The sequence below is a fragment of the Narcine bancroftii genome, chromosome 6 (assembly GCF_036971445.1).
Source record: "Narcine bancroftii isolate sNarBan1 chromosome 6, sNarBan1.hap1, whole genome shotgun sequence".
Taxonomy (NCBI): domain Eukaryota; kingdom Metazoa; phylum Chordata; class Chondrichthyes; order Torpediniformes; family Narcinidae; genus Narcine; species Narcine bancroftii.
The window spans coordinates 146,360,140-146,504,318 of record NC_091474.1 but is presented as its reverse complement, the minus strand read 5'-3'; the positions used below and the strand labels follow the sequence as shown (position 1 = coordinate 146,504,318).

Genomic DNA, 144,179 nt, shown 5'->3' with positions numbered 1-144,179 from the left:
TCATTAATGTTTTAAGCCCCCCCCCTGGAATAGGGGCAGCAGAGGTTACAATTCGGCTCCTTTAGAATGTAGACAGGGCATAGATTTAATGTATAGTCATAGTGGCATATAAGGGATCCCAATACGGACCAGGGGAACTGAACAGCTTTAGTGGAGTACATCTAATTTGTATCATAGCCTACACAGGTATTAGAGACAAGAGTTTTGAGGCGATAGCACAAAGGACATGGTGGGACAAAGACAGACAGAATGGTAGTCAGGATTGTACATGTAGCAGAGAGAGAGAGAGATGATACATATGCTAATGTTAGCAGACAAGCTGCAACACACAGTTAAATCACAAGAAACAATCCCCCCCCCAGCTTGGTCACTTTTCATCACCCCGTGAAGGGGAGCACCAGTTACCAACAACGTGAGCTGCTTGACACTTTAATATCAGGCTCCAAACAGCCTTCGGAGATCGGTGGCCCTAGGGTTCGGGGCTGAAGAGGACATCAGATACTAGCCACAATTCAACGGAACCGCCTGACTACTGCTACTCGTTCGCTGCTGAAGGCAGCGTCTCTCACAGACTTCGTCAGGACAATGCTTACAAAAGTCGGGTGGTTAAAAGACACTGCTTCAATGTTTCAACGTGAATCTGCCCATGCCCATGTTCAGACGTGGCAACTTCGGACTGATGTGGGATGGACTAGACTCTTTACTGAGAACTGGAGCCTGATACTCGCAACCCTAATAAGCAGCTGGACTCGCTACTCTGACCTTCATGGTGCTCCCCTACCTAAAGACTTTACACAGACATTACAATTCGGTTATTGACCAGCTGGGTAAAACTACACCTTACACTTGAAAGATCAGTGTTACTGATCTAAAAGAAAAGTGAGGAAAGGGGGGGGGGGGGGGGGGATCAGTCACACTGACACTAGTAACCAAAGATCAGTAACACTGATCATGGTGAAAGATCAGTATTACTGATCTAAAAGAAAAGTGAGGATTGTGAGAGATGGGAAAATTGATCTAAAATTATGAACATGGAAGAAACTAAAGTTCATCAGTAAAATGGCTGTAACCAGTTCAAACAGGATAAGCTTGGGGCTTAGGATGCAGGAAAGCAGAGTCAGCACGATTAACATAAGAATCTTCTAGTCTTTGTGACAAGACCATAGGACTAAGATCAGGAATGGTAAGGTACAATAGAATGTAGGAAGTTGAGGTAGTCTGGATCAGATAAGGGTCTCCTAGCCCTGGACAGAAGTACCAAGTCATACATTTCTAATTAGCTAACCATACACAGATTTATACATATGAAATTAGCCAACCCTAGACAGGATAAGTCAACTCTGCATATCAAGAGACTGTAGCCCAGAGAATCAGGAAGGTGTGAATAAGGACAATGACATGATGGGGCACCTACAGGATACCCCCTGGTCCTCCAAGTGTACTGAAACTGCACGAAGGCAGGAAGGATTACCTATGCCAAACCCATCCAGGGGGGCAGAAGAATGTAAGGGGGAGGGCATTCTGATACTGAAATTGACTGTATAAAAGTTGGGTGAGCCCCAGTATGTGTGTGTATTCCCAGGGTAAGGGGAAGCACCCAACTTTGCATTGTTGTAGTAATAAATGTTCTTTGTTCTCAATTTTTGTCTCGAGCAATTTCTTTAAAGGTACTTTAATTCCTTACAATGTTATATGGCGAGCTCTCCACTGGCCACCGAGACAGAGGTGCACCAAAGAAGAGGTTCAAGGACTGCCTAAAGAAAGCTCTTGGTGCCTGTCACATTGACCACCGCCAATGGGCTGATATCGCCTCAAACCGTGCATCTTGGCGCCTCACAATTTGGCGGGCAGCAACCTCCTTTGAAGAAGACCGCAGAGCCCACCTCACTGTCAAAAGGCAAAGGAGGAAAAACCCAACACCCAACCCCAACCAACCAATTTTCCCCTGCAGCCGCTGCAACCGTGTCTGCCTGTCCCGCATCGGACTTGTCAGCCACAAACGAGCCTGCAGCTGACGTGGACTTTTACCCCCTCCTTAAATCTTCATCCGCGAAGCCAAGCCAAAGAAGATATATATATATATATATATGGCAAGAGTAGATAGAGGACTGAGAGAAAATGATGCTGGAGACAGTGTGATGACCATTTACCAGTTGTGTTCTGCAGGGGTCTGTGTTGGGGGCTGTTTCTTTTCATGTTGTATGTTAATGATTTGGATTGCTGAATATCTGGCTCTGTGGCAAAGTTTGCAGATGATGCAAAATTGGTGGAGGGGCAGGTCGTGAGGAGGAAAGACTGCAGAGAGACTTTGATGGAGCAGGAGATTGGGCAAAGAAGTGTCAAATGGAATACAATTTTGCAGTGTATGGTCATGCACTTTAGTAGAAGGAATAAAATGGCAGACTATTTCTGATATTTGATGACAATGACTTCCTGTCCTTTCATTCAGTCTTGCTCATTTTGACCCCACGCTAGATAGAATTCAACACTGTACTTCTTAAAGCAGTGACTCATTTAATATATTGCACAAAGTCTAATTCCAATTCCAATGGCTAAGTGAGAAAACGGACCCGTTTCCAGGCCGCTATTGTCTCTGGCAAGTGTCAATCACCCTGATGGGCCGCCCTGCCGCTCTTGGATTTTGCGCCTGCTCCATTGAACGCGGGCAAGAGCAAACCGATCAGGACCGGTTTGCACCGGACTCGTCGCCTAGCAACCGTCTCGCTATAAAAGGCTGCGGCCGGCGCGCCACCGGCTTTATTCTGTCTCATCACGGCGTGCAGTGAGTGAGGGGGAGGGAAGCTTCCTCTTTTTTTTTTAATTAATTTCTTCGATGGACACAGACTTCGTAAATGTTTTTTAAGGTATTCCTTGCGGCGTTTCCCGCGTTGATAGTTGATGTCCGGTGGGGTTTTATTTTGTGAATCTGCCAAGTGACACGTGTTACCTGGGAGGAGAGGATGAGAATCGTTCCGAATGTATCATGGCCGGGGGTGGGGTTGTAAAATTAAATGGACGGGCTTCAACTTGCCAGTTCAGTTCTGAGGCGGAAAGGGCTGTGAAGGTGCCCGCGGGGGCCGGTCAGGAGGCCGGGGAGCGGTGTGAGACGGCGGCCGGCCCCGCTGCTTCATGGGGCCGTCTCCGTCCAATGTTCCGCCCGTCGCGGGCTCGAGCTGAGGGTCAGGGAGAGGCGAGGCCGCGGACAACATTCGCTTCGGGCCGGAATTGCCGCAGGCACCGGGTGCAGCGTCGCCGCCGCGTGCACTAGCGCAGTGCCGGCTGTTCTGGGCTGGCAAATGCAGTGAGTGTCCAGTTGTGGCTTCGTGCTCAGGTGATGACACGAAGGTTGTCTGGCTTTGCACTTCCTGTATTTGGTAGGGGTGTTTATAGATATAGGCATGCTGCATCTGGAACGTTTGACTGTGTGCATGTTGCCTTTCGCACTGAGGACTGGAAAATGCTGTTTTATCCAGATGATAATAAGCTTGAACTTGGTGGACAGCTTGAGCAATATTGTATATTCTCTTTTCAGAACGACCAAGTTACAAAGGTATTCCACGGCTACACAGAGAGCCTTGACCTTGCCTTATATCTTCGCGGGTTTAACTCTGTTGGAAAGCCACCTTGGCGAGACAGCTGAGTGTTGCTTTTAAATAAATTCCATCTCTTACTTGCCCATGTAAGTGAAAATGCTTGACACGTATGCTATGAAAAATGTTAATGAATAGATGCAGAATATTGATTTTTTTTTTCTTTGTTCCATTTAACTTTCTGATTTAGTTTGTTGCATCTTGTGAATCCCAGCTTTACTCGGACGAATCTCGCAATGAACGACTTCAGTAATGATGAATTTGACTTTGCCTTCCTCGAAGAAGGATTCAGTGCCAGAGATGTTTTGGAAAGCAAGATAAATGAAGTTTCTCAGTCTGTAAGTATTATTACTTGTATTCTCTCCTGCTGTTCATGTGATATTTTGTTACTTTTTGCATTCTCTGTAAATACCAAGACTATTACAGTTTAACATCCTTGGCAAACTAACCTTTTCCTTCTTTCCATTATAACAATGTGACAGTGTATCTTTTTGTATCTAGGATGACAAAGATGCTTTTTATGTTGCGGATTTGGGTGACATTGTCAAGAAACATATGCGTTGGCACAGAGTCCTTCCTCGAATAACTCCATTTTATGCTGTCAAATGCAATGATGATAAGGCTGTTGTAAAAACTCTTGCCACTTTAGGTGCTGGATTTGATTGTGCTAGTAAGGTATGAAAAAAACTCTCAATTCATTTTACTTCAGCTTGCAGTTGTGACTTTTTTGAATATTTTATTTAAAAAATTATGCATATAATTAAACAGCCATATAAAACAATGAGTTTTAAAGATTTCAGTCATTACATGATGGTTATACCCCTCCCATACCACCCACCCCCAAGAAAAAATATATAAGATATCTTCTTCTTTGGCTTGGCTTCGCGGACGAAGATTTATGGAGGGGGTAAAAAGTCCACGTCAGCTGCAGGCTCGTTTGTGGCTGACAAGTTCGATGCGGGACAGGCAGACACGATTGCAGCGGTTGCAGGGGAAAATTTCATATAAGATATATAATTATGTAAAATAACAAAATGGAAAAAGAGAAGAATAGCTTTATGGATTGCATGAAGGGTCGCTTCAACACAAAGGACTTCGAACAAGGTTTATATGATCAATTTGGGGAAGAATCTCCAGAGGCCGGAAGAACACCACTGCATGTTTATACCTAGAATTTGCATATATGGGCTCCAAATTTGAAAAATATACTATATTTGTTGCTCAAGTTGTATGTAATTTTCTCCAAGGGGATACAACTTTGAATTTTTGCATACGCAAGTGTGAATCTGATTTCCGGGTCTCTGCAATACACTTCCTTGCCACTGATCATGCTATTTTAACAAATTTAATTTGATCTATTGATAGTTTAAACTTGAGTCTTGTTCCTTCTATATTTGTCAATAGGAATATATCTGGGTTATGTGGAAATACAATACCTGTAATTTGTTCTAAAAAAAAGTCCTAAATCTACCCAAAAAGATCTTACTATGGGACATGACCAAGTTGAATGCAAGAAAGTTTGTCTCTTCACCATGCCTAAAACATTGATCTGATTTCATTCTATTTAATTCTTGTGGCATTAGGGATAGCTGATGTAAAAAAATATATCAAACTAATCTGTACCTTACATTAATAGTATTTGTCATACAATCTCAACAGAGATCTGACCATCTTTGCTCATCAGTTGTAATATTCAAATCAAGCTTCCTTCTCTGTCTAGATTTATGCACTCCCTGTTTAGTAGTTCCCGTTTGTAATACAAGATGCACTGCAGAAAAATGTTTCCTCTCCTATTAAGAGTTTCCATCTCACTACAAGTAAGTAACAGCATTGCAGGACCTCACATTTCTCTTAAATATCCTCTCAGTTGAAAGTATTCTATATATTTATTCCTTAATTGTTCTAATGACATCAATTGGCCTTGCTCATAACAATCTTCAATTTTAATACCTTTACTAAACCGAATATTTAAAAATAAATTGTCCTTTGAAAAAGGTGCAAGACAGTTTTAAATCAGAGGAATCTTGGGTGATGTACTTCCTTTTTTTCCAGTTTTGTCATTAATCTTATTCCAAATAGTAATTAGATGTTTCAACAATTGTGTTTCTTTAACATCAGTTATTAATTTTGAATCCCATTTGTATATAAATTCCTCTGCTAATCTCTCTCCTATTTTATCCAGTCCTTTTTAACCCACACTGGTTTTTCTACTTCTTTGAGTAGAAGGCCTCCTAATTCATATTTGCACATTAATCCTTCTATAGAAACTTGACATTTTACCTTTCCAAATAAATTTCCTCACATGTTTAATTGTAATCTTGATTGGTTCAATTCATTAAAAAACAAAATATCCTTTACAGACTGAAATTCAATTAATACAGAGCCTTGGTGTTCCAGTTGAGAAAATAATTTATGCCAATCCTTGCAAGCAATTGTCTCAGATCAAATATGCAGCCACACATGGGGTACAGAAGATGACATTTGACAGTGAAGTGGAACTGATGAAAGTAGCAAGATGTCATCCAAGTGCAAAGTAAGTGGGAGGTTTGTTAAGAAACTCTAATTTTGCACAAATGTTAATTTTTTTAAATGTTGGCTTTGACATTTGTGAGTAACTAAGTGAAAATTGATGTATTTGATTGTTGGCTTCGTAATTTGTAACAAACTTCAGTTCACTATGCGTTTTCAAAACATTTTGGTGAATGATCAGACAGTGAGTTGATTGAATGATGTGAATCAGATTTATTTTAAGAATATGAATTGTGTGGGCCCACATAGTTGAAAGTGCTGGTAATTGGTCTAAAGTGTAAGATAATTGGGAACAAATGGCATACAATATCCCAAAATGTAACTATTCCAATAGTTTTGCTACTTGCCTCTCCTCATCCCATGTTCAACGTTGAATCTTTGAGGAATTCTATAGATTGTCTTTTTCTTAACAGGAAATTTTAACTCTAGAAATGTTTAGAGTGGCAAATAATGTTGCATATTGTGCATCTTCACACTGGATTTTAATTTTATTGGCTGCAAATCACTCCTTCAAGTGAGTGAATTAAACTTGGTTATAGGATCTCTGTGCGAATAGATTATTTGGAAAAATTGAATGTTACTAATAGGTTTTTTTTAATAAATGCTTTTATCCCAGCATCTCTTAAATGATCTTGACTTTTTAAAATGTTTTGAGTTCAATTTCAATTTTCCTGCTGAGTATTGAATTATCCTTTATCCTGTGTTATTAGCATCTTTATCAGAAATGGTACAAAATTATGGCATAAAATGTATCCTTTTCCTCAGACTGGTTCTGCGCATTGCTACTGACGACTCCAAGGCTATCTGTCGTTTGAGTGTGAAGTTTGGAGCAACACTTAAAACTAGTAGACTTCTCCTTGAACGTGCCAAAGAACTGAATGTTGATGTTATTGGAGTCAGGTAAATCTGCTGTTATCTTACATTGTAGTGATTAGAAAAGGTAGATTATCTTGATGTAGCAGTTCAAAAATGAAGTATCTTGAAAGTATGTGCTCTTAAGTATGCAATAAGACTTCTGATGGTGAAGGAAAGCTTCCAATAATCCTATAGGCCAGTTAGGAGTGGGTGAATGTATTTAGTCTATTTGGCACTGTAAAATGGGTCTTAAATTGTGCGTATCTTGAGTGTGCAGTTAAGATTTTACAGAGATGAAGCAGGCGGCCTCATTCCATTATTACTGTTGGTTTAAAAATATCTTGTTGAAATCTATTACCTTTAAGTACTGACTTGCATGAACTTTTTTTCTCCCCTGTGAAAGCTTTCATGTGGGAAGTGGATGTACAGATGCTCAGACATATGATCAGGCTATTGCAGATGCTCGTTTTGTTTTTGATGTGGGGGTAGGTATCTTAATTTCACCTGTCTGATGTCTTCATTGTAGCAGAACAGACCATTTGTTCATTATGTTTTGTTAGAAATTATAATTTGAGATAATTGTATTGGCATGTATCCTTAATATTTATGTAGCTTATTGTGACATTTTTTAGGCTGAGTTTGGGTTCAACATGTACTTGCTTGATATTGGTGGTGGTTTTCCTGGATCAGAGGACACAAAGCTCAAATTTGAAGAGGTGAGATGTGCATCTACTTGATGTCAAAGTGAATTTGCTTAAAAGGTGCAAGGTAATTAATTCTAATATTTCTTTAGATTGGAGCTGTTGTCAATTCTGCCTTGGACAAATATTTTCCCATTGATTGTGGAGTTGGCATCATTGCTGAGCCTGGTCGGTTTTATGTAGCATCTGCCTACACACTTTGTGCAAACATCATTGCTAAGAAGGTGGTCTTCAGTGACCAGAATAGCTCTGATGGTAGGTACAAGCACCTAGATGACGAAAAGATGGTAAGACCAGTCAGCAGAACAAGAGAGAATGTGAACATAAAGGGAATTGAAAATTAAATTGCATCTATTTTAATGCAATCAATATAACCTGTAAAGTATATTAATGTAATCAACGTGGGGGGTGGGGGGGGTGGTCCTATGATATTGCCATCACAGAAACTTGTTTGAAGGATGGATGTGACTGGCAACTCAATATCCCAGGTACATATTTTCAGGCACGATTGAGTAAAAGGGGAAGTATTGAATTATTAATCAATGATTGCAATACCTTAGTATTGAGGTTTGCATTCCTTGCCTTTGGGTGTGGATATCCTAGAAGGCTTCTCAATTAGAGATTAGAAGCAGAAAGGTGTCATCACTCTTGGGATGTATTAAACCTTCCAACGGTCAACTGGAGAAAGGATCAGATATATAATATAGACAGATATATAAGACCAGGTTGTATAAGGGGATTTTAAGTTGTGAAATGTTAACGGATTGCCATCACTTTAAAGGCTCATATTGGGAGGAAATTTTGAGGCTGATCCAGACAGCTATTTGATTCCATAAGAAGGAGCAGTGAGGGAAGGATATAGCTAGTCAAGTGGAGGTAGTATAAATAGGAAAACATTTTGTAGATGGTGATGATAATTGGTGATTATGGAAAAGTACTGAGATGGACCAATGATAAACATTTAAATGGGGGGGGGGGCAGAACTTGGCACAGATTGGGAGTTAAACAAGAAAGTCTGCAGATTCTGAAATTGTAGTTTAATGCGTAAAGGTGCTGGAGAAACTTGGTCATGCAGTGTTCTTTACGGCAAAGATACATAACCAAAGTTTTGGGCCCAAGCCCTTCATCAAAGTATAAAACAAAAAACAAGCAGGTGCCTGAATAAAATGGTGGGAGGAGGGGCAGGGGGAGGAGCACAGTCCCATAGATAAAAGTTCACATGTGGATATGGCTGGGAGGGCAGAAAAAATAAAAGCTAGGAAATGATAGGAGAAGGGAATAGATCTCTGAATGGAGGGAAGAGGGTGGGGAGCTGGAGGAACGGGATGGGGAAGAGAGGGAGACAGAGGAGGGACCTAAAGGAAGCCAGAGAGTTAATATTAATGCCACTTGGCTGGATGGTGTTCGGTATTGTTCCAATGTGCAGGTGGCCGTGGTTTGGTAGTGCATGGGGCCATAGATGATATGTCGGTGTGGGAGTGGAACACAGAATGAAATGTTGGCCACTGGGAGGTCCTTGCTATTGCAGAGGGCAAACCAAAGGTGTTCAATGAAACATTCTCCCAGCCATGTTTGTCCATAGTCCTGTCTCTCTCTGTCCCTCTTTCTCTTCTTCCACCACCCACTGCTTTTCCCTCCATCAGAAAGCTATCCCTTTTCCCATCCCAGCTTTTTTCTCTTCTGCCCTCCCACCCATATGACCTTGCCTGTGGGCATGTGCTCCCCTTGCACAATTTTATTCAGGCTATCTTTGCTATGTAAAGATGATTGAATTGCTGAGTTTCTCCAGCAGTTTTGTGTATTAAACAGATAGATTGGAACTCCCTCGCAGACAAGTCCATGTGTACACAGTGGGAAGCATTGAATGGAGAAATAGCAAGGCCAACATGTGCCTATAAAGGTAAAAACTTGGGTAAGGAGTAGAAGGAACTATAGATGTTAGAGATACTGATGGGAGTCCTGTCAGTGGAAAAAAAAAGTAGAGAGGATTTTGAAAAAAGCAGAAATGCAAAGAGCAGTCGCAAGAAATTACTGGCACACAGAAGTAGGGTCATGAATAAAGTGTTTCCTGTTGCGGATAGTTAGGGAAACGTGTTGGGCCAGATGATTCAGATGAGGTCCAAAATTGTACTTTTCATTGGAATTAGCAAAGGAAGCAGACTTCAGTTGGAGAATTCATTAAAGGGGTAGGTGAATGTTTAGTGTGGCATTTTAAAATCTTTGCTGATACAACTGAGGTTCTAGATACTTGGAAAACAACAAACATTCAATTTTTTTCAGAGAAGCCAGAAAACTTAACATCGGTGGTAGGGAAGATGCTGGAAATTTTTTGATTTGTAATCACTTGGGAAGGTGGGGACTATTCAGAAAAAAATCAGCATGGCAGTCTCCATCCTGTCTGACTGTTTTAATTGACCTCTATGAAGAGGTAACAAAGTGTAATATGGACAAGCAGTAGATGTGATTTACAGGGACTTAAAACCTTTGACAAGGTCTTGCAGAAGAAACTTGTTCACAAGATTAAGGGCCACAGGATGCAGTGAAACTGGGCAAACTCAATCCAAAATTGACAATGTGGTTAGGAAGGTGGATGGAATACTGGTCTTTGTTAGTTACAGCATTGAATACAAAAGGGAGGTTGTGCTCCAAGTTTATAAAACCTTGGTCAGACCTTATCTGGGGTTCTCGTGCAGTTCTGGCCATCAAGGTATTGGAAGAGTGTGATGGAGCTAGAGGAAGCAGAAGAGTAGCCTGGGTTGGAGCAGTCTGGCTATACGAGGAGTCTGGATAAGCTAGGTCTGTTCTAGGAAGGGGTTAAGAGATGTAAAATTGTGGCACATAAATAGGATAGAGTGCAGGAAACCTCCCCCATAATCAGAGGTAGATAAAACTAGAAGACATGGATTTAGGCTAAGGGGATGAGATTTAATGTGGCTATGAGGGGAGATTCTTTAACCAAAGTGTGATGAATTGCCTGAGAGTGGTAAAAGCTGGGTCACAGAATTTAAGTGATTCAAGTATTGATGTGAATACTTGGAACACTTGGGCAGAGAGTGCTGGGTTAATATGGGAGGATGCCCACTGGTTGGTGTAGATGAGTTAGAATGAATGGCCTGTTCACATTGTACAATTCTGGTACATTTGAGGAGGCATAGCTGTTTACCAAATGACTAAACCAGATTATTCTTGTTTCAATGTTTTCCTCGAATAAAACATACTGCAATGTGGAGTACATGGAGACTAACAGATTAACAATTCTAGATTATTTATAACTGATTCAATGACGCCTATCCTAAATTTCTGAAATAGGGCTAGGGCAATAATTCAAAATTGGAAATTAATGAAAATGTGTATCCTTTTTTTAAAAATTCGAGGTGCAGCACAATAACAGGTTCCCTAATCCAGAACCCATGCCACTCAATTACATCAATGTGACCAATCTCATAGGTCCTTTAAATGTGGGAGGAAACTCATGCAGACGTGGGAACAACATACAAACTCCTTAGAGATAGCAATGAATTCAAACCCAAGCTTCTGGCACTTTCATAGCTTTGCACTATCTGCTACTCTAACCATGTCACCCCAATTCTGATGGTAAATGGATGTAAAATTAACTGCAATTTTAGGCCCAAGTCCCTTTTATGGCATTGCACCACCTTGTGATCAATACTAAACTTTACAATTAGTTTTTAACCATCCCAAAATGTTGGATATGTGGCATGTCTGTGGTTTGTTTTATGTAAAATTTGTTTTCATTGTGAATATTATGTATTGTTAAAGGTGAAGATGAAGGTGAAAATGACAGAACCCATATGTACTACATAAATGATGGAGTCTATGGATCATTCAACTGCATACTATATGATCATGCTCATGTGATGCCAATTCTGCTCCGGGTGAGTCCATTTTGATACCACAAGTGGATATTTTAAATCAAAGTTTTTTTGACTTGTTCCTGACGTGACTTTTGTAAATATATGACCTTTTAATCCATACCCTTTGTTTGCAAGACCTGCCCAGCCTAATTCCACCTTGAACCACCTGTTTGTAACCCTACAACTTGCCATTCCTCAAATACATACTATTGGTTTTCTTAAATCAACTGTTTAAAGTTTGATTTTTCTACTTTCACTCGTGTACCAGAATTTCAAATGTCCCTCACTGTCTTCGTTGGGAGAGAAATGATTGCTGGTCTCCTCTTGGATCCTTCTGCCTCTTGTCTTTTGACTCTTAGGGAATTGTAACATTCCTATTTACTCTCCCGGCCATTTAATTTTGTACACCTTAATTAAGTCTGTTTCATGTCCCGAAGAAAACAGCCCCGCTTATTTGCAGCTCAAGTTTTCTAATCCAGTAAAAACCTTAGAATGACTGCAACCTCCATTACACTTGTATATTTCCTGTTGTATGCTGATCACAAGCCTCGGGCAAAAACAAAAATTTTGAAGGTTCAGTAAAGCCCCTGTTATCCAAAATTCAAGCAACCAGCAAAAAAAAAATTGTGGAAAATAAATAGGTAAAAAAATACAGACGTTTAAAATTGGCATGCCTTGCTGTTAGTTTTTCGATCAAGCAATCTCAAACAAATGGTAAATTCACTTATCCAGCATCTATCAATACCTAGTGCCAGATACCAGGGATTTTACTGTAGTTATAATTATTTTTTTACTGCTGCCTGTAGGCATCTATTCCTGTGCACCAATGTCTTTCAATCCATTTGAATGTTTATATTTGATGTAATTAGAGATCCCTGTTTAGAAGAAACCGCTCATGGAGCTTCTGTGCTGTTCAGTATTGTACGATTTATTGTGTATTGCCATGCCCTTGTGTTCCATGAAAGACATAAGTTAAATTCTGTTTTTTTTGCCCTCTGTGGTTTTTACTTTCTTGAAGCTGGTGACTTACTTTTTCCTCCATACTAACAATTTTTGGGAGTTTTTGCAGATGACTTAATTTGTATGAATGATTGAAATGGGTACCCAGGAGGATATTGGAGGAAAACTTTCTCCTCACCCAGAGGGTTATTGTAATCTGAGTGGAAAAGAATACTGTCTGAGAAAGTGCTTGAGGCAGGTAGTTCAACATTGTCTGGCTGAGCACTTTAATTGCAATGACATACTGGCTGTCCTTCTGAATAACTTAAGTTTATCCAATAATTTAGCCACCATATGGCTAGCAAGCCTCCAATGGATCTGTCAACTTTAAATAGCAAATTAACAGTCCAATTGTCTAACAGCATTCATCTAAATCTTCAGTTTCAAGATTTGTTTGATGATGAGTTTGTCAGACACATTTGTATAGTGTGCCAAAAATCTGACTTGCTGAACAGATGCTTGTAAAGAAACAAATAGTAAACTAGTTAAATTAAAAGACAATAAATACATAAGATGTATATAAATATTCACGGTAATCCTAGTGCAAAAAATGACTTGTAATAGTACAAACAGTTCTTTTGTGATGTTTGAGCAGTCTTTGATTAGTGTAATAAGGGGAGGTTCAACTCTCTGATAGCTATTGGAAGTAAACTCTTTTTGAACCTTGGGCTTTTATGGCTGCCTGAAAGTAGAGTGCAATATGCAAACTTGCTGGAGAAACTCAGCAGTTCATGTAGCATTCATAGAAGATGAATGTTTCAGACCTGGGCCTTTTGAGAAGTTGTGACCAGGGTGGCAGTGGTCTTTCATGATTGGCAGCACCTCACATGGGTCCCTGGAATGGGTGGGAGGTCAGAGCACTGTTGTCTTGACCTCGATAACGCTATTTGTAGTTAATTTTATAAAATTCTTTGTTGGGGGTGGGGGCTTTTCACTTTTGTTTAAAGATTTCTTTCCAGTCCACCAAGTTTTATTTCAACGTTATTTCAATCTTCCCAGATTGCTTTACTTTCTTGCCTGAACTGCTTTACCCAAGTTTTCTTTTAACGTTGACTTTCATTGTTTCAGAAACAAAAATCTGATGAGAGACTGTACTCTACCAGTATTTGGGGCCCAACTTGTGATGGTCTTGATCGTATTGTGGAACGTTGTGATATGCCAGAGTTACAAGTTGGTGACTGGATGGTGTATGAGAACATGGGAGCTTACACAGTTGCTGCTGCTTCGACATTCAATGGATTTCAAAGGCCTCAAGTCTTCTATGTTATGTCAAGGCCAGCCTGGTACAGTATTTGAACTTAAAAGCTTGAGTTGACTAGTTTTAAGTGCAATTGTTGGAAAAACTAAGATTTGTTTAATTTGGCATTTGTTGATTCTTGTCATTCAAATGGAAGTCTTGGAAAAACCAGTGAAATTTGATTCACCATCGTAAGTGCTGCTATCTGGAGTATACTTGCACCCTCCGATCCAATTTCTGGACTTGTGGCACTCACTAACAGATGAAATTGCTTTTGATGTCTAGAGTAATTTGATGCCATGGTTTAATTTGCCTTTCTCTTGTAGGCAATTAATGCAGAAAATTGCGCAGAATGGCTTTCCTACCCAAGCTGAGGAACATACTGCTAATAATATAATGGCATCCTGTGCCTGGGAAAGTGGATTGGATCTGCTTTGTTCCTGCTCTCTGTCAGCAAGAGTTAATGTCTGAACCATTGATGTAACTGTTAAGCAACCCATTGGCAATTAACTGTACTAGAAGGGTGGGTAAAATATTAAATGACTAGCTTTTCACACCAGAAGCAAAAATGCTGTTGGCTTGAATTTTAAAAATGTGTTTGTGTATGCAACAAAATGGTTGACTAAGAGATGGGATTGCATTCTCAAGTGTTCCTACGGAAACCTGTTTATACTTTTATAACTTTGTATTTTTATTTGAACTTAAATAAAAGTTTATTAGGACTTCAATTAGTGGTAAGATGATTGCATGGTACATTTTGTTTACACTTTCAAGCATACATGATAAAACTGTCTGGTAATCTTTACCAATTCACTGAGAGGTTTCTGTGGAGTGCCTAATTTTCTCTGAACTAATCTTGAGTTTTCAATTCCTCCAGCATCAGATGAGAAAAGTATTTGCCTTTACATTGACTAACTATAAACAACCCAAGCTGCCATTAATGTGAACACGTTGACTGGCATGTTTCTGTAGATATGGTTCATGGTGCTATTTGTTCATGACTGTCCGAAATTAACCAAACTGTAATCTGGAAATTTTAAATAGCCTCATACCAACAGTCAATATGGTTAACAATGATGAATCAAAATTTTTTATACCAAATGCTGGTTGGGTCAAAAGAAAAAAAAAATCACCTCGTCCATTTTTGGGTTTGGTATTCTGTTCAAGTCCCTATGGTTTCATTTTGCTAAAATCTTCCAACTGGGTATTTGAGGTTGAATTAAAAACTGAAGGAAAAGGCTGCGTAATTAGCCCATTCTGTATAATTTATTTGATGATTGAAGAGAGGTGGGCAAGTATCCTGACATTTCAATGAAACTGCTACAAGGAATACCAGTTCTTCCAACAGGGGCTAGATCCCAATGTCCTGTATAATCAGTACTCATGCAGATACAGAACATTTGCTAACAGTTTCAGAATAAACAAACCAGTAGTCCTTGTTTTTCAGCTTTTGTAGCTGTGGTACTCTGACAACTTCATTTGTGTGTGTGAGTGTGGCTGTTATTTTTCCAGTGCTATCTCCTAATTGAGATCTGCTTCAAGATTGTATGTTGAAGGCAGCCATAGGTTTTTGTACCATTACTCTGCTCATGTCTTTATTACCTTGGTAAATTATTTGCATTTCTTAAAATTACAGAAATGGAACTTGCATCTAGAACAAGAGAGATGAGTATGTGCAAAATAAAATAAAGGCTATTCTAATCTAATTTTTAGAATATTTAATGTTCTCGGGGGGTGGGGGGGGAAAGACACTACACATGTATTTAGGAATGTATAGTTCAAAACTTGGAAATTGAATTTTTATACCTGGCTAAAATTGCTTAAAATGTACTTGAGAAATCTAGGGTGCTCTAAGTGCTATTACATGTTGCTCTTCAGACAGTTTACAGCAGCTGTATATTTTTTAATTGCCCCCTTCTGCACTAGATTTTTGAGGTACAAGTGCATTAATGCAAATTGTTTTGGGATGTTTGAAATTTGGCAGTTCATAGAATGACCAAATATTGTCATATGAATTTTTTTTTTAATGGATTGTCTTGTCTACCAAAGGTGTTGTGAGGTGACCGCATTGGATGCATCAGTGGATCAGAAATCTTAGTTGATGCAGTAAATGAATTTGGAACTAACTTGTTTCATTAAATTTCCCACGTCAAACTTAAAACAACCCAGTAGATTCAGGGACTGAGCCCCAACAAAGTAGTAATTTGACTGCCAACTGACTATGTCCAGGCTGCAGTGGAATCTGTTACTTGAAGTCATTGAACTGTTTGAAGCATCTCCGAGTAACATTTGGGCAAGACCCTGCAGGTAGGAACTTACAAACATAAATTGTGAATAATTACAAAAAGTGATACCCAATGAGGAACATGGACAAGATGGAATCCTCAACATCAGTAGTAAAACACAGAAGACTGCAGATGCTAGAATCTTAAGCAAACAGTAAATTTCTTGAACTAGGCTGGTCAGAAGCATCCATTGATAGAAAAGGTTGTCAATTTTATGGGTTGTGACCTTTTATTGCAATGAAAGCTGGCTGGCCTGCTGAGTTTCTCTAGCATTACATTGCTGACTATCAGTTTGGACCAGTGGTTTTCAAAACTTCACCACCCCTCCCTCTGCACTAAACTCATATTCCACCTTAATCTCTATGCCATAGGTGCTCTGTGATTAATAAGGGATTGCTTAAAGTGATATGTAGTGGGGGGAAGAAAGGTTAAGAACCATTGCTCAATTGTTACTGAAATATTTTGCTTGAGAAAAATTGTCATTGGCAAAATTGTTATAATTTAACTACATAATGAGTCAATTAAGTACAATTAAAAGTGGTTTTCAAACTTTTTCTTCCCTCTCATATTCCACCTTAAATAACCCTTACTAATCACAGAGCACCTATGGCATAGGGATTGCTTAAGGTGGAATGTGAGTTTCGGGGGGCAGTTTGAAAACCACTGGTTTAGACTAATAATTCTACAGTAGAGTTTGTGCTGTTAGCAAGAGTGAGGGAATCTGAGTGTACAATGTAATATAAATCATGATGGGAGTTGCAAGATTACTTTTAGAGTCATGTAATAAACAAAATGCACACTGCCCAAAGTCCCCAACAATGAGAAGGAAAAGAGACCAATCAGAGATACAGTGGCTGGATTTGCCTCCAGTGCTCCTGCAGCCTCTGTAACTGCAGTCTCCTGTTTGATCCATTGGTAAACATAACTCCCACATCTGAACCTCCAATAAAATTGGTAAGCTTTCAGCACCCAAGTCCCCTTAGAGCCCCTTGTACTCAGCATCCTCTTGAATCCCTGATACCTAGTTCCCATGAGCCGGTCGGTCTCCAGCAGCCTTCAACTGTCAGTCAGCTGCAACCTGTATGAGTCCATCAGCCAATGAGACCCTACTCTTCCACTGCCATAGTGACCTTCCCTATAAGGTGTTCCAGGCTTCTCAGTGGAGGGTGTTCTCCCTCTCTGGTACTCTTGGACCACTGATCCCCTGAACTTCACAACACCTTGTGATCTGCTGCCAAACATCTTGAGCTTGGACCTCTGATTTCAAGATGTATAAAAATCACTGCTGGTCCCTTAATAATCTGCTTAAATTCCCGGGAGCAGTGGTTTCTAATTCTTACTTTCCCAGGTCTGCACTTGTATCAGTGCCTCCATTACAGCAGCTCTGGCAACATCACCATTTTCTGAATGAATATAAAATGTACGTGAAGTATTTGAGAAACAAAAGCTGTAGATCACGGAATCTTGAGCAGACAAATGCTGGAGGAACTTAAAGTCAGTGCTCACTGGTAGAAATGGTCAGTCAACATTTTGGATGGAGCTCTGCCTAACCCTGCACTGCCTGCTTCCATCTCTTACCCAAAATTCACAAACAGAAATGCCCTGGAAGATGCATGGTTTCTGTCTGCTTCTGCCCCATTGAACTTGCCCCCTTGTACCTCACCACCATCTTGTTTTCCTGCCCTGCATCACACCCTACCCCCAACCTCTTCCTCATCAATATCTGCGATACCACATGATCTCTCCATCTTTGAATGATTCTCTAGCCTCCATTGCCTTTTTTTGAATATTTTGATCTTTTTTTAAATAATAAAACTTTCAATATCACATTAAAGTTTCTTACAAACAACAGAAACAAAACAGTCCCTCCCTCCCCCTTTCCATACGTACACACTGTCTGCTTGCACATCTTTTAAATATATAGAATACAATTGGAAATCATGTTTGGGTATGTATAATAGTGAAATTTATAATTTTTTTTATTGGGCCTCTGTGTTCCAGGAATGGCTGCCAGATCTTTACAAAAATATTAGATTTAGTCTTTAAATTATGTGATTTTTTTCCATAGGTATGCAGCTGTTCATTTCCACAGTCCATTGTGCTATCAGTAGAGGGGAGTCTGACTTCTAAGTAATCGCAGTACATTTTTTTTGCTGCAGCCAATGCTATTTTTATAAATGGAAATTGATATTTAATTTGTTGCTCATTTCCATAAAATTACCAAGGAGATATAGCTCCGGGTCACCCGTGAAGGCCACTCCTGTTATCCTGGTTAATTTTTCTGTGATATCTTGCTAAAATGGCCTCGTGTTCATGCATGACCACGTAGCATATAGAAAAGTTCCTGTCTCAGTCCTGCATCTGAAACACACCTGATATTTCAGCTTTTGATCTATGCAACTTCTGTGGGGTAAGATATAATTGGTGTAAAAATAATACTGAACCAATCTATATCTTGCATTTTTAATTGATATCATGATGTCCTTACACCAATCTGACCATCTTTCAGTTGGTTTTGCACTTTCGCTCTGGAGAGCATAGTACATTTTTGTATAAGTTTGGGTGTATCCAGACAGTTTGTTCCGTTTTACTAATTTCAGATGGGGTTACTCTTGATCCCCCATCTTTCTCTTAAGAACGACATAAGCTGCAGAAAACAAAAGAAGGTCCCATTGGTCATTCTGTATTTGTGTTTTAATTGTTCCATATAGCAGTCTTTTGTCTTACGACTTATGCTTTTGTCATATTTTAGTATTGATTGGCCTACATTCATATGCATGACACATTTTTACACAATGGTGCTTTTATTGATATCCCTACTTTTTTTCTTATACAATCATTCATTTCTTGCCACGTTCTGATCATATGCATTAAAATGGGATTATCCGTCTTTTTTTCTAGAGGTTTGACTCTCCATTTATAGATAAAATCCTTTGCTTCTCCCTCCCCCATTGAGTATATTCCCATCTGAATCCAAGAGGGAGACTGTCTTCCACAAAGAAGGCTGCGAGAAATTTAGCCTATGTAGCTTGGTTGTATTTTTTTAAATCAGCTTGTTTTGTCCCAGTATTTGTAGGATTCATGTTTCAAAGAAGCTCACCGAGTCTTTCCTTTTGATTCCTTCTCTCAGTCCAATGATTCTTGGATTGTTGTATCTGCTGAAATTTTCCATATGATTGGTCTTGTCTATCATTCCTTTTCTGTCTAGGGCTTTTAGCCTGTCTTTTGTCCAGCTCAGCCTCCACTTCGTTCTACTAAATCTTCCGCGATTTCTTTAATTTCCGATTTGTCTCTTATTCCTGATTCCACACTTGAAAAACAAGTGCACAAAGTTTCCATCTTATTCAGGATGTGGCTATTTCTGAGCTGACCACACCACCCCTCACCCCAGGTCTGCTGGGTTCAGCTGGTCCCAATGCCCCACTCAATGTTCCTGGCTGAGCTGTTGTTCAGTGTTCGTTTTCAGTTTCCTTGGTCGTTTAGTACTAGTTTTATCCATTTTTGAGCTTTCAAACAATCTTTTTAATATTTTTTTATGGAGAGCTCTTTCAGAACACATCTGCCCAGATCCTCTGCATGGCCACGCCCCTGGCCTCCTCTGCCTTATCTTCATTATGGATATGCAACCCCTTTACACATCCTTCCCTATCGGGAAGGCCTCAGAGCCCTCTACTTCTTGAATGCAGAGCTGTTCAATCCCCATTGACTCTCAATCCTGCTTGTTTGGATAAAGGCCAGAAGTATGAGAAATAGGAAAAAAACAGCTGTGGGCTTTATCAGGTACAGGGGGGAGAGGAATCTACATTTATGAAAGAGGATGTTCTGGAATGAAAGGTACCATCCTGGGAACAGATGCTCCAGAGGTAGAAGAAATGTGAGAAAGGAATGGGATTCTTACAAGGGACAGGATGGGAAAAGGTAGCAGTGAGAGTCAGTGAATTTGTAATAGAGTGTATGCTTGCAGTGTTTTATGTTCTTTAAAAATGTTAAATAAAGTACTATAAATTAAATAAAGGTGTGTTTGACTTGAAAATCTTGCTCAGTCGTTGCCACTAGTGGGCAGTGGCATGTTAGGTTGGAAGCCAGGAGGGCCTTAGACCGAAAAAAGGTTGAGATCTCCTGTTTTTAAGAAATGGAGGTTGGTCGGACAACTTTCCTCGATCATCAGTAGATGGCAGTGTTGTCATTCTAATGGTTGGCTAAATTCCAGACTGCAAATACTTTTTGCTGTTACGCACATTTTTTTTGCTGTGGAGTGATTTAGTGGCTAAGGAGAGACTTTGTGATGGAAGAGATCTTGCAGAGACTGATTATTTACTTAAGTGATTCTGCTATCGTTGGGTATGATGGTGTCCTTTCAACTGATGCCTCCTTTATAATTGTCTTCCATGAGTGAAAACAGGAAGTGGCAGGACAATAGCATTTTAACATGATCCCATGGTTGGGGAATTGCTCAACTCCAGCCATTCAGTGTTCCTTTAGTCATTTAATATGGTTTTTAGACTGCAGACATGTAATAGTACAATCAACGATATTTTTCTGCTACCACAGGCAGTTTAAGAAGGAACATGCAGGAATTTTGAGTCAATTTCTACACTGCAATTCATCTTGCAGGACCCCTACTACTTGAAGCCTGCAGTCTAAATGCACCGCAAAACTCACTTCATGAATTTGACGTACAACTGATGACATGCAATATAACACGCTCAGCATGCAGACAATCAGCGCAGGTACTTTAATCTGAATACCAATACTAGCAGTCAATCATCCACGAAATCTGGAACAGACCATTGGACTGTGCTGCAGAGATCAATGACCTCAGCATCCATACTGAGGATGAAATTAATCATTATCTGCATGGCACATCTAAGGATGCTTCCATATTGGACGTCACGTATCAGACGTTAGTTTCAGATGCAGGCCAGATTGCTCCATGCACAATCACCAGGACTAATGTTCCCAGGAACTGCAGTCTAAAAAGGCATGCAGTGTAAAAGACCACAAGGTGAGTAATTATGTTAACTTTTTCCGTGATTTTCCTGTCACTGCAGTCTAAAAACTGTATAAGATTTGTGTTTTTTGGGTTGCACTTTCTCAAGTTGGCATTTTGATGGCATATCTGATTTTGTTTTTGGGCTACCCTTCTACATTCATTGAACTAGGTTAATGGTAAAACAAGGGATAACTAGGGACAAGAGAATAGGTGAGAGAGAAAAGCTCTGCGGAAACTGAGAAATCTAATAAATTGATGAAAATACTTAACAGGTCACATAGCAGCTATAAACTGAAAGAATGAATCTGGGCGCTGAAGGCTTCCTTATTGTGGCGGAGGTTTGCCAGTGGTTTGAACTGAATTGGAGTCTTGTTGGCTGCATAGGGTGCAGGAGAACCATGGACACTCTTTTTATTTCTCTGACGAAGGGGTGCAAGGTAATGCTAATGGCAAATCTTTGCCTTATGATATTCTAAAGGCAATTTTGTGTAATATTACAGTTCTGTTTTATTACATGACAATAAATAGTATCTGATTTGATTTTCACCATGGAAATCCAAGTTGACAACATCCTCATCAGAATGGACTGAAGGCCTTTGCTTCCTTCCTTGACCAGAGACCTAGTAAAATCCCTTCACTGCCAATTGAACTCCCTCTCCTCATGAGGAACTTCTTCAACTCCTCTCACTTTTCCAAATCAATGGTGTATAGGAACCAGAATCCAACCTACATTTTCAGTACACATCTTTCTGCACTAAACATTTTTTCTTTTGCACCAATTGCAACTGTGGCTATTTATCCATGCTTTTATGGTTTTTTTTTCTTTTTCTGGCTTGGCACATTGTGCCTATTAAATTTATACTGTTATAGTTGATTCATCTTATCTTAGTTACAGTAAGTAAGAATCTCAGTGCATCTCACGTTGGGGAAACCAGACAGATCTAGTGATAATTGGTTCCCACATGAAGAGCCAATTACAGGTATTTGGCAGTTTTACAAAATGATTTTTTTAAAACCCTTTTATTTCCAGTTTCCATCATTAACCTTCTGTACTTCAAAAAAGCTATCAAAAGTTAGCCCATACAAATTACCTTCAACAAATCTATACTGCTTTTCTCACATTAGTATCTATACTTATCCCATCATCAGGCCATCTAAATTGATTATCTCTTTGAATAGCCACCTTGTAGTAATTCCATAACTTCACTTTTATCTGAATTAATTTTATAGCCAGAAATTCTTCTATACTCTATCAATTGATCAGAGAGTTGGGTAACAACAACTGTGGTTGAGTCAATTATGCTAAAACATCATCTGAAAATAAACTAATCTTGTGTTCCATTTAATTTACCCTAAAACCTTTTAACTGCGCAAGAGGCTCTACGGCCAATCCAAACAAAGCCGGAGATAAAGGACATCCTTGCCTACTTGATCTAGTTATTTTTCTTTAGATCCAAGAATCAAATCTTCTGTTCTATAGGTCTATATTGTATTGTACTATAACTTTTTATTAATTAAATGCCTATGTTTATCTTCTGATGGTAATTTTTGTATTATCTTTTTCCAATATAGCTATTCTTCAAATATTCCTTAATTTTTGAAGTCAAAATTATTATATGACCTCTTAAATATGCTTTCAATGCATCCCAAATAATAAGCATTGAATGTAAGTTAATATCTTAAAATGATATCTTACAAAAATCTTTCATTTTTAATAACATAGAATTTAATCTCCATCTATATTCTGACTGTTGCTTTTCAGCAAACTCCATTACCATCAATAATGGAGAATGGTCAGACATTATTCTTGCTCTATAATTAACATTCAATACTCTTGATTGATTTTGAGTTGAAAGTAAAAAATAAATCAATTCTAGTATAGGAATCAAACCAATTAGAATAAAAGGAATAATCTCTAGGATGATCTTTCCTCCATATATCAACTAAATTTAAATCCTTCATCAAATGTTAGGTCTTCGAGAACAGTAGTTAGGTCTCAAGCTATCTAATAAAGGATCCAAACAAAAATTAAAATCACCACCTATTAATCTGCCAAATTTTTAAAAAGCATCTTGTATAAATTTTTCATCATCAAAAATTAGGTGCATAAATATTCCAAAAAGTCCACATTTCAGAAAATATTTGACAATTCACCATTATATATCTACCTGCAGGGTTCATAACATCATTCTGAACATTAATTGGTAATTTTTTCTTAATTAAAATTGCTAATCCTCCAGCCTTGGAATTAAATGAAGAAAAAATTAGTTGATCTACCCAATCTCTTTTTAATTTCTAGTGTTCATTTTCAGTTAAATGAGTTTCTTGCAGAAAAGCTAATATCCACCCCTAACTACTTTATATAAGATGATAACTTTTTTATTGAACTGTTGATCCCATTAATATTAAAACTAACAATCTTAATTGCTTCATTCATATTTCCTTAAAATCCCTTTTCATCTCTCCTTTCCAGGAAGAATTCCCATACATTAACATGTGATCTCGAGCATTACCACCTGCAATCCAAAAATAAATATCAAAAGGATTAAATACAATGCAAATTAACAAAATAAAAACAGAAAATCCGACCCAAAAAGTGCCATAGAATATAACACTATTCCCCTCCACTTTATGGGTCATGGAAACACCACAAAAACACACGCAAACTGCCAGAAATTAACATACACATCTTCCGACACCACGGGAAAAAACAGTAATGTCGCTCCGTTTTCTCATCTATGAGAAAAATCAAAAAATAAACTGAAAAATATTTTTTTAAAAATCATGCATTGCAATAAATCAGTACTACCAGATGATTAAGATTTAGGCAAATTCTCAACATAATCCTCAGCTTGAGCAAAATTTGTAAAGAAAACATTTTGCTGACCTGGTACAAAAATTTTCAAAGTCGCAGGATAACACAACACAAATTTATAACCTTTATCATACAAATTTTTTTTAACAGGATTAAATTCTTTCCTCTTTAACAAAGCTTGATTCAAATCTGGATTAAAAAAAATTTTAATCTCCTTCATAAACCAGAGGACCATGTTCCTTTGCCCTTTTCATTGCCAACCCCAAAAGCCTTTCTCTATCCTGATAATTCAAAAATCCACCCAGAATAGATCGAGGTCTCTGACTCGGGAAGGGCTCAGGTTTTAAAGCTCTATGAGCTCTTTCAATTAGAATCTTGTCTTCAAAGGAGTGTTCTCCAAATATCTTTGGGATCCACTCTTGAAAAAATCAAATCACATCAGGTCCTTTACCTTCAGATAGTCCCAATATTTTAACATTGTTCCTTCTACTAAAATTTTCCAATATACCATCAGTTTTTCATTCATTGAGATTAAACCAGTCATCAAGTCTTCACAAATGTTAGATCTTTCTTCAAAACGCTGCACATCTTGAAAATTTTCAACTTTATTTTTCATTATTCATTTTCTGTATAACATTAATCAGAGCTTTAACTGTCAAATATTCTTTAACTTGTTTCAAATCCTCTGAGACTTTACTTATAGTTGAATTTAATGACTTTAAATTATTTTTCAGAGTTGTATTAAATTTAGTTGGCAATTTATGAATTTCTGGTTTAATCTTGCTTCTTTAGAGATCTTTTTCTTGCCTCTTATTTGTTCCACTGCTGAATCTTCTTCCACTGGGCTAGTATCATGTTAATATTCTGAGGTTGACATGATAGACTGTCCCTTTAAAATTTGTTGAATTTTTTTCATAGCTTGATGGTCAACTTGGTCTGCGCATACGTGAAAGAGTCTTAAGTTTTCCAACAGTGCCATCTTTGCGGGTTGACATGAAAACGGCTCTGGAGGACGTTCCCTCACCTGGGTCTTCACCAGCAAATCCAGAAGGTAATTCAATGACCTACTTCGGAGTCAAGGTAGGCCAAGCTTCTTTCTTTTTCTTATTTTCAGGTCTTGTAGTTAGTTTAGAGGCTTTTTCTTCTTTTGGCGACATAGTTAAAAGATAGTTAACTATTTTATAATTATTTTGTTATTTTGATTTTATAAAACTTTGCTGATTGGGCACTTTTTTATTAAATCCCATGGTAGTCTTGAGGTTGCGTGGCGTCACATGCTTTTCTCTCATCAAGCAACAGTTGCTGAAATGACTGCTAATTGTCACTGCTGCTTACCACTCTTTGTTCCATTCTTAATTGGGATAGGACTTCCCAACCCACCTCACAATAACCCACCAACCCAATACTCTTAAGTAAAAGAACTGTGATTTCAAAATATTTTAAAATCCTTGTGTAGACTTTCCTCACCATGGGTGCAATCTGTTCATTAAAGACCATATCTATTGCTAAGGAAATAGTGGGAGAAGAGAACTGATGGGATTCCTCAAAGCCAGCACAGACACAAAGGCCTGAATGTTGTAAGGATATAGATCAGAATCCTGTGTTCTGGAAAACACTCTGGAACTCTCCCATGTCTTGAGGCCCCTTCTAAATGGCTTAACTTTTAGTCATCTTCCTGGGGTTTTCACTGCTGAGGTCAAGGGATTAAAGCTTTATGAAAAGGAAACGAAAATAGGTTGACTGTGAAATAGGGGATCAAATAATCTGGCTTCAAACCCTTATGAATAAGAACATTTAGAATAGGACAGATTACCTGGCATCAATACAGACATCGAACTTGGACATCAAAGTATAACCTGTCCAGACAATCCTTCAGAACAATTTCTGGAATCTGGAAGACTTGGCCCATGGAATGAGGAGATATTACATTATAAAATCCATTTCAAACTGGGTAACAGTAATATCTTGGTATTACACATACATCAATTTTACATTTGAAATCTTTTTACTTCAAATTTTCATTGGAAAATTGCTGTGTTCACCAAAAAGGAATTGGGACACTGCCCCTTTGCACTCATTCACCTACTCAACGGCTCTTGGCTTTGTGCTCACAGGTTCTGCAATGTTCAGCCACATTTTTTAAAAAAACTAAATTTTCCTTCCATATAACTTAACAATTACAGTACGGAAACAGGCCATCTTGGCCCCTCTAGTCCCACCTACCTACTCCCTGCCCATAACCCTCCAATCTCCTCACATCCATGCACTTATCCAACCTTCTCTTCAATGACAAAAATGACCCTGTTGCAACCACCTCTTCCAGAAAGTCATTCCACTCAGCCACCACTCTCTGAGTGAAGAAGCCCCCTCTCATGTTACTTCTAAACTTTTGCCCCCTAACCCTTAATTTATGACCCATCATTCCAATCTCACCTACCCTCAAGGGGAAGAGCCTATTCACATCTACTCTATCTATCCCCCTCATAATTTTAAATACCTCTATCAAATCCCCCCTCAACCTTCTACGCTCCAATAGTAAAGATCCAGTCTACTCAATCTTTCTTTGTATTTTAGATACTGCAATCCAGGCAACATTTTAGTAAATCTTCTTTGCACCCTCTCTACTATAATTTGGGGACCAGAACTGCACACAGTATTCCAAATTTGGCCTCACTAATCCCTTGAACAGTCTCAACATCACCTCCCAGCTCCTATATTCTATTTGATTTATAAAGGCCTGCATACCAAAAGCCTTCTTTACCCCTCTAATGAAAATCCACTTTCAAAGAACAATGAACTGTTATTCCAAGATCCTTCCGTTCCTCTGCATTCCTCAATGCCCTCCCCTTCGCTGCATATGTCCTGTTTTGATTATTCTTCCCAAACTGAAGCACTTCACACTTATCTACATTAAACTCCATCTGGCACCTTTCAGCCCACTCTTCTAAGCAGTCCACATCCTTCTGCAGTCCCTGAAAACCATCTTCTCCATCACAACTTCCCCTATTTTTGTATCATTCGCATATTACTAACCTAATTTAGATTCCATCATCCAAATCATTAATGTAAATGTGAAAAAATAAGGGACCCAACACCAATCTCTGAGGCACACTGATCGTCACCGGTTTCCATCCTGACAGACAGTTATCCACCCTGACACTCTGGCATCTACCTTCTAGCCACCATTGAACCCTTCTGACTATCTCAACATTAATACCTAGCGCCTGAACCTTCCTTACCAACTTTCCATGTAGAACCTTATGGAAGACCTTACTGAAATCCATATAGACAACATCTACTGCTCTACTCTCAACAACCTTCCTAGTCACCTTCTCAAAAGATTCAACAAGATTGATCAAATGTTGACCTTCCCCGCATAAACCCATGTTGGGTTCCCTGATCAGTCCTGGCCCTCTAGATACATACATATTATCTCTAAGAATACTTTTCATTAGTTTACCAACTACCGATGTCAAACTTACTGGCTCATAATTGCTGGGCCTACACCTGGAGCCCTTTTTAAACAGAGGAACCACGTTTGTGACTCACCAATGGTGCGCCACCATGCCCCTCTCCAGTGACTGTTGAAAAATTACTGTCAGAGCCTCCGCTATTTCCTCCCTGACTTCCCTCAAGGTCCTGGGAAAAATCCAGTCGGGACCCAGAGACTTATCCACCTTTATATGCCTTAAAAGTTCCAATACCCCCTTTTTCCTAATCCCTACATTTTCCATCACTCCTTTTGCTTCTCTTATCCTACACGATTTCATATCCTTTTCCCTAGCGAATACTGAAGAGAAGAATTCACTCAATATCACCCCTATCTCATTCGGCTCATCACACATTTGTCCACTCTGATTCTCTAAGAGACCAATTTTATCCTTCACTCTCTTTTTGCTATTAACATATTTGTAAAAACCCTTTGGATTTACTTTCACCCTGTTCACTATAGGCACCTCATACCCTCTTTACGCTTTCCTAATTTCTTTCTTAAGCTTCGGTTTACAATTCATGTATTTTCCAAGCATCTCATCCATACCTTGCTTTTTGTATTTAATGTCTGCCTCCCTTTTATTTCAAGCCAACTTTCTAATCTCCCTTGAAAACCACGGCTCTCTTGAACTTTTGGCCTTGCCTTTTATCCTAACAGGAACATAAAGATTCTGTGCCCTCAAAATCTTGCCTTTAAATGACCACCAATTCTCCTCTACCTCCTTCCCATAAAACAAATCAGCCCAAACCACTCCTTGCAAATCCCTTCTCATTTCATCAAATCTGGCTTTCCCCCACTCAAAAGCCTTAATCTTCAGACCAGACATATCCCTTTCCATAATTATATTGAAACTAATGGTGCCATGATCACTGGATCTGAAGAACTCCCCAACATTCACCCACCCTATCTCATTCCCTAACAGTAGATCCAACACTTCCCCTTCTCTAGTGGGTATCTCAACATATTGCTGCAAAAAACTATCCTGCACACATTTTACAAATCCATTCTGCCCCTTCACGGAATACATCTCCCAATCTATATTATGAAAATTAAAATCCCCCTCTAACACAACCCTGTGCTTACTACAAATCTCAGCTATTTCCTTACACATTTGCTCCTCTATTACTCGCTTTCCACTAGGTGGTCTATAATACATCCCTATAATTGTAACTTCTCCTTTTCCATTTTTTAATTCCACTCATACCGCCTCCCTTGACGAGCCCTCCAATCTATCTCACATCAGCACTGCTGTGATATTTTGTCTGATAAACATTGCCACACCACACACCCCCCTTACCCCTCCAATTCTATCACACCTAAAGCAGCGAAATCCAGAAATATTTAGCTGCCAGTCGCATCCCTCCTGCAACCACGTCTCACTAATTGCCACCACGTCATACTGCCAAGTGTCTATCCACATCTTCAGCTTGTCCACATTCTTTACATTAAAGTAAATGCATTTCAGCGATTTCCCACATTTTACCTTCTGCTTGTCCTCATCTTTACAGACAACTCTATTTTTTACCATCATTTTCCCCCCCCCCATCATAGCACCAATCCTTTTTCCTTCTCGATCACCTGTCTTTCCACCCCCAAACTTTGTCTACTAATCTTCTCTATTTGTGAACAAACCTTCTCTTTGCTGTTCTCCTTTATATGGACCCCTTCCCTTCCCCCAACCATACTAGTTTAAAGACTCCTTAGAAGCCCTAGCAAATGCCCCCGCCAGGATCTTGATCTCCCTAGGATTCAAATGCAACCCATCCATTCGGAACAGGTCCCACCTCCCCCAAGAACTTGAATCCCTGCCCCTTACTCCACCCCTTTAGCCACGCATTCATCCTCCACATGATATTATTCTTGCCTTCACTATCACATGGCACATGAAGTAATCCAGAGATTACCCCCTCTGCAGTCCTTTTTAGCTCCCTCCCTAACTCCCTATATTCATTTTTTAGGACCACTTCACTCTTCTTCCTCCCTATGTCGTTGGTACCAACATATACTATGACCTCTGGTTCATTACTCTCCCCTTCTAGGATGTCATGAACACGAGGTTACATCCTGGACCCTGGCACCAGGGAGGCAAATCACCATCCATTTTCCTTTATCGTATCTACAGAATCCCCTATCTGTCCGCCTGACCATTGAATTCCCTATAACTATTGCCCTCCTCTTCCTTTCCCTACCCTTCTGGCCTACAGAGGCTGTCCCTGTGCCAGAGGTACAGCCACTGATGCCTTCCCCAGCCTAACAGTACTCAAGGAGGAGTACCTATTGAGGACCACAGGCACGGGGCCTCTCATGTATCTGTCTCTTCCCTTTCCCTCTCCTAACTGTAACCAACGGATCCTCCTCCTGTGGCCCTGGTGAGACCACCTGGCTATAATTCCTAGCTATGATGGCCTCACTCTCCCTGACCAGAGTGAGGTCATCAAGCTGCAGCTCTAGTTCCCTAACACAGTCCCTGAGACGTTGCAGCTCAGCATACCTAGTGCAGACGTGGATGTCTGGGAGGCTAGAAGACTCCAGGGCTTCCCACATTTAACACTGAGAACAACAAACTGCTCTCACACACATCCCTTCTCTCCCCCCCTCACCTTACAAAGAGAATATATATTATATATATATGTGACAAATATACAGTCTTACCTTAATCCAGATATGCTCGACTTCTGCTCGCCCAAGTCTCGAGCCAAAGCCTCGAAGCCCTACTCCCTCACTGGGCCGCTCCTTTGCCTTACCCTCCTTTTATTGGCCCTTGACTAATTAACCCCCTCAATCTTGTCACGCAATGAATGGAGAACAGCTATTTAACAAAGAGAAAGTGAGTGAGACAAGCTTCAAATTAGAGTCCTGTTGCACATCCCTTCTAGCTAAATGCATACTGTTGGCAGAAGGACAGTGACTCATCCAAACCTGCATGGAGGCTCTGCACAATAACTGAAATATTTCCCCATATGCAGCTAAAAAGGAACAACACATGCAATTCCCAACAAACAAGACACTCTTGTTCAGTGGTTCTCAACTTGTTTCCCCATTCACATACCACCTCAAGCAATCCCTTACTAACCTCAGAACACCTATGCATTCTATGCCATAGGTGCTCTGTGGTTAGTAAGAAACTTGTTAAGGTGGTATGTGAGTGGAGAAAAGGTTGAGAACCACTGACTGCTTCAGTCAATCCAGCAGAGGAATATTCAAATATAATATTCCACAAAGAAAAAGAATTATAAATTTTAATAACCAATTTAGAAAACAATGTTTAGGTAGTCAGTTAAAATCATGTCCAAGAAGAGGGAATAAGAAACATTTTCCACTGTGGGAAACAACCCACCTTGTAATAGTTGAACTTTGTGGACTAATTTTTAGGGTGAAATTTAGGTCGGGGTGGGGGGGGGTTGACTATCACATACCTACTATTTTTGAGCACAGTAAATACCAGTGTCTTTCGAGGCATTTGGAGTTCTAATGGCCGGGCAGCTGGGGCTTAGGTGAGAGTCCGCGGTCGAGGTGCTGGGAGCTCTAGTGGGCGGGCAGTTGGGGCAACAATGGGGTGGGGGGGGGTCAACTTTTACACATGATATATGGAAAATACCAAATTTTGGGGGCAAAAATGGCGGTGGGGGGGGGTCAACTTTTACATGGTATTGATTATTACATGAGTATATATGATCATTGAAAATTAAATATTCAATTTGTATTAAGTAATATGAAAAACCAAATAATCATGCACAAGATTGCAGTGGTCATTTTGGCTCCATACAACAGTGAAGATTCAAGTTTTAAAATAATATTGGTCATATATTGTGATATATCTACTACATCCAAGTTTCAAAGAGAACAGATCTATCCCAGTTATAACCTCAATTGTTTTAAAGACTTGGATTCCCAATCTCTTTTCCAATCATGGGACATGCAAGAGTTGGAACGTGAATGACAGCAGCTCCCACAGAGTGTGGGAGCTGCTAGGAAGAATAAGAACAACCAAATTATAGAGGGCAGAGAGAGGGCAGCATTGGGATGGCCAAGAGTTCCACTTACAACTTGGTGACCTTTCAGTTGTTTGAAAGTGTAGGAGTATTACTGTGTTGATGAATTATTGGTCAGGTGTTTTATTTTAAAGAAAGAACAGTGGAATTGGCAAGATTTCTGTCATTGGTTACCCAAATTCTGATTATGTACATGAAAAGTACAGATATCAGGGTGACAAATTAAAATGCAATATGCTGCAAGGACCTAGATCAAATAAAACATGATGCATTTTTATCTTCAATGCATAAATACCTAATGCAATCCAAAGAGTGCATGCTGTGGTAATTTAGATCCACAAATGCATCATGGGTGTCCTCTCAAAATAAGGGCTGAATGGGAAGCTTTTAATGCACAATATAAGACTGATGACAACTTATGCAAGTTAAAATACCAGCAGATTTACAAGTCAGTGTTTTTAAAGGAAGAAATCAGGGGAACTCAAGTGAGACCTGCCATAGGCATACTCAATTATCTAGATAGTTGCTTTGAAATAAGTAATCTCTGTGGATTCAAGAGAGTGGAGAAGGATAACACTTAGATCAGTGGTTCTCAATCCTTTTCTTTCCACTCACATACCACTTTAAGCAATCCCTATTGCCATAGGTGCTCTGTGATTAGTAAGGGATTGCTTAAGGTGGTACAGTGAAACCTCATTAGGACGCGATTCGTTAATCGCTTGTAGCGCGGGTGTCTGTGGACCCCAAACATTGATTTTAGGATGCCAGGCTAACAGCCACAAACTCAAAAATGGACTCATGACTCATTTACAAGATGTGTATGTTAATATGTGGAGTTTAAAAATCTTAAAGGTCTTATTATCAAGTTTGAGTCACAGTATTCTGTTTTCCTGCTTCCTGAATCATGCCTTGTATACATCTGTTCCGCGACTCAGCTGTAATGCGGTATGAAGTATTGGACCCCAACTACCACGTTCTAATGAGATTTTACTGTATATGGGTGGAAAGAAAAAGTTTGAAACCCCTCATTTTAATCATACCTAATTGACTCGTTATGTGCTCAGTTTCATAACTCCAAAGGAAAAGGGCCATTGACAATTTTTCTCAAGCAAAATATTTCAGTAACAATTGGATCTCGAGCAGTGATTCTCAACCTTCTCTTCCCACTCACATACCACCTTAAGCAATCTCTAACTAATCACAGAGCACCGATGACATTAGGATTACTTAAAGTGGTATGTGAATGGAAAGAAAAAAGTTGAGAACCACTGACTTAAATGTTCAGAACGTAGGAAGTTTTGGCCTCAATATCAAAGCCACTTTTTTATTGCTATGGAATTCTCATCATGTTCACAATGTTTAATTCTTTTAAAAACTTGAATTTTAAATTTAGACACACAGCATGATAACAGGCCCTTTCAGCCCACGAACCCGTGCCGCCCAGTTACACTCAATTGACCTACACCCCTGGTACATTTTTGAACAGTGGGAGGAAACCAGAGGCCCCCCGCCAGGAAAACCCACGCAGACATGAGGAGAACATACAAACTCCAGTCCCGATCGCTGGCCTTGTAACAGCATTACGCTAACCATGCCAGCCTGGAAATAATGGGTGGTATTTAGGCATTTTAGAATAAAATATCCAAAATGCTCTCTCCATGAGGAGAAAGCATTATTTGAGGGAATAGCTAATCATACCTGGATAAACTATTGAAACCTTGTCAACTATTTCATCTTCAAAAAGAAAATTTGATCATACCACAAAATGTGGTTGCAAGAGAGTTTTTTTTCCAGTTTATATTTGACAGTTCCAAAATCCAAAGAATGGTTATAAATGCCAGAAAGCATACTGATAATTATTTTAAAATAAACAGAACATTAGTAAACAGAACATTGGTAAAGAAGTCTGCAGATGCTGGAAAAATTCAACAGGTGGAGTCACGTGATGGAGTAGTGGCCGGTCAGGAAAACCTTCTCCAGTAAAAAGTTAGGAAAAGACAAAGCACAACAAGAATAAAATATAAGAAATAGAAGATAAAGTTACAAAGAGAAAGAAGATGGCACCCAAGAAGGAGAAAGTAAAAACAACTGGAAAAAAAAGTAGAAAAGTCGCCGGAGAAGAAAGAAAAAGGCTTTACCTGCACGAAGGAACATGGAGCTGTGGTGGCGAGGAGCGCCCGATCCCCGAGGTTAGTGCCTGCCCTGCGGAGTCACGACCTCCCGATTGGTGGACTTCAAAAATGGCCAAGCAAAAGTGCGCAATCAAAGGTAAAAGGGGGGCTCAGCAGAGGAGCGGGCAGTCACAGCACGAACAGCTGAGGGACACAGAGAAAGGTGGCAGAGGTGGGAGCGAGGAGGCAGATGAGGGAAAAAGACGGAGGGGTGACCGACAAGAGGATCAATGACAGGAGGCCTGACAAACAAGCAGCCCAGGAGGGGAGGATCAACAGCAAGAGGCCCGACAAAGAGATACAAGCAGTTCATCAGGAAAAATAGAAAAGACACAAAGAGAAGAAGATACAAACACAGGTACAGATACAGAAAAAGAGGAAGAAGAAGACCAAGATCTTCACAGAGAAATAGAAGGTAAAACTGATGGACAGAATATGGATAAATCCTTTTTTTGAAGAACAAATGAGATCATTAAAAGAATGGTTATCATTAGAATTTAGTGCAATTAAAAGGAAAATGAAATGAACAGAAGATAAAATGCAAAGTTTAGAACTGGTCATGACAGAAATAGGGAAAAGAGTAGAGAATGTGGAAGATCAGGAAACGGCTGTAGAAATGAAAGTAAATTACTTAAAAGAAAAATTGGAAGAAAGTGACAAAAAAATTAGAGACGAGAGTTGTTATCTCAGAAAATTGATATGTTGGAAAATTATAGTAGGCGAAACAACATAAAAATAGTGGGCCTGAAGGAGGGTGAAGAAGGCACAGACATGAAGGAATTTATAAAAGGATGGATCTTGAAGGTCCTGGGAATTACAGAAATGCAGGAAGAAATGGAAATAGAAAGGGCACACAGAGCACTAGCTCCGAAACCGCAGACACATCAAAAACCAAGATCCATCTTAGTAAAACTTTTGAGATATACGACAAGAGAAAATACACTGGAGTGGGCAAGGAATAAAGTTAAAGATAATAAGCCACTGGAATACAAGGGTCAAAAAATATTTTTTGACCCAGACATTAGTTTTGAACGCTTAGAGGAGGAAGGAGTTTAATACAGCCAAAATGATTTTATGGAAAAAAGGTTACAAATTCATGTTAAGACATCCAGCCGTGCTTAAAAAAATTTATAACCGGGGAGCAAAACAGACTGTTCTAGGATTCGGATGGAGCACAAGAGTTTGCAGGACAGAAGAAGAGATGTAACAAGAATGAAGAACGGCGATAAACTATATATAAAGATGTAAAAACAATGTATATGTAAAGAACTAAAAAGGGAAAAGAGAAGGGAAGGAAGGAAGTGAGGGGGAAAAAAAGGGAGAGCTTTGTTATATGTGTGTTTTAAAAAAAAAAAAAAAAAGTATTTTCTGGGGAGGGCTGGGTGGAGTGGGAATAACCGTCACTGCAAAATCAGTTGACGCTTGCAAGCAAGATCACAATCCAAATGGAAAAGGGAGTTGTGGTTGCCCAGCAAGGGATAAGGAGCAACTCGGGGGGGGGGGGCGTTTGGGGATTTGGTATTATTGGGTGTGGGAACTGTTGGGCTTTTTTATGTTTTAAATGTGTTGTCGTACATTGAATTTAATAAGAGATGAAAATGGGGGATGAAGGTGGAAGCAAGATTTAAGATGGCCACATTGAACTATATGACTATAAACATTAATGGAATACATAACCAAATTAAAAGGAAGAGGCTACTAAATTTATTGAAGAAGGAAAAAATAGATATAGCATTTGTGCAGGAAACGCATCTAACTGAAGTGGAATATAACAAATTAAAGAGAGACTGGGTAGGACATGTAGCAGCAACATCTTATAATTCAAAAGCTAGAGGTGTAGCCATATTAGTTAACAAAAATGTACCAATCAAAATAGAGGAGGAAATAATAGATCCAGCAGGGAGGTATTCAATGATAAAGTGTCAGATATACTCGGAATTTGCTCAATGTATATGCGCCTAACGAGGAGGATCAAAAGTTTATACAGGATATTTTTTTGAAGATTGCAGACACACAAGGAAATATATTGATAGGAGGGGATTTTAACCTTAATTTTATCCAGCATTGAATCCAAATTAAGGTTAAAATCCCCTCCTATCAATATATTTAAAACTGGACAAAAGACCAGCAAAAAAAATAAAGTAGCCAAATTTATGGTTAAATCAATGCAGGAAATGAAACTAATAGATATGTGGAGGAAGCCACACCCAAGAGAGAAGGAATATTCATATTATTCGAGTAGGCACAAAACATACTCCAGGATTGATGTTTTTGCTGTCAGCCCATATTCAAGGGAGAGATAGGAAAACTGAGTATAAAGCTAGATTATTATCAGATCATTCACTCCTGTTGTTAGCAATAGAACTGGAGGACATCCCACCAAGAACATATAGATGGAGGTTAAACTCCATGCTACTTAAAAGGCAGGAATTTAGAGAGTTTATTGAATGCCAATTTAAAACATATTTTGAAATAAGCACAGAATCAGTGAAAGACAAACTTATATTATGGGACGCAATGAAAGCCTTCATTAGAGGACAGATAATAAGTTATGTAACTAAGATGAGAAAAAGAACTAGTAAAAAAGGATGATGTAACGAAAGAGAGAGAATTGACGGACAAAAGAAATAAAATATGAAACATTACAAGCGTACAACGTGGAGAAGAACATATTGAAAACAAAGCAAAAGTATTACGACTGGGAGAAAAAAGACAAACTATTAGCCCTGGTAACTTAAAACAGAACAAGCTAAAAGAACTGTATTGGCATCAAGGAAAAAGGACAAACAAATTACATATAACCCAACAGAGATTAATGAGAAATTTAAGGAATTTTATGAACAATTATACCAAACTGAAAACTAGGGGAAAGATGATAAAATAGAGGAATTTTTAGCTAAAATTGAACTGCCAAAATTGCAAGAAGAACAAAACAATAAAACCATTTGAAATAGAGGAAATACAGGATATATTAAAAAAGTTGCCGAACAATAAAGCACCAGGAGAGGATGGATTTCCAATAGAATTTTATAAAACATTTAAAGGGTTATTAATTCCTCCTCTCCTGGAAGTAATAAACCAGATAGAAGAAACACAAAACTTGCCAGATTCATGTAAAAGAGCAATAATTACAGTAATACCAAAGACGGGGAAGGATCCATTAACACTAGCATCGTACAGACCAATATCTCTACTTAACTCAGATTATAAGATAATAGGAAAATTATTAGCAAACAGATTGGCTGATTGTGTACCAAAAATGGTAAAACTAGATCAAACTAGATTTATTAAGAAAAGACAAACAGCGGATAATGTCTATAAACTTATTAATCTACTTCATGCAGTTCAAGGAAATAAGAAACCAACAGTGGCTGTTGCTTTAGACGCAGAAAAAGCACAATGTTTGCATATCATCAATTGAAAGCTTACTTAAAGGATAAATTGGGAAACAGTTTGAGATTACCAGAAGGAAGCATCTTTGAATATGTGATTACAGACGCAATGATAATTAAAAGATTTATAATGAATATGTACATCAAGCTGCAAGATTTAAACTATAAACCTAAACAGAATTTAAGGATTTAAACATAAAGATAAAAAATGAAGTATGGAAAATGTTATGTTCTGGAACTATGAAGAATACAATAAACACAAGTTTATGCATGATACAGTATAATTGGTTACACAGGGTATATAATCACTCCTCAAAAATTAAAAGAATGGGATTCAACATTATCGGATAGTTGTTTTCGCCGTAAGAAGGAAATGGGAACAACAGTACATGCAATTTAGGCATGTACGAAAGTGAATACATTTTGGGAAGAACTAAATCAGATAATAAATAAAATTACAAAAAATAACATACCAAAAAATCCAGAGATCTTTCTTTTAAGTAACATAAGAAATAAAGAATTAGGCCTCAAATTGGATAAAGTGCAAAAAAAAATTCATTATGATGGCCCTAGCAGTAGCAAAAAAAATGTATAATGTCAACTTGGAAAATGGAAGAGAACATGAGGATACAGCAATGGTACATGGAAATGAATAAATGTATTCCATTGGAAAAAAAATAACAATTTAAAAAATAAAGTCACATTGTTTGAACAAATTTGGGAAACGTACATGGAACATAACAGAGAGAGCTTGCCTTGGACCTCCACCCCCTAAAATGAAAATGATAAGACGACAAAATGACTAGATTCAGTGTGAAACAAATAATGACGCATTTTTCTTGTTTATTTTCCTTTGTGTGAAGATATTGTATATGTTGAATATTTATGGGTTTTGTAGAGGGGAGGGGGGGGAAAAGGGAGAAAATGTAAATTTAATGAGAAACGTTTATACATATTTTGGTTGATATGGTTCACAGTGTGAAAAATAAAAAAATATTTAAATCCAAGAGGTCAGGCAGCATCCGTGGAAAGCAATGATTCATCCTGCCAGAAACCTTTATCTATTGCTTTCCACAGATATTCCCTGACCCACTGAATTCCTCCAGAACTTGTGTGTGTTGCTCAACTGAACAAATTATATTAATCTCCTTTGCAAAGATGGCATTTGTTTGAAAAAGTGTCATTGGTTTCAATGGATACATTGATAGATTTATTTTTTAAATAATAACAAAGATCATGGAAAGACAAGAAAATGTAGGCTTTATTATTCTGCACTTTTCAGCAGTAGGGAGATGTCAAGTAACATCAGAATACACAAGAGTTGAACAATTGACACCTGGAAATACAGAAACATTGCAAAAGGATATTGCAACACATCAGTAGCAGATAACAACCTTCATTTCAGTAATCTCCTCCTGCTGTACAGTTTAACATTTTATTCTGCCAACATAAATTGGAAGTTTCACCTTCTTTATACCATCCTAAAAACATTTGCATCTATTCATAATAAAAAAAATTAACTTAAATTTCTGATCAAAACATTTTGCATAATAGGCAAATATTAGATGTTCAGCTTTCCAATCACTAGCAAAATGTTAAAAATATCAATGCATCAAACCAGCTTTAAAATAAAATACAAGCTAAATAGCATTATGCTAAATATAGAATTGTTATCAATATTGAATTTTACTCCAACAAATGATTTTGAAATGCCCAACATTTTTATGTGCAAGCAATTTTCTTATAGAATAGAAGCCACAGATGCTTTTACAATAAGCATTTCAGCTGTCAGCTACATTCATTGCTATTTCAACACCTGGCTATGATCTAGTCTCAAACATTTCCATAGTCATTTGCTGAATATTTACAAACTTTCTTAGCCAGCAAATGACTGAAGCTACACATCAGACACATTAACTGCATTCAAGAAAAAAAAAACTCAAGACAACTGCATGTAAACATGTTTAAACTCTGAATATCTGTGGAAAGGTTCCACTGCAAGGGAATGCTGCACTCGTGTTACTGCAGAAAGCCAGCCACTGTAATGCATTGTACAGCAAAATTTAGCCACCAGATCACAAGGAATGAGTGACAGGCATCTGCTGCAAGCTAAGCTTGAATGACAAGCCAGTGGTCCTCCGTCAGTTACTGTCCAGAAAGGTTATCTTAAATTAGAACTGGCTTGCACTGCTTGGATCACACTGCAATAGTCGAACAATGGAAGGATCACTCTTGGCACCTTTAATAAATTCTTCAAGAGAGAGTTTACCTGAAAAATAACATTTTAAATATTTTACAGAATATATTGGCTTTCCAACCTAATATTCTAGCAAATAAATTGTTAACTTCAACAAATAAACACAAGCATTTTTAATACCACTTTATTGAAGAAGAAAGGGAGTAAAACATTCTAATGTTCTCCTTTGTCGGTTAGCTCATTGAAGCTTTTACTAATTCAAAGATACAGTTGCTAATTAGAATAAAATTCTTTAGGGCTATCAAACAAAGTCTAGTGCATCAAAGAGAACAGAGAAGTTTCACCTCAGTGTTTACTTTAAAAGTGTAGAATTAAGTACAATGCAGAGCATAGAAATAAAGACTTAAACCTGCAAAGGCCCATTTTATTATAATATTTTGATCAGAGAAAGATATTAACCAACTTTGTCCTCTAAAAACATTACAGATAAATATCAATTGAAAGGAATACCTAAGAGAGATATTTCAGCAATTACTTCTTCATCAGATACTTAAACTGAAATGATGGACAGAAGCACTGATGTCGCCTCACAGATTGACAGGTCAAATTTGTGCACTTGCCAAATTGAATGAATGTTATTACATTCATGAAAAAGCTTTCAACAAGCAGCTAATGTTTCTGCCAGAAAGTCCTAATACTCTAAGGCAACCATTCTCAACATTGTTTCGGCTATGCCCCCTTCCCCCTCCCAGGACTCTGCTCAAAGTTTGAGCCCCCTTCCAGTGAAGCAGTCAAGTTTTTGTTTCTTCCGCACTGCTCTTCTACCAACAATGAAAAGAATTAAAAATATATTTTACTTGAGGTGAAAAGAAAACAATTCTTAAATGCGCTATGGCCCATGGGGGACTGTAGGGCTGCCATTGAGCTCTAAGAAATACATCCCACAGATAAGACATCAAGTTGAAGTCCTGCGAGCTCTCTGATGCACATTGGATTTTAAAGTTACTGAATTAAAGATCTAATAAAAGATCCTGCAAGTTCATTCACCTTCCATTTATCACTGTTTTATCCACCTTGTATGGCTTGTGTACTATGGATTAAACAGTCATAAAAATCTTTGTATTGGTTCACATTACTGGCAACTTTATCTCCATTATAAATTCCTATGTTGATATAAAGAAAAATTGCAGGAGGATAAAATTACAAAATATCTGGATCATGTTTATTGCCTCTTCTATAACTAGTTGTTTTTGTTTATTGTGAAAGAAAGAAAACAATTTGTGACAAGTACAGAATTAAGTATGTGGTGCTGGGTTCAAATATACCTAGATCTTCCCTTTGGCTTTTTTCTTTTTCTTTGGCTTGGCTTCGCGGACGAAGATTTATGGAGGGGGTAAAAAGTCCACGTCAGCTGCAGGCTCGTTTGTGGCTGACAAGTCCGATGCGGGACAGGCAGACACGATTGCAGCGGTTGCAAGGGAAAATTGGTTGGTTGGGGTTGGGTGTTGGGTTTTTCCTCCTTTGCCTTTTGTCAGTGAGGTGGGCTCTGCGGTCTTCTTCAAAGGAGGTTGCTGCCCGCCAAACTGTGAGGCGCCAAGATGCACGGTTTGAGGCGTTATCAGCCCACTGGCGGTCGTCAATGTGGCAGGCACCAAGAGATTTCTTTAGGCAGTCCTTGTACCTTTTCTTTGGTGCACCTCTGTCACGGTGGCCAGTGGAGAGCTCGCCATATAACACGATCTTGGGAAGGCGATGGTCCTCCATTCTGGAGACGTGACCCATCCAGCGCAGCTGGATCTTCAGCAGCGTGGACTCGATGCTGTCGACCTCTGCCATCTCGAGTACTTCGACGTTAGGGGTGTAAGCGCTCCAATGGATGTTGAGGATGGAGCGGAGACAACGCTGGTGGAAGCGTTCTAGGAGCCGTAGGTGGTGCCGGTAGAGGACCCATGATTCGGAGCCGAACAGGAGTGTGGGTATGACAACGGCTCTGTATACGCTTATCTTTGTGAGGTTTTTCAGTTGGTTGTTTTTCCAGACTCTTTTGTGTAGTCTTCCAAAGGCGCTATTTGCCTTGGCGAGTCTGTTGTCTATCTCATTGTCGATCCTTGCATCTGATGAAATGGTGCAGCTGAGATTGGTAAACTGGTTGACCGTTTTGAGTTTTGTGTGCCCGATGGAGATGTGGGGGGGCTGGTAGTCATGGTGGGGAGCTGGCTGATGGAGGACCTCAGTTTTCTTCAGGCTGACTTCCAGGCCAAACATTTTGGCAGTTTCCGCAAAGCAGGACGTCAAGCGCTGAAGAGCTGGCTCTGAATGGGCAACTAAAGCGGCATCATCTGCAAAGAGTAGTTCACGGACAAGTTTCTCTTGTGTCTTGGTGTGAGCTTGCAGGCTGGGTTCAAATATACCTAGATCTTCCTTTTGGCTTTTTTAGTGCTGCACCAAATAGTACATCACTTAAAAACATTCAATATTTTTCTTTCCTCACCACCCAGAAGACTCTTGAAAACTTCTATAGGAATACCATGGAGAGCATTCTGACTGGTTGTAACACTGTCTGGTATGGAGGTGCTAATGCTCAGGACAAGAAAAAGCTTCTGAGGGTTGTTACTTGGCCTGCGACATCACAGGCACCAGACTCCTCTCCATCGAGGACATCTACATGAGACAGTGTCTTCAAAAAGCAGCCTCTATCTTCAAAGACCCCCACCTTCCTAGCCATGCCCTCTTCACTTTGCTACCATCAGGAAAAAGGAAAAGGAGCCGAAGGAGGAGCACTCAGCTGCACAAGGACAGCTTCTTCCCAGCTGCCATCAGATTCCTGAATGATCCCTCAGACCTTGAGGGAGGCCATTGTAGAAATTGCATGGGGTCTGGCAGAAATATTTAAAATGTCCTTAGTCACAGCTGTGGTGCCGCAGGATTGGAAGGTAGCTCACGTTGTTCCGTTATTTAAAAATGGCTCCAAGAGTAACCCTGGAAATTACAGGCTGGAGACCCTGATTTCAGTAGTGGTTAAATTATCGGAAGGTGTTCTTAGAGATCGGATATACAATTTAATTAGATAGCCAGAAACAGATTAGGGATAGACAACATGACTTTGTGCATGGTAGATTGTGTTTAATCTTGTAGAGTTTTTCAAGGAAGTTACCAGGAAAGTTGATGAAAGAAAGGTTGTGGATGTTGTCTTTTTGAACTTTAGTAAGGCCTTTGATAAAGTCCACATGGGAGGTTAGTCAGGAAGGTTCAGACGCTAGGTATTCACGGTGAAGTAGTGAACTGATTCAACAATGGCTGGACGTGAGAAGCCAGAGAATAGTGATGGATGATTGCTTCTCAGATTGGAGGCCTGTGACTAGTGATGTGCCTCAGGGATCAGTATTGGGACTGTTGTTGTTTGTCATCATTGATATCAATGATCTGGATAATAATGTGGTAAATTGGATTAGCAATTCTGATTCTTTATCTCTCCTCCTATTATGTGCATGTGCCAAATGTAGACTTGTACCATACCAAAAAAAAAACTAAAAACTCACATTTGGAACCGATTTATAATTGAACCAGAAGGAAGACAGAAAAAAATTTGAAAACAATTGAATTTCACTTTCAAGGATTAAAAATAAAACTAACTTATCTTCTTGATCAGTTGCCAGATAAATGGCAGAATAAATACAAGGGTACAACTTCCAAAACTGTGACATGTTAGTGATGCATCAAAATGAGGAACGTAATGGATCATTTGGTATGGTTAGTGGCAGTGATTAAGTAAACAGTCCAGTAACCTAGGAACCTGGAGATAAAATTCCAAATACCATCATGGCAGTTGTCAAATTCAGCTCATGATCTGGAATTTAAGCAACCACTTTTGTAATGAAGAGCACTAAACTGATGTAAACTAAAAATATATTTCTTTAATGCTCTTTTGAGGAGATATCTGCCCATATGCAAGTCCAGAGACTCTGCAAGAACATGGTAGACTTGTAACTGTTTCTGAAATGATCAAGCCACTCATTTATGCTACCCTGAAACAGAAGTAACATTAAAATTGATGGATCATCAAATATCAAACCCAGCCACTGTATTGGCATCACCTGCCTATTCTTGCAAAAACCTTCCTGACAAAACATCTGGAGACTAGAATCTGCATTGGCACTTCTGTCTCAGTCAAGTCAAGGGACTCTGATGTCAGCAATATATGATTCAGTGGCCAGAAGTCCTCCATCATAACATCTGGGTATGTGTGATTCAATAGCAGGCTGGAAAGGAACAACCCTGATCATCCACCAACCAGACACCAGAACTCATGAAATCTCATGGCATCAGATCAAAAATAGGACACCTTCTGATCCTCCCTCAGCAAATGGATCAGTGTTTCTCCATGTTGAAAAACATTGAGAAGTAGCCCTGAAACTAGCAACATTATGAAAACACTGAGATTGGAGTGTTCAATGTTCATTAGCAAGTCAGCCTAATGTCACGACCGCCTACCAAGTTGGCAAAGCCTTGCAAGATATGGTGCTGATCCGCAAGTAGGGAGCAGACCAATGTGGGAGAAAACTTACTGAGGTAGTTCCCTCAGATCTGCACGTTGCTGGTAGTCAACTGATGAGTGTCTGTAAGGAGACACAGTAAATGACAACTATGTCACAAGAGATCAGACCTAGCTGCTCAAAATTTGGTATCCATGAGAGGTTGTGGACTATCTGATGCAGAGATGGAATGGGGAAATAGTGATAGAGTGAAGGGGTGGGGAGAGAGATAGATGGGTAGGGGGAAAGTGAAGGAAGGCTTCAGCAATGGATTGGCTGAGACAGCAGCAATAGCTGGAAGGAGCTGGTAGTCTGTGGGCTGAGCACATAACGATAGACCATGGGCCAAACATGGAACCGGGATTGGTAGCTCAATCAATATTGATGGGGAGAAGGAGTAAAAGGGAAACAAACAGTGACTTGAACAACAAAATTAATGGCTGAAGTTACTCAAATTTTCATGCCCAGATGGATTCCAAGCAAGATGATAACATAGTCAAGCTCATAACAGAGAGAGAAGGACATTTAGAACATTCCCCCCTCCCAAAGGGGAGTGCACAGGGTAGGACAGAGATCCTAGATCGTGAATGTACAAACAAGGAGGGAAAACACCAAGGTGCAATTTCAATTAGCTAGGGAACAGAGAAGATTCAATCAAGATGGATAGTGTTATCTACTGAGAGTAGTGGAGGTCTGTGTCTAAGATGGCGGCGTCTGTGCTTGACAGCAGGTATGAGGGGTTGCAGACTGGGGGAGCAGAGGAATGGTGCAGGGAACCAGAAACTGGGAGAACATCCTCACCCCCCCCACCCAAAATTGAGAAGAAGAAGAGGAGACAACCCTACAAGGAAGATTATCGTGGCAGCAGACCAGCGAGGGGCTCAGTGGCTGAAGAACCCACACAGGCTGCGGCCGAGTTGCAATCAAGGAATCTGCACGGGCTGCGGCTACTGGATTCTGCCTCATGGGGACTAGGTATTGGAGCCATCATTTGAGAGGGTGCTGGGGGCAAGAGGAGCACCCAAAGGGCCTCAGGCATTGAAGGCTTCTTGATGGCATCAGAGGTTTGGATCTGGAGCTTGGGCTGTCAAAGAATTGAACTGGAGTCTGTGTGGCTACAGAAGCACTGGAGGTGAATCCCTGGACATTCAGTGAGTGAAAGGACTCTCTTTTGTTTCTCGTTCTCTCTTATCTTAAGTGGTGCTGGTCAACCCTAATGGTGACGATCTGTCTTACAGCAGGCAGAAATTATTTTTGTGTAATATGCATGACAATAAAGGAATCTTGAATCAGTAGCTAGATAAAAGTTCGGACATTGCGCCAGAGCATCACCTTTTGATGGTTAACAACATTACTCACTTGCCATAGGTAGTTCACAAGAATATGGTGTCGATTTGTAATGATGATTCAAGAAAGCAGGACTTGGGATTTAGTGTCTTGATTGATAAGACATTTAACCACATTGGACTTGATATCTGACCCTACACATTCACTTCTACTAAATGCTAACTGCCTTGTACTTGATTCCACTCCTTCCTTCCTCAAAGTGATAACACACTGATATTCTAATACTTAAATGTCTCAACTTCTTCACAAAATGGAATGGTCTGCTTCAGTGTGGAGGGACTCTTGCCCTTTCATTACCATCAGAATGATTCATTCCTTCACTGCCATTATTCCAATAGGAAATTGGAACCTATGGTTTGTAAATTTAGCAACATTCCATTTGTAACATACCATCATTGTTTGTGTCCATCTGCCGGAAGATCTTGTCTGTTCGTTTTTCTGGTGTCGATTCATCTTCAGGCATCTTCATCACCGAAGAAACCATTTTATAAATCGCCTGAGTGTAATGAAATGGTAATAATTATTTACTGTATCAAGACAATGATTATGTATAAAATTAAAATGTTTTGTGGATGGAAGATGAGGAATTGTATTCAAATTTATACCATATCAACCAGAGAAATTCCTGATTCAAGCTCAAAATTTCCTGTCATCAATAACTGCTAAAAAGATTTTAAAGTTTATGCATATATACATGAAGTTAGAGGTTGAAAAGCATGCTGCAATTTTTTTCTTCGTCTCCAAGGCAATTTTCAATGATAACAAAGTTATTTGTCAAAATATTTCAAGAAAAAATTAATAGGACTGGATAAACTAGAATATTAAACATTGCAATACCAAAGTTCAATTGCTCCTTCCAGTCTGTAATATTATGACAGCATTTCTAAACATCACGAAGCTGACTTTTAGATCATTAGAAGGACAAGTTGGTAAAATTGTTGTGAAGTGCATCACCTACTCGATCATTTTCACAATAAAACAGTAAAAGGATTCAAGGCAGAAATAATTCATTTTATGAAAATGAATGCAAAGCATTTTCTAGCTCTATTTTCACAATTCCTCACACAAAGTACTTGTTTTAATTTTAATCTTCATCTTGACATATGCACAGTAGAGCTCAAGAAGGATTCTCACATTCAAATAAATGATCTTTGCTTAATTTTATCTTGTAGCTACACATTACTCTCATGGTTTCAGCCTCACGCTCTGAAAGTTTGCAGAGAACTTTATCCACCAAGAATATGCCCCATTCCCTCAAACACCCACACAACTCTCACACCCTCATTGTTCCTCAATGAGAATTGAGGAATGGTAACAGGAAGGGTTCTTGTTTTCTTTAGAGGGAGCAAGAGGCAGAAAAACAAGCAGAAACTGGGGGACAAAAAGAAAACGGGTCTCGGGCAACCCATCTACAATAAAACCCTGGTATCCAGAATTCAAGCAAACTGCAGTCTCAAGCAACTGGCAAAAAAAAAAATCAAGGAAAATAAATAAGAATAAAGTAATGGGTAAAAATACACATTTAAAATTATAAAAGTAAATATTCTCTGAAGTAACACACAAACCTTTAGTGAAGATGGGAGCAAATATTCAGACAACGGAGTGCCTTTGTTGTGCTTTACTCATAGCAGTTATTTGAATAATGTTGTGTTTGAATAGAATGGAGTTGCCCAGGATGAAGAGCTGGTTTTTTTTTTTTTTTTTGATGAAGAGCTGGTTGATGCCGCGCACCATTGGGGTGACTCTCTTAAAATGTTTCCTTATCCCTGCTTAGTAAGTTTTCCCAGTCAGAGGTTTATCTGTAAACTTGGGGGAGTGAGCTAGGTTAATTATCTATAATAATATTGTTCGTCTTTTAGGTGGCTCCATAGAGGCGGAGGAACCTGCAGATGCAGTGTGACTGAAAATAAAGTAAAATGCTTTAAGCTTTATATTATCCCTGGAAGTGAAGTTTGTTCAGTGTATGTACAGTACATTTGTCTTTTAAACTGTTTATTCTTAATGCAGGTGTAATAGTTAGGCATTGTAACTGCAAGTCACAAGCAACCAGAAAATACTCTCATCTGGCATCTACCAATCCCCGTAGATGTCCGATATCAGGAGTTTTACTCTATTTGTTTCCTTTGCCAATCAGATATTCTGTGGAAGCCAAGTTTATTAGCTAGAGCTCACACCTATTGTATAGAAAAATACAAAACACAATTGGAAACAAGTATTTACACTATCTATAGGCTTCTTCAGGTGCATTCTCTGCTAAGAATGCGCTTCAAGTAGAGGAAGCGGCCCTTTGAATTGTCGTTCAGGTGGCAGCACTGAAAGCGCAGCGCTGGCCACCTGAAGGGACAGCTGCATGGAATGCGCCTCTGAGCGCACTCCGGCTCCTGTCCCTTTGGGCTGTCAGGTTTGGGATGGCTGGCTGTCAGAGTTGGGACAGCCGGCGTGGGCTATCAGTGCAGGGACGTCCCCACACTAATCCCACTGCCCCGCTCTCCCAACAGGCCGATATCAGTCCCCACACTGTGAGGCGGCCGGCGTGGTCTGCAGTGGTTGGGGTGGGCGGCGTGGGGTGTTGGGGTTGGAGAGGCTGGCGCGGGGTGTTGGGGTTGGAGAGGCTGGCGCGGGCATTCGTGGATGGAGCAGCCGGCGTGGTCTGTAGAGGTTCAGGCGGCTGGCGCGGGCTGTCCGAACCTCAACAGCCTGTGCCGGCCACCCGAACCTCTACAGACCATGCCGGCCACTCCAACTATTGCAGCCCACGTAGGCTACCCCTGCCCTGATGTCCCGTGCTGGGGGGCAGGAGCAGCAGGGAGGGAAGCTGTCAGGAGCTGCCAGCTGACTGTCGAACGGCTGCATTCAGATGGCTGGGGGGACCACTGTGTTGCGGCAATTATCCCTCTTGGAGGAGGGTTACAAAGTTCACCTCGCAGGCACCTCCTGCGCATTCAAGTGGCCTCCCGACAGCTGCATATGGGCATAATATGCTGCTTTACCAGTGGGGAATTTGGCCACCTGTAAGTGCCTTATGTAACTTTTGTATTTCTTGTAACACATTTGTGGAATGTTGTTCAATATAAAAATTTAATTTGCTTTCAGTGGCGCAGGCAAGTCTTCCATCACATCCACAACCTTTCGCACCCGTCCATCAGGTCCACGGTCTGAATGGTGGCAGAGCAGTTCGTCTGGCACGGGCTGCAGAAGCAGATTGCGGGCTGGGCCAGCACATGCACCAATTGCTAAATGTCCAAGGTACACAGTCACACCAGGGCACCCATGCAAGAGTTCAAGCACGTCCGGGAACCGTTCAGCCACATTCACGTGGACATAGTCGGGCCCTTACCCGTTCCCTGGGGCAACCGTTACCAGTCCACGGTGGTGGACTGCACCACTCGTTGGCCCAAAGCGATCCCGATGCTGGACACCTCCATGGACTCTTGAACTCCAGCCCTGTTGCATGGTTGGGTTGCCCGGATCGGCGTTCTGAATCACCTCACCAGCAATCGGGTGCCCAGTTCCCTCTGCGCTCTGGGCATAGCTCGCCAACAGGTTGGAGATCGAGCTACACCACACCATGGCCTATCACCCACAGGCCAATGGGCTGATCGAGCGTCTGCACCACCACCTTAAGTTGGCAATTATGGCCCGCCTCATCGGTCCCGACTGGGTGGACAAATTGCCTTGATGTGCTTCTAGGCATCTGCTCCACACCCAAGGAGGATCTGCAGGCATCATCAGCTGAGCTGGTCTACGGCGCACCGCTGGCACTTCCTGATGAGTTCATCAACACAGCTCACAACCCCCAGCGGTCACCGCATGAGCTACTTCCCCACCTCCGGGCCCGCTTGGACTCCTTCGCACCCCCACCGCCGCCCAGACATGGCACACGGCCATCTCATGACCCCAGTGAGCTGCTTTCCGCAGAGTACATTTTTATTCAGTGGGGCCCGCCCGCGGCACCTCTGCAGAGACCTTATGAGGGGCCGTACAAGGTTGACCAGTGTTCAGGGTCTACGTTCACGCTGGACATCGGCAGCAGGCGGGAACTGTTTACTGTGGACAGGCTAAAGCCAGTGCACCTCAACCCCACCCAATCAGTGATTGTGGCCCAGCCCAAGAAGCAAGGCCGTCCAGCTAAAAAGGACATTGGCATCGGTTCTATGGGGGGCTGTGTGGCGGCACACCACTAGGCAGGCGAACCGGCCCTGCTTGTAATCCACGCGGCGGGGCAGCCGGCCAAAATGGTGCCGTCGGGGGGAGTTTCCCCTTCTTCTCAGCACAGAGCTCAGAACCCCACGCTGGGGGATCACGTGACGCCCGGGTGATGTCAGCACCCCCCAGTGCAGTTCTTAGCCAGGTCTGGGCTGGGAGTATAAGTCCAGCCCAGCAACCTGCAATAAATCAGTTCTGCTCACTGAGCTCAACCCGTCTGGTTGTGTGTTCTTTCAGTAGCAGTGTAGCTGCCACTACAGGAGCGTATTTTGCAGCAGTTTGTGCTGAAGGTTGCAAGTTGGCAGACCTGCTGCAAGACTCCATTTCAAGATGGGTTTTAAGTTCTGAGTTCATCCTATTCTAAATCTCTGTAGTCAATTGCAGAGCTGTGGCTCCTGGAATAGGGGAAAAAGAAGAACTTGTGGTAACCTGGAAGAGGTTATCTTTTGGAAAAACCCAAGGGTAGGCAAGATTCTTCGGTAAGACACTTCAGTTGCTGATTGAAGGAGAAAGGTTTGTGTGTCCAACAAACAACAAATACCTTCATGAGCAGTAACAACTCAAGTTAAGCACCAGAGCCTAGTGAATAATATCTGATCAATTCTGTGCACAGTATGGATGATTGGCTGATACCAGTGATCTTGGAAAAGTGAATGATTAGACAGTGAAAAAGAACTTTCCTGAGCAAACATTACATATACGTGCACTTAGAATTAGAAGGGGGTTAAGTTAATAATAATAAGTATTGATCTTATTATGTATTAAGAAAATAAAACCAATTTTGTTTAAGTAGCCATTGCATTGGCGAATTTCTGTTGCTGCTGGGTTTTGAGTCTTTTGGGGTCATAATCATCGTTTCTTCTCAAGTATTGAGTGGTATCCATAGATTTAGTAAAATGTCTGATGGGTTTGTCACTGCTTAACCTATTTTTGGAATGAGGTTTTTCTTTTTTTCAACAAGGGGCCATTCACTGTATTCCCATCAAGCCACATCCTGCAAATCCCAAAGGTTGTCACCTCAAATCTTTCCTCACCCATCCTGTCCTATGACTTATCTGCACAATCTAAATCTGTGGCACTAATCTCATGGTCCTCTCACACTCAATGTAATGCAGAAATACTTCCTTTAATTGCTTCTCCTACCACATTGGTGTGGTCTTTCCAAGGTAGTTTAGGACTCCTTCCCAATTATTCAACGATGACAACTTGAGTTCCCAAGTGGAAAACTGTGGTCACCTTGATGCTATTGGCAGGCTTGCTAATTCTTAACTCAATCCAAAATACAACTCAATAATATTGAAATATAAATTTGCTGAAGTTATCACCATGACCTGCACGTCAACTTTTAGGGTATCATTATGTCAAATTCAGAGTACTGAAACTTTCACATACATGTGATATGCTTCCAAGATCCTTGGATAACATTGCACATTTAATTTATTGCCTCAGCTCACTAAATCTAAATCCATATCTTTGACCCAGGCTTCTCCAAGCTTTCCCCATTTTCCTTCTTTCAATACTGCAGTCCATATCCTTTCTTCATTCCTACCTCTCTCAGACTTTCAGATCCAATTAATTAATTAGAATTTTCATGTTCAAATATCTTATTATACAACTTATCAAAAATACATTCCTAGAACATTGCTGCAAAGCAGCAGCTGAAAACTTTGAGAGTAATTAGGACAGGACCATCTAATCAGTAAATGTTTGACAAGAGAGAGAGAGAAATATGGTGCATGCTACTCTGAACCTGAACATTTTATGTATTGGCATACCTGTACAATCTCCAGCATTTCACTTCGGCTAATGTACCCGTTTCCGTCCAAGTCATACATACTGAACGCCCATTTCAACTTCTGTTCAAGCTTCCCCCGAGATGTAACACTAAGTGCAATTATAAATTCTCTAAAGTCAATAGTTCCATCAGCATTTGTATCAAAAGTACGGAATACATGCTCTGCAAACTTGGAAGCATCTCCATATGGAAAAAAGTTTGCATATATTTTCTTGAACTCTTCTACAGTTAAATGGCCACTTGGGCAATCTTTAAGGAAGCCTTTGTACCACTCCTGGAGCTCATGATCTGTGAATTCTGTATTTTCTCGGAGGTCATGCAGCACTTCTGGGCGTAGTTTACTATTCTGCTTTCCCATTCTCTTGGTTTAGGTTAAACCTATGAAAAAGATAAAGGTAAATTGTAAGTGAATTATTTCAAGCTGAATAAATGGAGTATTTATCCCAAGTACAACCCAAAGGACTGCACTTGGTTATAAGACCATAAGATATTTTAGCAGAAATAGGCTATTCAGCCCATCAAGTCTGCCCCACCATTTAATCATTTTCGTACTCAGTCCCACTGCTCGGCCTTCATCCCATAACCTTTGATGCACTGGCTAATCAAGAACCTATCAATCTCTGATTGACCAAAACCCCAAAATAAATATTAAATTTAAACATACAGCAGATAGCAACAGGGCTTTTTGGCCCACAAGCCCAATTACACCCAATTAACCGACAACCCCTGTACATTTTGAAGGATGAGAGGAAACCCACACAGACATGGGGAGAATGTACATGCTCCTTGCAGACAGCATGTGATTTGAACACAGGTCACTGGCGCTACAACAGTATTACGCTTATCACGCCACCCCAAGTAGCAATGTAAATTGTAAACAGCATTATCAATTCTTTAGGGCAGAATAATTATACAATTTCTGCAGACTAAAGAGTTAAGGTCTGTGAATTGAATAACAAAAGTGATAATGGAAACAACACATTGCTGGAGAAACTCAGCAGGTCCAACCGTATCCTTTATATAGCAAAGATAAAGATACATTACCGGTGTTTCGGGCTTGAGCCCTTCATCAAGGTATGGAAAAAAGTTGGCAGGTGTCCAAATAAAAAGGTAAGGAGGGAGGCGTGAGGGGAGGAGCATGGCGGCAAAGGCAGGAGGTAATAGGTGGAGAAGGGAGGGAGGGGACAGGAGCATGCAAGGGGAGGAGGGGTGGCTAGATGAATATAGAGGGAAGAGGTGGAAAGTAGAGGGAAAGAAGAATGGGGGAAGGGAAGGGAGGAGAAAAGAGCAGGTTAGCAGAAACCAGAGAAGTCAACGTTCATGGCAAAGTTATCATAATGGTGCAAGGGGAAATAGGGGAGGTAGTGGACCGTTCAGAATATGTAGCACTCTTTATACAGATGGGATCATTTAATTTTTAGGATAAGGCTAAAATAAGTGGGTGTCCTGGACCAGGGGACAGAAGCTAAAAATTCAAGCCAATTCATTTTGTAAAGTTGCTATTCTTGAAAGGGTAGTAGGCGTGTAGAGTTCTCACTCAAATATTAGATGTTAGCTTTATTGTCCCTAATTTGGTGAAATATTTTGGAGTGAAGGTGGTCTGATGGAGTAGGATGGCCCGAGAATGACAGAACAGACTCAAGTGAGCCACTCTGAATCAGAGGCCTTCGCATTTCAGGGCCTCTAGATTAATTACGTGCTGAGGGTTTCTTTAAGTTCAGGTGGCAGCTGGAAGATGGGTAAGGGATGATGGCCCTCGTGTTCACTGCAAGTAGAGCATGAGAAAGCCTATATTTGTCGAAGGGAGACTCTTAGATGATCAGAAAAGTCAGCCAAATGCAGAATTTAGCCAATATTGAAAGCTCAAAAATGAAAATACTAGAAGAACCTATTATATTAATAAGCAGCATCACATTATACAAAAACCTGGTGTCCATCAAAAAAACATCCCACTAATCGCCCCCTTGGTACCTTCCCCTGTGACCACAGGAAGTGCAACACTTGTGACCACACCTCCTTCTTCATCCAAAAAAGTCCAAGTAGAGCAACACTTTGCTTCTGAATCTGCATCCAGTGCTCCCATTGTGGTGTCTCTGGATCGGAGAGACTGGGCACAGACTGGGAGATCACTTTGCTAAAAGCCTTCACTCTGTCCACAGTGATCTCCCAGTGGACAACCATTTCAAATCTGCACACCACTCCCGTGCTGACATGCCTGTCCATGGCCCCATGTGCTGCCAAACCAAGGACACCTGTAAGCTGGAGGAGTAACACCCAATATTCTGTCTGGGCACTGTCCAGCCAAATGGCTTTAACAAAGACCTCAGTTACTGCTAGTCCACTCCCTGATCTCCCTCTCTTCCCTATCCCTCTGTCTCCTTTCCAGCTCTCCACCCCCTTCTCTTTACATTCACAGAGCTATCGGTCTCTCCCCACCCCCACCCCATTTTCTCGTGGTCTCCCCCCCTTACCTACCTATTACCTCTTGCTTGGGTATCAGTGCTCCTCCCTCCCACCATTTTATTCAGGTATCTTCCTGCTTTTTGCTCATACCTAGATGAAGTGTTTCTCCAGCATTGTGTTTTTACTTCAATCACCGCGTCTGCGGACTTGTATGTTTCTCTATAAAAAAGCAGTTTTAGTGCCACAGGGTGCATGTGCCATCAACACTCACTGTTGACATTTATTGCCCAAAACTAATTATTATATCAGTATTCCCCAAGTTTTACAATTATTAGGTTAACAGGAAGACATCCACTGTGGTGATAAATGAATTGTTAACCCTGCTGTAGTCACTAATGCACAAGGCTGAGTTTTGCCCAGGGGAAGTACTGGGTTTGTGGTTTTTGTGAGGGGGATGGTGAACCAGCAATGCTCCTGTTGTTGAACTTACTAACACTAGACACAGATATTTTTAATGTGGCACCTTTCACCAAGAAATATAAATTATCAGAGAAAGGCAAAAATAAATTTCAAATCGGAGAATCAAAGAAAAAAAAATGCAGTCAGTCCCTAGGTTTCACAAGGGTTCAATACCTGAGAAATATCTATTAATTCCCAAAAGGCAGAAATGAACAAATCTTCCCCCCCCTCCCCCCCAAACCAAGATATGTGTAGATATCATAATCTGATGTATGGACTTAGAAAGGCAAAATGCCCTGGAAACAAATTTTGTTTGAAAATTATTCATTGTTCATTGACGTTCTATTTAAAAATATCCTCTGTAAATGTGTTGGTGAATTTTATATTTTAAACTAATTCTAATTGCTCTCTTAACTGAGAAGATATTAGACGCCAAGGATTTGAAGGAAACGAGTGACCATGTCCTGATTCACAAGACAATTACCAGTGAGGTGGTTTTTTTAGCCCTGGAGTGCATTATAGTGGACAAATCTCCAGAGCCTGATGAACCTCATACCTTGTGGGAAACTCACAAAGAAATTGGAGAGGACCTTGCTGAGACAATTACATCATATTTGGTCTTGGGTGAGGTGCTGCAAAGCTGGAGGATAATGTGCCACTATTTCAAAAAGGGTAGCAAGAACAAGCCAGCTAATTACAAGCCAGTGAGCTTGACATCAGTGGTTGGGAAACCACTGGAGGGGATTCTGAGGCGCAGGATCTATCAACATTTGGATCGTCAAAACACTGTGGAGACAGAGGATTCATGTGTAGCAGATAGTGCCTCCAGAATCTGATCAAACTTTTGAAGAGAGGACAAAGAGGATTGACAAGGGCAGAGCAGAGGACATTACATACATGGACTTTAGCAAGGCTTTTGATTCTGTCTTGCAAGGCAAGCTAGATCACTTGAGATCCAAGGAGAGCTGGCCCATTGTAAGCCTGGGTCCAGTGGTGTGCCACAGAGGTTGCCATTTATTAAAATTAGATTTTATTTAATTTTTAAGAAAATAATATATATAGAATGTATATACAAATATACAAAAAAAATTATATCCTTAAAATGCACATTAAGCTTAGAAATAACCATTCCGTACGTTAAGAGAGGGGTTGCCATTGTGGATCGTCACCTATAATAACAATTGGGATGGCAATATAGTTAACATGACTAATAAATCTAGATGACACCAAAATTGGTAGTGTGGTAGACAATGAGGAAACATATACAAGTCTAGAACAGGATGGATTTACATCAATTGGATAAGTGGGCTTTAGGAATGGCGAATGGAATTTAACTCTGACAGACAGTCGGGTCAGTGCAATGCTATTTCAGTACCAGCAACTCAGGTTCCAATCCACAGCTGTCTATAAGGAGTTGGAACGTTCTCCTTATGTCTGTGTTGGTTTCTTCTCGTCCTTCAAATATGTATTAGGTTTGTAGGTTAATTAGTGCATTTGTGGGCAGCACGGGCTTGTGCTGAAAGGCCCTGTTTCCGAGCTTTATGTCTAAATTTTTAAAAATTAATAAGTGCAAGGTCAAACTAGAGCAGGCCTTGTATGGTGAATGGGAGGGCACTGGAGTGTGTTGTAGAATAGAGAGAGCAAGGGGTAGAGGTGCATGGTTCCCTGAAAGTGGTCATTCAAGTGGACAGGGTGGTGAAGGCAGTGTCTGGCATCATTGCCTTCACTGGGCAGGGCTGAGTACAAAAGTGGGGACCTTGTGATTCAGCTGTGCATGGTATTGATGGGGCCATGATTAGAGTTCTGGGTAAAGTTCTGCTGACCCAGATAAAGGAAGGACATTACTAAATTGGAAGGGTGCAGATGAAAGGTATTAAAGGTTACGGAGAGAAGGCGGGGACGGGGTACTGAACTTTAAGATCAGCCATGATTTCGTTGAATGGCGGAGCAGGATCGAAGGGTCGAATGACCTACTCCTGCTCCTATCTTCTATGTTTCTATGAAATTCACCAGGATGTTGCAAGACTGGAGTAATTGAGTTACAAAACAAAAGGTTAGATAGACTGTTTTACTTACCAGAGCAAGGAAGGCTGGGGGGTGATCTTATACAGGTTTATAAAATCACGAGGGACATGGATAGTCAATGCTCACATGGTCACTGTGTTCTTTGATCTGTTATGGTTATAAGAAATCACTCAGCAGGAGTGCATGGTATTACTGGAAAGGTACAAGCATGGATAGGTGATTGACCGACTGGTTAAAGGCAAAGAGTGGGAATGAAGGGGGCCTTTTCTGGCTATCGGCCGGTGACCGGTGGTGTCTTGCAGAGGTCAGTGTTGGATCCATGACTTTTCATGTCATCTTTAAAGATTTAGGAAACAAAGTTGATAGCTTCTTGGCCAAGTCTGCGGATGATACAAGAAAAGGTGGAGGGGCAGGTAATGTTGAGGAAGCAGCAAGTTAACAGAGGGACCTTGGACAGGTTCATAAATGACATTTAACAATTACACATTTTACAATTATAAATAAAATTTAAAATGTGTCGAATTGTGCCTTTATTTTAATAATACAGGTACAGGATCCTTTATCCGGACACCTAAAATCCGGAAAACTACAAAATCCGGCAAGTGGGGAACCGGCAGTTGGAGGAGGCGGCCATGCGGCCGAGGGACCGGCAGTCGGGGGAAGGCTTCCGGTGGCCGAGTGAGACAGCCAAGGGACCGGCGATCGGGGGGAAGACATTCGGCGGCCGAGGGACCGGTGGTTGGGGGAGACAGCCGAGGGACTGGTGGTCGGGGGAGACAGCTGGTGGACGAGGGACCGTGGTTGTGGGAGGTGGCCGGGGGACTGGCAGTCGAGGGAGGCAGCCAAGGGACCGGCAGGCGGGGGAGGCAGCCAAGGGACCGGCAGGCGGGGGAGGCAGCCAAGGGACCGGCAGGCGGGGGAGGCAGCCAAGGGACCGGCAGTCGGGGGAGACAGCCAAGGGACCGGCAGTCGGGGGAGACAGCCAAGGGACCGGCAGTCGGGGGAGACAGCCAAGGGACCGGCAGTCAGGGGAGGCAACTGAGCAGCCTAGGGATGGGCGGTCCGGGGAGGCGGCCATGTGGCCAAGGGACCAGCGGTTGGGAGAAGATGTCCGGCGGCCGAGGGACCAGCAGTTGCGGGAGACAGCTGAGGGACCGGCTGTCGAGGGAGGCAGCCGGGTGGCTGAGGGACCAGCAGTAGGGGGAGACAGCTGAGGGACCGCTGTCGGGGGAGATGGCCGTTGGGGGAGACTGCCGGGCGACTGGAACAGGGTGGGGGTGGATAGGCAGCACAATTCGGGTGGACTTTCCAAAGTCCGGAAAAATCCGAAATTTGGAATACACTATCCCCCAAGGGTTCCGGATAAAGGATCATGTACCTGTACGATATGTGTATGTTATCATATTGCTTTGATTTAATTTTGATTTTGGTAAAATGGGCAAAGAAATTGCAGATATAATATAGTGCAGAGAAGTGTATGATCGTGCATTTCAGTAGAAGGAATAAAGGCGTAGACCACAGGTGGGAAAATATGTGACTTAGTGTGCAGTTGCCCCACCCCCCCCCATTCTGTGAGGTTTCCCCCCCTTCAGGACATGGCTCCCTCTCCACCACCCCCCCCCCCCAGCTGTAAACTCCACCTCAGTGTGCGGCTCTCCCACTCTCTGCGTTGGGAGACCCACCTGCCCTCAAGAAGGATTCCTTTCACAGTCTGTGGACCGGCTGACGAGAGGAGAGACAATACTGCATCTGGTTCTTGGGAATGAACCTGGTCAGACCTCTCAGTGGCGGAGCATTTTGGCAAAAGTGTCCACAACTCCCTTAGCTTCAACATAGCTATGGAAAAGGATATACAGGACCCCTCCGATTCTCTGAAATTGGATTCTCCAAAATCCTCAGTTATCTGAAATTTTTTTAGAGCCGAACTGACCAGGGACTTTGGGCTCCAAGTGGTGGCAGCAGCGGATCTCAGGCTCTTGGCACGAGGGAGGCCTCGGTGAGGAAGTGTCAGTAATCAGCGTTGGCCAGAATTTGTTTGGTGAGAATTAAACATTATTTTAATGCTTAAAATGCCTTTCATTGTTGTTTTTTCTTGTTAAAATACGGTTACATTTGATTTGCTGTTGCTATTGTTTTCAAAAAATGACCAGTTCTCCGAAATAGACCCGGTCCTGACCATTTCAGATAATTGGAGTTGTACTGTAAACGGTCAAACTGGGAAAGTGCTTAACTGAGGAAGGGTTAATTATGAAGGGATGAGGCAGGAACTAGTGAGAGTAAAGTGAAAACATGTTTAAGGGTGAAAGCACAGAAGTAATGAGGAAGTTTAGGGCCTCCTTGTGCAGGGTTCAAGATAGGTTTGTCCAACTGGGACAAGGAAAAGATGGTAGGAAAAGGGAACCATGGTTGATGAAACAGGTCAGACAACAAGTCAAGAGGAAGAAGAAGCAAATATTAGATATAGGAAGCAGGAAGGGCTCATGAGAAGTATATGATAGCCAGGAAGGAGCTTAAGAAAGGACTTAGTAGAGCTTGAAGGAGGCCACGAGAAGGCCTTGGCATGAAGAATTAAGGAGAACCCCAAGGTGTTCTATGTGTACGTGAAGAAGGGAAGGATGTCAAGAATGAAGGTGGGGCCACAAAAGGATAAGGGAGGATATATGTGCCTGAAGGCGGACAAGGTTGGGAAGGTCCTAAATTAATACTTTGCATTAGTATTCACAAGAGAAAAGGACCTTGTTGAAATTGAACAGGCCAGTGTGCTGGACAGTTATTAAGGAAGCGGAAGTGTTGGATTTTCTTAAAAACATCAAGATTGATAAGTCTCCAGGGTATTTAGAGAAAGATTTATAAAATTCTACAGGAAATCTATCTGGACCAGGAGATTGCAAAGAGGAGATGGGTATAGCAAATTTATCCTGAGAAATAGATTCCTCCCACTTTGTATGCTTGTCCTGAGATAGGGTGAGTAAATGTATTTGTTATAAAAATTTTGCCATTGAAGTAAAATTATTTTTAAATTCAGAAGTATGAAGATTAGAATTGTCTGAAAGTCTCATTAATTTTAGAATGACCCACTGTCATTCAATGTTAATAATTTGTTGGCTTTCCTTTCAATTGACCTTCAAGTAACTTAACAGTCTTTTCACCATGAATATAAAAGTGACTTTTACAATTGTTGTTCAGTAGGGTATAATCTTTAATAGTATCCCAAGCAATCAAATTAGATGTTGTTGGAGAGGAATTAGTATTAAAGAAAAACTGTAATTTTTGTTCTAAAAAGCTTAAGAATTCTTTATCTGTTCGTAGAGAGGTATTAAATCACCATCATCTTTTAAAAAAAGGGGTATCAGAAAAATTCAAGAATAAAACTACAGGAGCATGATTAGATATAACTATTGCTGATAATCACACGCTTTAGTCAAAGAGATCAATTGAATATCAATCAAAAAATAATTGATTCTAGAGTAAGAACAATGTACATTTGAAAAAAATGAATATTCTCTGTTATTAGGATTTAAGAATCGCCATACATCTGAAACACCATCATTTGATTGAAAAGAATGATATAAAATTGTTGATTTATAAAGACTAGTAGATCTGAGAGAAGAGCGATCTAAAACAACATCTAAACAACAGTTAAAATCCCCTCCCAAGATCAATGAGTAATGATCTAAATCAGGTAAAGATGAAAAAATAATTTTAAAAAAGCAGGTTCATCCATGTTCGGTGCATAAATATTGGCCAATGCAACCAATTTATTATATCATTTACTTGTAAGAATAATAAAATGCCCCTGTTTATCTAAAGTACTATTATGGAGCTCAAATGGAATATTCAGATTAATAAGAATAGAAACTCTTCTCATTGGTAAAGTTTAAAAAAAAAATAAAAGTTTAAGTTTGTTAAGTGTTTCTTGCATTTATTTTGACACCAGTGGGATGTATTTTAGGCACTGATGTTAACCTATAGTTAAGTAGAGGATTTAGGCGTTATGGACTGCAATAAGCAGGCCTGCCAGCCAAATAGCCAAGGATTAAACCCATTTACTTTAAACATTATTACTTACTCCTCATGCTGCCTGCACGCAATCCATCAAAACAATCGAAGACTCAGGGAGCCAATGTTAGCTTTCTATCTCAGGCTTATATCCTCAGCGGCAGAGCCTTACTTGTTTATGGAAACACACGCTATGGATACCCTGAGACATAAACAAGCTCCCACATTATTAAATTCAAAAATCTAATATACATATGGACATTTGATCCTACAAACAGCAGAACTACTTTCCTCTCTCTCTCTCTCTCTCTCTCTCTCTCTCTCTCTCTCTCTCCCTCCCCTTTGGTAATCATTCTTTCATATTAGTCCTGTGTGAGTTGATGTGAGTATTCTCTGACTATCGACCAACAGCACACATCAATGGTGATGAAGTGCTTTGAGAGGCTGGTCATGAAGCATATCAGCTCCTGTCTGGGCCGTAACATGGATCTGTTCCAATTCATGTATCACATCTACAGGTCTACAGCAGATGCCATCTCACTGGTTCTACACAAAGCCCTGGAACACCTGAACAGCAAAGTTGCATTCAGCAGGATGATCATTATAGACTACAGTTAAGCATTTAACACCATCATCCCCTCAAAATTGATCAGCAAACTTCAAGTCCTGGGACTCAACACCCCAATATGTAATTGAATCCTGGATTTCCTCACCTCCAGACCACAATCTCCATCAGTACCGGAGCACCATGGGGCTGTGTACTCAGTGTGGCTTGGTACCACAACACCATCTACAAATTTGTTGACAATACCATGGTAGTAGGTTGAATAAAAAGAGGCGATGTGTCAGAATACAGGAGGGAGATTGAAAACATGGCTAAATGGTGCACCAACAATAACCTCACTCAATGTCACCAAAACAAAGGAGCTGATTGTTGACTTCAGGAAGGGAAAAAACAGAGGTGAACCATCCTGTGATCATTGGGGGATCAGAGGTGGAGAGGGTGAGAAAAATTAAGCTCCGGGAGTCACTACCTCAGACACACAAATGGTATCGTGAAGCAAGCACGTCAGCACGACTATTTCCTCAGAGGTTTGTGGAGGTTTGGTACATCATTAGAAACCCTGGCAAATTTCTACAGATGCGTAGTGGAAAGTGTGCAGACAAGCTACCAGATAGGTGGACTCCTGAATGAAAAGCCATCCAAAAGGTCGTGGGAGCAGCCTGGGCTATCACAGGTAAATTCCTCCCCACCATCGAGAACATCTGCTGCTGTGGGAGAGCAGCAGCAACAATATCATCAAGGATCCACATCACCCAGCACACCCTGTATTCTCACAGCTGCCATCAGGAAAGAGGTATAGGTGCTACAAGACTCGCACCACCAGGTTCAGGAACAGCTGCTACCCCTCCACCATTAGACTTCTCGACAACATTTAAGGACTCTTACTTTTACACTTTATTGATTTTTTTCCCTATCTTTGTATTGCACAGCTTCTTTATATTTCTTTATTTGTTTACATGTATACATTGAGTAGGCTTTTCTGCATTACCAATAAATGGTCATTCTGCTCTGGCTGCAGGAAAAAGAATCTCAGGGTTGAATGTGATGCCGTGTATGTACTCTGACAATAAATTGGAATTTGTGTGCTTTTAATGCCATTCCTTACAATACTGTGAAGGTATGGTTATCATGGGGTGACTTTTATATATTTTCAGACGAACTTGACTCTCACCTGCAAACAGAATCTATTTGTTACCTGGGAATAGACTGTAATTATATTTACTCAGTTCAAATGGGTGGACCAATCATTTGTATACCTGACAACAAACTCTCAAAAAAGATATTCAGAGCTCTAAATTTTCTAAGTTTTTACAAAATTTTATCTACAACACAGTAGAAGCCGATTCCAGCCATTTAAACCCATGCTGCTTAATTACACCCAAATTAACCTACAACCCCGTGCATTCTGAAGGGTGGGATGAAACCAGAGCACCTGGGTTTTCATGGAATGTGGGGTAAACAAGACGGAATTGAGGAATCTTCCGAATTCTTCATTGAAAAGAATGTACTCTCCCCATAGATATCTTTGGCTTAGTGCTACTCAAAATAAAAATAGGAATGTCCAGAGTTTGAATTCAAAAATAAAATGCAGGAGTGCACCACCTCCTCCGCAGCCAATCCATTAAGGAGCGCCTGCCTCTATTTATGCAGAACCTGGATATCATATGGGCCCTATCAGCAACCTTGGAACCCACAGAAATGAACTGGAAGACAACCTCAGGTTCAAAGAATCGCTGAAAAAGAGTGTTATTCCAATGATTCCTGCTAGAATCACTAACATGACTTTGTATTTAAGACTGTTGTTACGAGCCCAGAGGACCCCAAAACCCAGCAATAATAGATATTCACCAAGACCAATGGTTACTTAAACAAAAGTTGCTTTTAATTATCTTTAAACATGAAAACAGAATAACACTTTAACTTATCGCTATTGACTTAACTAACCTAACTTAGCCCCCTTCTAATTCTAAGCGCACGTGAATGTAATGTGTTCAGAAATGTTCTTTGGTTAACAGTCCAATTTCACTTCTCATTCCTCCAAGTTCACTGGTTTCAGGCAATCCTTATACTGTATCCAGAATTTAACATTTCTAAAGTTCACCAGGCTTTGGTGCTTGAAAGGTAATTGGTTACCGCTCAGGAAGGTTCATGTACTTCCATCAGCCACTCCAGTGTCTTGCTGGCGAAACTTGCTCCTTCAGGGTTCTCCAGAAGATAACCTCTTTCTTTCAAGTCACCACAGAGTTCCTTTTTGTTTCTCTTATTCCAAGTGAAACATTAGACAGCCAGTCCTCTCCTCTTGCATGAACCACAAGGGCTTTGACCAGGCTGTCTTCCAAATGGGGCTTTCTACAAGCTGACCAGCTTGTCCTGTTCCAGTCCCAGCACACCCTGTAGAACTGATCTCTGTGTGTGTGTCTCTCTCTCACACACAGAGAAAGAAACCTGTTTGACTCTCTCTTGCCAAACCACATGACCCTCTTAGAACAGCAAGTTCTCTTCCAGACAATCTGTGGCTCCAACAAGATCTTTCATCTGTTGCCTTTTGTAAACAACAATCCATTAGTGAAGTCTCTTGAGCACTCTCCAAAGCTCTTGCAAAAGCTGTGTACCCTATATGTCTAGCATGGGGAAGAGCTCCAGTATTTTAAGTAAGATATGTTTTAAAGCGTTTGTATGTGACCTACACTAACAAACCTTTCCCAGTTTAGCTCCCCCCCCCCTTTTAAACATGGCCCCCGTTGAGAATGACTGCTCTAGAGCACTAAACAAACAGCTCCCCAGCAAAATCCCAGAAGGTTTTAAAATCTATGGCATCAGAGTAGGCATCCAAGTGGGACTTCGTTTCTATCTCCAAAGGTGACAAATTATTGGATTACTTTTACCTCAAGTGCATTAAAAAATGATAGATGAAATGTTCAAGGATTTTCAGAGAATTTCTCTTCTTACAACATGCCAAGAATAAGGGAAAATAACTCCTAACATGTCATAAAGAGAGAATTGATGAAGGCAATGACAGCAATTATTTAAGCAATGATGTCTAGTTAATTACCAGTACTTAAAAATAGTCATGTTTTATGGAGGATTGTATAAATGTCAGGGTCATGGGGAAATTTGAAAAAAAATCTCAGAAAGGGCAGAAAAATTGATTAAAATTGTGTTGGCTTACATGGATCTTTGGAGTTCTTGTAATTTTGGAGCAGGGAGCTGGCAATAAACAATGCTGCTTGCAGAACTTGAATCGAGACAGATGCCAGGCAATAGATTTCATGTTGTTCGACATCCAGGTCAGCCAGAAAAACATACGTTAAGGGATAAATTAAGCTCATGGTCCACAAGGGACTTTATCCAAAAATTAATTGCTTCTCTTGTGATCACCCAAAAGCAAATAAACAATTTCCTTATAAACTCCAATCATAATGTTTCTAACAGAGTGAACTAGCTGACAAATATTAATTGCCTAACAACAGCCATAAAATCGCATGAAAAGTGTTTGTGCATCGTAATGGGTAATTCAGATGAAATAAGTATGACAAATAAGAAGGATCAAATTCTTGTCCAAAAGATCACTTAAAGATGCATGGCAGTGGCAGATGTATTTAAAATTAGATTTTAAAAGCTGAATGCATTACAATGGATTCTAATGCCAGAAGAGATTATAGAGTTATGAGGTTTTAAGATTGAGTCACCAAGATATCATACAACCAATATACCTCTTTCATTGTTTTCCCCTCCAATACATAATGATTTTAAGCTTGAGAAGACAGGTTTGCACAATAGTCTGCAAACAGATGATCAGTTTATCTCTAATATTCAGCTGTGTAAAGAGTAGAATTACAGAATGTACAATTGCAATGAACAGAAAAATGAATTAGCACCAAGCAAGGGCAGCAAGATTACACTGTTATGGCGTTCATTCAGGATCCTGATGGCTGCAGGGGAAAAAACTGTCTTGAAGCTGTCGGTGCACGTTTTCACGCTCTTCTCCTCAGTGGATGGAGAGAAAAGAGAGCATATCTGTGATGTAAAGGCTTTTCTAGGCAGCAGAAGATGTAAATGAGTCCATGGAGGGGAGGGAAATGTGAGTTACATTCTACCCAGCAAGTAAATTTGCAATGATGTAGAAGTTATTGAATAAGCAATATATGGTCAAAAAGGAAAGTAGAGACGTTAAGGCCTTTTTAAAAAAAAATCATTGTGTCAACAGGTTTGTTCCACGCCAGGTCGTTGGAGATATTTATTCTCAAGAACTTGAAGCTATCTACTCTTTCAACTTCAGCTCCATTAATTTTAACTAGGTGTGGACTCTTCCCCCTCTTCTGAAGTTGATGGCCATCTCCTTCATCTTACTGATATTGAGAGAGAGGTTGGTATCTCGGCACCATGTCATCAGACTTTTAATCACATTCCCATATTCCTTCTCATCTCGTCATGGGGGACTGAGTACACATCCTTGAGGAGTGCTGCTGAGTGGGATTATGGAAGAGATACTGGAATCCCTCTTCACTAATTGCAGTCTGCTAAACAGGAAATCAAGGACCCAGCTGTAAAGGGGGCACCGAGGACTAGACTGAAGTTTCGGAATAGGTTTGCTGGGGAGAGCTGTATCGAAGGCAGAGTTGTCATCTCTGAACATGCACTTTGGTACAACGGACATGTTGTTTGCTTATGTCAAGCCACCACATTAAAATTGTTATTCATTTGCATGACCAGAGTGGTTTGGCTCACAATAATTGAAAGGATATTTGCTTTTACAAAATAGTAATGTGCAAAAATTTCAAATGTCAAGTTATTATTCATTCTTCATTTGCATGAATTTGGAAACTACATTGTATGGGATGTAAAAGAAAACACATTTTAACTATATATGAGTTAGTCCAGTTGAACAACAATGTCTTTGCTATAAGAATGTGGTACATGACCATTTCTTGAAAGCAGAATGGCAATAATGAACATACCTTTTAATGTTTCCATTAATGCTCATTTAAATATATGGAGGCAAAAATACATCAATCATTCCTTGCCCTTTCTCCCATGAGGATTCAATATTTTGCTCCATCCTGTTGCTGATGAAGTAATATTTGATAAAGGTGCTTCATTAATTCTGTACTTAATGAATGGTCAAGAGATCATTCCCATCAGCCTACATTTGAATTGCTTCGTCCCAATAGGTCAATAGAAAAACAAATTAAACTGCTTCCTCAAGACTCTTTCTCAATTGCTAAAATTGGCAAGTGGGGCACAAACTTGGCCAAATGACTAAAATTAAGCCCCCAAATACACCCCTGTGAACACAATCAAGTTTTTCAGAATAGCTAGGCAAACAGAATTCTTCTCTGATTTTGTACAAAACTATCCCCTTCATTAATAATCACTGAGCAACCTGCTGCTGCAAAAAAATGGTTGCCCAATAATCTTGTGACATCCATTTCCCACTGCACTTTGTGTGACTACTTTTTCCCTCTTCAAGGATAAGTTCAAAGTTCTTTTAATTGTCATGAAATAATACATTAAAAGTGTAACATACATGATATAACTTGTGTTTGCCATAAACAAAGAGTCACACATCAGCAGTGCCTGGTGCCCCTAACAATAAATGAAAGTAAGCAAAAGACTCCCTTCAGAGTTGCCCCACTTGTAAAGCCGACTATTTTGGCAATATGCGGCTGTTGGGAGGCCACGTGAATGTGCAGGAGGCGCCTGCGAGGTGAACTTTGTAACCCTCCTCCGAGAGGGATAATCGCCGCAGCACAGTGGCCTCCCCAGCCATCTAAATGCAGCCACCTAAAAGCCCATTTCTCCCCCGCCAGCCGCTCCAGCCCCGTACCCACCCGCCGGCCTCTCCAGCCCCCTTCTTCCCCGCCGGCCACCCCAGCTCCCTTCTCCCCTGCTGGAGGGCAGAGTAATCAGTGTGGGGACATTCCACGTGTGATGTCCCCACGCTGATAGCTCACGCTGGCTGTCCCAGCTGACAGCCAGCCATCCTAACTTGACAACCCAAGGGACAGGAGCCAGAGTGCACTCAAATGCACATCCCGGTGCAGCTGTTCCTTGAGGTGGCCAGCACTGCGTTTTTAGCACTGGCCACCTGAACGGCGTCAAAGGGCCTGCTTCCTCTTCTTCAGGTGCATTCTTAGCGGAGAATCCACCTGAAGAAGCCTAATGAATGTCTGTGGATTTGCCTCCATTGCTCTTGCAGCCTCTGCAGCCACACAGTCTCCTGTTCAATCTCGGCCACCCGAGCTCCAGCTCTAAACCTCTGCAGCGATCAGGAAGCCTTCAGTGCCCGAGGTCCTTCTGGAGCCCTTCTTGCTCTCAGCACTCTCTCAGTGAGATCAGTCTACACCGATCATTAAGGATTTCCATGCCACTCTCTTCCTCAACCTCAAGATGCAGGAGTGCTACCATTTCAATCATATGGCATGAAAACACAGAAAAATGCAACTTGACCAGTAATTAAAGGTCAACTCTGCCCATCTAGTTGCCACCCCCTGCCACTAAACTAATGATGACTGGAGATTACTGCTAAACACTTCTCTTCTGCACACATCTATTCTTCACCTCTCGAGTTCCAGAAGAGCCAAGGAATGCTGCCCAAGTTGCTCTAATTCATTTTCACATGACTCCCTCGTACTTGGCAAATCTGAGAAATCATTCCATATCTTGAAAGGAAATGGAAAATATGCAAATGCATCAACATGCTGCTTATTTCCAATCAAGCCAAATAATTTTAGTGTCGTCAATTGCCATTGACTTAAACCAAGTGCAGAAAATAATTATTTGATGCACAATTGCCACCCCTTGCTTCAGTTAGTTAGGAAATAAAGTAGGTTAACAATTTTTCCATATTAAACAAATTCATGCAGCCACTGACGGCTACAATTGGGATTCAAAGAGATCAGAGTCAATGGGAAAGAAAAGCAAATATTGTCATTTACTGTAAATTTTAATCTATATTCTCAATGTTTAATTATAGTCAACCACTGGGCCATACACAAAACTTACAACAGAAACTTAGCTGCTTTCTAGAACTGTTCTACTTAAGCTTCAAGATCTATAGCAAAAAAATGAAAGCAACATGTTACAAGAGCAAACATAAATAAAAAATCTGAGATTTCATAAGATTAAGATTTTATATGTGGCATGCACTGTCCAGCAGATGTCACAAAACAGAAAGATTTTAATTGCTGAAAATAGAAGAATGTTGACCGTTCTATCGCTCTCCCCCCCCCCCCCCCCCACCCCATTCCCATCCACCCCACCGGTCTGATAACTTCAACAAGGAAGAACTTTACCCCACATGGGGGAGAGATTAAAGCCCAATGTTTTTCTCTGCCTGTTCAATTCATTCAAATTTTAACTTTGACTTTTCCCCGAGTTATTCTTCTACTTCAGGGGAAGTTGATTGTTTTTGTGGTTGCTTAGCAAGTCTAATCTTGAAAATGTACAAGGTACGATTCTTCCATTAAGCCCCTAGGCCTTAATCTCAACAATGATTTCAAAGGTATTTCATGCTAGCTGCAGAGCAGTTTAGAACACACAAATCAGGAACGATGTCTCAGATTGCTCTTTAACATAATTCAACTCAAACAAGAGACCAATCAGATGCTAAAGCCTATTCTGTCAAATAATATCATGACCACTCTCACTGTCAGCTTCTCTCTTCATTCCCATTTACTCACATCCCTTGCATGTCCAGTATCCATCTATCTCTGCCTCAAATATTTAAATTCTGCCACCAACATTTCAGGGAAATGTTCCAAAGACTCAACTGTAGGCAAAAAAAAATCACTTCATCACTATTTTAAATAGCTGACCCCATTTTTAAAAAAATGGAAATAATGACTTCTATTTTTAGTTTCTTCCACAAGAAGCATCCGTTCTTTCGCTCTCCACCCCCCCCCCCCCACCATTCCCATCCACCCCACCAGTTTGATAACTTCAACGAGGAAGAACTCTACTCCACATGAGGAAAGAGATTAAAGCCCAATGTTTTTCTGTCAAACCCCTCCAGGAACTTGCTCTTCCAAACTTCACAGATATTAGTCTGGCCTGGTAAAACTTTATTGTATTACAACCAATCTGCTCTAGGTCATGGCCAATTCCAATGCATTACTAAATAAAACACTTTGAATTAAGATAAAACTGAATGCTTGATTAAGCGTGAAGAGATCACAGAATGAAGGGAAAATAAAAATAATTTGAGGAAAACATTAATTTGTTCAGCTATTTCTAATTGATTGTAAAGTGAGCCTTCACCTGAAACCACAGAGCAGGGAAGTGAAAACAACAATGGGAAGGAGTGCTTTCTAAAGTTCAACTGAATGTTTCATCAAAGTATTATGAGTCCCAAGGACCCCAAAACCCAGCAGCAATAGATATGCACCACGACAAAGGGTTACTTAAACAAAATTTGCTTTTAATTATCTTTGAACATGAAAATAGATTCAAACTTTAACTTATCTCTATTGACTCACTTAAGCGCACGTGTGTGTAAGTACAGCAAAGTTCTTTGGTACACTGTCCAATCTCACTGGTTGGAGGCAATGCTTATACTGTGCACAGAAGTTAACATTAATAAAGTTCATCAGGCTTGGTGCTTAACAGGTAAATGGTTACCACTCAGAAGGGTTCTTGTTGGTTTCCAGAGAGAGTTTTTCTTGTTCCAGGACATCCACAACTGATTCCCTTTTAATCAGTCACTCCAGTGTCTTGCTGACAAAACTTGCCCACTTCAGGGTTCTCCAGATGATAACCTCTTTCTTTCAGGTTACCACAGAGTTCCTTTCTGTTTCTCCTATTCCAAAGGAAACACTGGACAGCCAGTCCTCTCCTTTGATCAGGCCGTCTTCCAAAGCTTGCCAGCTTGTCCCTCTGGAACTGATGTCTGCATCTCTTCTCTCTCTCCCTCCAACTCTGAGAGCATAGCCTGTTTTTTTCTCCTCTGCCTGCAAAGATCACCTTCCAGACAGTAAATGCTTTTTTCCAGACATAGCTGCTACTGCATGTTGTTACATTTGTTACCTTTTGCAAATAACAGTCCATCATGAGTCTGAGCACTCTTGCAAAAGCTCCTGCAAAAATTCTGTGTTTTAAAGTGTTTGTGGGTGACCGGCTCTAACAAACCTTTCCCAATTTATCTCCCAAACACCTTTATATACTCTGTCACACAGGCATCACTGAAATCTAAATCTACAAACCTAAAGTAAACCAATAAAGCTTTAGGACTGAAATCGCATATCAAAAATAATATTTCAGAACACAAGGGAGTTTGGAATGTTACAACCATGCTGTGCTTGGGTGGAAAATCCAGCCATCTCTTTAAAAAATATCCTTATTATCTCAGCTCATAAATATTTCGTTCAGTTTACATTTGGCACTAAGTTCCACAAATTTTAATCATGATGAAATTCTTTTCCAAGCCAATTTATCTTTTGTTAAAGGGCAGGTATGTTACGTGAACACCCTAAAAATGTTACATCTGATAAAGACTAAAATGCTTTAAATAACTGGTTCTAATTTTTAATCACCTGGCGGTTGCTGATGTGCTATTAAACTGACCTGTAGCTGTGAAATATTGAAGATGTGCTTTTTTAAAAAAAATATTGTAAGCAAAGCCTTCTACTCATCATCCTCTGTTCAATAAGAAGAAACAATTTATTTTGGAGTTCCAGAAACTAGAAGGCAAGTAACTTGCATTTTTGCAGAATGCGCTATTTCAGTAGTTCTAATTTTGTTGCACAATTCTTCAAAAAGTAACACTAAACTAAATCTTTACTGGAATCATTTGTCACAGATGAAATATGTTTAATTTAGCCAAGAAGCAGCACTAGTATCAGTCCAGGCTTAACACATTGAATAAGTGAAAAAAAAATCTACTGAATAATAAATACACTAAATTGAAACAGAATAATGTCTAAAATTTATAGTCTGAGCAGTTAATAATTATTTATCTTTATTTAACAAATGAATATTTCAATACTTACCTCAGGTCCTGGAAATACCATGTTAGCTATAAATTTATGGTCTTCTAAGACAAAATTAGCATTATGCTAATTTTGATATCATCCAAGTGTTACTGAAGTAACAACGGATCACAATTGTGAAAAGCAAACTCTGACCTTGTCTAATTGTGTAAATAGTTCTATTAAAAGAGAAATCTAATTGTGCAAACAGTTCCATTAAAAATCTAATACTGTCACAAAATATGCTTAACAAATCATTATTAAAGGGAGTAAGTAACTGACTTAATTAATCATAGTTCCTGATTTATCAAATGCTACGTCAATCAATCATGAAGCCTCCATTTCCTTAAAAAAACTGTGGAATAAATTGACACAAGAACAAAATATTTAAAGAATTAAGGATTTGAATAAATTCATTTATTGGACATATCAAAATGTCAACATTGATGAACTCACTGAAAGTTTTGGACAAAGTAAAAGTTTATCTCAAAGTAGGCTTCAAATATCCAAAAGAACACAAAATTATTAACTTTGAGGTGACAACAATATTACAATTTAAGGAAAGCACACAATAAAATAGAAAAAGCTGCTCCCATTTTGGTTGCAGTACATAAAAGTGCTGGAGAAACTCCAGCAGGTCCAGCAGCATCCATAGGAAGTAAAAGATAGTTGACATTTCATGCCTGTGCTCTTCTTCAGGATGCCAAAAATCAGACAAGGACATCGGAATAAAAGGGTGGGGTGAGGGTAGGGGAAAGACAGGGAGGAGAAGAACAGGCAAGTGGGTGATGCAGGTGAGAAAGTAGGAGAGCAATAAGCTGCGAGGTGATAAAGAGAAGAGGCCAGAAGAAGGTGAGCTCTCTTATAGGAGACGAAGGGAAAGAAGCGAGGAGCTGATGGAAGGGAGATGGAGGGGTGAGGGAAGGAGAGAGACTGGCGAGGACAGAAGTTAACAGAAATTGGAGAAGCCGACATTGATGCCATCTGGCTGGAGACTGCCAAGGTGTTGTTACTTTAATTTTCTTGTTTACATCCATTTTTTGCAACATATTCAAGCAGCTTCATTTCAAGACATGCAAAGGTGGGCTTGAGCTGAGATGCATTGAAGATGCATCGTAGGATAAAGATAAAAGGCCTCCAATAGCCAAAGGCTTATCATTTAGTTTTAATTCTGGCATAATATCTATTCATATACCCTAATTCCACAATTTGAAACACAATGGCAAATTTAGCATTGAACAGGCAGAATCCAAGTCCATACAGTTAGATCAAATCAAGCAAGAGGATCCCAAAAATCATTCCTTTGAATGGATTCTCACATCTTTATTAAATTAATTACTTGGTACTTGCAAAGAATGATTTCCCTTGTGGTTCTTGTGAGAAATTACTAGCAGGAATTGCACACAGTGGTAACCAATCGTCCAATAAGATGGCAGTGGAAAAGAATGAAAGATGGAAGCATGCTTCAACACAGGGGGCACTGATCGCTTCAAACGAGATACAATCATCCTTTTGAAAAGAAAAAGCAAAAATGGTAGATACTGGAAATATGGAACAAAAAAGGCTGGAAATATTCAGCTATGAAAAAAGAAACAGTTGACATTTCAGGTTGAGAAAACACTGCTTCAGAATTGGGAAAGAGGGGGCAAAAAGGGTAATTTTAAGTTGCAAAGAAAGTTGGGGGGAATGGGAAGAGAAAAATGGATAGGGCATGAAACCCTGCTTCTCTTTAAACAAATGTCGAAGAATTAATGTTGATCTCATGAGATAACTAAAGTGGTTTTAAAATGGTAGCATTAAAAGGTACAGTAAAAACAATGCTGGAGAAACTCAGCTGGTCAAACAGAGTAATTTATTTAGCAAAAATAAAGATGCATAACCAACGCTTCGGAGTTGTGCCCTTCAACAAGGTATGGGCTTGATGAAGGGCTTAAGCCCAAAACATTGGTTATATATCTTTATCTTTGCTATATAAAGTGCACTGTTTGGGCAGCTGAGTTTCTCCAGCATCGTTTTTACTTCAATGTCTGCAGACTTTCGTGTTTTACTTGCTTTAAGAGGTACATCTTTGATGGGGTTGTGGAAGAGGAGTCTTGCCCTAAAACTTACTGTGCACCAAGATGGCTAACTACTTCAAAGTTGGGAACATAAATTTACCTGCTTCCAAATATTTTAAGTACTGATTTAAACCACAAGAGATTCTGTCTCGTTGGCACGAATTTTATTGGCTTCTTTAGTCAGCATGCAACCCAATAAACCTATTTCACGGAGACCCTTTGGTTACTTGCTCATAAAAAAAGTTAAATACTGCTGTTGTACACTAGCATAAAATGATGTTTTTCTACAGTAGCGTAAAATCTGGATTTGCAACTTCCATTGATTCTCAGGGGATTGATTCTTCCCTCTCCACTGAAGGGTACCAAAGGAATTTTTTTCGTTAATTAAAGCTTCCTGTATTCACACTCATTTCCTCAAATGAAATGGTAAACAATTGCTTTCGGTGAAGTAGAATTACATATTTGCTACAACTCAGATATAACCTCATCACGCATACCGTACTCTTCATAAAACCAAGGTGCGGCGATGGAATTGAGTTTTAAAAATCTAAAATAAGGAAGGAGGCTTGTTTTGAGGGTTTCAGTAAAGATGTTTTATATTCACATGATCTAAAGTTCAGGTTCAATTTCTAAAAAAGTTATACAACTAGGACAATTTGGAATTGGTAACATACACTTATTTGCCAAGAACAACACACAATACTTCAAATTAATTTACAGAAGTTAAAATATGGGCCAAATATTCTTATTATTATTCAATGCATGCATTTTTCTCTGCTCAAGAGCAATTTTGCTATGATTCCAAAGCCATGTTTGGATGCTGTTCAGAAACAAAAGATCCTCAAAGCCAACTTCCATCCACTTAACCCAGCAAAAGAAAAATTAAAGCTCATTTCTATCTTAAAAATGGATGAGGAAAACAATAAGCAGATATTGAGATGAAATTTTGGCATTATTTTCCATCCAAATCAGTTATCCCTCTTAAGTGAAAGATATTGCAAAATTTCAAGTTCTGCTCGTCAGCATTATTCCAATCCTTTCCTTTATAGCAATTATTTTTTCTGCATCACAAACTTATAAAACATTAAATCTAAAGTGAACTCCTAGATTCATACTACACCTGTGTCTGAATCAAGTTGTATTGATATCTATAAATATATTACTCAGATATAATATTGGAGAATATAGCATTATGAAATGGAACCTTGAGGTAAATTCCACTCACATTCAGCATTGTACCTTTTCCAAATCTTAGGGCTATTTCAATTGTCACAGATCACAAGAAAAAAGAACAGAAGCAGGCCATTTGGCCCGCAAGGTCTCCTCTGTGAAACTTCCCTGAGCTAAACTGTTCTCACATCTAGTTCCAAGTTTCAGCTTTGTCCCCATATCCCTTGATACCCTGACTAATTAGATACCTAGCAATTTCCTCTTTAAATTCCCCCAAAGATCCAGCCTCCACAGCTGCATGTGGCAACGAATTCCACAAATTCACTACCCTCTGGCTAAAGAAATTTCTCCTCATCTCTGCTGTAAATTGGTACTTTTTAATTCTAAGACTGTGTCCTCTTGTCCTGGAATCACCCAACAGGGGAAACATCTTATTTACATCCACTCTGTCTAATCCATTAATCATTTAAATGTTTCCATGAGAAACCCTCTCATTCTTCTATATTCTAATGAGTCCAAGAGCCGCTAAGCGTTCCTCATACGTTATCATTCTCATTCCTGGAATCATTCTGGTAAATCTCCTCTGTATCCTCTCCAACCTTGCTATATCCTTTCTAAGATATGGGCCCAAAACTGCACACACTTCTCCAAATGAGGTCTCACCAGTGCCCCATAGAGTCTCATCAACACCTCTTTATACTTATACACAATCCCCTTTGAAACAAATGCCAACATAGTATTTGCCTTTCTTACCGCCAATCCAACCTGGCGGTCAACTTTCAGGTTATCCTGCACGAGGACCCCCAAGTCCCTTTGCACTTCTGAGGTTTGAATTTTCTCCCCATCCAAAATAGCAAGTTGAAACAAAAAGGAGAATATACTTGAAACAGTTATCTGATCTCTTCACATTTGTTCCCACACGTGATACAAATACATTTTCAATACATTAATCCAAGCTAAGAATGATTTTTCCATCAGGCAACCTGGTTAGTGTAGTAGTTAACACAATAATATTATGGCGTCAGCAACAAGGTTTGAATCCCACACTGTCTGTAAGGAGTTTGTAAGTTCTTCCTGTGTCTGCATGGATTTCCTCCAGATGCTCTGGCTTCCTCCCACTGTTCACAAATATGCCAGGTGCTGTAGGTCAATTGGGTGGCATGGGCTCTTGGGCCGAAATGGCCTGATACAGTACTGCATTTAAAATTTAAATTTTAAAAATGTTAATGTAAAAAAAATTAAATTTAAAAATGTAAAATTATATTTCTCTTTATAAATTATTTCCAACTCTCTACAATCTCATCACGATCCTTCAAAATGGACAAATGTTTGCAAAATTCTGAATGGGGAGGTGGAAAATTGTGAGCGGTAATGTTCTTTTGAAATAAATCATAAATTATCTACAGAACAAGCAAGTGTCAGCTCAATGTGCAACATAATGACTGTCCTTACAATTTTTAAATGAACCTCAACTTTTTTCTGAATTTTACTACACAGCAAAAAGCAAGAATGTAAAGGTTTATCAGTATAACAATTCCATAATTTTTCTCCTTCAAGATTATACCCAAAATTACAACCATGAATCATACCTGGTTCTGTAATGAAACTTCACCATTCACTGCTGACATCTGTAACACTCTCAGCTGGCCCATACAGCAAGAGATCACAAAATACGATTGTTTTAAGTCACACAATTTTTTGATTTAGCACAAGGGAGACTGAAAGCAGTTTTTCACACCCACAGTGTGCTAATGGATGACTGCCTTCCACTTCAGTTCATTTATCAAGCATTGTCACAGCCAACTGTAATTCATCTAGAACTATTCAGTTTTGGCAGATCCAGCATCGATCCATGCCTTGCAAACATCTTTCAGATCAACCTTAAGTTGATAACGTGGCTGTAATCATTTTAAAATCAAACCTGAAATCTGAGCAGAGTGGAAGAACAAAGATCTTGGGGTCCCTGTCCACAGGATGCCCAAACCTGCTGCACAAGTTGATGGTGGTGTTAAGAAGGCTTCTGGTGTGTTGGCCTTCATTAACTGTTCATGAGCCATGAGGTAATGTTGCAGCTATATAGTCTTGTATATACTCTACTTGGAATAAAACACTGTGTTCAGTTCTGGGCGCCTCACTACAGGAAGGATGTGGATACTATAGAGAGGATGCAGAGGAGATTTACAAGGATGCTACCTGGATTGGAGAGCATGAGTTATGAGAATAGGTTGAGTGAACTTGGCCTTTTCTCCTTGAAGCAGTAGAGAAAGAGGGGTGACCTGCTAGAGGTGTAAAAGATGATGAGAGGCATTGATCATGTGGATGGCCAGAGGCTTTTATATCCAGAAATGAAATGGCTAACAAGTGGGGGAGGGGGATGGGAAGGGAAGAGGCACAGACTTTAAGATGCTTGGGAGCAAGTATAGGAGGGATGGAAGAGGTACATTTTTCAGAGAGAAATGGTGGGTGCCTGGAATGAGCTGCCAACAACAGTGGTGAGGGCAGGTACAACAGGATCTTTTGTGAAACGATTAGATAAGTACATGGAACTGAGAAAAATGGAGGGATATACAGTAGAGAAATTCTAGGAAGTTGCTAGAGTAAGTTATAGGTCAGCACAACACTGTGGACTGAAAGGCCTATACTGTTCAGTAGATTTCTCTGCTCTATGTTCCTCCCCCCCCCCCGTTTATTTTATCAATCCCATGTTCAGGGTGATCCACACACTTCACAAAACCCAATACTCAAAAGCAACAAACTGTTCTGATTTATAGAGCACAGTTACATCCCCTTTCGATCCACGAGACCATACCACCCAATAACACCAATTCACCTACCACCCGGTACATTTGGAAGGGTGGGATGAAACTGGAGCACCCATCAGAAACCCTCGCAGAGAAGGTACAAACTTCTTACAGGCAGTGCCAGATTCAAACCCCGGTTGTTGGCACTATTACAGTGTTGTGCTAACCGCTATGCTATCCATACCGCCTGTCTAGCTAAGAATATGGAAATATTAAGTAGAAATGGTCTTGGTTTTATTTTGAAGTGGTGAACTTTAAAAACAGCTCAGGTGAATGTGTTTAAAAAGTAGGTCAAAGAGCTGAGAGAGCTGGTGTAAATAAGGAAGTGTACTTGCAGCCCACAACTAACTTTACATTTTCTTTAAAATTAGAAGTGACAGCATTCTATGGCAGATATTGCTTTTGCTCCAGACCATCTGATCTTCATCGGTATCTGTGGAGGCTTGTTCTGTGTCTGACTTGTTCTATGTATCAGGTGTTTAACTGATCTGCTCGCAAAACAACCTCTATTACTGATTCTTTGCTACATTCAACAACAAACTTGAATTTGAAAAGCAATCATATAAATGAAGTCTAAAAGTATCATCATTTTCATTTAAGTCTTTAAAATAATCTCCATTGAGGTCATTGGAAAAACAATGTCTCAAACAAATGAACATATAAACTGTTATACGTTACAAATCTAGATGCTTTCATACCTATTTTGGATTTCCAAATTTCTGTTATTGCAGGCGTATTGGCGGGGGAGGGGGGGGAATGAAAGGGGGATGAGTGGCATTGCTAGTCAGGGAAAATATCACAGCTTGCTTAAACAGGACAACCCAGAGGGCTCATCTACAATGGAGCTGAGGAACAGGAAAGGTGTGACCACACTAATCTGTAGAGAAATAGCAGGCCGATGTAAGAAACAGAAAGTTGTGATAGATGGAGATTTTAACTTTCCACATATTGATTGGGACTCCCATACTGTAAAAGGGCTGGATGGATTGGAGTTTGTCAAATGTATTCAGAAAAGTTTTCTAAATCAATATATAGATGCACCAATGAGAGAGGATCCAATACTTGATCTCCTACTAGGGAACAAGTATGTGTAGGCAAACATTTTTGGTCCAGTGACCACAATGTCATTAGTTTCAAGTTAATTTAGGATAAGGATAGGTCTGGTCCTCAAGTTCAGATTCTAAATTGGAGAAAGGCCAATTTTGTGGAAATGAGAAAGGATCTAGGAAGAGTGGACTGGGATAAGTTGTATTCTGGCAAGGATGTGTTCAGTATGTGAAAGGCCTTCAAGAGTAAAACCTTGAGAGTGCAGTTTGCTTGTTCCTGTCAGGATTAAAGGCAAGATTAACAGACATAGGTAACCTAGGTTTTCAAGGGATATTAGCAATCTGGTAAAGAAGAAGAGTGAGGTGTATAGCAGATATAAGCAACAAGGAGCAAATAAGGTACTAGAAAGTGTAGAAAATGTAAAATAATACTCAAGAAGGAAATCAGGAAGGCAAAAAGACACAAGGTTGTTTTGACAGATGTGAAGGTAAACCCAAAGGGCTTCTACAAGCATGTTGAGAGTGTTTACGGATAAATGTTTTTAAAAAGAGATAGATTGTGAGGGTTTAGTGTAGGTCACCTGTTATGAGCCAAAAGGACCCCAAAACCCAGCAGCAATCGGCATTCACCAAGACAAGTAGTTACTTAAACGAAAATTGTTTTAAATTATCTTTAAACATGAAAACAGAATCAAACCTTAACTTATTTCTATTAACTTAACTAAACCCAACTTAACCCCCTTCTAATTCTAAGCGCACGTGTATGTGATTTGTGTGTAAATATAAGAAAAGTTCTTTGGTTCACAGTTCAATCTCACTTCTCATTCTTCCAAGTTCTCTGGATACAGGCAATTCTTATATTCTGCACTGAATTTAGCATGTGTAATGTTCACCAGGCTTTGGTGCTTGAAAGGTAAATGTTTACCGCTCAGGAAGGTTCTCATAGGGTTTGCAGAGAGAGATTTGTTGTTCCAGGATTTCCACAACTGAGGTACCACCATTAGTCACCTCAATATCTTGCTGATGAAACTTTCCCCATCAGGGTTCTCCAGATGATAACCTCTTTCTTTCAGGCTAGCACAGAGTTCCTTTCTGTTCCACTTATTTCAAGAGAAACATCAGACAGATAGCACTTCTAGCCAACTGCCGCTTTGCTTGTTTCAGCTGTCTGTCTCCCTCTCTCCAACTGCCAGAAAGCCCATTTGACTCTCTCACTTGCAAAACCCCTGACCTTCTCCAGCAAATAATAGGAGTTAGCCTTCTTGGTCAAGCTGTTGTCTTTTGGTAAACAAAAACCCAGGAGTAACCTTTCTGTGCACTCTGTCATAACCCTTGCAAAGAGCTTTTAACAGCCAAAGTGTCTCCTGCTTGTTGCTTTAATTATGTCATTTCAATTAGCACCTACTTGTGAAATGTGCACAGCATTCTCCATAGTTTCTGTAAAGTTACTGAATATAAATTCTTCAATATTTCAAATAAGATCTATTTTAAAGTGTGTGTATGTATGTAACCTACTCTAATTTTACCAATTTATCTCCCAAATATTCCATTACATATTCTATCACACACCACAGAGTAACTCTTCACAAAAAACATCTCATTTAAAATGCAAGGGTGTGGCAGCGCACTCTCCCGTGGCGAAATGGCCCCGTTTGTATCGCTGCGTCGTGGGGCAACCATGAGAAGAGGGCGCCATTGGGGGCCATCCTTAACCCGTGTTTCCAGCCCAGCGCACGCCTCAGGCAGCCATTGCGACGTCACCGCTCACATGGTGGCTGAGCTCACGCTGTCCTTAAAGGGGCGCGCGCGGGATTTGAATAAAACAGTCATTGAGAACAACCAAGGTGATAGCTGAGAGTTTCTTTGCTGTAGCTCCCACTACATTGGTGACCCCGACAAGCCCAGCCACTTTTCTGGTCATCCCAACATGGATCCACCTGAGATCAATGCCGTCGCTGTGAAACTGCCCCCCTTCTGGACCCATCTCCCATGTACGTGGTTTGAGCAGGTAGAGATGCAGTTTCACCACAGGAACATCTCCGCAGATGCCACGACGTTTTACAACGTCGTGAGCATGCGAGACGAGGAGACAGCAGCCAGGGTTGACGATCTCATCCTCAACCCACCAGCTGAGGGTAAATACTTTGCCCTCAAAAATCTCCTTCTGGGCACCTTCAGTCTCTCCCCACATCAGCATGCCTCCAGACTCCTGCATCTGGATGGGCTGGGAGACCGAACACCATCGGCCCCCACGGAAGATCACAAGCCCTGTTTCTTGTTCCGCCAGATCTTCCTGGAGCAGATACCTGGGGACATTCAGCTTCTGCTGGCAGACGAAGACTTCAGTGACCCATGGCGAGTCGCGGTCCGAGCACACATCCTCTGGCACACCAAGAGAAAGAACAAAGCTGCCCTCAGCCAGGTCTCCAGTCCAGGAGCCAGCCAGTCACAGGCCCCCCCCCCCACCCAAGCACAAGCCAGAGGAGCACCACCCCACTTGGTGCTTCTATCATCAACACTGGGGGGCAGAAGCTCACAAGTGCAGGCAACACTTTACCTACCAGGGAAATGACACGGTCAGGCGCTGTTGATGGCTGCGGTGGCTGGCCATACCAACAGTCTCCTGCACGTGACCAATAAGTCCACCGGCCAGCTTTTCCTTGTGGACAATGGAGCAGAACTGAGCGTCTTGCCCCCGACCGCCCTCGAGACCCGCACCCGGCCTCATGGTCCCACCCTGCGGGCAGCCAACAGTTCTGCCATCAAAACTTTCGGCACCCGCAGGGCACAGATCCAGATCGGGAAAGATAAATTCCGCTGGAAGTTCATGCTGGTCTCAGTGGGTACCGCGGTCTTGGGAGGTGACTTCCTCAGGGCACGTGGCCTGCTGGAGGACATGAAGGGCAGAAGACTAGTTAACGCCCACATGTTCCACTTGGTCCGCCTCAATGCCATGGACGCCTGCAAGCCCGAAATAGCCACCATCACTGGCCCCAGGGAGTATTCCAGCATACTCAACAAGTTCCCCTCCATCCTGCAGCCACGGTTCACTGCTGCCTTGCCCCAGTATGGGGTCTACCACCATATCTCTACTCAAGGTCCCCCGCTGCATGCCAAGGCTCGACGACTTCCGGCTGAGAAGCTGCAGTTAGCCAAGGAGGAGTTCTCTCGCCTGCAGTAGTGGGATATCGTCTGCTGCTCTGACAACCCCTCGGCATCCCCTCTTCACATGGTCCCCAAATCTTCCGGAGGCTGGCGACCCTGCGGGGATTATCGGCGCCTGAACGACATGACTACGCCAGACAGGTACCCAATCCCTCACATCCAGGACTATACATCCAACCTCCACGGCGCCCAGGTCTTCTCAAAAGTTGACCTGGTTCGGGGCTATAATCAAATCCCAATCCACCCTGAGGACATTGGTAAGACGGCGATCATCACCCTGTTCGGCCTGTTTGAATTCTCGCGCATGCCCTTTGGACTTAAAAACACGGCCCAGACTTTCCAGCGCCTCATGGATGCAATGGGCAGGGACCTGGACTTTGTGTTTATATACTTCGATGACATCCTGATCGCCAGTCGTGACCACGAGGAGCACAAGGCCCATCTCCGTACCCTGTTTGCCCACCTGGCGGAATTCGGCCTCACAGACAACGTGGCCAAGTGCCAGTTTGGCAAGCAGATGCTGCAGTTCCTGGGATACACCATCTCGGCATCAGGAGCCACCCCGGCACCAGAAAAAGTCGCAGCCGTACAGCAGTTCCGCAAACCCACCACCCTCAAGGGCCTGCAAGAATTCATATATATGGTGAACTTTTATCATCGTTTCATCCCTGGTGGCACCCACATCATGCGGCCACTGTTCTCATTTATAATCTCTAAAGACAAAGTCCTGGTTTGGTCTGAAGAGGCAGAGGGCACTTTCGTGGCCACAAAGGACGCACTGGCCAGCGCCACCTTTTAGTTCACCCGCGCCTGGAGGTACACACCGCACTCTCAGTAGACGCCAGCACCACAGCCGTTGGGGGCATTCTTGAGCAGTGGCTCGACAGTCAGTGGTGCCCGCTAGCCTTCTTTAGCAGGCACCTTCGACCGCCGGAGCTCAAGTACAGCACCTTTGACCAGGAACTCCTGGCGCTATACCTAGCTATCGGCACTTCCGGTACTTCCTGGAGGGCAGGCCATTCACTGCATTCACTGACACAAGCCTCTCACACAGGCCCTCGCAATGGCCAAGGATCCCTGGTCAGCCCACCAGCAACACCATCTCTCCTATGTGTCAGAGTTCACCACCGACATCCGGCACAGGGCAGGTAGAGACAACATCATGGCGGACGCGCTTTCCTGACCAGCAATCAACACCCTCGCCCCCCATCTCAACTACACCCAGCTGGTGCAGACACAGAGGGAAGACACGGAAATTCAAGCCCTCCGTACCACCATTGTGGGGCTCCACCTCCAGGACATTCGGTTGTTGAACAGCCCGGACACACTGCTCTGCGACATCTCCACCAGTTCACCGCACCCGGTAGTCCCGCCGCAGTGGCAATCGCGGGCCTTCAACATGGTCCATAATCTAGCACACCCCTCGGTGAAGGCATCAGTGCAAATGGTGGCGGAGCGGTTCATGTGGCACGGGCTCAAGGAGGTAGCTGAGATGGCGAGGAGCTGCACTCAGTGCCAGGCCACCAAGGTCCACCGGCATACACAGGCTCCAATTCAGCAGTTCGACCCGGCAGTCAAAAGGTTCCAACACATACATGTTGACATCGTGGGCCCCCTGCTGGCGTCCAGGGAGGCACACTACCTGCTTAAAGTGGTCGACCGGACCACAAGATGGCTGGAAGCCATTCCCATCAAGGAGGCTTCCACCGAGACGTGCCCCAGGAGCTTGGTCGCCCACTGGATCACCAGGTTCAGAGTTCCAGCACACATTACCAGTGACAGGGGCGCCCAGTTCACCTCCACCCTCTGGACTCAATTGGGGAACCTACTGGGCATTAAACTCCACCACACCACAGCTCATTACCTGCAAGCAAATGGCCTGCTGGAGAGATTTCACCACCACCTGAAGTCAGCCCTCATGGCTCGCCTCACAGGTCCCAGCTGGGCAGACAAACTACCCTGGGTCCTCCTCGACATCAGAACAGCATCCAAGGAGGATCTACAGGCTGCAGAGTTGGTGTACGGCACGCCACTCCCGTTGCCTGGTGAGTTTTTTGGCCCGGAATCTGACTCTACGACCGAGCACCCGAACCTACTGGTGGACCTACGCAGCAAGCTCGCCTTGCTAGCTCCCCACCCCCCACCTCCTACGCATCAAGGCACCCGACCAGCCCATCTTCCCAAAGAGCTGGACTCAGCGGAATTTATTTTCATTCAGCTCGGTCCGCACACTGCACCTTTGCAGCACCCTTACAAGGGCCCATTCAAAGTCCTCCAGTGGTCCGGCAAGATTTTTACATTAGACATTGGGGGAAAAAATGAACTGTTCACACTAGCCCACCTAAAGGCAGCACACTTGGACCTCTCGTGACCGGTTTAAACAGCTAAGTCCAAGCGCCGAGGGTGTCCACCAAAGCGGCGGGACGCGTAAGCCGGTTCTGGAGGGGTTGTGTGGCGGTGCACTCTCTCATGGCGATCCGGCCCCATTTGTACAGCTACATGGTGAGGCAGCCATGAGAATAGGGCGCCGTCAGGGGTCCTCCTTACCATTTCCAGCCCAGCGCGCACCTCGGGCAGCCGTTATGACATCACCGCTCACGTGGTAGCCGAGCTCACGCTGCCCTTAAAGGGGTGCACGCGGGATTTGAATGAAACAGTCATTAAGAGTATCCAAGCTGGTGGCTGTGTTTCTTTGCTGTAGCTCCCGCTACAAGGGGTTTGTTGAAGCTAGTCATTGAGGCTCCAGTTGACTTTGCAGAAGCAATGAAGTTTCCTGATCTATTGTGTATGGGCAATAAAGTCCATGCTCAGAAATACTGATGAGATCTTTCAAAGATTGGGTTTGAAGCCTTGGGATAGGCTTTTATTTTTTCCCCCCTATCTGCTAGTAAAAGAGAGAGAGAGAGAGAGAGAGAGAGAGAGAGAGAGAGAGAGAGAGAGGTCAATTCTACAATAGCAGTTGAGGCTGCAAAATGGCAAGCTGACAGCTTGTTGAAAATCCCCATTTTGAAGACAGGTTGTGAGTCCTGAGTTCAGTCTATTCAAAACCCTTGTGGTTCTTACAAGAGGAAATGGCTGGCTAAGTCTTTCTCCTGAAATAAGGAAAACAAGAGGAACTCTGTGGTGACCTGGAAGAAGAGGCTATCATTTAGAAAATCCATAATAGCGCAAGTTCCTTCGGCAAGACACTGAAGTGACTGATCAGAGGGAATCAGTTTGTATGTGTCCAACAAATTTCTCTCTGAAACCAACAAGAACCTTTCTGAATGGTAACCATTTAAATTTAAGCACCAGAGCCTGGTGAAGATTCATAAATGTTAAATTCTGTACACAGTATAAGAATTGCCTGATACCAGTTAACTTGGAGAAGTAAGAATTGAATGAATGGACTGTGAGACAAAGAACTTTCTTGAACATATACATATTATATACAAGTGTGCTTAGAATTAGAAGGGGGTTGTTAGGTTAAGTTAATAGTAATATGTTAAAGTTTGATCTTGTTATTATATTTAAAGAAAATTAAAGCAACTTTTGTTTAAGTAACCATTGTCTTGGTGAATTTCTATTGCGGCTGGTTTTTTGGGCCTCTGGGCTTGTTGAGTAAAAGGTTAGTAAAGGACAAAATTGGTCCGCTGGAAGATCAGGGTATTCGTCTATGTGTCACGAGATGGGGGAGATTTTTTTTTCCCATCAGTATTTACTCTGGAAACTGGTATCATGAACAAGGAAGGAATGGAAACAAGCCGTAATGGCATGGAACATATAGAGATTAAAGAGAGGAGGTGCTTGCTGCCTCAGATATTTAAGGTAGATAAATCCACCAGGCCTGACATGATATTCCCTTGGTCCTTGAGGGAGATGTATAGAAATTGCCGGGGACCTGGCAGAAATATTTAAAATGTCCTTAGCCACAGGGAAGATGCCAAATATTGGAAGGTAGCTCATGTTGTTCGGTTGTTTAAAAAAGGCTCCTAAAATAAACCAGGAAATTATAGGATGGTGAACTGGGCGTCAGTAGTAGATAAATTGTTGGAGGGTATTCTGAGAGATCGGATTTACAAGTATTTGGACAGCCAAGGACCGATTAAGGATAGTCAATGTGTGTGGTAGGTCGTGTTTAATGACTATTAGAGTTTTTTGAGATTACCAAGAAGGTAGATGAAAAGGCTGTGGACGTTGTCTACATGGGTTTTAGTAAGGCCTTTGACAAGGTCCCATATGAGGGGTTAGTTCAAAAGTTTCAAACACTAGGTATCCATGGATAAGTTGCAAACTGGATTTTAAATTTGCTGAATGGGAGAAGACAGAGAGTGGTAGTAGATGATTTCTTCTCAGTCTGAAAGCCTGTGATGAGTGAGTGGTGTGCCTCCGGGATTGGTGCTGAGACCATTGTTATTTGTTGTCTATCTCAATTATCTTGATGATAGTGGCAAATTAGATCAGCAGGTTTGCCGATGACCAAGATTGGAGGCATTATGGACAGCAAGAAAAGCTTTCAAAGGTTACAGAGAGATCTGGACCAACGGAAAAGATGGGCCAGAAAATGGCAGATGGAATTTAATGCAGACAAGTGTGAGGTGTTGTATTTTGGAAGGACAAACAAAGGTAGGAGAAACACAGTAAATGGTAGGGCACTGAGGACTACAGAGGACAAAGGGATCTGGGAATACAGAGACACAATTCCCTGAAAGTGCTGTCACAGATAGACAAGGTTGTAAAGAAAGCTTTTGGCATCTTGGCCATCATAAATCAAAGTAATAATTACAGGAGTTGAGATATTATGGTGAGGTTATACAAAACATTTGTGAGGCCAAATTTGGAGTATTGTGGCAGTTCTAATCACCTAACTGCAGGAAGGATATAAGTAAGATTTAAAAAGTGCAGAGATTTACTAGAATGTCACTGGGTCTTCAGGAGTTGAGTTACAGGGAGAGGTTAAACAGGTTAGGACTTAATTCCTTGGTGCATAGAATGACGATGGAAGATTTGATACAGGTTCACAAAATTATGAGGGGTATTGATAAGAGTAAATGTGAGTAGGCTCTTTCCACTTAGATTAGGAGAGATAAATATGAAAGGACGTGGCTTTAGGGTGAAAGGGGAAAGGGTTAGGGGGAATATTAGGGGGAGTTTCTTCACTCAGAGAGTGGTGGGTGTGTGGAACAAGCTGCCATCTGACCTGTTAAATGCAGACTCATTCTTAAGTTTTAATAATATATTGGATATATACATGGATGGGAGAGGTTTAGAATGTTATAGAATGGGTGCAGATCAGTGGAACGATATTTTGGCATGGACTAGAAGGGCCAAATGGCCTGTTTTCTGTGCTGTAGTGTTGTAAGGTTCTATTGATAAAGAATACAAGCACCCATTATTCATGTGAACTGAGCTGTATATTTAAATTTAAATTTGAACTGCAATGAAAATTGAAAATGGTCACTATAGGACAAATTATCATGCCATTTCTCTGCAACATGAAATCGTATCATTGAAGTTAAAGTCATTCTACATGACAGCACTTTTGTTGAAACATTTGTTTCCAGCACACATGCATGAAACCCAACTCTAAAAACCATCTGCCATGAAAATGTCCTAAATAAAACAACATAAATTCATCCATGTGGAACATTCCAATAATGTAAGCAAATGGAAAATAGTAAAAGGTTGTGTTCTCATTCTAGTAGAAGTGTTTTGTACTCATTAATGCTTTTTTACACAGCCACCTCATTCCGGGATATTTGCAGTTTTTTTTTTAAATACTACGCCTGCTGTCTATAAAGCACTGACGCAGAATGGGGGGGTAGGTGGGGGGGGGGGGGGTCATTCCAGTCTGGCTTTTTTTGCCTGGCAGCAGAGGTAGTACCAGTACCAGAATGTAATCTGTGTAAAAAGGGGTGATCTGGCATTCTGGGACCAACTCAGGTAAGGAAATATGACATTGCAATGACATGTAATATGTGTGACCAGTAAGTAGCCTGAATACCTCAGATTATCTGATCTCGGAAGCTAAGCAGGCTCAGGCCTGGTCAGTACTTGGGAGGGGAGACCACCTAGGAACTCTAGGTGCTCTAGGTTTCTGTGAGGGGCGCTGAACAAAGTGGCAACTCTCTGTCTGCCTTACAGTAGACAAAAGTTAAAGAATTTCATGCATGTTATATTCTAAACGTAGCATTAATGACAATAATGGAATCTTTACCTATCGGGGGAAATTTGAAAAGATGAAAGCAACAGATTCTATCGGTCACAATATCTACAAATTGGAAAGATAAAGAGGTCCACGAGCTCTTTACCCTCCAAGCTGAGGATGAAATTAGACGACACATTACGGGAATGGAGTGGCATGCACAAAAACTTAGTGACCGCGGCTTTGCTCAGGACAAGTTGCAGGTGACAACCAAGTTGAAAAGCATGTGTAAAATAAACAATCAGGTTTCTTTTTCTAAACTTGGGTAAGACATGATATCATGCAACCATTGAATACAAGTAAGAGTGTGGTCCTTCCATTTTATCAATTAATTTTCATAAGATGCGGGGTCCACCCATGGATTGCTATTACAATTTAAAGATTTAAGGTGTTTGGGTGCTCCGGAGATGCACTGTCAGGTTTCTGGAGGTCAATATTTGAGTCATGTTTATTATTTATATCAGTTAACCTTGTTTAGCGGATTATATGGGCTTTTCTTTTCAGGAAATTAGATAAAGATGTGTTTAACTGAGAATTGTAAACATAGATCATATTAAACAAGGAGAAGTTTTTTTCCTGAGAAGTACATATTCCTTTTTTTAAAGAAAGGGAATTTTATTTATAACTTGCTTTAAAAGAAAGTTATTTTGTCTCAAGTTTTCAATATTGCCTTTAGATATACTATGAAGAATGTGTAAATTGTTAATTTAATCCAATCCTAGATTCAATATTTTAGTTAAGATTAAATCAGAAAGATTCATACATGACCAGCAGCCTGAGATGTTGAGTAAAAGTTTGTGCTGTTTAAAAAAAAAATAAATTAGAAAAAGAATTATGGATACGTTTTCAATCTGCATTTGATGTATTTTATCGATGTATATGATATGGTTAATGTCATTTATTAGATGATTATGTGTATATGTTCTCTATTAAACACAATAAAAATACCATCAGGTAGACGACCACAATGGCAGGAGTGGGAGAGGGCTTTTGGACTGGCCACATTTTGGTCTGTGCTATTCCATCACTCTGCTCTTAAGCAACATCCATCTTCCTGAGACCATTCTAGCTGCATCTCCCTCCTCCAGCAGCAGTCATGGTCACAGAGGTCAGCAATAAAGAATCTGAACCTCATGATCAACCAGGTTAAAACTTTTTTTTTAATTTTCAGGATTAACTCCTTTTCTCATGTGTTTTTGTAAGTGTGTTTACCCACAAAGAGCGGTCTCGCTAATGTCGCTTGTGTTCTGTTGTTCTCTAGGATGCCAGCTGCCGCAGGAAAAGCAGAGACCAACCAAAGCCCAGGTGGTTACAAAAGAGTTGAAGGACATGTTACTGACTATGAACTGTGAGGTTGTGGAGAGGGAGTGTCTTGGAAGTGCAGAGGGCCCATGAGGAGCAGCTGAGGAGAGAGGCACAGGAGGTAGAAATGGAAGCACAGGAGGCTGATGGATATGAGCGGGCAGAAGAAATGAATGTTCGGCACCAAGTTCAAGAATTTCCAGTGTGAGCTGCAGAACTAGGCCTCAGTTATGTGTGAAATGATTGGACGAATGAAATCTTCTGCACGACAGTACCCTGGTCCCACTGTACTGCAACAAACACCCACACGATAGTACTGCACTCCTGCACACCATAGTCAGGACCTCTCTCCGGCACCACAGCAGAAGGACAGCATAAAACACACAGGTGAGGCATACGAATCATTTCAACTGCCTCCTTCCTCCAGCTGCTGGAGTGATGTGATAGTTACTACGTTTGCACATGGCTATTGGCGTTTATACATTTGGACAGCTTACAGTTGAATTAAGCCTTTTTATTGTTGTTTACATGTTTGCTGTTCACTACAATTATCCGACAGGTGCAATATACATTTACTAAAAGTTGTTATTTGCTTGTTTAAATTGCTTACAGAATGGACATAATTGCCTCATGGATCACCTGTTAACTGTGTGCTTGTGCACCCGGATAAGCAACTCGATCAGACTCCTCAGGGAGATCGGGCAGCTCAGTGTTCCACTCTGGCAAGAAGTGTTCCTTGTGATTTCACATACATTGTGCAGAACACAACAGGTAACAACAACGTCTGATACAAAAGTGGTACAAATATCAAGTCACTTGGCCAGGCACCTCCAATGACCTTTGAGGCATCTGAAAGCCTTTTCCACCACGATTCTTGATGAGCTCAAATGGGAGTTAAAGTTGTTGACGTTGATTGAGTGGATGTGGTTAGTGAACCCCTTCATCAGCCACTTCCTGAGGGGATAAGTTGGATCTCCGATTAGATGCACAGGGACTTCCACTTCATTAACAATTTTGAATTTTTGAGGGAAGAGCAACGTAGGTTTACAAGTACTTAATGCAACCTCTGAAATCATAATCAGTTCACTAATGCTTTCTAGTAGCCGTTTTACAAGGGTCAGGATAGAACCTGACCCATGGACTTGTCATAAGTCTCACTGAAGTAGAGTCAGTCAGCCATTCCTTTAGTTTAACATGTATATATTTCATTGTCATTGCATCCTATATGGTTACATACGACAAAAAACACAATTTATCCACATACATCTCTGTACAGTGGGGTATATAAACTTGCTTCACGTGGGAAGAGGTACCCACCTTGATCTTCAGCCTTTCTGTAGATGGGCAAGTTGGCTAAATCTCAAGCATCATGCGTGCGACCAGGCCAACCTATATACGCATCTGTGAAGCTGGAACAACAAAATGTCTGTGTTTAGATTGACATATGAAACATGTTAATTAATAAAGACAAATAATTGTAACTCAGGCCGGGATCCTTACCATTGCTTCTGGTCTACAACAGCTTGAAGAACAATGGAGTGCCATCGTTTCTGATTGTCCTAGGCTAGTGTGTCTCCATAGAAGGCTCTGATGGGAATATGTGCGCCATTGATGGCACCAGCACACATTGGATACGCCCATTCTGTAAATCTGTCCATTGTCTCCTGAAGATGTGCACCACTCAGCAGGTCAACAAAGTGTTTAAAAAGGACCCTCTTCAATACTCCAGTAACTCCAAACACACACACACTGGCCACACAGAGACCAAAAATACAACTTATAGATCGATATTCACATGGGGTACCATACCACCACACAGCAACAGCAAGTCGAGTCCGAGGTTCCAGAAGCTATCACCAGTTTGTTTTCTTGCACCACAGTTATGGCTCAATGAGTTCCAATGCAAAGGTAAGAGTGGCCCGATACATATGAAAATGACTCCGCCACTTATTGTCATCAAAATCGTTGAGGACATTAGACCAGAACATGGGCCCATGTGGTCGCTCTCTCCTCCACATCTTTCTAAGACCAGCACGAATTGATTCAAGAACTAAACGTCTCCCTCTACGGCGTCCAAGATCCGTGTGCCTTTCTGCCTCAAACATCTCTCTGTTTCTCTCAATTTTTCCTCCAATTTATTTCTGATTGCACAAATACGTTGGTTCCATGAATCCACCCATCACACATCAAAGTTGTGTACGATATGCAGGAACTGTGCTTGCGTTCAAAGAGTAGTATATATGTTTTTGTGTAGAAAGATATGTCCAACTCATATTTGACATCAGACTAGACACTGATGTTGTTGAGTTACACGTCCTGCCTCTTTTGCTCCCGGATTGCTGGGTTGCTGTGTAAAAAGACATACTGACCCAGCATTATGCCGGCTTTGTTTGGTTCTATGTAAATTACCAAATTCGACTTAATGCCACGCCTTTCTTATGGCAATACTGCGGGATTTCTGGGCAAAAATCATAATTCACACAATATGCAGTGTTCTCCAATCTATGTCATGTTAACAGGCAATTGCTTTTCAAGAAAATTACCTTCCTTTCTATAAAAGTGCCTTTGTTTCTTTAAAGAAAGATTTGAATGGACTTCAGATGTAAAAGATGACCCATTTCAAAAGCACCAGCTGAGATTTGGAACACATGACAACCTGCAAGCCATAACAGTGATAGTATCTCCAATAAGTTTTACTAATGCAGATAGTTAGCTGGTTTCAACATGCTAATTTTAAAAAAATTAGTTATACAGCATGGCAATGCTATCCAATTACACCCAATTACATTTTGAAAGGTGGAACGAAACGGGCACCCAGAGGAAACTCACAGAGATACGGACAGAACATACAAACTTCTTACAGACAGCGCCAGATTCAAACCTGGGTCACCGGTGCTGTAATAGTGTTGCGCTAACCGCAACTGTGTAAAGAAATGATTGAACAGAAATGACGGTGGTCAATGTATGGAATGGAATGGCAGAGAAGGTGGTTGAGGCAGATACGATTATAACATTTAAGAAAAAAATTAGTCAGATAAATGGATAGGCTGCATTTAGACCAGTGGTTCTCAACCTTTTTCTTTCCATTCACATACCACTTTAAGTATTCCCTATGCCATCGGTGCTCTGTGTTATTAGTAAGGGATTGCTTAAGGTGGTGTGTGGATGGAAAGAAAAAGTTTGAAAACCACTTTTGATTGTACCTAATTGACTCGTTATGTGCACAATTTCATAACTCTAAAGGAAATGGGCCAATTAAAAAAGAGATAGGGATTATTTAAAGTGGTATGTGAGTGGAAAGAAAAAGGTTGGGAACCACAGATTTAAACTGTCTACATAATCACTCAAAGCGTCATTATATCCTCCTCAGTCCACACTGCTACCAAGCTTCGTAGCATCAGCAAACTTGGATATATTGCACTTGAACCCCCAAATCACAGACAAATTGTAAAGAGCTGGGGCCTGAGCACTGACACATCATTAATTATTTTCCCATCTAAACACTAACAATTTATTCCTCCTCGTTTTCGGTCTGTGAACCAACCCTCAATCAATGACAATATATTACCTCCAATAATAAGTCTTCCAATTGTCTTTAATAATGTGTGTTGTCTTATTGAAAGCAGCCTGGAAATCAAAATATATTGGTTGACCTTACTCATCTTCCCAATTCTCATCTGAAAGAATTCCAACAGATTTGTCAAATATCATTTCTTTTTGTGAATTCATGCCAACTCTACCCAATCCTATTATTTGCCATGCTCGATTAACAAGCAAAGAGTTTATTGACAAATATACACATACAATATACAGATGCACCAAAATTCTTCATTGCTGCTGCCAAATAGGTACTCAAGATACACTATCTACAATAGCATGCTTTAACTCTAGCTGGAGCAAGAGATTTATCGACTTGAAGTGCAGCCAGTCTTTTGTATCTTAATTTTTAGCCCATCCAAGCTCCCAGCAGCATCTTCTTTGCCATAGTCATTCCTCACTTGCTCTAAGTTGGAATTATAAAACACACATCTTTTGCTTCCAGAGGCTGCTTGACCCTCTGAGCTCTTCCAGCTCTCTTTTTAAAAGCATTAAAAGAATGGTTGTCATTAGAATTTAGTGCAATTAAAAAAATGAAAAGAACAGAAGATAAAATGCAAACATTAGAGCGAGTTATGACAGAAATAGGGAAAAGCGTAGAAAATGTGGAAGAACGAGAAACGGCTGTACAAATGGAAGTAAACTACTTGAGGAAGATTGGAAGAAAGTGATTAAAAAAATTAAAGAGTCACAAGAGTTGTTAGCTCAGAAAATTGATATGTTGGAAAATTATAGTAGGCGAAACAAAATAAAAATAGTGGGCCTAAAGGAAAATGAAGAAGGCATAGATATGAAGGAATTTATGAAAGAATGGATCCCGAGGGTCCTGGGAACGACAGAAATGGAGGAAGGAACACACTGAACACTAGCTCCGAAACCACAGACACATCAAAAACCAAGATCCATTTTAGTAAAAATTTTGAGATATACGACGAGAGAAAATATACTGGAGCGGGCAAAGAATAAAATTAGAGAAGACAATAAACCATTGGAATACAAGGATCAAAAACTATTTTTTTACCCAGACATAAGTTTTGAACTCTTAAAGAAGAGGAAGGAGTTTAATACAGCAAAATTGATCCTATGGAGAAAAGGTTATAAATTTACGTCAAGACATCCAGTTGTGCTTAAAATATTTATCCCTGGGGAGCAAAACAGACTGTTCTCGGATCTGGAGGAAGCACAAGAATTTGCAGAATGCTTGCAGGAGAGGAGAGATTAAGAGATCTAACAAGAATGAAGAACGGCGATAAAATATATATAAAGATGTAAAAACAATGTATATGTAAAGAACTAAAGAAGGGAAAGAAAGGGAAGAAAGGAAACTTTGTAATATGTGTTAAAAAAGTGTTTTCTGGGGGGGGTGCGGGGGAGAGAATAAAACCGTCATTGGTAAATCAGTTGACGCTTGCAAGCAGGTTCGCAATCCAAATGGAAAGGGAAGTTGTGGTTCCCGGCAAGAGATAAGGGGCAACTCAGAGAGGGAGGGGGATATTTGGGGCTTAAGGGAATATTGGATGTGGGAGTTGTTGGAGTATTTTATGTTTTAAATGTGTTGTCATACACTGTAAGAAGTTTAAAAAGGGAAAACAGAGATGAAAATGGGGAAAAGGGGGATGGTGGTGGTGAGGAAGCGGAAATGAGGTGTAAACAGGATATGAGATGGCCAAGTTGAACTATATGACTATAAACATTAATGGAATACATAACCAAATTAAAAGGAAGAGGCTATTAAATTTACTGAAAAAAGAAAAAAATAGATATATATTCAGAATTTTGGAATTTTCTCAATATATATGCACCTAATGAGGAGGATCAAAAGTTTATGCAAGATTTTTTTTGAAGATTGTAGATAGGCAGGGGGATATATTGATAGGAGGGATTTTAACCTTAATTTGGATCCAATGTTGGATAAAGCTGGACAAAAGACTAGCAAAAAGAATAAAGTGGCCAAATTTATGGTTAAATCAATGCAGGAAATAAAACTTATGGATATATGGAGGCAGCACCCAAGAGAGAAGGAATACTCATATTATTCAAGTAGGCATAAAACATACTCAAGGATTGATATGTTTTTGTTGACGGACCATATTCAAGGGAGAGTTAGGAAAACTGAATATAAAGCTAGATTGTTATCTGATCATTCACCCCTGTTATTAGCAATAGAACTGGAGGCCATCCCACCAAGAACATATAGATGGAGTTAAACTCCATGCTACTTAAAAGACAGGAATTTAGAGAGTTTATTGAACGCCAAATTAAAATGTACTTTGAAATAAATACGGAATCAGCGAAAGACAAATTTATATTATGGGATGCAATGAAAGCTTTCATTAGAGGGCAGATAATAAGTTATGTAACTAAGATGAAAAAGGACTACAATCGGGAAATAGAACAGTTGGAAAGGGAGATAGAAGTACAGAAAAGGAACTAGCAAAAAGGGATGCTATAACAAAAAGGAGAGAGTTGGCGGACAAAAAAATAAAATACGAAACATTACATGCGTACAAGGTGGAGAAGAACATAATGAAAATAAAGCAAAAAGTATTACGAACTAGGAGAAAAAACACATAAAATATTAGCCTGGCAATTTAAAACAGAACAAGCTAAAAGAACTGTATTAGCATCAAGGAAAAAGAACAAACAAATTACATATAATCCAATAGAGATTAATGAGAACTCGAAGGAATTTTATGAACAATTATACCAAACTGAGAACAAGGGGAAAGATGATAAAGAAGAAGAGTTTTTAGCTAAAATTGAAATGCGCAAATTGCAAGAAGAACAAAACTAATAAAATAATTGAAATAGAGGAAGTACAGGATATATTAAAAAAGCTGGCAAACAATAATTCGCAATAGAATTTTATAAAACATTTAAAGAGTTATTAATTCCTCCTCTCCTGGAAGTAATGAACCAGACAGATGAAACATAAAACTTGCCAGATTCATGTAAGACAGCAATAATAACATTAATACTAAAGACAAGGAAGGATCCACTAACACCAGCATCATATAGACCAATATCTTTACTTTTAAAAAAAAAATTATTTTTCACACTATTAACCAAAATACACAAACATTTCCCTCTTGAATATACACAGTGTCATTTTCTCCCCTTTTTCCCCCTCCCTTCTCTCCCTCCTTCCCACCCCCCTCCCCACCCACTAAACGTTCAACATATACATTAAACCCATTAAACAATGTCATCACACAATGAAAATAAACAAGAAAATTGTGTCATCTACTTTTACACACTGGGTCAGTTCATTTTGTCGTCTTCTCATTCTGTCATTTTAGGGGATGGAGGTCCATGGTAGGCCCTCTCTGTTGTGTTCCATGTACAGTTCCCTAATTTGTTTGAATACTGTGAAGTTATTTCTTAAATTATATGTTATTTTTTCCAATGAAATACATTTATTCATTTCTATGTACCATTGCTGTACTCTAAGGCACTCTTCTGATTTCCAAGTTGACATTGTACATTTTTTTCCTACAGCTAAGGCTATCATAATAAATCTTTTTTGTGCTTCATCCAAATCAAGGCCTAGTTCTTTACTTCTTATATTACTTAGAAGAAAGATCTCTCAATTTTTTGGTATGTTGCTTTTTGTGATTTTATTTAATACCTGATTTAGATCTTCGCAAAACTTTTCCATTTTCTCACATGCCCAAATTGCATGTACCGATGTTCCCGTTTCCTTCTTACAGCGAAAACATCTGTCTGATACTGTTGGGTCCCATTTATTTAAGGTTTGGGGCATGGTGTATAGCCTGTGTAGCCAATTATATTGTATCATGCGTAACCTCATGTTTATTGTATTTCTCATAGTTCCGGAGCATAGCTTTTTCCCATTTTTCATTTTTTATCTTTATGTTTAGATCTTGTTCCCATTTTTGTTTGGGTTTACAGCTTATTTCCTCGTTCTCTTTCTCTTGCAGTTTGATGTACATGTTTGTTATAAATCTTTTAATTATCATTGTGTCTGTAATCACATATTCAAAATTGCTTCCTTCTGGTAACCTCAGCCTGCTTCCCAATTTGTCCTTCAAGTAGGTTTTCAGTTGGTGGTATGCAAACATTGTATCGTGAGTTATATCATATTTGTACTTCATTTGTTCAAAAGATAATAAATTATTTCACAAAAAACAATTTTCTATTCTTTTGATCCTTTTTTCTCTCCCATTCTCTAAAGGAAAGGTTATCTATTGTGAAAGGGATTAGTTGATTTTGCATCAATAATAATTTAGGTTGTTGGTAATTTGTTTTTTTTCCTTTCTACGTGAATCTTCTTCCAAATGTTGAGCAGATGGTGTAGTACTGGTGAACTCCCATGTTGCACCAGCTTTTCATCCCACTTATATCGTATATATTCTGGTACCTTCTCCCCTATTTTATCTAGCTCTAATCTGGTCCAATATGGTTTTTCCCTTGTTTGATAAAAATCTGATAGGTATCTTAATTGTGCTGCTCTATAATAATTCTTAAAGTTTGGTAGCTGTAAGCCCCCTTGTTTGTACCATTCTGTTAATTTATCTAGCGCTATCCTCGATTTCCCCCCTTTCCATAAGAATTTCCTTGTTATTTTCTTTAGCTCATTGAAGAATTTCTCTGTTAGGTAAATTGGTAACAAATGAAATAGGTATTGTGACCTTGGGAAGATATTCATTTTAATACAATTTACCCTTCCTATAAGTGTTAGTGATAAATCTTTCCAATGTTCTAAGTCATCTTGTAATTTCTTCATTAATGACTGATAATTTAATTTGTATAGATGGCCTAGATTATTATCTAGTCTAATACCCAGGTATCGGATTGCTTGTGTTTGCCATTTAAATGGTGATTCTTTCTTAAACTTTGTGAAATCCATATTATTCATTGGCATCGCTTCACTTTTATTTGCGTTGATCTTGTACCCTGATACTTCTCCACATTTCTTCAATTTCTTATGTAATTCTTTTATTGATAATTCTGGTTCTGTTAAGTATACTATGACATCATCTGGAAATAGACTGATTTTATATTCCTTCATTTTTATTTTTATCCCTTTTATTTTATTTTCTGTTCTTATCAATTCTGCCAAGGGTTCTATAGCTAACACGAACAGTGAGGGAGATAGTGGAGTGCCCTGCCTAGTTGACCTGCTTAATTTAAATTGGTTTGATATATATCCATTTACTGTCACCATCGCCAATGGTCCCTTATATAATGCTTTAATCCAATTAATATATTTCTCTGGTAGGTTAAACCTCTGCAGTACTTTGAATAAATAATTCCATTCTACCCTGTCAAAGGCTTTCTTGCGTCTAAAGCAACCACCACTGTTGGCATCTTATTTCCTTGTACTGCATGGATTATGTTAATGAACTGACAGATATTGTCCGTTGTTAGTAAATGGATATGTATCGAACCAATTTAAATTAAGTAGGTCAGCTAGACAGGGGTGTCCATTATCCATCCCCCTCACTGTTTGCTTTAGCAATAGAACCATTGGCAGAACTGATAAGAACAGAAAATAAAAGGGGAAAAAATAAAGGAGGAGTATAAAATCAGTTTATTTGCAGACGACATCATAGTTTACTTAACAAAACCAGAAATATCAATAAAAGAGTTACATAAGAAATTGAAGGAGTATGGGAAATATTGGGGTCAAGGTCAACGCAAAGAAAAGTGAAGTGATGCCAATGAGTAATGTGGATTATACAGAATTTTAAAAAGAATCACCATTTAAATGGCAAACACAAGAAATCCGATACCTAGGTATTAGGTTAGATAATAACTTAAGCCACCTTTACAAATTAAATTATCAGCCACTAATAAAGAAATTGCAGGAAGACTTAGAACATTGGAATCAATTACCGCTAACGTTGATAGGGAGAGTAAACTGCATTAAAATGAATTTCTTTCCAAGGATACAATACTGATTTCAATCGTTACTAATTCCCTTAACAGAGAAATTCTTTAATGAACTAAAGAGAATAATAAGGAAATTCTTGTGGAAAGGGGAGGAAACCGAAGATAACGTTAGATAAATTAACAGAGAGGTACAACCAAGGTGGCTTGCAGTTACCAAACTTTAAAAATTATTATAGAGCAGCACAATTAAGATATTTATCAGATTTTTACCAGACAAGGGAAAAACCAGATTGGACTAAGATAGGACTAGATAAAGGGAGAAGGAACCAGAACATATACTTTATAAGTGGGATGAAAAGCTGGTACAATATAAAAGCTCACCAGTACTGCATCATTTACTCAATATATGGAAGAAGATCCATTTAGAAAGGAAAACAAAACGAATTACCAAATACCAAAATTACTATTGAGGCAAAATCCGCTAATCCCTTTTACAATAGATAACCTTTCCTTTAGAGAATGGGAGAGAAAAGGAATCAAAAGAATAGAAAATTGTTTTTTGGGAAATAATTTATTAACATTTGAACAGTTGAAGTACAAATATGGAATAACTCATGTTACAATGTTTGCATATCATCAACTGAAAGCTTATTTAAAGGATAAATTGGGAAACAGACAGATTACCAGAAAGAAGCAGCTTTGAACATGTGATTACAGATACAATGATAATTAAAAGATTTATAACAAACATGTACATCAAGCTGCAAGAGAAAGAAAATGATGAAATAAGCTACAAACCCAAACAAAAGTGGGAAAAAGATTTAAACAAAGATAAAATGAAAAATGGGAAGTTATGTTCTGGAACTATGAAGAATATAATAAACACAAGGTTACACATTGTACAGTATAATTGGTTACACAGGTTATATATCACACCCCAAAATTTTAAAAATGGGATCCAACATTATCAGATAGATGTTTTCGCTGTAAGAAGGAAACGGGAACAACAGTACGTGCAATTTGGACATGTGAGAAAGTGAAAATGTTTTGGGAAGATCTAAATCAGATATTAAATAAAATCACAAAAAATAACATACCAAAAAATCCAGAGATCTTTTCTTCTAAGAAATATAAGTAGTAAGGAATTAGGCCTCAAACGGGATAAAGCACAAAAAAGATATTATGATCGCCTTAGCTGTAGCAAAAAAATGAATAATGTCAATTTGGAAAATGGAAGAGAGCATGAGAATACAGCAATGGTACATGGAAATGAATAAATGTATTCCATTGGAAAAAATAACATATAATTTAAAAAAGTCACATTATTTGAACAAATTTGGGAACCATACATGGAACATAACAAGGTTTGCCTTGGACCTCCACCCCTTAAAATAAGACAAAACAACTTGATCCAATGTGTAAAAGTAGATGACATTTTTTCTTGTTTATTTTTCATTGTGTAATGATATTGTTTAATGGTTTTATTGTATTGTATATGTTGAATATTTATTGGTTTTGGAGGGGGGTGGGAAGTGGGGAGGGAAGGTAGAGGGAAAAAAAGGGAGAAAATGCCACTGTGTGTATTTAATGAGAAACGTTTGTATATATTTTGGTTGATATGGTTCACAGTATGAAAAATAAAAAATTATACCATGGTAGTGGGCTTTATAAATGAAGGGGATGAGTCAGGATACATCAATGGCTCTCAACCTTTTTCTTTCAACTCACATACCACTTTAAGTAATTCCTATGTCATCAGGCGACATTTTAAAAATCACACCACCATTAATTATCTATGTCCCCCCCCATCCCCCATTTGATTATTCAACTTGAAATTTCAAATGTCAGCCTCAGGTGGCAGCACAAGCCTAGGATCCATCCAGGATCCCACCACACGCACAGACAGCACTACCTTTCATGAAGCAGCTCTCAACTCTCTTCAGGGATGCAGCCTGCACCTTTAAGTCTGGAATCAAAATGGCCGTGAGCAAAGATTGGCCAAAAGGTAGACAAGTTGCCACTAAATTTAGCTCTCTGACAGAGTTTATTAGGACACAGTACAACATAACCAATTAAAAGTATGGAGACCAAGCAAAGTCACATTGCTTGGTGGGGAGAAATTCCACACTAATATACTTTATACCCCCTTTATGGCTGGAACACTACCTGCTGCAGTCATGTATTTGTTCATTTAATACATTTTCTAAAGGTTTTCCAGTACTTTTAACAAATTATGACAATTTTTAAATATAATATTTATCACTATTATCCATTTTTGCACATAGTTTGCAAAAAGGTGGTGCCATAGTTAATAGCAAATTCAGAAATTATTAATCAATATGCTGCTTACCCTCCCCTCCCCCACGCATTCACAGGGTGATAATATGTACTCAGCTGTGCAAGACACATTCACATTCTGGTCAATCCATATGTTGAAGAATGACAATCTTTATAACTTGTAAATACTGTGCCACATGTATTCCTGTTCACTGAGGGGGCCCACTGCACATATCAAATATGATTATGATTTCCTATTCAGAAGGGCACAAGTAACAAGGTTCTCCAGTATTTCAAATCTCCTCAAATGATCCTGCAAAAACTTCTTGACGATTTCTCGAATGAACAGCTTTTATAAATGGATCCATGTGCAGAAAGTTCTCAGGTTAGGACAGAGTTCTGTTCCCCAGAATAGCAGGAAATTAACAAAACCAGTGTGTGGGAGAGGATCACTGATGGGAGAGTGAGTGGGCATTGGGAGAACAGCCAGTAGCTGGCCTCGCTGATTCAGGGAGAGAGCAAGTCTGCTCAATGCTGCAAGCTCTCCCCAGCCTGAGCCCAGAAAGCTGTGGCTCGATTGGGTGGTGAGGGGGCAGAGAAGGCAGATGGAAATGTCCCATGCCTACTTGGCAGAGGAAGCCAACAGTAACCAACAAATCCATTCCCATCCACCCCACCGGCTCCCAAATGCTCCTGCACTTGCACAGGGTTACCATAAAGTCAGAGAACTTGCATTAAACTTTCATGGGGAATGTTGAAAAGTAGGCCAACAGCCACCAATGCAAAAATACACTCTAAATTTCTGGACCAAACTATTTGATTAGAAGTGTCTCTGACAATGCTACCACTCCCCAGGCCACCTACTTCAATTTCATTTGCCAGCTGCACCCAATTTCCAGTTTAAATGAGGGGGGAGTTGCCAAGAAATGAAAGCCCTTCTCCTATCCAATCCCAAAGGAATAAATACTGAAGTTTCTAAATTTTAGGTTATCCACACCCCACGATCCTTTCCCACTCCTACCAGGTCACCTCTGATCTCGCTCCCTTTGTTTAGCTTTCAAATTCTACCCCTTCTTGCCTGATTTTATCTGCTCATCACCCACACAAGTCTCGTGGTTGCTTCTCCCTTGACCTACCCCATCTAGTTCTTCCACCCCCGTCCCCATCTTCTTGCACCTGTTCCTCAGGCCTCCCCATCTCACCTATCACCTCCCCATCATCTACCAAGTCGATGGCTCACCCTTGATACCAGCCATTTTCCCTCTACAATTTCATTCCTGACGCAGAGCGTCAATCTGAAATATTACTAGTTATTTGCCTCCACAGATGCAGCTTGCTCCCCTGAGTTTCTCCAGTGGTTTGCTTTTTTTCTCCCTCCCACTCCAGATTGTAGCATCTGCAGTTTCGTCTCTCCCTTCCTATCCCAACTTACTGCAGCAATGCATTCTTGGCGATCAAATAAAATGTAACACTTAAATCCTTAATTTTGCTCCCTCTTCAATGAAGATCCATCATTCTTATAAAGCCAACAGCAGCACTGAGTTTCCAAAAGTTTAAGCGGGACAAATATGCAAGAGTGTTTAGAGAATTGCTGGAGCTTCTATTATGGTTCCTTTGCAGGTCACTTTCTTGCTCAGATTTCTGATGTAGCTGTAAATGTTATAATTATGTATACCTTGTACTTCTCAAAGGTTTTGATCAGGAATTAAAACTAAAAAAAAATCTTGAGTTGCAATTCATTTCTATATAAACAAGTCAGCTGGAACAGTCAAACCATTTTGTTTTATCTCTATTGAAGATTAAGGCTGAATAAGGCAGCAGCTATTTTTAGACAATGAAAATCCCGCATAAGGACAAAGCAAGTCAGCATTCCTAAATGAAAAACAGAAGAAACATTGAGATTAATAAGCATTCATTTGAACTATTCCCTGAATGAATTATTTATACCTCAGTAATATAAACTAAACTTGCACTTCAGACAATCAGCCTTTTGTTTGTACGATTAAAGCAGGATTCAAAATATAGGTAGATATATTTACATTGTATATTTCAGCCCAGCAATCAAACATCACAGAAGACACTCATTTGCAAAATATTTCAAAACTGGAGTGATTAGTAAAGGAACATTACTGAATCAAGTTTTTTTCCCATTGTTGTTAGATGTGGCTTTTTATTTCTCGCCACTTCAATGACAGAAAAATATTTCAAAGTACTCAACTGCACACAATAACCATCTTGACACAGAAAACTGGAGAGGGCTCTGCAAAAATGAAGCCTCTCAAACAAACATTGATGGGAAATAAAAATGACTTCCACTATTTTCCTCCATTTGACTTTGGGTGAGGGCGAACATGAGCCAAGAAACATTTGTTGAATTTAAAGATTCAGAATCCCAAATTCCAATTGTTCTCCAGTACCCCAGACAAGAGCCATTTAATTATAGTACTTCCGATGAATACAGATCATTTTAATTGGGGACACAAAGCAACGTTTTTCTTAATTAGTCACAGGATATGATATTGGTGAGAAAAGAATCAGAGTTTTACAGCATGGAAACTGGCCCTACTTCTCCAATAACATTCTATCCCATTTCCCTGCTTTTGGCCCACTTCTCTCTACACCTTTCCAATCCATGCACCTATTGAAATGTTTTTTTATATAAATGTTGTAACTGCACCTGCCTCTACCACGTCCACATACCCTGTGTGGAAAAAGATGTCCCTCAGGTTCCTTTTAAAACTTGCTCCCTCACCTCAAATCTATGCCTTTTAGGGTTAAAATCTTCTATCCTGGGGGAAAAAAAAAGACATGGTCTATTTACCTCATGATTCTATACACAAGTTTCCCCCCTCAGCCTCCAACACTTAGGGAGAAAAGAATCTATCCAGTGTCTCCTCATAGGGCAGAATTTACTGGCTTCCCCTATTCACTTGGGCCTCTCCCATGAAAAGCTGCATACAATATGACATCTCAGGATTTGGACTCGGGCAATGAAAGGCTGACAATAGCTTTCCAAGTCAGCATGGTTTGTTAAAGTAAAAGTAGGGCTATTCTCAACACCTACTGTCACTGTTGGGTAAGCTTTCGGAGGTTGCTTCATGTGTCCTGTAGATAGTAAGCAACACGGCCATAGCCCACGCTGCGCTGTGGGTGACTGAAATGCTTGATGGTGATGGTCCTTGCACTCTAGTGGCATCAATATTACTTGCCACGTATCCACCCAAGCACAAATATTGAACAAGATATTTGGACATGGGTGGATTGGGCATTGGAATTGTCCTACTCTGACCTTGGATGGAGGAAAGGGTATGGTAGTCATGGTTGGTGAGGTCATGTCCTGTGGGGGTCTGCAGTCCCAGGAGAATACCTACTGGGCATTTTATGCACAGCACAAAGACATGGCTTGACAATGTACCATGCAGATGAAGTGGTTTCGGAGGGTCAGGAAGAGTTCCCTTACCACAGAACATCTAGGTTCTGACCTACAGTATAGACACAATACTCGAATGACTGATCCAAGTAAGTTGACAGTTAAAGGCAATCATGAGATTAATTATGGCAGGGAACTTGAAAATTATAATACACTTTATCAAAGGGAGATAAATTGTCTATTTTGCTGAAGACAATTACTATTTAAAACTTATATTGTTTGTCTATCATTTGGCCACATCCAGAGGTCTTGTTGCACTCTGAAGAACTGCGAGTGAAACTGAACACTGCTAATTCGCAAATATCACACAATGGTCTTTATTCCCTAGACCACAGAAGAATGAGGGGAGATTTGACAGAGGTACACAAAATAATGAGGGGTATAGATAGGGTAAAAAAAAAACAAGTTGGCTTTTTCCGCCAAGGTTTAGTGAGATACAAACCAGAGGACATGAGTTAAGGGTGAAAGAGGAGAAGTTTAGGAGAACATTGGGGGAAAATGCTTCACACAGTGAGTGGTGAGAGTGTGGAATGAGCTGCTAGCTGAGGTGGGCTCAATTTTAACATTTAATAAAAATTTGGACATGTGTAGGAAGGGTATGGAGGGATATGGATTGGGTGCAGGTCAGTGGGTCAAGGCAGAATAGTAGTCCATCACAGGGGTGAAAGGCCTGTGTGTATGCTGTAATGCTCTATGGTGGAGGGACAATTATTCTTCTGGCTATCCATCCTGAAGGATCATGATGGTTCCTTTCAGTTTGTGGGGTATGATATATGGATCCTGGAGTGGCTGTACAGGCTGATCCTTGACTGGCACTACTTGCCACATACTTGGCAAGTGAGGCTTGGAGGGGTAACAGGAGCATAAGCTCCGTTGTGGTGTTTCCTGTGCCTTTCCTCTGTTGCCTGTTTGTTCTCAGGTCCACACATTTTCTGATGGCGTCCCTCCACCGCGAGTGATCTTGAACCAGATCCTCCCATGTTGATGGGGCAATGTCAACTTTCTTCAGGCTTCTGTGCAGAACATCCTTGCACTGTAGTCTCTGGCCTCTTCGTTTTTGGGTACCACTGGACTGGAATGAGCACTGGAATGCTTTCAAGAAACAGTCGACAGTGCTACCCAGGACACTTTGGGGAAAGTCAAGTGCAAGCATCAGGACTGGTTTGATGAGAATAACCATATGTGCAAGACCTTCTAAGAGCTAAGGCAGTTGCATACCAAGCTCTTCTTCGACACCTAAACTCAAGTTTCAAAAAAACATGCCTTTTTGAGTGCAAAATCAACTTTACAAAGGCAGCTCAAAGCTATGAAAGACCAGCGGTGGGTGAACAAGGCCAAGGAGTTGCAAGCCTTCACTGGTTGTAATGACTCCAGAAGCTTCTATAAAGCAATCAAGGTTTTGTATGGTCCATCGAAGCAAGGTACCTCACAACTCCTGAGCAAAGACAGTACATCCATCTTCACTGAGAAGTCAGAGCACATGAAAAAAATGGCTACTCAAAGACAGCCCTGGCAAAGGTCGTTCAATATGCCAATTATTGCTTCCCACTTTAAATTTCAAATCCTGAACACCATACATCATTGCATTGCGAAAAAAAAATGCAAAAGTTCTGCCTTAAAGCTATGCTGTAACAGGAGAAGCACGATGACTTGCAGAGAAGTCAAACAAACAGTATGCAATTTGGCTACTCCCTTACCGCAGTTCATCAGATTCACACAAAAGCTCAGGAGGTGAAACATGCTCAGATGCGTGACTTGGACTCATATCAAAAGCCCTTTAAACTGCAATGACAGCAGTTATCTCTCTAGAACCAGAGCTGTTGAAATACAGATTCCTTCAGATTGTGCTTTGATAAAGCACAATCCAATTATACCCTCCAAGGGCAGTCATCTGGCAAGAAAAATGAACTGCAAGAGCCAATTCATCTGACTTTGGTTACATTTCAGCTGTTATAAAATATTTTGGATAGCTTATGAGAAATAAAATATAAAATATAAAGTGGCACTGTGATGCCTGTCGACACTATAATGTCTCATACTAAAAAAGAATCACAATGCAACTGGATCCTCAACTTCCTGATTTGCAGACCACAATCAGCATGGATCAGTGGCAACACCTCCTCCACAATCATCCTTAACACAAGTGTCCCACAAGTCTGTGTACTTAGCTCCTTAATACACTCATGATTATGAAGCCAAATACTGTTCCCTCCATCTACAATGCTGCAGATGACACCACCATTGTAAGTCAGATCTCAAACTACAAAATGAGACAGAGTACAGGAAGAGGCTGTAGAATTTGGTGGCTTGGTGTTAAGGACAGCAACCTTTCCCTTGAAACAAGGATCTAGTCATCCACTTCAGGAGGTGGGATGGAACATTGGCCCGTCTGTATCAATGGTGCTGAAGTGGAGATGGTGGAGGGCTTTGTGTTTTTACGTTAGTATAACCAACAATTGGTCCTGCTCCTTCACCTCAATGTTAAAGCTGAGAAAGCATAAAGTCACTACTTCTTCAGATTCCTACAGAAATATGGCATTTTCTTAGTGTCCCCTACCAATTTTTTAGAAATCGTCTTGTCCAAATACATCACAGGTTGGTAGAGGAACTGTTTTACCCAAAAACCACAAGAAATTGCTGAGTCGTTACCCAGCTCAGGCCATCAAACAACCAGCCTCCCCTCAATTAATTCTGTCCTTGCCTCCTACTAGCTCAGAAAAACCGCCAACATAATAAAGGATGTTTCCATTCTGATCACACTTTCTCTCCATCTAATCAGACAAAAGATACACAAGTTTGAAAATATTTACCACCAGACTCAGAGTTTCTTTTCTGTTGTTATCAGATTTTTGAATAGACCATCCAGACAGAACAGAATTTCTATTTTTAATGCTACATCAAGACAGTGTTTGATATAATAGTTTCAAGTCATTAGTGGCAGGAAATAGTTCCCTTATCAGTTACAGTAATGCACATATGGCCCAAGATTATCTATTTCAGCTGCAAAAATTCCTGGAGGTTTCATCCACGACTTCATGCTGTACATTTTATGAATTATGCCGACTTATGAATAGTTGTAAAATTCTATGCCTCTAGAAGCTTTTTACCAGGTTTTCTGCAGTATCTGTTGAGTGTCTCAAGGACCATCTTGGGAGATTAGTCAATTCCAATGTCAATGCTGCAATACAAATATCAACCAAGTCCAGAAATCAATGATTTGCATGCATTTTTTTTTTTAAATGTGCACAATATTTGAGGAAAACATCATCCTGCCTTTAGTATCATGAAGCTCTGCAAGATATCCCTGGACACACTTTCAATATTATTTGTTTGGGTGAATTTATCAATTTAGACTGCAACAAAATCCATTTTCCATTTCAGTGAAACACTCACTTCAGTTGCAAGCATACTTATAGACTCAAAGTTTGCACAGAACCAGTTAGAAGCTGGAGGGCTCGGTGGGTCAATGTTTGCATCACTCGGCTAATGCCCAGGCTTCCATGGGTTTACAGAATCCGTCTGGTACTTTGTAAACAGGATAAAAACGGCCAAGCTAATTTACAATAAAAACATCAGACAAAACCTTATGACCTCTCCACTCATTTTAAGCTGGTGAAATCCAATGCCCAGAGGACAATGTCTGTAGGCCACATCTCTCATTTTTTTCTTACTTAAAAATAATACATATTCATTTTCATAGTAATCCATGTGAAATCTCCAGAAGAGAAAATAAATTCAGCAAACACCTCAGAGTAAATTTCTGCTGCTCGGCATCTTCAGCAGCCAACCTAAACAAATCCTAATTAGGATGCACACCCAGCGATCTGCAAAAGAAACAGGAGAGTTTGAATCTCTGCAAAACCTGTGAATTACAGGAAAATAGACAACCACAATCAGCTGGTTTTTGTTTACCGCTCAGCTGTTTAAAACAGATCAGAGCTGGGGGGAGGAACTCCGCAAGCGGGTCAGGCAGCATCCATGGGTCGAAACAGTCAGTGAACCCTTTATCCAGACTGAAGTTGGAAGGGATGACAGGGTATTGGACAGAGGGTGGAAGAGACAGGTTGAGGTAGAGACTGCTGGTTGGGGAGGGGGGGGGGGGGTTTGGGGGTAAAGATGTGAGAGAGGAGAGAACAGAACTAGGTAAAGAAGAGATGGGAAACAATGGAACCAGAGAGAGTTAGAAGGTTACCTAAAATATATTTTTAAAAGTTGATGCTCATACTGTCAGGTTAAAGGCACCCATAAAGAATAAGATTTGTTGTTCCTCAAGGTTACATTTGGCCTAACCCTGGCAATGGAAGAGTCCAAGGTCGCTCTTCCTCACCTGGAAGGTCGAAGTGTGGCACTGGCTGGAGGTGGGGGGAGGATATAGAGACAGGTTTTGTACTTTCTGAAATTACAGCATTTTTTCCCCAATTACAACAGCAAATGCAGATCAAGGAGCTTTTCAGTGACTGATCCCTGCAAAATGTATATATTGGTGGGGAAGGGAAAATGTGACTGGTGGTGTTTTGAGTTGCAGTGTTAGATGCAGAGGCTGGTGGGGTGGAAAGTTGTCCCTGTTCTGCCTGGGTGGGGAGACAGGAGGGGGCAGCAAGATGAGAAATGGAGATATGGATAATGCTTTTATCAATGACAATGGGGGGAGAAGGTGTAAAAGCGTCTACATTTATTCATATGATCGGACCTTTTAAATGTTTGGGAGTGTAAGGCACTAAAATCTACCTTTATATTACACAATGACAATTAATCCGCTGATCCATAAACAGTGAGGATCGCAGCTTTCTTTTCAATCAAGAGGAATTTTGGCTTGCTAGGCTTGGGTGCTGTTTAATATTGTAGACATTCTATAATCTTGGCCAACAAAGATAATCATGGGTCTGCAGCAAATTTACTGAATTGGAAACTTAAAAAAGCAAACCAGTTTACAAGAAAGGGTGCAGTAAAGTCAAAAACCAATGGGATACAATGCGGGACTTCCAGATAAATGGGTTTCCTATCTCCATTCCACAATTAAAACTGCGAGAAAAGTGAAGGATATCTGTGAAAACCAGAAGGGAAAGCCACTGGAGCTTCTTCACTTTAATCACGGAGTTGCATGTCCTTCTGTATTTTGTGTCATCACTCACTAACCCTTGGTTTCCTCGTTTAGAACATTTTCACACATCTACAGGCACTCTGTATTTTGTCCAAGCTTCAAACAGGCAACAGCACAATATTTCTAATGTCGTTCAGACATGTGGTCAGTTCTGAGTTCATCACTTCAGGAAAGGTATAAAAATGTAACATGCATTAAAGGCATAAATAAGCAAATGTTGCTTTAGTCTCCAGATTTCAAATTTCAGATGTCCTTCATTTCAGAGGTTTACTTCATAATTTACAATATAAAATATTTGGAAAGCAGAGATTTCATTGCAGATAATTGATAGATTTTAATACTCAGCATTTTAATACAGAAAATAGTAACGAGAAACCATTCCAGTGATTGTGATTTTAGCTACATGGTTAGATCAAAGGAACTGGACTTTCTCTTGGTGCTGAGAAAAAAGATCACTAGACAAGAGACTGCAGGTGGTGGAATAAGGAGCAAGGGATAATCTACTGGATGAACCTAATGGGTCAAGCGGCTAACTCTAAGCTCTCATCCCAGTTCCATCTGTCCATCATCATTCACTCTTCCCTGATTCCCCAATCTTAAGACAGGCCTATCACACATTCTCCTCCCTATACTGGCCATTTCCCTTTCCACAATCAATCTTTTATGAAGGGTTCCGACCCAAAACATCAGTAATCCTCTCCCTCAAAAGATACTGCTCGACCTGCCGAATTCGTTTTACCAATTTGTTTTGTGAAAAATCATTAGTTTGATGCGGAAGGTCCTGAGAAGCCACTCCCATCAGTAGATGCTTCAAAGATAATGGGGCATAGATTCAAAACTTTAGCCAAGAGATGCAAAGAATGAAGAATATGTTGACAAAAAGCATACAGTTTTAATGTAGAACTTTGTAGATAATGCTGGAATCCATCAATCAGGCCTTTAAGAAGAGAATTGAATAGGTACGAGAGAGACAATTTTGCAGGTGTACGGGGAGAAAAGGAAATGGATCTGTTAGTCTAGGAGCCAGCCTAAATTTGATGAGCCAGAAGAATTCAACGAATATTAAAAAGATGGAAGCAGGTCAACAACGTATTGACATTTACAATTGATGCAGCCATCATAGGACCTTCATTCCAGTTAAACTGCCAATCCTGCTAATTCCCAGCTCCCAAAATTCCCCACTTGAAGAGGGTTATTATCAAAGTCGCTGTCCATGAAACTGCTTGCCTCCTGTCTACAGTTCATGAGCGATTTTGTTTTCACCAAAAACCTTGATATCACCAGCTTTTGTTCATCCTGAACATTTCAAGTTGCATCCAATTCCCAAAGGACACGCTACCTCCCATAACCAATTTAAAATGACCTCCCCTAGATTTTTAGTTATTTTTCAGCCTGCAAGCAGAACTGGCGAAGCAAACTTTCTGTTGCCATCTCTAATAGTGTTTGAGAAGTTTAAACCACCATTCTGAACTGAAGTTCTTCTAAAACTACTCACAGTGGTGTTGGAGAGAAAATTCTAGGATTAAATCCTACAAGGAGTTGGGGAACATGTCTGTATTTTCAAGTTAGAATGGTGCACAGGTTGAAGGGGGATCCATGCACCTGCTGCCAGTTTTTCCTAGTGGTAGTGGACACTAGTTTATGAGGCAGTTGTTGAAACAGCTACAATATGCAACTGCAGTTCATTCTTTAGATGGTACACACCACAAGCACACTGCATTGATGGGAAAAATGAATACTTGGAAAACAGAGTTGAAGTAATTTAAGTGACCACTTTGTCACCCTGAGTAATGCTGACTTTCTTGAGTGTTATTTCAATTATACTCAAGGTAAGTAGAAAATATTCTATCACATTCCCAACTTGTACCTGTAGATAGTGGAAGAAGTATCAGGGTGACAGGAGGTGACTCGTTGCCATTACATAATCAAGCTGCTGACCTGGTCACCACACCACAACATGCACGTGGTTAATCCAGTGGTTCCTCAGTCATTGCAGATTATACTTTTCCTTCACATGACAATATTGTGGCCACTTTTAACGAGGCTACAATGGACGTGTGCATCTGTGATTTATTCCCTTCAAAAACCTTGGAAACAATTTTTTTTTAAATAAAGTTGGCTCCTTGTCATTATACCAATATTATTACTATCACATTTTAACTTCAAGATATTAATCCAAATTTAAATTCAACAACTGCCAGGGAATTAACTGAGAATTGCAGTGATACAAGAGGATATTCAGACCATCAAGCATCTGGCAACTCTCAGAAGAGCAATCCCATCAGTGCTATTTCCTCTCGTTTTCCTCTTGCCTTGCACTTCATTCTCTCTCACACACCCATTCTCTTTATAATTGCTTAGCCACTTATTTACATGAAGGAATAATTTAGATTAGCCAATCAGCCTACCACATCTTTGGGATGTGGAAGAAAATGAGCAGCTAGGGGTACTAATATTTTTATGGGCAGCACTTGCAAACCCCATATCGACATAGAACAATACAGCACAGTACAGGCCCTTTGGCCATCGATGTTTTGCCAACCCATGTATTCTTTCCAAAAAAAAACTAAACTCTCCCTACTCCATAACCCTCTATTTTTCTTTCATTCATGCATCTAAGAGTCTCTTAAATTCCCCCAACGTTTCAGCCTCCACCACCGTCCCCTAGTGAGGCATTCCAGGCATGCACAACACTGTGTGTAAAAAAAAATTAACCCTAATGTTTCTCCTAAACTTCCCTCCCTTAACTTTGTATACAGGTCCTCTGGTGTTTGCTGATCCTATCCTGGGAAATAGGTGCTGGCTGTCCACCCTATCTATGCCTCTCATAATCTTGTAGACCTCTATAATAAAGTCTCCTCTCATCCTTCTGCACTTCAAAGTGAAAAGTCTCAGCTCTGCTAACCTTGTCTCATCAGACTCATTTCCCAATCCAGCATCATCCTGGTAAATCTCTTCTGCACCCTCTCCATAGCTTCCACATCCTTCCAATAATGAGGTGACCAGAACTAAACACAATGCTCTAAGTGTTAGATTAGTAAAGTTGCATCATGACCCCTCTACTCCTGAACTCAATCCCCCTATTAATGAATCCCAACATTCCATTGGCCTTTTTAACGATCCTTTTATTTTTCCAAACTTTATTTAAAAATAGAAAAAATACAACATACAGTCCAATAATCATCAAAAATTAATTTTACAAAGATAAACCCCAAACCCACCCTCCCACCCCTTCAGCCAGCTCCCTTAAGGGGAGCCAAAAATATAAATTATATATATTAAAAATTATAAATGTTAAAAACAATTCAAAGTATATCTAATGCACATATTCCAAATCCGGAGACCATTTGCTAACAAAAAGGGAATAATAATCATGTAAATTATAAGTAATTTTATCCATAGACATACAAGTTTTCAATTCATTGTGCCAACGTAGTATATTAATCTCTGTATCGTCTTTCCAAGTACTTGCAACACATTTACACACTACTGATAACACCAAACATACAAAAGCAATTTGAATTTTATCCAAACCTAATCCCCTCAATGAAATCAAATTACTCAACAAGAAAATCGTTCAGTCTAATGGTAATGTAAAGTTATACAATTTTGCCAAAACTAATATAATTCCTTGACAAAATGGTTGAACTTTAACACAAGTCCAGACAGCATGTAAAAAAGTTCCAATACATGAATCGCATCTAAAACACAAGTCTGAATTACTAAATCCATATTTTTTTCAGTTTCTCTGGAGTCAAATATAATTGATGTAAAAAATTATAATTAACCATTCCATATCTTACATTTGTCAATTTGATTACATTGTCTTGACACTCCGCCCAATCATCTTCAGGAAAAATAAACACTAAATCATTCTCCCATTTAAGTTTAGATTTTCCCCAATCTGGTTTATCCATATCATCTTGTAACAAATTGTACGTAACCGAAATATAACCCTTCTTTGGTACAGAGGAAATCAAAGACTCAAATCTCGACAAAGTAGGTAAATTCATCTCTCTACCATAATTATCCTTTACCGAGGCTCTTAGTTGGTAACACACAAACAAATAATTTACAGATATACCAAATCTCTCTCTCAATTGATTAAAAGAAATTGTCCCTCTTCAAAACAATCCTGTATTCTCTTTATACCCTTAAAATCCCAACTCTTTAAATAATTATTAAACATTGAAAAAGGAATAAGCTGATTATTATACAATGGAGTTAAAATTGATAATTTACCTTTTGATCACAAAACCCTATTTTTTTTAATCCAGATTTTTAACAAATGTTTCAATACAAATGTTTCAATATTATATTCCTGCAGCAAATTCAAGTTCCAATGAAATATAAATTCATGTACCTCGACCTCAGAAATACACGCCATTTCCACCTTAGCCCAGCTAGGAGGATAATCTAGATCCACCAACCTGCTTATAAACTTCAATTGGACAGCTTCATAATAATTTTGAAAATGTGGTAACTGAAGTCCACCTAACGCCTATTTCCATGCAAGTTTATACAGTGCCACTCGAGCTAATTTACCTTTCCATAAAAACTCCCGCACTACCTTATTTAAATCCTGAAAAAAAACCTTTTCAAAGTAAACAAGGTATTGACTGAAATAAATATTGAATTCGGGGGAAAATATTCATTTTAATACAATTGACCCTACCAATCAAAGTTAATGGAAGATCTTCCTACTTAATCAAATCTGCTTTAATCCATTTTAATACAGGCACATAATTTAACTGATACAATGTCTGATAATTAACGTCTACAAGCACACCTAAATATTTAATTTTATTTGTCCACCTTAATTTTGTAATAATTTTAAATTCTGAATAATCTCCTATTCCAACTGATAAAATTTCACTTTTATCTCAATTAACTTTATATCCTGACAATTCTCCAAATTTCAACACTCTTGTAACTGCTTCAATGACCGTTCCAGTTCCATCAAATATATCAATACATCATCTGCAAATAAATTAATCTTATATTCTTCATTCATGGCCTTCATCCCCCTAATTTCATCATTTTGCCTAATAGTCTGAGCTAATGGTTCAATAGCCAATGCAAATAAGGCTGGTGAAAATGGGCAGCCCTGCCGAGTTGAACGAGTCAACCTAAATGGTAAAAAAATCTGACCATTATCACCACTCTTGCAATTGAGTTCATATATAAAACTTTAACCCAACCAATAAAAAAAAGTGCCAAATTTAAACTTTTCTAACACCTTAAATAAAAAATCCCACTCAACCCTATCAAAGGCCTTTTCTGCATCTAGCTTTCGGTATACATTGACCAAAGTAATTAATCGAAGAATATTATCTGATGCATTTCTATTCTTAATAAAGCCGGTTTGATCAGTATGTATCAGCTTAGGTAAGTATGTGGCAAGTCTATTAGCTAATACCTTGGCTATAATTTTATAATCTACACTTAATAAAGAAACAGGTCTATATGAAGACATTTTTAATGGATCTCTATCTTTTTTTGGAATAACAGTTATTAAAGCACTTGAACAAGATTCCGGTAGCTTCTGTTCTCCAAATACACTAGATAAATCATCATTCAAAAATTTATAAAATTCCACAGGAAATCCATCATCCTCTGGGGACTTTCCATTTGGCATTTCCTGTGTAGCTTCCTTGATTTCAAAATCTGTAAATGGAGATTCCAATTCCTGAATATCTTTCTCATCTAATACTGGTAACTTTAATTTAGATAAATAAGATCCAATAGAACTATTATCCTGGTTCCCCTCAGAAGTATATAATTTTTGATAGAATGAATAAAACTGATCATTAATTTCCTGAGGCTTATAGGTAATTATTGAATTATTTTTAATGGCATTAACAGTCCGAGATGCCTGTTCAGCTTTCAATTGCCAAGCAAGTACCTTATGAGCTCTTTCTCCCAACTCATAATAACGTTGTTTAGTTCGATTAATTAAATGCTCAAACTGATAAGTTTGTAAAGTATTATAACGTAATTTGAATTTCACTAATGCAACTTTTTTTGTCTTCAGTCACATCCTTCTGAAAATCTTTCTCTAACTCAGCAATCTGATTTTCCAACATTAAACTTTCTGCCATATGTTGTTTCTTAACTTTTGTAGAATAACTAATAACCTGTCCCCTCAAATAAGCTTTTAATGCATCCCATACTCTTTTCTCTTTGGCTTGGCTTTGTGGACGAAGATTTATGGAGGGGGTAAAAGTCCACGTCAGCTGCAGGCTCGTTTGTGGCTGACAAGTCCGATGCGAGACAGGCAGACACGGTTGCAGCGGCTGCAGGGGAAAATTGGTTGGTTGGGGTTGGGTGTTGGGTTTTTCCTCCTTTGCCTTTTGTCAGTGAGGTGGGCTCTGCGGTCTTCTTCAAAGGAGGTTGCTGCCCACCAAACTGTGAGGCGCCAAGATGCACGGTTTGAGAAGATATCAGCCCACTGGCGGTGGTCAATGTGGCAGGCACCAAGAGATTTCTTTAGGCTGTCCTTGTACCTTTTCTTTGGTGCACCTCTGACACGGTGGCCAGTGGAGAGCTCGCCATATAACACGATCTTGGGAAGGCGATGGTCCTCCATTCTGGAGACGTGACCCACCCAGCGCAGCTGGATCTTCAGCAGCGTGGACTCGATGCTGTCGACCTCTGCTATCTCGAGCCGTAGGTGATGCCGGTAGAGGACCCATGATTCGGAGCCGAACAGGAGTGTGGGTATGACAACTGCTCTGTATACGCTTATCTTTGTGAGGTTTTTCAGTTGGTTGTTTTTCCAGACTGTTTTGTGTAGTCTTCCAAAGGCGCTATTTGCCTTGGCGAGTCTGTTGTCTATCTCATTGTCGATCCTTGCATCTGATGAAATGGTGCAGCCGAGATAGGTAAACTGGTTGACCGTTTTGAGTTTTGTGTGCCCGATGGAGATGTGGGGGGGCTGGTAGTCATGGTGGGGAGCTGGCTGATGGAGGACCTCAGTTTTCTTCAGGCTGACTTCCAGGCCAAACACTTTGGCAATTTCTGCAAAGCAGGACATCAAGCGCTAAAGAGCTGGCTCTGAATGGGCAACTAAAGCGGCATCGTCTGCAAAGAGTAGTTCACGGACAAGTTTCTCTTGCGTCTTGGTGTGAGCTTGCAGGCGCCTCAGATTGAAGAGACTGCCATCCGTGCGGTACCGGATGTAAACAGCGTCTTCATTGTTGGGGTCTTTCATGGCTTGGTTCAGCAAAGGACTCTACATCACCAAAGCCTTCGACACCGTGAGCAGGAAAGGGCTTTGGCAAATACTAGAGCGCATCGGATGTCCCCCAAAGTTCCTCAACATGATTATCCAACTGCACGAAAACCAACAAGGTCGGGTCAGATACAGCAATGAGCTCTCTGAGCCCTTCTCCATTAACAATGGCTTGAAGCAAGGCTGTGTTCTCGCACCAACCCTCTTTTCAATCTTCTTCAGCATGATGCATCCCATACTACAAAATGGCTATCCACAGAATTGATATTCTCAGTCAGAAATAAAGAGATATGCTCTTGAATAAAAGTAACAAACTCTGTTTTTTTCAATAACATTGCATTAAACCTCCATCTATACGACGAACGTACCACTTCTGAACTTTCACAGGAAAAAAATAATGAGTGGTCTGATAGAACTCTACTTTTATATTCAGCTTGCAATGCTCTACCCTGTAGTTGTGCTGATACCAAAAAAAAAATCAATCCTAGAAAGCAAATCATATCGTGATGAAAAATAAGAAAAATCTTTCTCTGTAGGATTAACCTTTCTCCAAATATCTACCAAATTTAAATCTTTCAACAACTGCTTTGATCTGTATTGCCGTCTTTGATTTCCTTCTACTCTTCGGGTTTCTATCCAATAAAGGTTCCAAAACACAATTAAAATCTTCCCCCAACTAAAATATTTTCATTAGCTTGAGTTAACAATAAAAAAGCTTCTGATATAAACTGCTCTTCATCTACATTAGGTGCATAAAGATTAAGCAAAATCCAAGATTCAGCAAAGATTTTACAATTCACCTGTAAAACTCTACCTACATTTCCCTCTGAAGATTCCAATTCAAATGATAATTTTTTATGAATCAAAATCACCACCCCTCTTGCCTTAGAATTAAAAGAAGAAAAAAATACATGTCCAACCCAATCTCTTTTCAATTTCAAATGTTCCTTTTCGGTCAAATGTGTTTCTTGTAAAAAAGCAATATCAATTTTCATTTTTTTTATATAAGCCAATACCCTCTTTTGCTTAATTGAATTATTTAATTCCTGAACATTAAAAGTTGCAAAATTCAAAATAGACATTTTTACTAACAACTAATATATTTACACTCTATAAAATAATGCTCCCCTTTATAATTCTTCAAAAACACAAAAAAAAACCCACCCCTCAATAAACCAAAAAATTTTAAAAATTTTGTTTAAAAACCCAAAAAATATAAAAACCACCCAAATAGAAACACCCTAAAAATCTGGGTGTGGTAAGCCCACTAGTGGTAGATGACAGTCAAAGCTTTCAGTGTCATCCACCTCCCCAGCCAGATACATATTCATTATGTAATTAATAACAATCAAATATAGTAAATATATTCAACCCAATGATTCCAAGCCCAATGATTGTTCTGGATCTTCAATGTCAAGAATACTTTGTGTCAGTTCTTCTTTCTTTCCATTCTTTCCAAACCCATTCCCGTTCCCATTTCCATTTCCGTTTACCCTCCTCTTAGGAGACGATGGCCCATTACTTTGCAATTCTGACAATGAGTTAGCAAAAACCAAGGCATCCTGATCGTTCTCAAAAAATTGAGATTGAAAGTTTCTGTAAAAAACCTTCAAAATTGCAGGATAACGAAAAGTAAACATAGCCGAATTAAATTTCAGTTGTCTTCCAATAACCTCTCGACTCAAATCGGCATAAAAAAACACTATTATTTTGAATCATCAACGGGAATTGACTCTGCCGCGCTTTCTGTACCGTCAATCATAAAATCATTTCTCTATTTTGATATTTCAAACAACAAATCAAGACCACCCTCGGTGTTTGTCCAGGAAGTGTTTTTGTCCTCAATGCTCTATGGGCCTGATCCAGTTCCAAACCTTCAGGAAAATGCTATTTACCCAATACCTCTGGGATCCAATGCTTAAAAATTTTTATTGGATCAGAACCTTTAAAGTCCTCTGGAAGACCAACTATTTTCACATTATTTCTTCGGCTTTGATTTTCCAATGAATCAATCTTCTTCAATAAATCCCTTCTTTGAATCCCCCAATCTACAAAAGAACCTTCTGCTTTTTCCATTTTTTCTTTATTGCGTTCCACCTGATTTTGACATTCAGAAAAGGCTGTTTCAATTTTTAAAAAATTATCTTGTACAATATCAACAGATTTTATACATCTGTTAATATCACTCTTAACTACACTCAGTTCTTGTTTCATAGTTGACATTTATTCACCTCCATAAATCCTTGGGTCATTTGAGTTTACATTTGTTTTGACATATTATCCATTTGGAAAGCAATCCCTTCCAAAACAGTGAACACGAAGTCTAATCCAGATTCCATAGCCACTTTTTGAGGTCTACCTTCTTTAACTACAGGCTCCTCCTCCTGGGCAAATTCCAATAAGGTAAGTTCCTCTTCACCTTCAGTCACCATAGGTCCTTTGACTGTGTGGCTGTGGGTTTGGACACCCGATGCCGGCACCCTGGTTTTCTCCAAAAGGTCACGGACCCGGGATGTTCTGTGCATGTCCGGAAGAACTGCCGGACGCGCAGGAGCATCCTCCGATGCTACACTGCACGTCCCCGGGCCACCCAGCAATGTCGCGGGCTCATGGAGCCCTTTATCAGTCGGGCTGCCCGCATGCAAGGCTTCACGTGCATGTGGGTCGGCTTCAACCGAACTCAGAGTGCCAGCGCCATCTTGCGACTGCAGGATCGGCACGGAGGTCAAGCTTGAACGGGCAGGAGCCCTCTAAGGCTTGGAGACTCCCAACATATCATCTGGGAGCTTGATCTTGGTCGCAGAGTCTCCTATCTGCTCTCCTTTTTTCACACCCCCCCCTCCCTTCTGAGCTGAGGGCCAGCCTCTGTGCTGGAAACATAACCAGCTCAACTTGTCCTTGGTAGATCATTTCCCCCCCCCCACCCAACAGTATACTTGTTGAGAGGGGACCAGCCCCAGGAGTGTTCTGCTCTTTCTGCCTCCCCCTCCTGACTTTTGTGGGTGACTGCCACCCTGAAACTCCTGTCCATCACGACCTTAAGGTTCAAAGTTCATCCAGCTCCCTAATTCCGTTTTTCAGTCACTGCATCTGGATGTACCTTTTACTGGTGTAGTCATCAGGAACAAATGTGCTGTCCCTGACTTCCCACATCCTACAATCAGAGCAATGGACTGCTCTAACTACTGCCTACATTACCTACTCCTAAGCTAATTAAAATGAAAGAAATTTCCACTTGAAGTTGGGATTGAACCCACGATTTTGACACTGTAATCCAGGTAATTTAGGGGTTTGATAACCTCACCACACCAGTGGATCCAATGTTAAAAGTAGGAATAGGAGGCTTGATTCAGATTTATTGCCAGAGTACATACACAACATTACCTACAATCCTGAGATCCATTTTCTTGTGGGTGCAGCAAGCAGAATGACCACTTATTGGTAGTGCAAAACAAACCGTATACAGCGTAAACATATTAGCAAAGAAATTTAAACCAATAACAAGTGTAAACAAATTGACTGTGCAAATCGGAGAGAAGAATTTAAAAATAAAATCAATAAAGTGCACAAGACTCTTTAAATAAGTATCTGATTGAGTTTGTTGTTGAGGTGTGATGATGGAGGGGCTGTTCCTGAACCTACTGGTGAGAGTCTTGTGGCACCTATACCACTTTCCTGATGGCAGCAGCAAGAACAGAGCAGGTGCTAGGGGGGGGGGGGGGGTGAGGGTCTTTAATGATTGCTTCTGCTCTCCGATAGCAGCATCCCCTATAGATGTACTCAATAGTGGGGAGAATTTTGCCTGTGATGTCCTGGGTTGTGTCTACTACCTTTCGGAGGTCTTTACGCTCAGGGGTATTAGTGTTCCCATACCAGACAGTGATGCAGCCAGTCAGAATACCTTCGTAGAAATTTGCCGGGGCTTGTCATGCCAAACCTACACAAACTCCTGAGGAAGTAGAGGCGCTGATGTGCTTTCTTCATGATGCCATTGGTGTGTTCAGTCCAGAAAATATCCTCCAAGATAATGACTCCCAAGAACTTAAATGTGCTCAACCTCTCCACCTCGGATCCCTCAATGACCATTGGATTGTATACCTCTTGCTTTCCTTTCCTGAAGTCAACAATAATTTCCTTAGTTTCGGTGACATTGAGTGCAAGGTTATTGTTAGTCATCATTCAGCCAAGTTTTCAATCTTGACCCTGTATGCTAACTCATTCCTTTCCTTTAAAATTTGTAGATGGTGTTATTGTCATACCAAGCTGAACAGTCATAGGTGTAAAATGAGTAGAGCAGGGGGGCTGAGAACACAGCCCTGTGGTGCTCCCGTACTGAAGGAGATTGTGATCCATGATCCAATTACACAGTGGGGTGTTATCTCCCAGGTCTTGGAGTTTGCTGATCAATTTTGAGAGGATTATGGTGTTAATTGCTGAACTGTAGTCAATAAAGAGCATCTTGATGTATGCATCTTTGCTGTCCTGGAGTTTCAAGGCTTTGTGTCGAGCCAGTGAGGTGGCATCTGCCGTAGATGGCAGTCAGGGTTAAAGTTTCCATTTAAATGTCAGATCACTGAAGAAATGGAGCAGAGCAACAGATGTTGTGCTTATGAACTACCTGTGGAGAATTTGCTCCACTCAAGGGAAATCTGCACAAACATGTAATTAAGTAAAAACAATGCCCAAGTAAAAGACAACAACCTTTCCTATAAATGCAAGCTTATGGTCTGGAAGAGATGGATATCGTATCAATCAAAAAGAATGGCTATATTAAAGAGACAGCATGCATTGATTATAATAAACTCATTACCATTATCATTTCAATGCACACTTGCTGCAGCTAAACAGGTACTGTTTGTTAAAAAAACATTTAACATATATTAAATTACCCAGTGTAGAGAGAGATAATAAATATAAAGGATAGAGAAATAAATATTCATAGTTTGTAGTAAATGCAAGAAAAACAGTGTGTGTTTCAATAGCACAGACAGCAGAAAGGGGTTCAGTTGGGGTAATGGTTAGCACAATGCCTTTACAGGGTCAGCGATCAGGACCGGGGTTCGAATCTTTGGGTTTTCCCCAGGGGCCCCAGTTTCCTCCCACTGTCGGGAACGTACGATGGGTGTAGGTTAATGAGGTGTCAATTGGGCGGCACAGTCTCATGGGCTGAAATGCCCTGTTACTGTGCTGTACATCTAAATTTAAATTAAGATTTAAAAGCCTGATTGTGGTGGATCTCTGCTCAGCTGTCTGTCTTCCCTTCGACGAACTTGAAGGTGCTGATTTTCAGACTTTGTTCCTTCTTCCCAAAGGTAGCAGCAAGAAGAGGTTGTGACCCGGGTTGGGTGGGTGGGGGGGGGAATTCTTGGGAGGTTGATGTCTGTGATGGACCTAACTACCTAGCTATACATGCCGCCTTCTGAAGTTTTCCACGTTCCTGAGCAGTCGAAATACCAAACCAGGCCGAGATGCACCCAGTCATATACTTTCTACAATATACCCATAAAGATTTAATTGAGTATTCAACAGCATGCCAAATCTTCTCAGACTTCTTAGAAAGTAGAAGCATGGTGTGTCTTCTTCACGGTTACCTCAATGTGTTGGCTCCAGGAAAGGTCCTCTGATATATGGACTTCTACGAATCTGAAGCTACTAACCCTCTGCACTGTCATCCTGTCAATACAGAAGGTCCCTTGGCCTCTCCCCTAAAATCCACAATATGCTCCTTGGTCTTATTGATATTGAGAGCAAAACTGTTGTTCTGACACCACCCAACCAGATTCTCAATCTTCAAGCTGTATTCTGACTCATCTTTTCCAGTTATTTGGCTGCAACACAGTGGTGACCTCAGCAAATTTATAAATTACGTTGGAGCTGAACTTGGCTCCAAAATAGTGAGTGTACAGGGAATAGAGCAGAGGTCTAGGCATGCAGCCTTGTGGTGCTCCTGTGTTGATGGTCATTGAGGAAGAGGTGGTGTTGGAAATCCACACCAATTAGGATCTGCCAATACCAATGGTTAGAGCGCTGGTCTTGTAAACCAGAAGTTGAGCGTTTGTTCCTCACTGGGGACTCATTTCCGTGAGGGGTGCTGGTCAAAGTTGTGACTCTCTGTCGGCTTTACGGCAGACAAAGTTAAAGAATTTCATGTATATTACATTCTAAATGTAGTATTACGTGACAGTAAGGGTTAGGGTTAGGGTTCAACATCTGATTGTACCAGAAGAATCGACGAAACAGTGTACTCCAGTCCTTGGTTGCAGAATGATACAAAACAAGCAAGCACAACACACATACATTCAAATGATACATATACACAGTACATATTAAAATAAATATTCTTAATAAAGAGTACAGAAAGTCGTTGAAGCAGTCGAGGATCCAGTTACAGAGGGGCAAATGGTCATCCAGATCCCTTAGTTTGATCCTGTTTTGCTGGTATGATGGTGTTGAACATCTAGCTATAGTCAATGAACAAAACCTGATCCAAGTACTGCAACTTTATGGACAAAATTATCTAATGCAGAGTGGAGGGTCAGTGAGATGGCATCTGCTGTGGATTTGATGTGATGATAGTCAAATTGAAGAGGGTTCAGGTCCTTCCTCAGAAAGGAGTTGATTTGTTCATTAACCTCTCAAGGTACTTCAACACAGTAGATGCAAACCCCACCAGCTGATAGGAAGATGACCTGCCTCAATAACTATCAATTCAGTTATAAACAAGAAAATCATACCAATTTGAAATGTTGTGCAGGCATTTTGAGAAAACAATGACTGTTATTTGATACTGAAGAATCCACACCCAAGTTCTTCCAATGTTTCTCTTTATTAAAGCTGACAGATTTCTGTCCAAATCAGAGACAACATCAAGACACAAAATTAAATATTTAAACTTAAAAATACATCTGAAATTTATTGGACACAATAGAATCACAAACCACTAGTTTTATTGAAAATCTAGGACTGACAACTCAAGTATTGAATTATCAACAAACTGTAACATCTTTGTCCAATAATGAACCCTAAACAATGACTCATTATTCTCGCCACCACAAACTGTGTCACAAATCAATCCTCAGAGGCCATATATGTGAATGTCCATTTTTAAGCACATATTTAGCTGGCTCCCAAAGTGTCTCCAAATAGCAACTGTTCTGGGGCCCTCTGGTGCTGCTACAGCTGAGACAGAGGTTTTACTCAATGAGGATTCAAGATTGCACATCCATATGCAATCACTGTAGCACTTTGACACTTGATTGTTTCACATCAGTTGGTTCCAAGTGCAATAACAAGATTGTTTTATGAACTGTCCTCATGTCCAAAATGAAAATTAAAACAATTTCAACAATTATTTTATGAACCGTTCACTTCCACTTCCAATGTCTGAATTTCCCATGTGGGCATGGTATAAAATCAGCAAAGCTTTAAAACATGTTATGCCAACATCTTTATACTTGCTGGAACTTAGTTTCCACCACAATATAGTTATTGATGTTATGTAGTAAGCTGATAATTTTGTTGCACTTATAGTTACCAAAGACAGAAGTAAAACAATGTCAGAAAATAATCACATGCTATAATTCCACTGACCAAAAAAAATTAATTCCTAACCCAAGAATTTACAAGTAAACCTTTATTCTTCCTTCCCCCACCTCACCACTACCATCATTTGCTGCGAAGACCTTTACTTACTCATGTTTCAATGCAAAATGGATTTGTCATGAAATAATTAATTTTTAAAATCCAGATTTCCATGCATTTTAATTAGTTTTTTAAAAACAAAATACTGATTAATGCAACTTTACAGCTAACCAGTTATTCTGCATTTCAAAACTATTTATGCACCTGGACAATAGGAAAGCACATGCATTATTTTTCTGCCTTCTAAATTTGAAATAGAAATCCCGTTTGAAAGCTCAAACCCACAGGCTACCATAATTCCTCGCAATGCCAAGAAAGTTCAGATGTGATTACCACAAGAGGGTAAAAACATTTTTTTTAAAAAAGCATTCGGTTTTGTAAATTTTTTTTTACATAAAATTAAGGCAGTGAATTGATAGGGAGGCAAACTATGGAATTGTAACCAAGGGCAATAGTAAAGCACACGGTCATAACAAACAAGAAATGATCACCTCCAAAAAAAACGGCAAATGAAAATTTAAACCTGCAGATGCACGTAGGAAATAAAAATAGAAAATATTGTAAAGACTCGGTTGGTTAGTCAGCATTCCTGGAAAGAAAAGCAGTGAACATTTCAAGTCGAAGACCCTTCATAAGGACAAATCAATATCTCTCAGTTCTTAATTCAATAAAAGATCAATTCAGCAGAAATAGTTATAGAGTGATACCAGATGTGGATCTCTGTCGATAATCACTGACATAGGAGCTTTTCGTGGTCACTTTCAGAGGTGGTAATCTGCTGTTCTATACATCTTCACTTGGGAAATGGAGTAAAGCCATTATCAATATAGTCAGAACAGCAGGCAACCTCACAGCAAAAGTAATTAGTTGCTCACAGAATCATTTGAGGATAAAATGCCACATGGTTAACAATAGAGAGATTTTTACATGCTATAATTCCACTGAGGCAATCTGGAATAAGCGGGAAGGAACAGAACTTTTCTAATGGAGTGTTCACTTCTCATAGTGGTATTAATTTTAATCTATTCAAATAAAAATTACTCTTGGTTGACAAGACAAATTTGCCTGAAAATGCATTGCCCAAAACATTATACCCAACTCTGTGTTTCTCTGCAGGCAATTTTTCTAGAACAAGTTTGTTAACTTCAGAATGAGCAACAGATTCAACAACTAATTTGAATTATTGAAACCATTCACTGCAGTATTTGAATTTTTTTTTTTTTTAAAGAGTGATTCATTTTCTACAACAAGTACCAAAGTAAAGCATTTTAAAATAGCATCTTAGAAAATCTCTTAACACTATAATGCTCATAGAATTATACGATTAGGTTGGTCGAGTTACAGTTCACAAGGATAGCAAATCCTATCAGGTTTTAGTGATCCATTATATAACTCAAATCTAAGTTTCTGGGTTAACCATCACACTCATAAAAAATCATTCATCATCCATTAAAATAAACTACTTACAATCTAAAAGCCTGAAAATTTCAATAGCAGTTGAATATCACTTACAAAACTCATCCCAACCTTATTGCAATATTTTAAATATTAGGAACCAAGGCTATTCAGCAATTACAAAAAATATTTTTAATTACTACTAAAATATACATCCACTAATTAAATCACAAATTAGTAGTTTAAAAATCATAACCATCATTTGGAAAATAAGGTAAACAACAGCCTTGCCACAATAATGCAGATAGGAGTCTGCATGTTCTTATATACAGTATATGCAACTTAAATGTACAAAATGTTAATTAAACTGACTGATGCAGTATCCCATAGAAAATGAATACCCAATTGCTCCCTAACATTGTTTGATAAAGTAATTGTTTATTTCTCTTAACTATACAATATTTATAGCCATGCAAATTGAATACAGTGATAATATATTGCAGAGATTGTAAAAGCTGAACTCACTTCAAATGTTTCTTCTTAATTGTGCAATGCCAAAAAAAATAATTTAAATTCAGAAACAATATATTGCATAGTTAGACCATTCAATTTATCTCAAGTGAGTTCAGCAAACCAAAATCAGGCTCAATACATCATCTCTCATATACCATCCCATTTAAAAATGCAAGTGTTAATTTCCTGTGATGTTAATTTAAACTCAAACTTTAAAAAAAGGTCTGTTTTCTTTTCCCTTTTGCTTTCATCATGTAAATAACTGCTTTCAGCCAAGATGGTGGGTCATTTATTTCTATTTCTCAAACAGTGTGAAGATTTTGCTACTTATACCGATGACATTCCGCTCCTGTTCAATCGTGCGAATAAGAAGTGTCCATCTGAAATATGGCATGGGAGATAACTTGTTCAGCAAGTTAGATAAATAATTTCCTACAAATAAAGAGTTTTCCCTGGGCACTCGTTCAAATATGGATCAGGTTGGTGGACTCAAAATCATGTCAGCATTGATAGATATAGGTCAAACATTTTAAAAGGGTGGCACAGGAAGGAGAAATTACCACTGGTCTAACAGGCACGTTATTTGAGCATAATTGAGGGTGCCTTCATTTGGCTTGCAGTGTGTGTGTGTGTGTGTGTGTGTGTGTGTGTGTGTGTGTGTGTGTGTGTGTGTGTGTGTGTAAGTAAATATCAAGTACTTCCTCCCATCAACAGCATCTTAGCAGGCATAACATGTAGGAAATTAATTTGCCCAAACTGTAGACCCTTCTATTATTTAAATGCCAAACATCACTGCGCCGGGGACGTTACATATTGTTGCATCATCCAAAACGAAAATAAACTATTTATGCCAAAAAATATACGCATCTGGGTATGGTCGAAGTTAAGATTCCGTTAACCCAGCCACTACACAGGACTAACTGCTCTTTGCAGTGAGGGATGTGGGTTTTTTTAAAAAAACCCGATTATTTGCAGAAATGCTCAAATTTACACAGCTCGCAGATCGGCTTCTCAACTGTTCCCGGAGGTGTGAAGGGGCTGCCGTTTCCAACCCCCTGAACCTGCCGACTGACGGGCAGGCTCCGTCAGATCCGCATTCGTATTTTTGCTTCCAAAAAGTATGCGTTGAAATGTACAGAAACATTCATTACCAGTGAGCTCTTCCTGAGCCAAATCAGGGTTGGAGCACTTAAAACCCCACACTGCTCTTTTGTGCTCAAACACTCTCATTTTGCCACTTAAAGACAGTGCAAGTCGATTCCCTGGAACATTGTTGTTTGCCACGATGGTTTCTGTCACCAAGTGCTGGCCTGTGCTTACATTAAAAGTCCAGCCAAACGACCCTATTGCTAGGTTTCCGCAATCTCATTCGGCAGATCTGATGCCTATTAGAGTGGAAGAACAGGCCTTGAACCAGAACTTCAGCATAAGTACATCTGCCAGAGGCCCTACACACAGAAGCCTGTGGATATAGTCACTTAATCCAACGTCGGTTTAGAAACCAACAATAAAGTAGACAAAATGCTGAACGTGCAATTTTAAAGTAAAGGCAACTTGCCTGGCTGAATCTGAAGAATCGAGAGTTTTTAAATCTCTATTCTACAATTTAAAAAATGCAGCACCCTGTTGAACATCAATTGCCCTGGACATTTCAGGATTAAGGGTATTCTCTGTACACGTCGGTGAAACATTTATCCTATGGTTAAATAGGCGGCTTCAATGGTACCATGCAGTATTTTCACCTTCTATCACCCAAAACGATAAAGATTTAAATGCCGTCGCAAATAACGCAGTCTCCCTGCAGCTATCAACCATCAGCAGGAATTCTGAACACCCGCTAATCACTTGGAAAACAGTTACACGCCACCAGCCAGGCTTTCGAGTAACAACATGCACCACTCTCGACTCAACTATGCGGGGAAAACACCCCCTCTTTTGGGCTCCATATCATCAAGGCACGTTCCCAAGGTTAAACCTCCAGGGGAGAGAACAAGTTTCCAAAACCAAAGTCATCGATGCGATTCCTCCCCATGCGCCGCGGTTACTTTCTCGCCAGGATGCGGCCTGGGGAGAAGAGAAGGGAGTTTTCATCGCTTTTCTCGCAACGCCTTTCGCGCAGACGATCCGCCTGGATCTGCAATCCCGCAACGGGACCAAGTCCAGAGACTCACCGTTTACCTCGGGGCGCTCTTCTGAATGGTTCCACCTTCACCTTGACTTCACTAACTCCCGTGCTCAGTTTAGCTATTAAACTCTTGTTTTGCAAAGGCGTCTGAATGACGAAAGAAACTTTAAACCGAATAGGATCCGATGAAAGCCACGGCTGTTCGTTTAGTGTGATGGGATAGTCGCGAGCACCGACGGTGCATGTGCGGGGCCAGTGAGCTGAGTGCAGACAGAGCCCTCCGCGACGGCAGTTCTTTCCATCTCAGGCCGGGACAAGACGAGGGGACGCCGCCGCCGCTCACTGCCATGTCACCTTCTCGAGGGTCAGTCCACGCCGAAAACGGGAGGGGGGTGGGGGGGGGGGGCAGTGGGAGCTTTTCGCTCACCTTAACAAGACTCCCCTCTTCATGGAATGTCACCTCCCGTCATTCTGGAAGAAGGAAGTTACAAGGGAAAGAGCGTTCTCATGCCCTAACCCCTTTCATATCTATATCTATAAATGATTGCCGGCCTCTCCCTTCTCCATTTAGTACAACCCAGCCCTGGCTTGGGTTCTCGGGGGCAGGAAGTGTGAGGTGAGGCTTGACAGGGGACGAGAGAGTTTAACACGAGGGATTCACCGTCTTTCTTGTTCGATAATCCATTTCAATAGGGACGAATGTCCCAATTCATACGTTGGAAGAAGAGTCGAGTGATGCATATAATTCAAAAGCATAAACTTCCTGGTGTTTGTGCAGGATGGTCCTGCAAGAATAACAATAGACGTCTCTCTAAGTTTATTTTCGGTTCAGTTGATTGGATTGTAAATGATTAGCGAGCGGAGCTGCAGAGTATGTTGTTAAGAGATACCACGGTTTGGGATATGTAGCCATTGCAATTACATTGTGAGAGGAGTAATTCAATGTTATTGAGACGTAAATGGCTTGTTAAATACCTAAATAATTGAAATTTCGTGCAACTGCCGCTTTAGAGATGCATTTCCTAATTTTGTCGGGCAGTGGTTCGCGCGGGGGAGGGGGGAACACATCTCGCCAAGGGGTGGGGAGAAACATCTCGTCCAATACAGATGCTTTTTGAGATTCCAATTCCAGCAAACTGAGAACGTTCATTCTTTTCCTCGTTTTTATTACTGCATCTCAGGAGAAACATCGACCGTGATTTTATTAAACAACCCAACACTCCTGAGAAGCTCCTACAGGTCAACGGCAAAAGGGTATAAGTTTTCCTGAAATGGCAGCATAGAATTAGGGAGGTGACGAGGGTCATGAAGTGCTAGATAACCGGGATAATGACATTGTTCTGATTAAGCACATCCCTGCACTTTCCATCCCTGTGTTAAAACTGGTGCAAAATCAAACAGAAATATAATTCAGGAGTTCTGATGAACTCACCAGAAATACTAATTCATTTAATTTTTTTCCAAGTTATTGTTTGATTTGTGTAAGGAATGTACTGTTTTAATTTCAGATTTCCAACATCTTTCATTTTTTTTTATTTTAAGAGTCAGTTTGTAACATTCTAATGTACCCTACGTAATTGAATTCTTCCATTAGAAGCATACGGAAGCCTAGTGTAAATCTTCATCAGCCAAGTCCACCTACAGAAGGGAAGAGGAAGTGAGCCATTCTTCAGCCTGAGGCAGCATCCAAGGAGAAGGCCTTGGAGTGAAATGGCCTTTACTTGGAGTGGAAGGTTCAGTCTTGTGCACATATCGCTTTGAATCCCAGGCTACTTTCGTGCTTTACCCCGTCTATGCCTGCCTTGTTAGGTCGTTCACCCACATCTGGAAGTCAGTTGTATAAACACAAAGCTGGAGAAACATAGCAGGTCAAGCCATGTTCTTTATATTGCAAAGGCAAAAATACATCACCAACATTTTGGTCTTGAGCCCTTCATCAAAGTATGGAAAAATGTCAGCAGGTGTCTGAACATAAAAGTAAGGGGCGGTGTGGTACAAAGTCCACCTGTCACCTCCTGTCTTTGCAACCACACTTGCCCCCTACTCTAAGGTGTTTCCATTATTCACTGGGCAAAGCAGCTACCATAATTCAGAAAAGTCTGGATTACTCTATTTATTTGTGCAGGTAAAAATGATCCTTTCAATAAACATTGAGCATTCTCCTGATTCTAGATACACCTCCCATAATGTAACTGGAGCCGTCAAAAGACCAAGGCTATTTGAGGCATCATGAGTCAGTCAAAATCTGCTGATTTCCCCTTTTTATTGCAATTGAAAATTGTCTATGAGGACAATATGATCTGGCTATGCTATGCACAATAAAGAGTCTAGCAGACACTGAGCACTGTTGCAAATTTTCAAATTTATTATTGGACATTCTTCCCAGACCTTTATTTTGTGCATTGTTACGTACCAGACCAGCAGCAATATTAATTCACCAAGGCAAAGGTATCTTCAAACAATCGTTTTTATTAATAATATAAAATCTTACTTAACTCTAACTTAACCCCAATGTGCTCAAATATGTATATGTGTGGCAAGTCCCAAAACCATTACAGTTTAGGCACGATTGTAAAAAGAATCAATTTTTAAAGTTCAGTCAATTTTGTGTTGAAACTCAGATTCTTTAAATTGTTGCTCAAAAGTAATAATGGAGTAGGTGTGAGGCATCAGATCTCTCAAAACTCACAAAATTCTTGTAGAGTTGTTTTCAAAGAATTATTTCTTCATATGAATGATTTAGCCCTCTTGCACGGAGATTACAGTACTTGTGATCTCTTCCACAATGATTTCACGAAGGGTTGAACGAAGTAACCATTTAAAAATGCTTATGTTTCAAATACAAGATTAATTTTATTTTCTTTCAATCAAAAAGTGACCAGTTACACTGTACACAGCAGAATTGTCCTCTCTCTGATCAAGAGACCATTGAAAGTGGCCATTTTCTTCAAAGCCACTGCTTCAGTGTTCCTCCTTTTCACAAGGAGAACACAAGCAACCGTCCTTCTCCAAAGATTCTTACTGCATTTCTGACCTAAGTTGAAATTTGTTCAGTACTTAAAATGCAGCTTTTCAAATGTCTTGACATCACATGACTTGACATCATTGTTGTCTTCGATTCTAATTTTTTAATGGTTGTTTTCAGTTTCTGCTGAATAAATGAATTTGCAGACAAACAGTCTTCGATGTTTGCCAGCTGCCATCTCACAGGGTTCTTTCTCTGTGTAATTGTGTGTGTCTGTAAGAGCATCCCTGTTTTTTCCAGCCCACAGTCCCTTACCAAGACATATATATATATTATACACCTAAAGATTAATATTAGCACAAATCCATCACATGCACACATTCAATTCAAAAGACATGCATGCTTCTCCTGCCCTTTCAATCCACTCTTCTGGCATTCTAAAGTTTGATAATTATAAGTCAGTAAAATGAGTGACTGAAAAGATAGATTGCTCAAACAAGTATAATATTTTTTTCCCACTCCTATAAACAATGACTCACGAAGCAGTTCAGTACTACAAGTGCTGATAGCCTCCTGAAACCTCATTCAAGTGGCCATTCTCTGTGTGGGAGGCATTTAATCACTTTATATAGTCCATCACAGCCAAGGCCTGCCTTGGCTTCTCCAGATCCATGTGCAAAATGAAAAGGATCTGGGAAGCCTAACCAACAATAAAAATAAATAGTTGCAACAGTACTCATTATCAGTAAGTAGAATAAATTGACTGTTGAGATGCATTAAAATGTTAATAGTGAACTGAAATGCTGAGATAAACCTGCAACGTTATAAATTATTTGTACATCAATTAGAAGACAGCAAATAGTTCTGATCTCTGCTGTACAAATAAAGTACACTGCAATCATTGAAAAGATATAGAACAGTGGAAACCGGATGATTGGGAGCAATGATTAAGTAAATTGAGCATTTACAATAAACTGGGTGAAGAGAGGAAAGCTGCTTGTGGGATTCCAGAGACTAGAACAATTAGAAAACTTTGCTCCTTGTGCAGAACCCCAGAACCAAAAGAGATAATCTGAGAAATGGAAGAAGTGTTAAATTGAAAGGAAATCCAAGGAAACAATTTTATCTGTAAAGTCCCATTAATTCAATAAATGGCAGGCAGCTATGAAAGGCCATCTGTAAAAATGGAAAGCAGAAAAGGATCAACCCCCCCCCCCCCCCCCCCAGACATAAAGATGTATATGTGCATCAATTGTGGGTGATGCTGCATTCTACATTCAAAGAATGTCAGTGGCAACTGCCATTAGAGTTGCTAATGTCCTGGGTGGCAATTGGCATACTCTACATTAAACTTGGTGGACAGTATAAGGTTGGAGAGCACATATGGGGCATTTTCTACTAGAGGCCAGTCTTGTCCACCTTAATATATTGCTGCAGGCTTCCATATAAATTTGCAACTCTCAAAACATATAGAGTTTACAACACACAGTGGTTCTCAAACTTTTTCTTTCCACTCACATACCACTTCAAGTGTTCCCTATCCCATAGGTTCTCTGTGATTAGTAAGGAATTGCCTACAGTGGTATGTAGGTGGAAAGAAAAAGTTTGAAAACCATTGATTTAATCATACCTAATTAACTTGTTATGTGCACGGTTTCATAACTCCAAAGGAAATGGGCAATGACTACTTTTCTCAAGCTAAATATTTCAGTAACAATTGGGTCTAGAGCAGTGATTCTCAACCTTCCCTTCCCACTCACATGCCACCTTAAGCAATCCTTGACCAATCACAAAGCACCAAGGCATAGGGATTACTTAAAGTGGTATGTGAGTGGAAAGAGAAAGGTGGAGAACTACTGGCTTACAATATTTTGTCACTCAACTTGTCCATTGCTATAATGGGAGCATTCAAGGCATACAAATCCATTAAAACAGTGCCAGGACACAGCATACATGAAATTCCTTATCCATGCAGTTCAGCCTGCTCATGTGAAAACAAAAGGCTTATATGGAGCATGAGGAATTCACACATCACACTCTCTATGGAACCATGCACTCACCCTCAACTTAAAGGAACATACTGATTTTTCTTCAGTATCTTTGTACATCTCTGAAGATTTTTAGAGAGGCAGATGAACTGAAATAATGTACACACCTCTCTATTGCATTGTGGCACCACAAAGTACATCATTCTGCAGCTGTTTCATTGCTGCTGGCAATGTGGAGTGTGCCTGGCTGTGCTCCTCTTTTCTCCCAAAGACTTGCTGATTGGTCAGTCACTTAGCTACTGTTATAACCCCCAGCATAGGTGGGCAGTAAGAGAATCAGTGGGGTGTTAATAAGCATATGAGAGAGAATTGGTGACAGGAAACTATACGAGCCAGATGAGATTGACAGGATTGCTCTGAGAGTGAGCCTCCTAAAGTGTACAGTAATCTGCCAAATAAAAAATATGGTGGTTAAATAATCTTCCTTCTACTCTTCTCTTTTACCCATCATTGGGGATAACTGAGAACGGGTAATCTCAATTATGGCTGTATGTGCTGCATCATTGCCAGGACCCCATGAAAAAAGCAGGTGTACCGATTAAGTTTTATGTCTGTAAGAGTGAGTCAGGAATGGCACTTTCAAATCTGAGGACAGCAGGTGTTTTTTTATTGCCCAGCTGCTCTCAGTTATACATTGGGTGTTTCAATTTATTCACACCATTTCAAACAAAAAAATGTAAATTACTTTATTTTCCATATAATGCTTCTGTCTCCATTCCCAGACAACCATCTGCCTTTATTGGATAGTCTACGCTTTTGTAACAAATATTATTTTACAATAACCTTCTGGTTTGAGTTTTGGGCTCCACACTATTTGTAGCTCATTTCCTTTGGGTGTTAATGCAAAGGCCATTTGCCTGCCTTTATTTTCATTGTCAGGCCACCTGTTTCTTGGAGAGAATTGGAGCCATTGAGTGAGAATGTTCCTGTTCAATTGAAACAGCTGGAGGTGGATTCTTTGGACTTTTCACCAAAGTGTGAAGTTGGAAATATTGACAGGAGCTGTCTCCTATCTCTGGGCACTGAGTGCAGTGCAGTGCCAAGATGGGCTTTCTATAAAAGGCCTGAAGATATCTGGCCTAATTTCATTTTCATTTGCATTTTTAAAAAATTATTTTATTTTTCACACTGTGAACCATATCAATCAAAATACATACAAACATTTCCCTCTTAAATATACACAGTGACATTTTCTCCTCTTTTTCCCCCCTACCTACCCTCCCCTCTTCCCACCCCCCTCCATAGAACATTCAACATATACAATACAATAAAACCATTAAACAATGTCATCACTCAATGAAAATAACAAGAAAATTGTGTCATCTACTTTTACACACTGGATCAAGTCATTTTGTCTTCTTCTCATTCTATCATTTTAGGGGGTGGAGGTCCAAGACAAGCCCTCTCTGTTATGTTCCATATACGGTTCCCAAATTTGTTCAAATAATGTGACTTTATTTTTTAAATTATATGTTATTTTTTCCAATGGAATACATTTATTCATTTCTATGTACCATTGCTGTACTCTCAGGCTCTCTTCTGATTTCCAAGTTGACATTATACATTTTTTTGCTACAGCTAAGGCTATCATAATAAATCTTTTTTGCGCTTCATCCAGTTTGAGGCCTAATTCTTTACTTCATATATTACTTAGAAGAAAGATCTCTGGATTTTTTGGTATGTGGCTTTTTTGTAATTTTATTTAATTCCTGATTTAGATCTTCCCAAAACTTTTTCACTTTCTCACATGCCCAAATTGCATGTACTGTTGTTCCATTTCCTTCTTACAGCGAAAACATCTATCTGATACTGTTGGATCCCATCTTTTAAACTTTTGGAGTGTGATATATAGCCTGTGTAACCAATTATACTGTATCATGCGTAACCTCGTATTTATTATATTTCTCATAGGTCCAGAGCATAACTTTTCCCATATTTCATTTTTTATCTTTATGTTTAAATCTTTTTCCCACTTTTGTTTGGGTTTATAGCTTATTTCATCATTCTCTTTCTCTTGCAGCTTTTTTTTTTTTAATTTTTTATTTTTCACACCATAAATCACAATAGCCATGATATACACTTTTTCTTTTCCACACATTTACAGTGACTTTTTCTCCCTCCCCCCTCCCTCCTCCCAAGCCACCCCCCCACCCCCCCCCCCTCTCATCCATTTTAGGTATACAATCTAGGTTGCATTAATTCAGTTAGACAATGTTGTCATTCAACAGAAATACACCAGAAATTCTACTGAGTCCATTCTTTTCTTTTCTTCTCCTTCCATCAACTTAGGTAATGTTTGTTCCCGGTAGGTTTTCGCTATTGTATTTAATGTAAGGCTCCCATACTTGTTCGAATATTTCAATATTATTTCTTAAACTATATGTTATTTTTTCTAATGGAATACATTTATTCATTTCTATATACCATTGTTGTATTTTCAAATTATCTTCCAATTTCCAGGTTGACATAATACATTTTTTTGCTACGGCTAGGGCTATCTTGACAAATCTTTTTTGTGCATCTTCCAAGTCAATTCCAAATTCTTTATTTTTTATGTTACTTAGGAGAAAGATCTCTGGATTCTTTGGTATATTGTTTTCTGTTATTTTATTTAATATCTGATTGAGATCATCCCAAAATTTTTCTACTCTCTCACATGTCCAGATTGCATGAATTGTTGTTCCCCTTTCTTTTTTACATCGAAAACATCTATCAGATACTGTTGGGTCCCATTTATTTAACTTTTGCGGTGTAATGTTTAGTCTGTGTAACCAATTATATTGTATCATACGCAGCCTCGTATTTATTGTATTTCTCATCGTTCCAGAGCATAACTTCTCCCATGTTTCCTTTTTTATCTTTATATTTAAATCTTGTTCCCATTTTTGTTTAGTTTTACCATTTGTTTCCTCATTCTCCTTTTCTTGCAGTTTAATATACATATGTTTTATAAATCTTTTGATTAACATTGAATCTGTTATCACATATTCAAGGTTACTTCCCTCTGGTAAACTCAAGTTGTTTCCTAATTTATCTTTCAAGTAGGATCTCAGTTGGTAATATGCCAGCGCTGTATCTCCAGTTATATTGTACTTATCTCTCATTTGTTCAAAGGATAAGAATCTACTTCCTGAAAAACAATTTTCTATTCTTTTAATCCCTTTTTTTTCCCATTTTCTAAAGGCAAGGTTGTCTATTGTAAAAGGGAGTAGCTTATTTTGCGTCAATATTAGTTTTGGTATTTGGTAATTTATTTTATTTCTTTCTACATGAATCTTCTTCCATATATTGAGGAGATGGTGTAATACTGGAGAAGTTCTATGTTGTACCAATTTTTCGTCCCATTTATATAATATGTGTTCAGGTATCTTTTCCCCTATTTTATCTAATTCTAGTCTCGTCCAGTCTGGTTTTTCCCTTGTTTGATAAAAATCTGATAGGTACCTTAATTGTGCGGCTCTATAATAATTTTTGAAGTTTGGCAATTGTAAGCCTCCTTGTTTATACCATTCTGTTAATTTATCTAGTGCTATCCTCGGTTTCCCCCCTCTCCATAAAAATCTCCTTATTATTTTCTTTAACTCTTTGAAGAATTTTTCTGTCAGTTGTATTGGCAATGCCTGAAATAAGTATAGTATCCTTGGAAAAATGTTCATTTTAATACAGTTTATCCTTCCTATCAGTGTTAGTGGTAGCTCTTTCCAATGCTCTAAATCGTCCTGTAATTTTTTCATTAGTGGATTGTAATTGAGTTTATATAATTGGCCTAGATTTTTGTTTATTTGCACACCTAGGTATCTTATTGCCTGCGTTTGCCATCTGAATGGGGATTCCTCCTTAAATTTTGAGAAATCCGCGTTATTCATAGGCATTGCTTCACTTTTATTTACGTTTATCTTGTATCCCGACACTTCTCCATATTCCTTCAATTTCTTATATAGTTCTTTTATTGATAGTTCTGGTTCTGTTAAGTACACTATCACATCATCCGCAAACAGACTGATTTTATATTCCCTGTCTTTTATTTTTATTCCTTTTATATTATTATCTCTTCTTATCGATTCTGCTAGTGGTTCTATAGCTAGCGCAAACAATAATGGTGATAGTGGGCATCCCTGCCGCGTTGACCTGCTTAAGTTAAATTGCTTTGATACATGTCCATTTACTGTCACTTTCGCTAACGGTCCCTTATATAATGCTTTAATCCAATTAATATACTTCTCCGGTAAACTGAATTTTTGCAATACTTTGAACAAGTAATTCCATTCTACTCTGTCGAAGGCCTTCTCTGCGTCTAAAGCAACTGCTACTGCCGGTGCTTTATTTCCTTCTACTGCATGAATTAAGTTAATAAATTTACAAATATTGTCTGTTGTGCGTCTTTTTTTGATAAATCCAGTTTGGTCTAAATTTACCATTTTCGGTACCTGTTCTGCTAATCTGTTCGCTAATAGTTTAGCTATTATCTTATAATCTGTGTTTAGCAGAGATATTGGTCTATATGACGCTGGTGAGAGTGGATCTTTCCCTTGTTTTAGTATCACTGTAATTATTGCTGTTTTACATGAATCTGGTAAGTTTTGTGTCTCATCAATCTGGTTGATTACATCCAGGAGGGGCGGTATTATTAGGTCTTTAAATGTTTTGTAGAATTCTATTGGGAGTCCATCCTCTCCTGGTGTCTTATTATTTGGTAAATTTTTTATTATCTCTTGTATTTCTACTGTTCCAAATGGTTCTGTTAATTTATTTTGTTCCTCTATTTGTAGTTTTGGTAGTTCAATTTTAGTCAAAAATTCATCTATTTTCCCTTCTTTCCCTTCGTTTTCGGTTCGGTATAATTGTTCATAGAATTCTCTGAAGTTTTCCTTAATTTCTTTTGGATTATATGTAATTTGTTTGTCTTTTTTCCTTGTTGCCAATACCATTTTCTTAGTTTGCTCTGTCTTAAGCTGCCATGCTAAGATTTTGTGTGTTTTTTCACCTAGTTCATAATATTTCTGTTTTGTCTTCATTATATTCTTCTCCACCTTATATGTTTGTAATGTTTCATATTTTATTTTTTTATCCGCCAATTCTCTTCTTTTGGTTGTATCTTCCTTTATTGCTAATTTTTTTTCTATGTTTATTATTTCCCTTTCCAACTGCTCTGTTTCCTGGTTATAGTCCTTCTTCATCTTGGTTGCATAACTTATTATTTGCCCTCTAATGAATGCTTTCATTGCGTCCCATAGTATAAACTTATCTTCCACTGATTCCGTATTTACTTCAAAGTACATTTTTAATTGTTTTTCAATAAATTCTCTAAAATCCTGTCTTTTAAGTAGCATGGGGTTTAATCTCCATCTATACATTCTTGGAGGGATGTCCTCTAGCTCTATTGCCAATAACAGGGGTGAGTGGTCCGATAATAGTCTAGCTTTATATTCCGTTTTCCTAACTCTCCCTTGAATGTGGGCTGATAACAGGAATAGGTCTATCCTTGAGTATGTTTTATGTCTAGTCGAGTAGTATGAGTATTCCTTTTCTTTTGGGTTTTGTTTCCTCCATATGTCCACAAGTTTCATTTCTTGCATTGATTTAATTATAAATTTGGTTACTTTGTTCTTCCTGTTAATTTTTTTCCCCGTTTTATCCATATTTGGATCCAAATTCAGATTGAAATCCCCTCCTATTAGTATGTTCCCTTGCGTATTAGCTACCTTCAAAAAGATATCTTGCATAAACTTTTGATCTTCTTCGTTAGGTGAATATATATTAAGTAGATTCCAAAGCTCTGAATATATCTGACATTTTATCATAACATATCTCCCTGCTGGATCTATTATTTCCTCTTCTATTTTAAATGGCACATTTTTGCTAATTAATATAGCCACTCCTCTTGCTTTTGAATTATACGATGCTGCTGTTACATGTCCTACCCAATCTCTCTTTAATTTCTTGTGCTCCAATTCAGTTAAGTGTGTTTCTTGGACAAATGCTATATCTATTTTTTCCTTTTTCAGTAAATTTAGTAGTTTCTTCCTTTTAATTTGGTTATGTATTCCATTAATATTTAGAGTCATATAGTTCAGCGTAGCCATTTTATATTTTGTTTATCTTCTCTTTCCGTTTTTCCATCATTACCTTTCCTCCTTTTCCATTTCTGTTTTCTTATTTTCAACTCTTTACCAGACAACATTCCTACAACATCCAACATTTTCCTTATTCTCCTATTTCTATCTTCTTTATCCCCAATCTCCCCTTCCCCTCCTGAGTTGCCCTTTATCCCTTGTCGGACAACCACATCTCCCCTCTCCATTTGGATTTGCGAATCCACTCGCAAGCGTCAACTGATTTTGCAGTGACCGCTCTTTTCCCCCACCCAGCCCCCCCCAGAAAAGATTTCGCTTTTTATATGTCACAAAGGTCACTCTTTTAATTCCCTCCTTATTCTCTCTATTCCATTACCTTCTCTTATTAATTCTTGTCTATACTCTCTATGTTTTCCTCTAATTACAGATACTTTCACATATGCCCATTGTCTCTATTCACTCTTATACCTCTTTACCCGCATACATATCAATCGTGGTCATTTTTACCCTCCTTACCCTTCTTCATCCCTCAGTCTATTTTTGTCTTTACCCACATACATATCAATCGTGATAATTTTTGCTCTCATTACCCGTCTTCATCCCTCAGTCTATTTTTGTAATTGTTCTGCAAATTTTCGTGCTTCTTCTTGCAGCTTGATGTACATGTTTGTTATAAATCTTTTTATTATCGTTGTTTCTGTAATCACATATTCAAAGCTGCTTCCTTCTGGTAATCTCAGTCTGCTCCCCAATTTGTCCTTTAAGTAGGCTTTTAGTTGATGGTATGCAAACATTATACCATGAGTTATTCCATATGTGTACTTCATTTGTTCATTCACTTGAATTATTGAGGGAGACAGATGGTTAAGGCTATGGGACCCGACATCCTGCTTGATAGGTTGCTCAAAGACACCAGGAAAGAGCTCCTCTGCTTGAAGGCAAACCTAATACAGAGGAAGATGGTGCTGGAACTGTATTATTTACAAGCTCAGTAGGAGAATCATTCCCATTGTGGAGACAACCTTGCAAGTCAGATCATTTGGTCTTTATCATGTTTTTTTTTTAGGTCATTGTGTGGAAATTGACTGCTTCCATTCCAATATTACAAAACTGGTGAAACTTCAAAAATACTTGGTTGTCTGGAAAATACCTCGGACATCCCAAACATTTAAATGCGAGTCTTTCTTTCTTTACGAAGCACATGCTCCAAATGCATTTGAGAGTCCCACTCACCATCATTATACTGTGATTGCAGAGTGTACCATCTGCTAAATATTTTGCAACATCTAACCACAGCCTTTCTGACAGCAACTCCAAAATCTATAACCTCTATCATGTAGAAGGATAAAGGTAGCCTTTGCTTCGCATTGTCATTTCCCTATACTATACACTATTCCAGCTTTAAAACGTGTCATTTTATACTAAAATTTACACTATTAGTCCTTCATCATCATTGTTCAAAAAATGGCTCACTGACCCATACTATTTGGCTTACTGATAACCTACTTTCCATGTTGTGATGTGTATTAAAGAATTTGAAGTCCATTGAGGTTTACTGCAAAGTTCATTGTCTTCATTCGCTCCACAATTAAAAATGTTAGCACGCTTTGTGATTGTGAATCAGTTTTTTTTATTCTGAAAACAAATGAGTCACTTATGAGTAGAATAAAATAGCTTTATATATGGTTATATTGAAAAATGAACTGCTGGAGGAACTCAGGGGTCAAGCAGCTTCTGCCGATTTAACAGTTCTACACTCCGAATCAGGACAGAAAATGTAAAGGAGAGATAGCCAGTATAAGGGGGTGAGGGGAAGCAGCAAGCTTGGAGATTGCAAGCAATAAGAGAATCCAGATGAGGAGGAGTTGATGGGCGTTGGAACCAGGTAGCTGAGGGAAGGGTGGAGAGAGCAACAATGGTTGGACAATGATACAATGGTAGCCGTGTGGAATGAGCTTCCGGGAGAAATAGTGGCGGCGGAGTCAATTGTATTATTTAAGAAAAGGTTGGACAGGTATATGGATGAGAAGAAGATGGAGGGTTATGGGCATTGTGCAGGGAGGTGGGACTAGAGAGGGGTGTTTGGTTCGGTGCGGACTAGAAGGGCCTAATGACCTGTTTCCGTGCTGTAATTGTTATGTTATGTTATAAATGAGGACAGCAATCGTCTGCAGATTATGGAAATCTGATAAGAACTGAAGGTAATGAGTGGAACCAGGTCATGGATGGGAACAGTAGGGGAAGGTGATAGGAGGGTCAGTGGGAAGTGTGAGGGTGACATAAGGGAAGGGAAGGAAACTGGGTACTGGGGGTTAGGCAGGGACAGTGTTGGAAAGAAGGATGTGTGTGTGAGATTACCTGGGTGGATTTGAAGGAGAGAAAAAGGAAACGTGGGGGTGCAGGTTACCTGGAAGTATAGAATTCAATAGTCATGCAACGAGGTTGTTGTCGATCCAGGCAGAATATGAGATGCTGTTCTTTGAGTTTATCCTCGACCTCATCCTGCAGTGGAGGAGACTGAACAGACAAGTTATTGTGGGGATGAGGAAGGGAGTCAGCATGGCTTACAACCAAGAGCTCCAGATAGCTTGCGGATAGAGCATACGGGGTTCTGCAAAGCAGTCGCTTCGTCTGAATCGCTGTATGATTATAGTATTAGTCATCTGACAAGGAGATTTCTTTGTCAGAATCATCTGTTCCTGAGTCACTGCAACTGTAATAGAACCAGGAGATCTAAGGACAATCAGGAACCTAAGGATATCAATGTCACTATAAAAAAAACACTGGACAAATTAAGGGGACAATGATTAAACCAATCCCCTGGCTTTGACTGGTAAAATATAGCTGCAAAGAGAGAGATGATCTTCCAAAAATTCCCTGGATTCTGGAACAATGATTGCAGATTAGAAGATAGAAAGTGAAACACTGCTATTTAAGAAAAGGGCATAAACAAGGAATTATAATTCACTTGGCCTGATATCTATTTGGCAAAATGCTGAAATCAAACACTAATGCGGCATGACAGCGCTATCAGAAGTATTTGATGATGTAAATAGAAGGGAGAGATAAAAGTTAACTCTTCGATTTTAATATATGTGAAATTTTAAAAAGGAGACCACAGAAAAGGGTTGTAACATAAACTAAGGGTTCACATATAGGGGGTAACATATTACCATGGATACAGAGAAAAAGAATAATTTGATTATTTTCATACTTGTAGCCTGTTAGTGTTAGGAACTCCAAAGCTCCTGAGTGGAAATCCCTGCAAAAGATAGTGGACATGGCCCAGGTCGTCACTGGGAAAATGCTCCCCACCATCGAGAACAGGAACACTGCCCAGCACATGCTCTGTTCTCGCCGCTACCATCAAGAAAGAGGTCTAGGTGCCACAGGACTCACACCACCAGGTTCAGGTGCAGCTACTACCCCTCCACCGTCACACTCCTCAACAGCAATAAACTCAATCAGCAACTCATTTAAGGATTCTTCCTTTTGCACTTATTTGATTTTTCTCTCTGTCAGTTTGTTTTCATTCCTTTATTCATTTACAGGAATACGTATCTTCTTGAGTCGTTTTTTGCACTACCCGTAAGTGGTCATTCTACCTTGGCTGCAGGAAAAAGAATCTCAGGGTTGCACGTGATGTCATGTATCTGCTCTGACAATAAATCTGAATGTTGAACATGGATCAGTACTGAACCCTCTATTAATGAGAGGTAAAACAACCGCACATATCTAATAACAACTAAATGGAAAGGGGGCTGATGCAAAATAGTCCTCAAAGGGAACTATTTAGTGAGTGGGCATGAAGATGACGGATGAGTATAAAACAAAATCATCTGAAGTCATTTACTTTAGTAGGAAGAACAGAAAAAAGTTTGTTTTCAGTGGTGAGAAACTAGGAAGCACTAGTGTAGAGGTGTTGCGGATCTGTTGATTCCGGAGATGAAGAAAATAAACATGCAGGTGAAACAAGAAATTAGGGAAGCAAATGGCAAGTTGCTCTTTATTCATGTTAGGGTTAGGGTTTGTAGAAATACAAAAGGACGTAAGTCTTGCTGAGATTGTGCAGGGCAACTGTGAGACCTCATTTGGAGTAGTATGTGCAACGTTGGTTTCCACACCTAAAAACACGTGTGGCGTGGATTTATTATAATGATTTCCAAAATTAGGTGGTTGAGCTTTAAGGAGAGATTGGATCAGATTGGCCTCGAGTCAACAGAATTTAGAAGAATGAAAGTTGATCGTACTGAGATGCTGAATTAAAAACACAATGCTGAGGAAACTCAGCAAGTCAAATGGGGTACTTTATATAGCAAAGATAAAGATATCTTTGCTATATAAGGTACACTGTTTGACCTGCTGATTTTGCTTCAACCACGGTGACTGTAGACTTTAGCATTTTACACTTAGATGCTGAAAGACTGTTTTCTCAGGCTCGCGAATGGCTTCATCTTAGAATAAGTGATCAATCATTTAGGACCGGGATGAGTGGAAAAAAAATCTTCCCATAGAGGATTCCAAATATAATTCCAAATTTTGGAAAAATCGAGCTGAATTTCAAGTTTTTGGTGTTGAATTTATCTTATTTTGTTCCGGTTTTCTTTTGGGTGAGAATTAAATATTATTTCATGCTTTAAAAGCCTTCCCTTGTAGTTTGTTGTTGTTTAAACACTGTTACAAGTGATTTGCTGATACTACTGGGCCGTTTTTTAAAAAAAATGACCAGTTATCCGAAAATATCATTGATCTGATACAGGCCCAGTCCCAACCATTTCGGGACTGTATTTGAAATTCTCTGTATCAGAGGGTTTTGGATGCACGATCCTTGAGTATATTCACTGATATTTCAAAATCAAGATCTGGGAAAATGAGGAAAATGGACCAGATCATCAATTGACATTAAATTCTGGACTAGAGTCAAGTGTTTTATGGCCTGTTCTTTTTTTTAGGTTCTTACAACTGGAAAATGGGCAGTGGGAGAACCTTATTAAATGCATAGGATTGTTTATTGGTAGTGAAGCCAAGAGTGAAGCTAACACAGATCTACAAATAGTAGCACTACATTGTCTGAGTCAAGATCAGGCAGATTCTAGAATTAACATCAAAATAAATAGAAGTTATAAACCAGAATAGATATCTTGTGCTGAAATTCAAGATATTACACTTCAACACAGCAATATTGATAATTCTAAGAGGGACAGTATGTATGCTAGAGGAATGGTGCAAAGGCACAGTTGTCAGTCAGAGGAAGTATATTCAGAAAAAAAACCAGTCTCATTTAGAATAAGAAAATCAAGCATGGTGAGTGTATCTTTCATTATTTTCATCACACTGCCACACAATTCCATACCATTTTCCAAATTTGCCTGTGGTCGATTGATACTGGATACTGACAAGGCTTTTTGAACAGCAGCAATTTAGATAAGTCCTACAGAAGGGTTCCAGTAGGAAAAATAATTTACTGCATTCTCATGTGGACAATACATGCAACCACTAAAAGCCTATTGATCTGACTGAGTTGTTTTTAGCCAAGGACATGCATGCATGGATTGAAGAGAATTTTGAAGTGAACAAAACGCCATAATTGTAATGCACTTTGTCTGTCGTTAAAAGAAAGGTCCAATATTTTGTGAATGCACTCATATTCTGAAATGTTACTCATCTTAGCTATGAATTTAACCATTAAGTACATATCTAGGCAGGGGGTATCATGCCTTTGATGGCTTTTAAAGGTCAACTCAATTACTTTCTGGCAGGCAATAATTGTTTTTCTGG

The 144,179-nt window shown here is 39.9% G+C and overlaps 2 protein-coding genes and 1 long non-coding RNA gene across 10 annotated transcripts; 2 read left to right on the top strand and 1 right to left on the bottom strand.

The window, feature by feature from the left end:
• Positions 1-2,748: 2,748 nt before the first annotated feature.
• On the top strand, positions 2,749-14,514 carry odc1 (ornithine decarboxylase 1). Of its 4 annotated transcripts, none has more exons than XM_069886291.1 (13): positions 2,749-2,864; positions 3,533-3,679; positions 3,805-3,928; positions 4,092-4,265; positions 5,951-6,123; positions 6,885-7,019; positions 7,378-7,459; positions 7,607-7,690; positions 7,768-7,962; positions 9,485-9,575; positions 11,456-11,571; positions 13,618-13,832; positions 14,113-14,514. In XM_069886291.1, the coding sequence occupies exons 3-13, from the start codon at positions 3,827-3,829 to the stop codon at positions 14,255-14,257; spliced, it is 1,512 nt and encodes a 503-aa protein (XP_069742392.1). In that variant the 5' UTR covers positions 2,749-2,864; positions 3,533-3,679; positions 3,805-3,826; the 3' UTR covers positions 14,258-14,514. The 4 variants fall into 4 exon arrangements, with proteins under 4 accessions (XP_069742392.1, XP_069742391.1, XP_069742393.1 ...); XM_069886290.1 differs by having other exon boundaries at positions 3,781-3,928; XM_069886292.1 differs by having other exon boundaries at positions 2,750-2,864; positions 3,781-3,928; positions 7,768-7,930; positions 9,489-9,575.
• A 10,246-nt stretch (positions 14,515-24,760) lies between these two features.
• On the top strand, positions 24,761-46,934 carry LOC138736571 (uncharacterized). The gene is made up of 2 exons (XR_011340404.1): positions 24,761-24,959; positions 46,863-46,934. It is a non-coding gene; the product is annotated as an uncharacterized lncRNA (long non-coding RNA).
• On the bottom strand, positions 38,167-127,678 carry LOC138736570 (hippocalcin-like protein 1). 5 transcript variants are annotated; one of them, XM_069886284.1, is made up of 5 exons: positions 127,361-127,678; positions 89,463-89,554; positions 50,985-51,382; positions 45,394-45,499; positions 38,167-39,196 (listed from the first exon to the last, which is right to left on the bottom strand). In XM_069886284.1, the coding sequence occupies exons 3-5, from the start codon at positions 51,360-51,362 to the stop codon at positions 39,099-39,101; spliced, it is 582 nt and encodes a 193-aa protein (XP_069742385.1). In that variant the 5' UTR covers positions 51,363-51,382; positions 89,463-89,554; positions 127,361-127,678; the 3' UTR covers positions 38,167-39,098. The 5 variants fall into 5 exon arrangements, with proteins under 5 accessions (XP_069742385.1, XP_069742387.1, XP_069742386.1 ...); XM_069886286.1 differs by having other exon boundaries at positions 127,368-127,678; XM_069886285.1 differs by lacking the exon at positions 89,463-89,554.
• Positions 127,679-144,179: the final 16,501 nt, after the last annotated feature.

Coding starts and splice junctions, on each gene's coding strand:
- odc1 (XM_069886291.1), top strand. CDS start 3,827: ATGAACGACTTCAGTAATGATGAATTTGACTTTGCCTTCCTCGAAGAA. Junction 11,572..13,617: donor TGATGCCAATTCTGCTCCGG/GTGAGTCCATTT, acceptor TCATTGTTTCAG/AAACAAAAATCTGATGAGAG. Junction 13,833..14,112: donor GTTATGTCAAGGCCAGCCTG/GTACAGTATTTG, acceptor TTTCTCTTGTAG/GCAATTAATGCAGAAAATTG.
- LOC138736570 (XM_069886284.1), bottom strand. CDS start 51,362: ATGGGAAAGCAGAATAGTAAACTACGCCCAGAAGTGCTGCATGACCTC. Junction 45,500..50,984: donor AAATGCTGGAGATTGTACAG/GTATGCCAATAC, acceptor CATTACACTCAG/GCGATTTATAAAATGGTTTC. Junction 39,197..45,393: donor GATGGACACAAACAATGATG/GTATGTTACAAA, acceptor GTTATTTTTCAG/GTAAACTCTCTCTTGAAGAA.